This window comes from Suncus etruscus, chromosome 18, assembly GCF_024139225.1.
Source record: "Suncus etruscus isolate mSunEtr1 chromosome 18, mSunEtr1.pri.cur, whole genome shotgun sequence".
NCBI classification, from domain to species: Eukaryota; Metazoa; Chordata; class Mammalia; order Eulipotyphla; family Soricidae; genus Suncus; species Suncus etruscus.
In genome coordinates this window covers 2,179,956-2,287,797 of record NC_064865.1, presented here as the reverse complement: position 1 = coordinate 2,287,797, position 107,842 = coordinate 2,179,956, and the positions used below count along the sequence as shown (strand labels likewise).

At 46.7% G+C, this 107,842-nt stretch overlaps 2 protein-coding genes and 1 pseudogene across 3 annotated transcripts; all 3 read right to left on the bottom strand.

The window, feature by feature from the left end:
• Positions 1-25,224: 25,224 nt before the first annotated feature.
• RPL7L1 (ribosomal protein L7 like 1) lies at positions 25,225-32,213 on the bottom strand. Its single transcript, XM_049764931.1, has 7 exons — positions 32,180-32,213; positions 31,438-31,546; positions 30,331-30,494; positions 28,479-28,616; positions 27,274-27,383; positions 26,979-27,192; positions 25,225-25,768 (listed from the first exon to the last, which is right to left on the bottom strand). The coding sequence occupies exons 1-6, from the start codon at positions 32,191-32,193 to the stop codon at positions 26,984-26,986; spliced, it is 744 nt and encodes a 247-aa protein (XP_049620888.1). The 5' UTR covers positions 32,194-32,213; the 3' UTR covers positions 25,225-25,768; positions 26,979-26,983.
• Positions 32,214-46,134: 13,921 nt separating this feature from the next.
• BICRAL (BICRA like chromatin remodeling complex associated protein) lies at positions 46,135-89,304 on the bottom strand. 2 transcript variants are annotated; one of them, XM_049764909.1, is made up of 12 exons: positions 89,230-89,304; positions 88,406-88,451; positions 87,232-87,280; positions 87,077-87,145; positions 78,052-79,731; positions 60,811-60,916; positions 59,946-60,046; positions 55,224-55,285; positions 54,362-54,507; positions 51,926-52,020; positions 49,514-49,616; positions 46,135-47,491 (listed from the first exon to the last, which is right to left on the bottom strand). In XM_049764909.1, exons 2-12 carry the CDS (start codon positions 88,444-88,446, stop codon positions 46,704-46,706), a joined length of 3,240 nt encoding a protein of 1,079 aa, XP_049620866.1. In that variant the 5' UTR covers positions 88,447-88,451; positions 89,230-89,304; the 3' UTR covers positions 46,135-46,703. The 2 variants fall into 2 exon arrangements, with proteins under 2 accessions (XP_049620866.1, XP_049620865.1); XM_049764908.1 differs by lacking the exons at positions 59,946-60,046; positions 60,811-60,916; positions 89,230-89,304 and having other exon boundaries at positions 88,406-88,530.
• Positions 89,305-100,342: 11,038 nt separating this feature from the next.
• Positions 100,343-100,547, bottom strand: LOC125996843 (uncharacterized; annotated as a pseudogene).
• Positions 100,548-107,842: the final 7,295 nt, after the last annotated feature.

Genomic DNA, 107,842 nt, shown 5'->3' with positions numbered 1-107,842 from the left:
CTGGGTTTGATACCTGGCATCCCGTATGGTCCTCTAAGCATTGCCAGGAGAGATTCCTGAGTTCAGAGCCAGGAATAACTCCTGAGCATTGCCAGGGGTGGCCTCCCTCAAAGCAAAACAAAACAAAACAAAACAAGAAACAAAACAAACCAAAACAAAACAAGACCAAGATTACTTAGAAACAGAGAGTGGATAGGGTTAGGCTCTTGCCTTGCATGCATCCAACCTGGTACTATGTTCGATCTTTGAGCACTGCTGGGTCCAGCTCCAAAACAAAACAAACAGCAAAAAGGGTTGTTTAATTATATTTTATATACTATACAATTTTAACAATTTCATATGCATATTACATTTGTTTGTTTGTTTGTGGGCCACACCCAGCAGTGCACAGGGGTTACTCCTGGCTCTGCATTAAGAAATGACTCATTTCAGGCTATGGGATGCTAGTTCAGGAATCAAACCCAGGTTGGCCACATGCAAGGCGAATCCCCTACCCACTGTGCTATTGCTCTGGTCCCTCATATGCATATTATTTTTGTAATTAAAAACTAAAAGTAAGTTATGTTCAAACATGTTTTATAGTTTTCAGAATAATTCCATTTTCTCTTTTTAGTAAAAATGACCATTGTACAACATGCTATTTAGCCTTTTTCTTTCTTTGCTTTTATGTTTTTTTTTGGGGTCACATCCGGCAATGCTCAGGGGTTACTCCTGGCTCCATGCTCAGAAATCGCTCCTGGCACTCTCTGGGGACCATATGGGATGTCAGGATTTGAACCAATGACCTTTTGCATGAAAGGCAAACACCTTACCTCCATGCTATCTCTCCTGGCCCCACAACACACTATTTAATATATGAAATGTTTTTTTTTGGGGGGGGGCACACCTGGTGTTGCTCAGGGGTTACTCCTGGCTGTCTGTTCAGAAATAGCTCCTGGCAGGCACGGGGGACCATATGGGACACCGGGATTCGAACCAACCACCTTTGGTCCTGGGTCGCCTGCTTGCAAGGCAAACGCAGTTGTGCTATCTCCGGGCCCATAAAATGTTATTTTAAAATAGGGGCTGGAGAGATAGCATGGAGGACAGTGGTTTGAATCTCAGCATCCCACATGGTCCCCTGAACCTGCCAGGAGTGATCCCTAAGCACAGAACCAGGAGTAATCTCTGATGGATGTAGCCCACAAACCAAAAATAAAAATAAAAAGGAGTAAAGATGATGACTATGAAACTCTAATAGAATGAATATAATATTATCAAATATTGCAAACAGAGGAGCCAGAGCAGGTAAGGAATGAGCTCCAGAACCCCCAACCTGCCACGATTTTGCACTTGTGAAAAGAAAGACACTCCTTAACTTGAATTCCGCTTCCACCTTCTCCAGAAATCTCCTAGGATTGTTCCTCCTGACCCCATTGCTTTCTTCCTTTTTTCTTTAAATTTTATTTAAATTAAAACACCATGGTTATGAGGTTGTTCATACTATAGTTGGTTTTTTGTTTGTTTTTTGTTTTTTTTTGGGGTCACACCCGGCAGCTCTCAGATGTTACTCCTGGCTCTATGCTCAGAAATCGCTCCTGGCAGGCTCGGGGGACCCTATGAGATGCTGGGATTCGAATCGCCATCCTTCTGCATGCAAGGCAAATGCCCTACCTCCACACTATGTTTCCGGCCCCTATCGGTTATTTTTTACAGATAAAATTGTTCATGATGGAGTTACAATCATATAATGTACAACCTTCACCAGTGTGCATTTCCCGCCATCAGTATCAACAGTTTCCCTCTCACCCTCCCTGATTTCACTCTCCCTGATGCCCTCTTCCTCCCACCCTCCCATGCCTGCCTCTGGGGACGGCATTTTACTTCTCTCTTTCTCTCTCTCTCTCTCTCTCTCTCTCTCTCTCTCTCTCTCTCTCTCTCTCTCTCTCTCTCTCTCTCTCTCTTTTTTTGTTTTTGTTTTTGTTTTTGGGCCACACTCGGCGTTGCTCAGGGGTTACTCCTGGCTGTCTGCTCAGAAATAGCTCCTGGCAGGCACGGGGGACCATATGGGACACTGGGATTCGAACCAACCACCTTAGGTCCTGGATTGGCTGCTTGCAAGGCAAATGCCGCTGTGCTATCTCTCCGGGCCCCCTTTTTTGACACTGTGGTTTGCACTGTTAATGAAGGGGTGCCATGAATGTCTCGTTCATATTAAACCCTTTTCTGTTCTAACTGCCCTCTCCACTCTTGGTGGCAAGTTTCGACCATAGACTGGCCCTCCTAATCTTCATCTCCATTGCCTCTGGATATCACCCCCACAGTCTTTTGTTTTTCTTATATCCCACAGATGAGTGAGATTATTCTATATTGCTCCCTCTCCCTCTAACTCATTTCACTCAGCATAATACTCTCCATGTCCATGCATGTATAAGCAAATTTCATGACTTCATTTTGCCTAACAGGTGCATAGTATTCCATTGTGTAGATGTACCATAATTTCGTTATACATTTGTCTACCGGGCACTTGGGTTGTTTCCAAATTCTGGCTATTGTAAATAGACTGTGTTTGTGCTTCGACAAACACAGGAGTGCAGAGGGCCAATTGTTTCCTTCTTAGGCCTCTTAAGAGCCCAGGCCTCTAGCCAGAGACCTCCATTCTTTGTACTAGTGGTGTGTTTTCATCAGAGAAGGAGGGAGGGAGAGCATGTCCTGTGGGTGGGAGAGAAGGGAAAGACCAACTTTAGATGAAGCCAATGACTACCAGGACTGGACCCCTTCCCACCACACACAGGCACTCTAGCATGTTTTCAGATGAAGCTGAATCTCTCTTTAGAGACCTTCATATCCAGAGACTTGGGGTTCGTACCCCTGGGAAGTTACTGATGCTCAGGTCCTAGTACCCTTGGGAACACTATTTCTGGGAGGAGGGAAGAAATAAGTTTATCAGATAAAAATGACATATTATAAAATACATCATTCAGGGCCAGAGAGATAGCACAGTGGGTAGGGCGTTTGCCTTGTATGCAGCTGACACAGGTTCCATTCCCAGCATCCCATTTGGTCCCCTGAGCCTGCCAGGAGTGATTTCTGAGTGCAGATCCAGGAGTTACCTCCTGAGCATTGCTGAATGTGCCCCCCCTGCAAAAAAAATGCATTATTTAAGTATATAGTTCTGGGGCCAGAGCAATAATACAGCATGTGGGAGGCTTGCTTGCTTTGCATGTGGATGACCTAGGTTCAATCCTGGGCATCTTATATGGTCAGTCCCCCAAGCCCCAACAGGAGTAACCCCTGAGCACAGTCAGGTGTGGTCCACAAAAAATAAAAATAATGGGGCCGGAGAGATAGCATGGAGGTAAAGCGTTTGCCTTTCATGCATGAGGTCATCGGTTCGAATCCCGGCGTCCCATATGGTCCCCCATGCCTGCCAGGAGCAATTTCTGAGCCTGGAGCCAGGAATAACCCCTGAGCACTGCCAGGTGTGACCCAAAAACCAAAATAAATAAATAAATAAATAAAATAAAAAATAAAAAATAAAAATAAACAAGGAAAAATAAAGAGAAAAAAAATTAAATTTGAGTGGTCTGTAGTATAATCACAAGGTTATGCAGGCATAACCATGAACTACTTCTACGTTTCTGTGGCCTCAAAAAGAAACCCCAAACCGTTAATGGTCTCCCCTTCCTCCAGCTCTGGCACCCACTAAGCTGTTTCTTACTTCTACAGACTTATTGATTCTGGATATCTCACATAAATAGAAAAGAACACTCAAAAGCCATTGTGGTTGAATTTGTATTTCCCTCCACCTTTAGTCATGGCAGGCGTCTTTGCATGTGCTGTCTGGTGATTTTATGGCTTCCTTCAAGTTGGGGCCTTGCTTGAGATCACTGATAAAAGGGGGATAAAGAGTAATTCTGAGTCCTGAGGGAAGGACGACAAGAGAGGACCTGGCTAAGTCACCAAGGCATCCTCCACCACACAGTCCTGGTCCCCTGCCCCAGCCCTTGGGTGTCCATCCCCCTTGCTCTGTTTCTCTCTACTCTGGGAGGTGACTGTCCCCCCAAAACTCATCCTGGGCACTGAGGCAGCAGGACATGGGGTCCCTGAGTAAAGAGACCCTCCCTGGACACAGGCCTACAAAATCTTTGCGCTGTGGGCACCGTACTTCGCCCCAATACCCAGAGAAGCCCAGAGCGAGAGAGAGGGGTCTCAGGCTGCTGAGAGGCCTACACAGTGAGAGGCCGGAAGGGGCTCACCTGTTGGTAAGGCTGGACACCTGACGGCCAGGAGAAGCAGCAGCCAAGGCCAAGGTCTGGCCATGGTCCCCACTGAGGGCGCCGGGAGCCAGTTGCAAACTTGAATGAGGCCTGAGGAAAAGGCGCCAGGATACTGATGCCAGGAGCACAGGCCCAGCTGCACCTCAGCTGCTTCCACTGAACTGTTCCCCCACCACAGCCTGGCCCCCAAACCAAGCCGGGAAGCCAAGGCCTGCTGCCACAGTGCACCTGGCGCCCATGCTGGGCTCACACCCATCTGCTGCCTCTCCTCTACAGTCACTGGCCCTGTGGGAGTAGGAGACACTTTGTCAGGGAGGTGTCCTCATCCCACAACCCCTGTGAGCGCTTCCTTGTAGCTGAATCCACTGAGGACACTTGGTCAAAGCCACAGAGGCAGCCACTGGCAGGGCCAGGATAGGCAGTGCCAACTGCTGCCCAGCTGGAAACCAATGAATTTAGTGCATGTTGTTAGACTCCCCCTTATCATTATTATTGTGGGGCTTGAGGCCAGACCCAGTGGTGCTCAAGGTGCTCAGAGGTGAGCTTCAGGCAGTGCTCGGGTCACTATAGGTGTGCCAGGCATCAAATCAGGGGCAATTATGTGCCAGGCAAGTGCCCTAGCCCGTGTATTATCTCCCTAGCCCTGACTTCTCCCCTTAAAAGATAAACACCAATGGGTCTGAGAGATAACATAGAAGTAGGGCGTTTGCCTTGCATGTAGAAGGACGGTGGTTCGAATCCTGGCATCCCTGAGCCTGCCAGGAGCGATTTCTGAGCATAGAGCCAGGAGTAAGCCCTGAGTGCCTCTGGATGTGACCAAAAAAACAAAAACAAACAAACAAATAAAAAAGAAAGAAAAAGTACAGTGGCAAGCACATTTTTGAAAATTATTGTATCTCCAATGAAGTTATTAATACAATGGCAGAAGGTTTAGTAAGCTCTTGTTGTTAGCTGTCCATTCTGTTAAATCGGTGTGTTCCTATAGGGATGATAGCATTGAAGTTGTCCAGAGAGTCATAACACTATTACTGATACTACAAATATTAGTGGCACGTACTTGCTGCCAGGGTTCCTAGAAGAGGGAAGATATGCGGGGAAGGTGCCTGCAATTGCTCCAAAGAAAAAGCCCTAGTGATATCAGCTCAAATACTAGGGTACCTGAAGTTCGGTCAGTTTGGTGACCCTGAAGGGAATCACTGAGGGTCAGTGATGAGGCAGGGCCATCAGGGAAATGGTGATTGTGGGTGATGGAGACAGCAGGTGTGGCTTCGGCAGGGTGGGTGCTTGGCCCACCCTCTCCTCCTGAGATGGCAGCTTTCTTTCTGCTGTTCTGCACAGGAATTTTAAATGGGAATCAGAGAAATAGCACCTTGTATGCTTCCAATGCCAAATTCATCCATAGCAATACCTGGTTCCTCAAGCACTGTGTGAGCGAGCAACCCTTGAGTGCAGAACTTGGAGTTGCCCCAACCACCACTGGTTATGGCCTCCCAAAAAAGCAATGCTTCAATGAACAGAATATGGGCTGGAGGGATAGCACGGAGGTAAGGCATTTGCCTTGCATACAGAAGGTCAGTGGTTCGAATCCCGGCATCCCATATGGTTCCCCAAGCTTGCCAGGAGTGATTTCTGAGCATAGAGCCAGGAGTGACCCCTGAGCACTGCCGAGTGTGACCCAAAGTCCCCCCAAAAATGAACAGAATACAAAATTAAGTAGAAAACACATCCAATTTTGTAAAGAAAATATAAGGCCAGGGAGAAAGCTCAATAGGTTGAGGTCATGCTTTACACATGGGAGGTTCCGGGTTGATCCCTGATACCACCTGATCTCCCTGACACAGTTTGGAGAGGCCCCTGAGAAGTTTGTTTATTTGCTTTTGGTTTGAGAACCACACCTAGCTGTGCTCAGGGGTTATTCCTGGCTCTGTGCTCAGAAATCACCCCTGGAAGGCTTTTAAGAGCCATGGCACAAGTAGTGAGGTGTCTGCCTTGCCCACAGTAGACTAGGATGGACCACAGTTTGATCCCCTGGCATCCCATGTGGTCCCCCAAGCCAAGAGCAATTTCTGAATGCATAGCCAGGAGTTGCCCGAGCATCACTGGGTGTGGCCCAAAAAACCAAACCAAACCAAATAAAAATATATAATACTTTAGGTTATTAGAACATTAGTACAGTAGGTAGGGCACTTGCCTTGCATGTAGTCAACCTAGATTTGATCTAAGGCACCCCAGAAGCACCCCTGAGCCTACCAGGAATGATCCCTGAGTGCAGAGCCAAGAAAAAGCCTTGAGCACAGATTGGCATTGCTTAATTTGTTATGCTTTGGATTTTTCCCCCCTAGCCCTGCACTTCCAGACCCAACTATTTGGAACCATCAAACCGTTTGGAAACAAATAAATAAACAAATATGGAACCAAAGTGGGTATTATAGCTGGTAAGGTAGACCTAAGTTCAATCTCCAGCATCCCATATGGTTCCCCAATCACTGCCAGGAGTGATTCCTGAGTGAAGAACTAGAAGTAACACCATGTACAGCCAGGTGTATCCCAAAAATCCAAACCAAAACCAAATAAACAAAAATAATACCAACCTTGGACCAGAAAGATAGTACAGAGATAAAATGTTTGCCTTGCACAGTCAACGAAGGTTTGACCCCAGCATCACAAATGGTTCTCCAGTTCACCAGGAGTAATGCAGAGCATAGAACAAGGAGTAAGTTCTGAGCACCTCTGGGTTTGGCCCCCCAAACAAACAATTCCCAAGAGACCAATTGTATAAACCATTTCCCAACTCTTTGCTAACTCTTCATCTCATTGCTCTTGCCCCCTTTCCCTTTGCTGTTAGTTGCTGTATTCTGGGTCCCATACATGCTGATGGCAGAGGTTGTGCAGTTGACCCTGGTGCTCCCAGGGCCGGAGCACACTTGTTGCTCTGCTGACATATTTGTTTCCTGGGGTTTTGCTCCTTCATAGGGTGTCAAGGAGATGTGCCAGCTGTGGTGCTCCTGGACATGCTCCCGAGGTGCTCTCAGGGCCCTGCTGTGGTGCTCACACAGGCACTCATACAGTTGTGCCCCATGAAGAGAGTCCCACACCTCAGCTGTGGGGACCCAAACAGCAGAGAAATGGAAGAGCAGAGGGCATATGAGTAGCATAAGGACTAAAGCTCTCAGCAGCAGGCACTTTTTTTTTTATTTATTTACTTATTTATTTTTGGGTAACACCTGGCAGCACTCAGGGGTTACTCCTGGCTCTAAGCTCAGAAATTGCTCCTGGCAGGCTCGGGGGACCCTATGGGATTCGAACCCCCATCCTTCTGCATGCAAGGCAAACGCCTTACTTCCAAGCTATCTCTCCAGCCCCTAGCAGGCTCTTCTATTCTTTCTCTTCTTTAGAGGTGCTGAAGGGGTCATACCTCGTGGTGCCCAGGGTCAGTGATCACTCCTGACCATCTCAGGGGACCAGATGGGGTGTGAGGGATCAAACCAAGGCTGGTGGTATGGAAGTCAATGCCTACCCAGTTCGAATCCCGGTGTCCCATATGGTCCCCCGTGCCTGCCAGGAGCAATTTCTGAGCATGGAGCCAGGATTATCCCCTGAGCATTGCCGGGTGTGACCCAAAAACCACACACACACACACATACACACACACACACACACACACACACACACACACACAAAGCAAAACAATGCCTACCCATTTCAGCCCTAAAATTAGTCTCTTTAAGTCTACATCCTCTCCCTGAGGAGAAGCTGAGAAAGGAAACACAAGGTCGGAGAGATAGCATGGAGGTAGGGTGTTTGCCTTTCATGCAGGAGGTCATCGGTTTGAATCCCAGCATCCCATATGGTCCCCCGTGCCTGCCAGGAGCAATTTCTGAGCCTGGAGCCAGGAATAACCCCTGAGCACTGCCGGGTGTGACCCCAAAAAAACACACACACACACAAAAAAAAAAAAAAAAAGAGAGAGAGAAAGGAAACATGTATTTTTGTGATTTTTGGGAAATGTAGTTTGGACACCTCCCTCTTCCACCCATAGTTAACTGTGGGTGTATAACAGATGAAGTGGGTCTCACTTTCACATCCCTTAAAGATTTCATCTATTGCCCCATGATTTTTTTGTTTGTTTGTTTTGATTTTGGTTTTTGGGTCACATCCGGCAGCACTCAGGAGCTACTCTTGGCTCTAAGCTCAGAAATCGCTCCTGGCAGGCTCAGGGGACCATATGGGATGCCGGGATTCAAACCACTGACCTTCTGCATGAAAGGCAAACCCCTTACCTCCATGCTATCTCTCCGGCCCCTGCCCCAGGGTTATAAATGGAAAAACCTTCCTCGTTCCCATTATTGGCAAAAAAAATTCTTGTTTTAATTTTATTTATTTATGTATTTAGTTATTTGTTTTTGGGCCACACCCAGTGATGCTCAGAGGTTACTCCTAGCTATGCACTCAGAAATTGCTCCTGCCTTGGGGGATCGTATGGGATGCGGGGGGATTGAACCATCGTAAATGCTAGGCTAGCACGCTCAAGGCAAGCCTTACCTCAAGCGCCACTGCTCCAGCCCCTTATTTATTTATTTGACTCTTGAGTCACACTTGCTGTGCTCAGAAGTTACCCCTGGCTCTACACTCAGGAATCACTACTGGGGGTGCTTGAGGGACCATGTGGGGTCTTGGGGTTGAACCCCAGTGCAAGGCCAGCTTCATACCCACCATACTATCGCTCTGACCAGGAAAAGTTCCTTATGACACATTCCTGCTCATGTGGGCTCATCTCTTTTGTTTGTTTATTTGCTTTTGGTTTGAGGACCACACCAAGCTGTGCTCAGGGGTTATTCCTGACTCTGTGCTCAGAAATCACCCCCTGGAAGGCTCAGGGGACCATTTGGGATGCTGGGGCTCAAACCCAGGTCCGCCGCATGCAAGAGAAATGCTCTACCAGCCATCTAGCTGGCCCCCTGGGCTTATTTTTTGATGACCATCCCCCCTCATCCCACCTTCTTCATTTGGCTGCCAACTTCACCCCACTTCTGTAGGTGTTTTCTGCTCATGTTGGATGTGCTCTCTGTCTTCCCAGAGGAGAACGCACCCCTCGAGGTCTGGGTGGTGACCCCCGCCCACCCCCAGTCTGGAGGCTGCTGGCTCCAGGTTCCCAGGCGAACCACCCAGCTGCCTGTGGGCTGAGCTGGTGCCCTGCTGAGGGGGCAGGGAGGCAGGTGTCCCTAACGACACTCCCGCCCTCCAGGCCCTGCTCTGTTACCACATGACAGATGGGGAAGAGGCTCTGGTCTCTTTGGGGTTTCAAAAACCTTCCCAGAGCTGGGAAGGAGGGAGACACCCCTACCCTGTGTCAGCCATCTTTCCTCTCATCCTCTGCCTTCGTCCTGCCTCCTCCCCCTCCGTCACTGTTACCTTCATCCCACTTCCAGCTCCCAAGGCACAGGTGGGTCTGGAAACTGGCCTGACTCACTTTTTCACAGGGTTTCCTCCTTCTGGGACCCTCAGGATCTCCTACAACCATTTACTTATGTTTTTATTTTTTTCTCACGGTGCCAGGAACTTTCTCATATTGAATCCACCAATCTGGGCTGGAGCCAGTGCAGTGATAGAGCATTTATTTGCCTTGCACCCAGCCAACCTGGCTTGAGCCTGCCAGGAGTGACCTCTCAGTGCAGAGCCAGGTGTAAGAGCTGAACAACACCAGGTGGGGGCCCCAAAAAACAGAAACAAAAACAAAAGAAAGAATAGAAAGAAAGAATGGTTTTAGTAGTTATGATGTGAATTTAATTTAATTTATTGGGTTATTTTTTTGGATGGGCGTTCAGGAGTTCCTCTGGGCTCTATGCTCCTGGCAGGCTCGGGGGACCATATGGGGTGCTGGGATTTGAACCACCGTCTGACTTGGATCTACTACGTGCAAGGCAAATGCCCTACCGCTGTGCTATCTCTTCGGCCTCCAATTTATTGTTTTATTTTGCCACATGCTGCGATAGTCAGGGGTTACAAGTGGCTTTGCACTCAGGGGATCATTCCTGGTAATGGTCGGGATGCCGGGGATTGAACCAAGGTCAGCAATGTGCAAGGTAATTGCCCTAGCTGCTGTACTTTTTGGACCCAAAGATGTTCATTTTAAAAGGATGAAAGGAACCCAGTGCTATGCTGAGTGTGTGTGCCCACCCCAGCACCACAGAGACACCACCATGGGAAAGGGGGTGCGCACACCCAGCAATGTTCAGGTTTACTCTTGACTCTGTATTAAGGGATCACTCCTGGATGGCTTTGGGGGATCTCAGGTTACCAGGGATTTGATTAGCCTTGGCCTCATGCAAAGCAAGTACCTTAACTCTGTACTAGCTCTCTGATACCCATAAAGTTTTGGTTTTATTTATTTAATTTTTTGGTTTTTGGGTCACATCCGGCAGTGCTCAGGGGTTACTCCTGGCCCTATGCTCAGAAATTGCTCCTGGCAGGCTCGGGGGAACCATATAGGATGCCGGGATTCAAACCATTGTCCTTCTGCATGCAAGGCAAATGCCCTACCTCCATGCTATCTCTCCGGCCCCCATAAAGTATTTTTTAGGGGGTTTCTCCAGAAGCATGGTTCTGAAAAGCATGCTATAAGCCAAATTTAACTCAGGGCCTCAGACATGCAAGGCAGAACTTCAGGGCCGAAGAAACATCATAGTGGGTAAAACTCTTGCCTTGTACCCAGCTGACCTGGCTTCTATCCTTGGCATTGAATATGGTGCCTGCAGGCCTTCTAGGAATACGCCCTGATCGTGTTGGGGGTGTGGCCTCCAAACGAATATTACAAAACCCCCACACATTGGACTGGAAGAAAGAAAGCACACACTGTATCCCTGAACACACACCCCCTTCCTTACACAGGGAGCTCCCCAGTTCCATTCTGAGCTTCCACAAGACAAAGCCTCTGTTCTCCACAGCCAGTTGCTGCTGGGTCACAAGGCACATGGTAGTCCAGAGAATAATTCCTCAGGTGTGAGGTCACCTTCGCTATAAAATATGGGCCTGGTTGAATGCGATGCTATGGGAAAGGCTGTGGGGATGGATAACACAAGCCAGTGCTGACAGCAGCACCATGGTCTGCAAAGGTGACTTCATAGCTCGGTTATGCATCTGTTCTCATGAGGCTGGATCGCAGTCCTCTACAACAGGGAGGGTCTCACACTGGGCAGTGGACAGACTGTCCAGCACTTAGCGTAGGTCACAGCCAGGTGCGTCTCAGAGAGGGGCCAGCGGTGCTCTACTGTGAACTCCTTTCCCTACAGCTGTAGGGCCAAAGAACCTGGCCCTCAAGTGCCTGCAGAGAGAGGGGCTGGCCACAGTCCACATGGTTGTGTACACACCTGCATGCTGACTATTCTTGTGGCTTCTTGTTACCACTGTGCCCCGTCAGCTGGCCTCCACACAGAGAGCTATCATGACAGTCCCACAACGCTCCTTGCATGCAGCTTACCTGAATTTGATCCCTCGAGGTTGTAGTGTAAAGTAAAAGAATTTCTCTGCAGCTTCCTGAGGATAACGTTGAGCTTTACGAGGACCCGACCTAGCCCCTTCCTTAATCCCAAGAACTTGTCCTTGACATTTTGACTGTTGCAAACCTTGTGACTTGTGGTCATCTAAATCTTGCAAAAATGTAACTGGGCAAATGTCAAATGAACCCCCCTACTGTCTGAAAGCTATAGAAAGGCTTGTTAAATCTGGTTCGGGGCTCTCTCGCCCTCTGGGGGAGCCCCTGCATGCTTGTAAATAAATTAAACCCCTTGTTTTTGCATGGTCTCTGCCTCTTGGAGTCATTAGAGGGGTGCGTGTGGAGGTCCCAACCTTATCACTAGGAGTAAACCCTGAGCACAGTTGAATGTAAGTCCCCCACAAAATATATCAAGCAAAAACAAAACAAAAAAGATCACATGGGGTTGTATTCCAGATGGACTCAACCATATTGCTCTGCTGTGTGGGGGGCTGGACCAGTTAGGTGTGTCTGCATGGCTATAACCTCTAAAACTCAGAATGCCACCAAAGTGCCCCAAGAGAAATGTTTCAGATGTGTCTCTTTTTAATAACAGGCATAAGAGTATTTGTTGTTATTATTTACTTATTTTTTTGTGCCAGGAATCAAACCAGGCCTTAACTACATCAGGCATGTGCTCTACCCTTGAAGCATACTGCCCAGCCTCAGCAGGGCAAGACCCTTATCCCTAGACTATCTCTCTGGTCCATTTCTCTTCCTTCCTTCCTTCCTTCCTTCCTTCCTTCCTTCCTTCCTTCCTTCCTTCCTTCCTTCCTTCCTTCCTTCCTTCCTTCCTTCCTTCCTTCCTTCCTTCCTTCCTTCCTTCCTTCCTTCCCTTCCCTCCTTCCCTTCCCTCCTTCCCTTCCACCCTCCATCTTCCTTCCTTATAACTAGTCAGGTCTTACTTATTCCTAGATCTTCACTCAGTAATGACTCTTTGCAGGGTTCGAGGGACCATATGGAGTTCCAGGGATCAAACCTAGGCAGGCCACATGCAAGAGGAGAGTCTCTTTGGTGGACATGTGCTGCCTGTGGCACCCGAGCACACGTCTCTTGCATCTCCCCTCTTGTGATATGGACTTTCCTACTTTAATGCTGATTGTGTACCGGGGTGCTCTCAGTCTTTGGAGAAGGCAGTGTTCTCTCTTGGGCATGTTACTCATAATTCTCATTCCTATCCTCTCCTTCCCCTTCCTCAGTACCTCCAAATAAAATCAGTTTTTACTTAAAAAAGAGAGATCAGGAGGCCGGAGACATAGTATGGAGGTAAGGTGTTTGCCTTTCATGCAGAAGGACAGTGGTTCAAATCCCGGCATCCCATAGGGTCCCCCCGAGCCTTCCAGGAGTGATTTCTAAGCATAGAGCCAGGAGGAACCCCTGAGCGCTGCCAGGTGTGACCCAAAAACAAAAAGAGAGAGAGAGCAGGTTATCTCTTCAGCTCCCTGGTGTGTTTCTTAATGCTTCAAAAAAGGACACTATTTCCAGACCCCCTTCTCTGGGCCCAGGGGTGGCTAAGCAGGACACACTTGCACACAACAGATTCCATTCAGCATCCCATTATCTCTGATTGCAAATTTTTTCTTCTCCAATATGCCAGGGAAGTTCTGGCATTTTCAGTTTATTAGGTGTAGACTACCATTAAACCTAGGCTTTAATTAACGAGTCCAGAGACTATTAACGCCTCTCCCAGTACTTGAGCCAACATATTAACTCCTAATTCCTGGTTTAGCATCCATGGCCATGTGTCTGGCCAACTGAGCTGCACTCCCACCCTCCGGGGTCCCACTCCCACGCATGCATCGCATCTCTGGCTCCCACATGCTCTCCTCCAGTGTGCGCCTGGGGCTGAGCTGGGCTCGAACTGGCTAATGGCCCGGGCCAAAGAGGAAAGCAGGTAGGAAGATTCAAACATGGATGTCCTATGAGTCGGGAAAGCTGAAGTTCAACTTTTTTAGACTGCCCGTTTCTTCCTCAGTGTCCCTCATTCATGCTCTGGGCCTTCTTGCTGGGATCTGAGAGACTCCTGTCCTCAAGGGCCCTGGCACCTGACCTGGCATTTCCCCACCCTTCAGCAGTGAGCACTCCAGCTGTCTTTACCCTGTGACCCTCCGGAGTTGAAATATGTTAGTGGAAGGGATCATACAAGGTTTTGGTGCTTGCTTTGCATACAACCAACCCTGGTGCAATCTCCAGCACTGCACAGGATCCCCAGAAGGAGTGATCCCTGAACACAGAGCCAGGACTAAGACCCAAGTACTACAGGTACGATACAAACACATACACACAAATACAAACACAGACACACATATTCAAGTGTCCACCAGAGTGAAGATGATTCATAGCCCTTTCCTTGTCTTCTCCCTACCCAGAAACTTGCCCCTCCATGCTTCCTCCCATGCTGGCCCAGTTTGGGTAGGACTCTAGCATTTCCCCTCTTCAATGAGGGGAACCCCTTTTACACTTGGGGTTGTTTGGGGATCGTATCTGATGGTGCTAGGGGTTATCTGGGCCTCAGAGAGCACTCCTGGTGATGTTCAGAGGGATATATGGAGGTAGGAATGCAACCTGGGCTTGCTATGTGCAAAGCTGAGCTCAGCCCACTGAGCCATCTATGGTCTCTCTGGGTTTATGGTGACCGTGGGCACACTGCCCTGGGACTCTGAGGGGACTATGACAAAGGGACTATTTAGAGAGAGATGCTGACAGCATGAGGGAACCCTGAGACTAGGTCCTGCAGGACTCATATCTGTGTAGTCATGTCATGGGCTTCCAGGAATAATGTCTGTGTAGTGGTCATGTCAACCCTCATACCCGAGCACTGCGACCAGGATCCTGTAATATGTGCTGCTGAAGTAGGAAGGAAGCAGAGGATAGTTCTGGATTCCTCCTACCAATGGGAGGAATGACAGGGCACAGGGGAGAATCTTCATCCAGCCATCGGGAGTGTGAGCAGCTGGACCCATCTGTGATCCTGTGTTGGATAATTGCTGCCTTCTTGGTTTCTTTCTGTGTAGGGGCCACATCTGGTTATACTGATGATTTACTCCTGGTCTCATTCTTGGTGGGGTTTAGGGATGGATCTATCTGTGTGCCAGGAATCAAACTCAGGTTGACCCAGTGCAAGGCAAGCACTATCTCTCTGGTCCATTTCTCTCCTTCCTTCCTTCCTTCCTTCCTTCCTTCCTTCCTTCCTTCCTTCCTTCCTTCCTTCCTTACTTCCTTCCTTCCTTCCTTCCTTCCTTCCTTCCTTCCTTCCTTCCTTCCTTCCTTCCTTCCTTCCTTCCTTCCTTCCTTCCTTCCTCCCTCCCTCCCTCCTCCCTCACTCCTTCCTTCCTTCCTTCCTTCCTTCCTTCCTTCCTTCCTTCCTTCCTTCCTTCCTTCCTTCCTTCCTTCCTTCCTTCCTTCCTTCCTTCCTTCCTTCCTTCCTTCCTTCCTTCCTTCCTTCCTTCCTTCCTACCTACTAACTTTGTGAACCTCATTGTCCCTTTCATATAACAGAGAGAAACCATTAGTGAGGAGAAGGGCATAACTTGCTACAAGGCCCACAATTCATCAATGCCAGAGATAAGACTTGGCCTTGACTTCTGACTCCAGGCTAGGGCCAGCCCTACTTCTACGGACAAGGTGACTCTATATAATGCTGAGAACCAGGATTGACCACATGCAAGACAAGTGCCATACTCACGGTACTATCTCAATGGTCCAAAAACAGAATATATTTAAGGGCAATATAATGTGTGTGCTCCTTATTTCAGCAGGCTTATGACCGTTTCTGCATCATATCTTTATATTAAAAATTATAATATCCGGGACTAGAGAGATAGCATGGAGGTAGGGCATTTGCCTCATATGCAGAAGGATGGTGGTTTGAATCCTGGCATCCCATATGGTTTCCTAAGCCTGCCAGGGGCGATTTCTGAGGGTAGAGCCAGGAATAACCCCTGAGCACTGCTGGATGTGACCCAAAAACCAAAAAAAAAAAAAAAAAAACCCACCAAAATTATAATATCCCAATGGTCAAATAGCTCATTCTGGGTTACTTCTTTCCTGGGGTGTTGTGTCTGACTCTCAATTAATTATTGTTGCTGTTGAGTTTAGGTCAGTCTTTTCTCCTTGAGTTTATCCTAGTGGAGTATAGCCAGTTGCTCACTAAGGCACATATTTTGTTTGTTTGTTTGTTTGTTTGTTTGTTTTTTGGGTCACACCGGCAGCGCTCAGAGGTTCCTCCTGGCTCTTCGCTCAGAAATCACTCCTGGCAGGCTCGGGGAACCATACGGGATGCTGGGATTCGAACCACTGTCCTTCAGCATGCAAGGCAAATGCCTTACCTCCATGCTATCTCTCTGGCCTCCTAAGTCACATCTTTTGAGCACCACTAAACCCTGGAGCTGCTGGTTTAGGGCCATGGAGATCCTATATAAGCAATGCTGTGTAGATGTTGAGATGAACGAGGGCTGTTGCGAAAGTAGAAGGGTCCACGAGGCCTCGGAACCTGGTTCCAGTGCTAAAGCACAAGCCTTGTGGGTGTGAGCTCTGGTTCTGAACCTTGGCACATGACCCTGGAGCACTGCCAAGTGCTTCTGGGAGTAACCCAAACATCTAGGACCCTTTACAGTTTTTATTTATTGTTGTTTGTTTTGGGTTTTTATTTGGCTGCATGCTTAGAGGTTACTTCTAGTTCTGTACTCAGGAATTACTCCTGGCAGTGCTCAGAATAGGGGATGCCAAGGACTGAACCTGAGTCAGCTGAGTGCGTTGCAAGTACCTTACCCGAAGTACTATCTCTCCAGCCTCATGAGAAACTTTTGCAGGGCAAGAACAATAGTACAGTGGGTAAGAAGTCTGCTTTGCATGTGGCTGGCTGGGTACCATATCTAACCATTAGGAGTGATGACTGGGAGCCAAAATAGGAGTAAGCCCTGAGCAAACTGAGTTTGATCCAAACAAACAAATAATGCAAACAAATAGAATAAAACCATAATATTGCAGGCCAGGGAAGGAACTCAATGGACTTTGCATAGTTTACTTGCAGGAGGCCAGGATTCAATCTCTGGCACCATGGTCCCCTGAGCCCCGCTAGGAGTGAAACCCCTAACACAGAGCTGGGAATATTTCCCATGCACTGATGGTTGTGGTAGCAAGGAACTAAAAAATAAACAAACAATTCGCAATATTTAGGGGGAGAGCTCCAAGGACTGGTGTGTGTGTGCTTTGTAGGAAGGGACCCTGCATTTCACCTGCTTCACTTCATCTAGCCCTGGATACTTCCAGAATGACATTCCCACTCCCCCAAATCACTAAAAGTGGCCACTGAGTACTAAGACATGTGGGCCCTCCTGCACAAAAATTATGGATCATATACATGTTTTTTTTTTTTCCATACGTGGATGTACTCAGAGCTTTTGCCTGGCTCTGCACTCAGGCATCACTCCTGGCAGGACTTTGGAGACCATATAAAGTGCTAAGGATCGAAGGAGGTTGGCCAAGTGCAAGTCAAATGCCCTACCCACTGTACTGTCGCTTCAGCCTCAACCCTGAGCATTCATTTTTTTTTGCCACACCCATTATTGCTCAAGGGTTACTCCTGGCTATGTGCTCAGAAATTGCTCCTGGCTTGGGGGACCATATGGGACTTTGGGGGATTAAACCATGGTCCGTCCTAGGCTAGTACCAGCAAGGCAGACGCCTTACTGCTCTGGCCCCAACCCTGAGCATTCTTAGCACCGATTTTCCAAGTGCCCAGAGCACACTGTGCCTGTTTTCATTCTTTCCTCCATTTGGTCGGTATTTTGTTTTGCTTTACTTTCCTCCGGTTTTAGATCCACCACTCGGTGGTGTTCAGGGCTTACCCCTGCTCTATGGCCAGTGGTGTCTCCTGACAGGGCACGAGGGCCCATGCAGTGCTGCAATCTGGAACCTAGATCTACCAAGGCAGGCGCTTCACTCCCGCACTCTCTCTCTGGCCCTCCTCCTCCCATTTGGGAAAATGGGAAGAGAGGCTGACTCCCCAGAGAACACTGAGCTAGCGCCCCTATGTTCACTGTCTTCTGTTTCACACTGCTGTTAGAAGCCTGGTTGGACCCTTTTGTATTTCTGTCTTATATATATATATATATATTTTTTTTTTTGTAAACAAATGTTCACAGCAGCTTTATTTATAATTACAAAAACTTTAGACCAAATGGACGAATAAACAGTTGGTAATATCTTTTTTTAATATATTTTTTATTTAAGTAACATGATCATAGTTGGGTTACAGTCATAATCAGAACACCCCCCTTCACCAGTGCAACATTACCCCCTCCCCCCTTCCCATCCCCTGCCTGTATTCGAGACAGGCATTCTACTACAGTTATTTGTTTTTAAGTTCAGTAAGTTGTGTTTTTTTTCCTTAAAGGATAAGAGTAAAAAATATAGTAAAGGTTGGGCCTGGAGAGAAGTAAAGGTGTGATAGTGACAATCACCGTTGTTTGCATAGGTCCAGAAAAATGGGGAAAATGGAAAAAAAATCCTTGACCTGATTACAAAAAGACCTCACCCCAGAAGTTTATTGGCGTAAGACAGACTCTGGGTTCCAGGCATACCAGTTCGTCCAACTCCAATCATTCTCAAAGTCCCGGTGAAACTTTTTCACACTTTAGCTATTGTTGGTATCAGATTCTTATATTTAAAGACTCTAGATTCTGTGCATTTCTTTCATCGATGTCAGGCTTATGTGGAGCATCCTCTAGTTTCAGCATACCATTAAATGCGGAGCGATCTGCCCTGCATGCAGACTGTTGCTGAGTTGTCTGGGTGTTGGGAGCACTCTTTAGAATAAGTCAATGCCAGAGCCGTGGTAGGTCTTCGCTGGTAGAGGCTTGGATCCTGGTAATGTTATAGACAATTGTGGTTGTTTCCATAGACGGTATCCATTGTTCAGGTGTGTGTGGGCGATGCCCACTCTTCTGAGGCCTGAGCCAAATCATTATGCCAATGTTCAGGGTAAAAGGCCTAATTACATTACCAAATTTGTGTTCCCATCTCTATTAGATAAGAACTTGTTTGCATATGTATTATTTTCCCATTTTAATGTGCCTATGCAAAAGAGAAGCAATGCCACAAGATATTGTTGGTGCATCTGGAGGCCGACGAATAAAGTCCAACATTCCCCGTAACTTGGTACAAACATGAAATCTATAGAGATACTCTTCTACCAGTATTGCTTATAAAACAGATCTCAAAGGGGGAAAACCACAACAATCAAATAACAAATTCAGTGGGCAAAATTGTCACTATATGAGGATATTCGACAAGAGTTATAGATGTTAAGGGAATACATTTGAGATATACAAAGGAGATACACGTGACCCTTCTATGTTTCAGAAATAGTCAAGAGGGACGGGGGTGTTTCTGAGACACCACTTTGGTCTGTGATTGGACAAGCGAAGAGAGCATGGAGCCATGTCCTCCCCTTGTTGCCTGCTGAAGCTTCTGACTCCCCGAGAGGCTTTTGCTTCCTAATTGCTGGAAGTTGAAAGTTTAGCAGTCCCCTCCCAGCCCCTTGCAGGAACAAGGAAGCCTGGGGTCTCTTTTAAATTGCACCTCACTGGAACCCACTTGCTGGGACCCTGAGCAGGTGTCCAGGAATAACCCTGGGGATGGGGAGGAAGGAGCAAGAAGGCTGTGGGGGGCTGCCGAGGCTGCATCTTCAACTTATCTTGGCCAAAAAGCCGACAGCATGGAACCTTGCCATGATGCGTTGCCTGCTGAAGCTTCAGACTCCACACAAAAATTATTGTGAAAGATATGTAATCTACCTTGGCCAAAACAAAAATCATTAGTACAGAAAATGGTTAAATGTGGGGTAACAAGAGATGGGAGTGAGGGAGTAAAGGAATAAAACTAGCGCCTGGACGGCATTCAGGTAATGACAAGCAGATGAAACACAATGATATCCATATATTTCTCATAATTTTTTACAATGGACAGGTTTAATAAGAAAACTTCCCTAGGGCCTGGAGAGATAGCACAGCGGCGTTTGCCTTGCAAGCAGCCGATCCAGGACCAAAGGTGGTTGGTTCGAATCCCGGTGTCCCATATGGTCCCCCGTGCCTGCCAGGAGCTATTTCTGAGCAGACAGCCAGGAGTAGCCCCTGAGCACCGCCGGGTGTGGCCCAAAAACCAAAAAAAAAAAAAAAAAAAAAAAAAGAAAAAGAAAACTTCCCTGATAATTCCTAATGCCAGAACTTATTGTGATCCATGTCCTGTGCCCCTTCCTAGGCCTGGTTAAAGCAGCCTTTGGCATGGCAGAGGGCTGCCAAACGCCATGCTGGCAGGACCTCCCGGCTTGGCTCCCAGGAAGGAAAGAGATCCTTCCCGAGACAGAAGGCTGGAAGGTCAGAGCCCCCACCCCCAGACCCTCCCTTTGGAGCCGGGAGGGAAGTGGGGAAAGCCTAGGAAAACCAATAAACTCCTCCAAGGAACCCACCTCACTGGCTTGCCCAGCCATGTGGCAGCCATGTGGCCAGGCAAATCTGTCTTATATTTTATAAGCCACTCTGTAATGTAACATTTCTACTTCTAGTTAAAAATTTTATTTCTGAAAACTTTTTTTTGGGGGGTGGGCTTTTGGGTCACACTCGGCAGCGCTTAGGGGTACTCCCTGGCTCTAGGCTCAGAAATCGCCCCTGGCAGGCTCAGGGGACCCTAAGGGACGCCGGGATTCGAACCACCATCCTTCTGCATGCAAGGCAAACACCCTAGCTCCATGCTATCTCTCTGGCCCCCATCTTTTTGAGTCCCCATACATGTGTCCCTTTCTGTGGGCATGCCAGTAGTTATTGTGTGTGAAAAAATGTTTTTGTTTTGTTTTGGGATCATCCCAAGTGGTGCTCAGGATTCACTGAGGGTTCATGCCTAGCTGGGGGAACCCAATGGGGTGGTCGGGATTGAACATGCTGTTCCTTTCCTACTTGTACTATTGCTATGGCTCGTCTTTATTTATTTATTTGGTTTATTTATTTTTGGGGTCCCACCCGTCAGTGCTCAGGGGTTCCTCCTGGCTCTACACTCAGAAATTGCTCCTGGCAGACTCGGGGGACCCTATGGGATGTCCGGGATCAAACCTGGGTCCATCCTAGTCTGCAGGGTGCAAGGCAAAAGACCTGCCAATTAATAGTCTTTTGTTTGTTTGTTTGTTTCGCTTTTTGGGTCACACCCGGCAGCAGTCAGGGGTTACTTCTGGCTCTACGCTCAGAAATCACTCCTGGCAGGCTCGGGGGACCCTATGGGATGCCGGGATTCGAACCACTGTCCTTGTGCATGCAAGACAATCGCCCTACCTCCATGCTATCTCTCAGGCCCCTGGCTTGTCTTTATTGATCTATTTATTTATTTTGCTTGCATTCATGTGTCTCCAGGCAAGTTCTCATCTGTAAAACTCCAAGCTTCTTGTTTTGGGGGGCCCAGAGGAGTGGTGGCTAAACCCAGGGTTTTTTTGGGGGGGTGATACTGAGTGATGAAACTGGAGGCTCGTGTGTGTGTGTGTGTGTGTGTGTGTGTGTGTGTGTGCGCGCGCGGATGGTGGTGGGCTGATCGCAGCACCCAAGTGCTCCCCCATTCCTGCACCGCTACGGTACGGCCCATCACCCCGTCGATGGTTGTACCCAGTTGCACGCAGTCCTCCCGGGAGTGCTCCTCGGCCTAGCCTGGCACCATGGACCCGCCGTGCCCGGGCCCTGCGCCCGCATCGGTGCTCCTGGCGCAGTTGCTGCAGTTGGTCCAGCAGGGCCTGGCCTGGTGTGGAAGGAAGGGGCTGCTGAGCCTGGAGCGCCTTGACCCTGCAGCTTCCCGGCCTGGTGACCTGGTGACTGGGGCCTGCGCCAAGCCAGCCTCCAGGGAATGACGGACAGACGCCTGGCATGAGCCCCCGATCGCTGCCAGTGTTTGTGGCCACGAACCCCAGTAAGGAGAACGTGTTTTGTGTGTCCTCTTTCAGTCCCTGTGTGCGCTCCAAGCAAACTGGACTCCTGACCATCTGCCACGCGTGATCGTGTTTCCATTGAACAACCCCTCTCCCTTTCTCTCCCTCCCAAAATAAAAAGCAACAAGATGAGACAATACCAGCTATACCCACGCTTTGGATGGCACTAAGGGTGGGTCCCACTAGGCCCTCCCTCCCTCCACTGTCATGGAGGAAGCTGGTGGTGTTTAGCTCGTATCTTCCTTGTTCTGGGGGTTGTGGAAAGTGGTTTTGGGTTCTAGTGGACTCGAGGGGTCACGCCCCCCAGGCATCCCACCTCAACCCATGCCAGAGCATTATCTTATGTCTGTGTCTGTCAAGGTCCAGCATGAGAGCACACCAACCTAGGTTAGCGAATACTTTGGCTTGCTCCAGAAATGACCACCTCACACAGCCTGCTCAGCAACAGTGCTGTAGCATTCTGCACAAATGCATCATCTAGAGAACCTCATTTGGGGGGAAGAGTGGTGTGAGGGGTCACACCTGGCGATGCTCAGGTGTTACTCCTGGCAGTGAGTGCTTGGGGGAAACATATGGGATACCCCAGGATAAACCCGGCCCAGAAGCATGAAGGTCAGTGCCTATTGCTCTGGCCCTTGTGTAACTTTACTTACGTGGAATTCTGTGCTGAAAGCAGTGATTGTTTTGGTTTTAGGGCCACACCCCGAAGTGTTCAGAGACTGTTCCTGGCTCTGTACTCAGGAGTAACCCCTGTGCTCCGGAGACTGGAATTGGTACCGGGATTAGAACCAGATATGCTTTGGGCGAGAGAGATAGCACAGTGGTAGGGCATTTGCCTTGCAAGCAGCAGACCTGGGACAGACCCAGATTTGATCCCTGGCATCCCATATGGTCCCGAGCCTGCCAAGAGCGATTTCTGAACGCAGAGCCAGGAGTAACCACTGAGCACAGCTGGGTGTGGCCCCAAAACAACAGGCACCCCCCCAAACAACCATATTTGCTGTAATAGCCCCCTGCAAGGCAAGTGCTTACCTCTTGCACTATCTCTTCATCTCCAAAGCAATGATTCCTTAATCCTCTTAACCACAGGAGGCTGAAAACTACTCTTGGACTTACAGGCAACAATGGAACTATTAACTGTTTTGTGTAACACAGTGAGACATAAATTCTGGGTTCACACACTCAGCTGTTGTTTTCCCATGACTTATTGACACATTCCGAGGCAGTTGGGTTTCATAATGCTTTACAGGCTAAGAGGAACATCTACTGCTGGCAAATTGAAGAGCCAACCAACCTTATTAATTACCTCAAAACTTGGCACAGGGTGAAGCATTGTGATACCGTCTAACTTAACTCTATAACTATGTTTGAGAGCTCCTTGTGCCAAAACTGCAGCAAAGTTGATTTTTATTTTGGTTTCTGGGCCAGACCTGCCAATGCTCAGGGCATATTTCTGGCTCCGTACCCAGGAATCACTCCCGGCAGCACTGGAACCAGTCTTCAGCATGTAAGACAAATGAACACCCTTGTTAACCTCTGTGTTCTCTGGCCCCGGGAAAACAGACCTAAGGGGCCAGGAGATAGATACACTGGCTAAATTTCTCAGTCTTACATGGGACTGGCACATGCCAACAGTTTAATTGGCAAACTGAAGCAACTGCAGTGACTGGAGTGGAGAAAAGCAGGCCGTCCAGAGTGGGCACAGGATAAGGTTGGTTTTTTTTTCCTCCTAGGATGAATTCCTGACTCTTGGGGTTGATCTCCAGCATCAGTACCAGATAGGGGTGATCGCGAAGTTGCTCCGAAGCGGTTCAATGTTGTCTGGAGTCTGAATCACCAAATAGTGATGATTTCATCCATATTTGACCAAGAAAATGGCGCTCTTCTAATGGGTTTTACAAGAGACAGGCCGTCAGTGAATCTGAGTACTATGCTAATGCGCAATAAGATTATAATAGTTATTTATTGCTGTGAAGGCACAGGCTCAGCAGCTTACCACTATGACCTCAGTAGTATCACATGCAGTTGTCATGAAGGGCAAAAGTGATCTTGCTAAGCTTTATTTTTCCCAGGACATAAAACAAGAGATTAGCCTTGGCTAGTCTATTGCTAGTGCAGTGTACACTAGGTACCTGGGCTCCTCAGAAGGATCTATGCATATCCTAAGCCTCTGAAATCAGTATATTCGGGGTTGGAAGGATAGCACAGTGGCAGGGCATTTGCCTTGTACGCGGCCAACACAGGACGGACACTGGTTTGAATCCCAGCATCCCATATGATCCCCCGAGCCCACCAGGAGTGATTTCTTAGCACAGAGCCAGGAGTAATCAGAGTGCCGCTGCCGGGTGTGGCCCCCCAAACCAAAATTAAATGCTGTTTAAAAAAATAAAATCAGGAGCTGGAGAGATAGCATTAAAGTAAGGCATTTGCCTCGCATGCAGGATGGTGGTTCGGATTCCATATGGTCTCCTGAGCCTGTCAGGAGCGATTTCTGAGCAGAGCCAGGAGTAACCCCAGAGCACTGCTGGGTGTGACCCAAAAACCAAAAATAAATTCAAATCAAATCAGGGACCGGAGAGATAGCATGGAGGTAAGGTGTTTGCCTTTCATATAGAAGGTCGGTGGTTTGAATCCCGGCATCCCATATGGTCCCGAGCCTGCCAAGAGCGATTTCTGAGCACAGAGCCAGGAGGAACCCCTGAGCGCTGCCGGGTGTGAACCAAAAACCAAAATAAAATAAAATAAAATTATACTAAAATTTTCCTAGGGAAAGAGCCCTTTCTACAAAGTTCTGGGAATAGGTTAGAATTCAGAACCAGAAATTACAGATTAAGGTATTTATTTTCCTGGCACAGCCTGGTAACATATGGTCTCTAAGCAGTGCCAGGACTGAGTCCTGATCATCAAAAACAAACTGCAGAACTTGTGGCCCAAAATAGCTAAACTGGCAGAATGCATGTTTGCACACAGGCAGTGTTCAGTCCCTGGTGCCTGGACCCCTGAGCATCACCAGAGTGATCCCAAACACTATTAGGTAGTGTCTCCCTCCCTAATTCCAAATTTGAAAAAGGAAAAAGCCAACAGCTACTATAGTAGTTGTAATGATAGCACAGTGAGTAGGATGTTTGCTCTGTACATGGTCTACTCTGGTTTGATCCCTGGCATCCAATATGGTCTTCAGAGTCTGCCAGGAGCAACTTCTGAGTGCAGAACCGGAGTAACCTGAGTGCCGCAGGGTGTGGCCCCCCCAAAAAACAGAAAAGCTACTAAAGGGGTAGTTAACTCCAGGGGCCAGTACAGTCTCAGTCGGAGGCCCAGATTTGACTACCGGCATCATATGGTTTGGCTCCCAAGCACTAAGCTGGAAGGAGCTCCAAAGCAAACTTGTTAGTAAAGAACACTGAGGGTCAGTCCCATCGGTTTCTCAAAGCAGCTGCAAAGATAAAAACAGACTCACAGTGGAGGCAGAATAGTTTATGTGCTTTTATTTAAAGTTCTCTCCAAACAAATGAAACGCCCCAGAAATGCTGAGGTTCAGTTAAGCCCCTGGGCATGGTTCACTGTTTTGTTATGCACGATTGGATTCATCCCCTACACAAGCCCTGGAATAGAAGATGGTCAAAGCAGAAGTCTTCTCAGACAGGAGTCTTCATTTTGTGTTTATCTTCAGTTATTCAAATACCCTTCACCCAAGAACAGTGTCTATCTCTCTGAGAATATGGTCCCCCATTGCAGCTTTGGGTAGAGGAAGGATGCAGCCCCTAGCCAGCCAGGATGCCCTTACACGCACTTTTATTCATTATGGACTAGGCAGCAATGGTCAAAGTGGAAACTGTACAGAGATCTTTGGAACTGGGGCTGTGATAAGAAACATACACACGACCATCCCCGTCTTTCCCCCAACTGTGCCTTCCACTCCAGCTTCTGAAGCAGAAAAACATTTCTTCTGAAGACACATTAACAGTTCCAAAACACAAAAACACAAGCTTTCTTTGCATTGTGCTCTCCGATCTCCTAAGGAAGAAATACATAAGCTCATTAACACAAACTTACTGTAACGTGGTACACCTAAGAGTAGTAACAACAAAAATAACTTAATAGATGATTTAGCCACAACTCAAGGTGACCCTCCGTCCACTACAAAGGCAGAAGGACAAAGGAAAGAGGAAAAAGCAAATAGACGCTGGAGGGGCGAAGATGAAAGAGCAAATGCTTAGCATGTACTGCGGCCCATATTAACAGTCCCATTAGCTCTGGAATGCCCTGACATCTGCATTGCTTAAAAGGAAGGTGTAGAGTCTGGAATGACGGTTCAGCCACAGAGGCTTGCCTTGCAACGTGGATCATCCGGACTCAATCCCTGGCAGCCCATACAGTGGGACCCGAGCCCTGCTGGGAGTAACTCGAGTGCCATCCCTGCTGTGCTAGCTTTTCAGTCCCAGTACTTTTGAGGCCCTGTGCCTTCAGGGTGGGGATCAAGGAGCGACATTCCAGGCCCTTGGATAATTACAGTATCTCAGGGGCTGGAGAGAGAGAGCACAGTGGTAGGGCATTTGCCTTGCACTCAGCCGATCGGGGAAGGGCGGTGGTTTGAACCCCGGCATCCCATAAGGTCCCCCGTGCCTGCCAGGAGCAATTTCTGAGCGCAGAGCCAGGATTAAGCCTGGAGTACCACCAGATATAACCTAACCCCCCCAACCAAGGTAGAATAATGAAACATTTAAAGTTGATTTCAGAGAATTGTGCGGGGAGAGAGAAACAGAAATGAGCTCAAAGAGAACACGGCCTCTCCAGTGTTGAAAAAGTTTTAGATAAGGTCATATACAATTTTTCCAAATTGTCTTAGTCTGGAGTTCTCCGCATACACAAGGGAAGATATTTGTACGTAATACGGTTGTGGGTAACTTGGTAAAGTGGGGAGCAAGGGAGGTAACCTCACAAAGAGTGCTTCATCTCTCTGCTCCACCCACATCAGGCACCCGGGGAGAGGCTTGGCATGGGTCAAGACTGGTTAGGTCTGCTCTGAGCACACAGCATAGGAGCTCACCCATCTGTCCTGCATGGGGCTGGGCTGGGGGAGGAGAAATGGGGTACTGAGGAGACCTGGCATTGCTGGGGATTCAATTTGGGGCCTCCTGTGCCAGGCATGGCTCCTGCTTCTGAACAACACCGCCCCCCAAGCAAGGTACAACTCTTACTCAAGGATCCCAAGGTCCTGCCTCACCTGGCTCAGTTGAGCTGCCGAATGAGCTGGTTGATCTGTTCCCCTCGATAGCCAGGCACGCCCATCTCCTTGAGGAAGCCCACTCTGTTCTTGGTGGCGTGGCGGGCCACCGAGAGCTGGAAAGGGCACAAGAACCCAGAGATCGCCTCGAAATGCTTCCCCGGGAAGGCAATTTCATGGATGAGATCTTCCAGGCAAATGACATCGAACTTCCCTAGGGAACACAGCACACAAATGTCTATATAACACTCACCAGGCACCCCGACACCACAGCAAGCCCTGATTCAACACTCACCCAGATGCTCCTCAATCACCGTGTTGTCGGTCAAAGGGATGACCTTATTGTTAACCTTGGCTTGTCCACGTTTCAAGATGAGCTCCCGGACTGACTTCAGATTTGGAAACCTGAGACAGAACAAAGCAGTCTGTGGCACCCTGTCTCACAATGGCCCCTTAAACCCGCAGCCCGGCCCAACAACTCTTCCCCTCCCAGGAGGGGTCCTGCAATCACGCTGTGGTGGAATTCTTGAGCTGCAAGGAGATGTAGTGACCTTGTGCATTCAGAACTAGTTTATGGGTATAAGAGCTCATGGGAGATGTAAGGGGTGGAGCGAAAACAAAGTGGGTAGGATGCTCAGAGTCCTCTTTTTGCAGAGACGACAGCAGCTCAATGCCATGTTCTTTTTTTTGTTTTGTTTTTGTTTTTGTTTTTGGGCCACACCCGGCAGTGCTCAGGGGTTACTCCTGGCTGTCTGCTCAGAAATAGCTCCTGGCAGGCACGGGGGACCATATGGGACACCGGGATTCGAACCAACCACCTTTGGTCCTGGATCGGCTGTTTGCAAGGCAAACACCGCTGTGCTATCTCTCCGGGCCCTCAATGCCATGTTCTACCCTCTGACAGAACCCTTCAGGACTTAACTTGATCAAACGTCCAAATCACCAAATTGGTTTTAGATCTTGATATTTTATAGTAGTGTCAACACAGTGGTATCACAGGAGGTCTGCTGGGAAAGTTATGCGGTCATTGACCAAGCGAGACTAAGGAGTCGCACAGAAAGCACAACTAGCACCAACCACAGCCCAGTAAATCCTCAGATAATTGCTTAGTAACATCATGAAGAGATATACCGGCATTAACAATCCTTTCAAATTGACCTGTACTGATATAAGTTTTGATGATTCCATTAGCCTTTGCATTTAACAAACACTGCAGAGTAAGCTTGTGTCAGCGTGGAGGCAGGCTCTGATGGTACGTGGGAGACTGGGGACACTGGTGAAGGCAAGGTCACACTGGAGGTAGGATTGGTGTTTCAATACTGAATGCCTGAAATGACTCTATTATGAACAGCTTGGTAAATCACAATATCGTAATAAAAAATCAGGGGAAAAAAAACAACCCTCTATGGTCACACCAATATCCCCACGTTCCCTCACCACAGTGACCTGCCTGGAAGCATCCTAACATTCTCACACGCAGGATATAATTTGACAACTCACCCCCAGGTCACGTATGGGTCCACCGTCCGAAGCATTCTGATTGTGCGAGGAGTCACTTTGACGAAGACGCCACTGAACATCTTCTTTAAGCGGAGTCTTGAAATAGTCTGCCGTACCTGTAAACTCACGCCCCTAATCCTGAAGAAAGAGGCAACAGAAATCAGGCTCTATAGGGTTTAGGTCAGTCCAGCAAGAACCTATAAAATGTGGGACATTATTGGATATTTAGAGAATAGGCCCCACAATATGTTAAGAGTCAACGGAGGACATATTCCCATTTAAAATAGAGCAAGACCTGAAGTGTTAGGAACCAAGATGATCCCTGACAATTAAGAAGGTTGTGTGTCGGGCCCGGAGAGATAGCACAGCGGCGTTTGCCTTGCAAACAGCCGATCCAGGACCAAAGGTGGTTGGTTCAAATCCCGGTGTCCCATATGGTCCCCGTGCCTGCCAGGAGCTATTTCTGAGCAGACAGCCAGGAGTAACCCCTGAGCACTGCCAGGTGTGGCCCAAAAACCAAAAACCAAAAACCAAAAAAAAAAAAAAAAAAAAAAAGAAGGTTGTGTGTCGAAGAAGAAAGCAAGCCCTGGTTCTGTAGATAATAAAGGAGACCTCTGCACACTGCTGGCTGTGGTCCAAAAACCAAACCCAAGTCTCATGCATACAAGGCATGTGTCTTTACCACTGAGCCACTTCCTGGACCTTGAAAATTTTTAAACCAGAACACATGGCCAGTGTTTTCTTTGGGTCACACCCGGCAGCACTCAGGGGTTATGGGTTATTCCTGGCTATATGCTCAGATATCGTCCCTAGCAGGCACAGGGGACGGTATGGGATGCCGGGATTTGAATCACTGTCCTTCTGCATGCAAGGCAAATGCCTTACCTCCATGCAATCTCTCCAGCCCCACAGCCAGTGTTTTATTTTTCTTTTTTTCCTGGTTTTTGGGCCACACTGGGTGATGCTGGGGTTTACTACTGGCTCTGTGCTCAGAAACTGCTCCTGGCTCGAGGGACCATATGGGACGCTGGGGATTGAACCAGAGTTTGAACCTGGGGATTGAATCGTCCTGGATCAGTTTCGTGCAAGGCAAACTCCCTACCGCTCCAGCCCATAAAAGTCTCTTTTCGGGCCACGCCTGGCGGCGATCAGGGTTACACCTGGTTCTATGCTCACAAGTCACTCCTGGCAGGCATGGGGGACCATATGGGATGCTGGGATTGGAACCAACGTTTATCCTGACTCAGCTGCATGCAAGGGAAACACCCTACTACTGTGCTATCTCTCCAGCTCCCCCTAACAAATATTAAATTTTTCCTAACAAATATTAAAACACAGGACAGATCTGATGGTGTAGACCCCCAAAGCTGTGTCCTCCAGTCAGAAAGCTAATGTGACGATTCTGGAAAGGGGTGAAGAGAAGTAGAAAGAAGGTTAACTAGGGGTCATGAACTTAAATCCATAGGATTCTGGTCTGCTTGAATCACTGGAGGGATACTGCAGCAAGCTGAGTGCTCACTTTGCACATAGCTGACCTGGGTTTGACCCCCACAACCCATCTAGTATCCCTACATAGGGATACTAAGTAGCCCTAAGGCCAGGAGTAAGCTCTGAACTCAGTCAGGCATAGCACCAAAACCAAAACCAAAACCAGAGCATCTTCAGCCCAATTTACCAAGCTTTAGTCTGCTTTAGTCACGTGTCCCCAGCACTTTATTTTCAGTCCCTTTGCCTAAGGTCAGTCTCCTTAACCTTAGTCTTTAGTACAACTCACTTGTGAGATTTAATGATCACAATCTCCCTACGAAGAGATTTAAAGCTGAGTCAAGTCTGCATTGGGCAAGTTTCTTACCTTTGCATGAGTACAACGAAGGCCAAGGAATGGTCATCTGGCGCTTCCAAGCCATGAGGTTTAACTTCTAGTCTTTTGAGGCGCACTTGATCCCGCTTCTCCCGCCAGGAATCATGCAGGAACCACTCGAGTCGTTTAAACGGGGGTTCTTTTCCTTTATTCCGCTACAGGCAAGGCAGAACATCAATCACCCTTGTGCCTTAATCTGCTAGTTATTCTGAATAGAGCCTAATTCCCCTTACTGTCCATCATTCTCTGTCCTTTCTGTTTTGGGGCCCTGCTGCAGTGCTCAGTAGTGACTCGGGCGTTGCCCTGGGGATCATATGGGGTGGTGGGATTTGAACCAAAAGTTGCAGCCACCACAACCAATGCAGGGCAACACTTGATTTCACGTACTATCCTCTGGCCCCATCCTCTACATAGGGTAAAATTAAGATCACCAGGTAAATAAAGACGAGAGTCTAGAGGATGTGTATAGGATGGAGATAGTAGAGCGGACAAGTGGAGCACTTGCCTTGTACACAGCAAACCTGGGTTTCATCGCAGATACCCAATATGGTCCCCAGCACCCTGCCAGGAGTGATCCCTGAACAAAGGGTCAGGAGCAAGCCCTGAGCATCACCGAGTTTCACCACCAAAAACAAGTAAGTGTTTTTTTCCCCAAGAACATAAGCATGTTTGGTCTCTCAAACCACTGGGTACAATAGGGAAGTAAGTCTCTGCTTTAGCAAGCTCCACTCAACCGACAACGTCACATAAATTATGTGCTCAGGGGCCTGAGAGATAGCACAGCGTCGTTTGCCTTGCAAGCAGTCGATCCAGGACCAAAGGTGGTTGGTTCAAATTCCCGTGTCCCATATGGTCCCCCGTGCCTGCCAGGAGCTATTTCTGAGCAGACAGCCAGGAGTAACCCCTGAGCACCGCCGGGTGTGGCCCAAAAAACCAAAAAAAAAAAAAAAAAAAAAAAATTTATGTGCTCAGGAAAATCACAGAGCAGGTACTTGTTGTCACTGAAGGCTGAGGACAGAGTCTGCCCGTATCAAATGTCGTTCAGATTGTGAAGAAAACTCATCAAGTATACATGCTAAGTCCCCACCAAGTCCTTACCTCTCTCTTGGCCAAGAGTGCCTGCTTCGCCTGGATGGCTTTTTGGGCCTGATAAGCTTTCCTCTTTTTCAGGAGATTCTCTGGCACCAAAGGGATCTTCTTCCTTTCCCTGAGACAGGACATCAAAAGAAGCAATCACATTTACGAAGCAAATCTTGGAAGGACGTTCCAACACATTTTCTGGGCGCTGAGAACCATCGCTCCCTCCACTCCCCCTAACACTCATCCCCAGTATTTACAAGTTATGAACCCCCTTTGGACTCAAAGTGAGATCTCACCCCACAATCAGGGATGGATACTGGCAGAGATGGTGGCTCTTTGGGGGCCGATTCGGATTCATTTGAAAAGGAAAACTTGGATCCCTGGTACCCAGAAGGTCTGTCTGTCTGTCTGTCTCTGTCTCTCTCGCCCAGCCACGAATGACCCCTGAGCCCAGAGTCAATCCTGTGCATTGAAGGTGTGGCCCTCAAAAGCAAACGAACCAAAACCTATGCAATGCAAAGCAAAGCGTAAGGCAGGCCAGGAGCACTCGATCGATCGAGTCTGGCCCGCCCCGGCCCGCTGGTCCAAAGGCGAGCCAGTCCGCAGAGGGAACGCGGAACGCCTGGCCGGCCTCCTTCGCTCCTGGCTTCTTCCATCTAGACGCTTCCGAGCCGACGGCGTCCGTCTCTATCGCCACCGCGGCACCGACGCCGCCGATGGCACCGGATTCGCCAAAGATTCAAAAGCTACAAGTACTCACTCGGGCTCCGCCATCTTGCGACGCTTCCGCGACTGCGCAGGTGCGACCGTGTCACGCAGGGACGGGAGGAGCCGCTCTACGCGTACTTGACCATCGAGACGTCGACTCTCGCTCCGGCTGGAGGACTAGGCCGTCTATGGCTCCAGATTTTGCTAAGAGAACCTCCACTAGGCTCTTGGGAAACCCATCAGAACTCAGCCACCATTTATTATCTATCTATCTATCTATCTATCTATCTATCTATCTATCTATCTATCTATCTATCTATCTATCTATCTATCATCTATCTATCTCTCTATCATCTATCTACCTACCTACCATCTATCTATCATCTATCTACTATCTATCATCTATCATCTATCTATCTATTTATCTATCTATCATCTACCTACCTACCTACTTTCTACTATATATCATCTATCTATCATCTATCTCGCTATCATCTATCTATCTATCTATCTATCTATCTATCATCTATCTACCTACCTACTATCTATCATCCATCTATCTATCTCTCTATCATCTATCTGTCTATCTATCATGTACCTAATATCATCTATCCATCTATCCACTATCTATTATCTATCTATTATCTATCTATCATCTATCTATCTCTCTATCATCTATCTATCCACTATCTATTATCTATCTATCTATCCATCATCTACCTACTATCTATCCACTATCTATCTATTATCTATCTATCATCTATCTATCATCTATCTATCTATCTATCAATCATCTATCTATCTATCTATCTATCTATCTATCTATCTATCTATCTATCTATCTATCTATCTATCTATCTATCTATCTATCTATGATTTTGGGCCATATCCTGCGGGGCTCAAGGGTTACTCCTGGCTCTGTGCTCAGAAATCGCCCTTGGCAGGCTGGGAGGACCATTTGGGATGCCGGGAATCGAACGTGGGTCCATCCCTGTCTGCTGCGTACAAGGCAAATGCTTTACCGGTGTGCTATCACTTAGGCCCCTTTTTTTGGTCTGTTTGTTTTTGTTTCTGTTTCTGTTTTGGGAGCCACACCCCGTGACACTCAGGAGTTCCTCCTAGCTCTGTGCTCAGAAATCGCTCCTGGCTTGGGGGACCCTATGGGATGCTGGGGGATGGAACCCAGGCCCATCCTAGGTTACCACGTGCAAGACAGACACCCTACCGCTTTGAATTTTTGGACCATACTGGCACTAAATTTTTTTGATCTTAGGCCACACCTAGAGATGCTCAGGGATTACCCTGCTTCTGCACACCGGAATTACTCCAGGAGATGCTCAGGAGCCCATATGGGGTTCTACTGATAGAACCCAGGTAGGTCGTGTGCAAGACAAACACTCTACCAGCTGTACATTTTCTCCAGTACCAACATTTAAAAAATGCAGTTCTGGTGTGGAGTGAATAATCTGCTGCAAATTAAACTTCATGTGTTGCAAAGTAAGGCTTCTCTGTTCTCAACTGAACAGCAAGGCCGTGCAGTCCATTACTCTTTCTGAATGACTCCAGCATATTTTGATAGACTTCATTTCCCTCACTGATACTAAAAGGGCAAGAGTCATGGGGGCTGGAGAGACAACAGTGGGTAGGGAGCTGGCCTTGCATGCAGCTGATCCAGGTTTGATCCCTAGAATCCCATATGGGCCCCACCCCTGGAGCCCCACCAGGAACAAATCCCAGCACAGCTAGATATGGGGTGCCCTCCTTCAAAAAAGAACCATGACTACTTTGCCCCACTTGGATCCTTAGGGTCTGTTTTCTGATTTATATTTTAGCAATTTGGGCCTGATAATTCCTTGTTATTGGGGATGGTCCTCTGCATTTTAAGGTGTTTAGGCTTCCACCCATGGTATGCTCAATAGCACCCTATCCCCAGTTGAGACAAAGAAGTCTCCAAGCAGTACCAAGCATGTCTATAGGTGCTCATACAGGATCCAATCCAGGTCAGCTGTTTGCATTACGCTCACTATTATCTTTTGAGTCTGTTTTTTTTTTTTTTTCAGGCCACACCCGCTTGATGATCAGGGGTTACTCCTGACTAAGTGCTCAGAAATTGCCCCTGGCTTGGGGGACCATATGGGGGATGGAACAGCAGTTGCGATCTTTCCTTGGCTAGCACTTGCAAGGCAGACACCTCATCTCTAGACTAGAGCCACCTCACCGGCCCCTCACTATTATCTCTTGGGTCTCCTTAGTACCTTCCTTCTTCCTTAATATCTTTTCTTCTTTCTTCTTTCTTTTTCTTTCTTTCTTTCTTTCTTTCTTTCTTTCTTTCTTTCTTTCTTTCTTTCTTTCTTTCTTTCTTTCTTTCTTTCTTTCTTTCTTTCTTTCTTTCTTTCTTTCTTTCTTTCTTTCTTCTCTCTCTTCTCTCTTTCTTCTTCTTTCTCTCTTCTCTTCTCTTTTCTTCTCTCTCTTTCTCTCTTTCTTTCTTCTTTCTTTCTTTCTTTCTTTCTTTCTTTCTTTCTTTCTTTCTTTCTTTCTTTCTTTCTTTCTTTCTTTCTTTCTTTCTTTCTTTCTTTCTTTCTTTCTTTCTTTCTTTCTCTCTCTCTCTCTCTCTCTTTCTTTCTTTTCTTTCCTCTCTCTCCCTCCCTCCTTCCCTCCCTCCCTCCCTCTTTTCTTTTCTTTTCTTTTCTTTTCTTTTCTTTTTTTTTCTTTTTTTGGTTTTTTGGGCCACACCCGTTTGATGCTCAGGGGTTACTCCTGGCTATGTGCTCAGAAATCACCCCTGGCTTGGGGGGACCATATGGGACGCCGGGGGATCGAACCATGGTCCGTCCTACGCTAGCGCTTGCAAGGCAGACACCTTACCTCTAGCGCCACCTTCCCGGCCCCAATAAATATGTGAGCTTTTCTTTCCTTTTTTTGTTTTTTCAGCCACACCCGTTTGATGTTCAGGGGTTACTCCTGGCTAAATGCTCAGAAATTGCCCCTGGCTTGGGGGGACCATATGGGACGCCGGGGGATCGAACCGAGATCCTAATCCTTGGCTAGTGCTTGCAAGGCACCCTCTTTTCTTTTTTTCGGCAGCGCTCAGGGGTTACTCCTGGCTCTATGCTCAGAAATCGCTCCTGGCAGGCTTGGGAGATCATCTGGGATGCTGGGATTCGAACCATCGTCCTTCCACATGAGAGGCAAATGCCTTACCTTCATGCTATCTCTCCGGCCCCTTTCTATTTTATAAACTTATTTATTTATTTATTTATTTATTTATTTATTTATTTATTTGTTGGTTGGTTGTTGGGCCACACACAGTGGTGCTCAGGGGTTATTCCTGGCTCTGTACTCAGAAATCGCCCCTGGGAGGCTGGGGGACCAAAGGGGATGCCGGGAATTGCACAGGTCCTCCTGGGTCCCCGCATGCAAAGTAAATGCCCTACTTCTGTGCTATCTCTCTGGCCCCTCCTTGGTATCTTTTTGTTTGTTTTTTTTGGATCACTCCTGGTGAATTACTCCTGACTTTGTACTCAGAAATCGCTCCTGGCAGGCATGGGGGACCATATGGGATGCTGGGATTCAAACTACCATCTGTCCTGGTTTGGCTGCATGCAAGGCAAAAGCCCTATCACTGTGCTCTCTCTCTGGTCCCCTCCTTGGTATCTTCTACAGTGTTTTATCCCTTTTCCTTTACTTTTCTTTCTTTTTTTTTTTTTTTTGGGCCACACCCGTTTGACGCTCAGGGGTTACTCCTGGCTATGTGCTCAGAAATCGCCCCTGGCTTGGGGGGACCATATGGGACGCCGGGGGATCGAACCGCGGTCCGTTCCTTGGCTAGCGCTTGTAAGGCAGACACCTTACCTCTAGCGCCACCTTCCCGGCCCTCCTTTACTTTTCTTATTTTTCCTTTTTTCTTGGTTTTAGGGCCATACCCAGAATTGTTCAGGGATTACTGCTGACTCTACATTCAGGAACTACTTCTAACAGTGCTTGGGTGACAATATGGGATGCCAGAGACTGAACCTCAGTTAGCCATATGCAAAACAAATACCCTACCTGCTGTATTTTTGCTCTGGTCCTGTAGTGTTTTCTAATCATCTGATAAGTGTAGACAGGCCTGACTGTGACAGCTATAAACCACTGTTCTACACACTTACTACAACTAAGAGTCTGGTATGGCTTGTCAATCACTTAAGCACAAGTTATCATACTGGCTCTGTCATTTAACCCAACCAGGAAGAGTGCCACGCACAGTCCCAAGCTGGAGAATAAAATGCCACATACACAGGAATGGCTCAAACGTCTGGAGCACGTTTGTAAGAGTCCATATTTTGGTTCCGTACCCCTTGTGATTCCCAGAGCACTGTAGGTTGTGGCCACTCATAAGGACAACAGTCAGGGGGCTGGAGTGATAAGACAATTAGGATGGAGGGCATTTACCTTCCATGCCGCTGGCCTGAGTTCAATTCCCTTATGCTCTCACAAGCATTGCCAGGAGCAACCCCCTGCATATCTGGATGTGCTCCAAAAACCAAAATCAAAGGACCATAGTCTTCAAGTCACAGACACTAATAATGTGAGGCCTTATTCTCATTCTTTTCTTTCATTTGTTTAGAGGCCTTATTTTGCAGTGCTCAGGGCTGCTTTTGACTCTATCCTCAGGGACACTTGGCGGGTTCAGGGACTCTGTGCAGTACCAGAGATTTAACCGGGTAGGCAAGGTCAGCACTCTACCTTCCGGACACACTCTCTGGATATTTGGGAATGGGGGATTGGATCATACCCAGCAGTGTTCAGGATTTACTCCTGGCTCTGTGCCCAGGTGGACTTGGGGACCATATGTTGTACCAGGATCAAACCTAGATCAGCTGTGTGTAAGGCCAGCAACCCTTACCTGTTGTACTCTCTCTGGCCCTTGCAGGTTTTTTTTTTTTTTTTTTGAGTAGGTGCATACCTTGTTGGGGCTAGGAATCAAACTTGGGGTCTTCTCCATTTCAAGCATGTCTTCTACACCTTATTCTCACTCTTGTAGCTTTTCCTCAAGTGAAGCACGAAGACAGGAGTCACTAGTGTAAGATGTTTATTGCATAGTAAATAGGGACAAAAATGACTCAGTATATGGTAACTTCCCTGGTCTGTAAATGAAAGGTAGGTTCTATAGAGCTCTTAAGAGGCACTTCTCTCATTTTCATCTGGCTGAGAGATTTAGACAAAGATTTAGGAAGGCTTTTCCCAGGCCAGCAGATGGTGCTAGGAGAATACATATAAAAGCCAACACTAATCTTCCACCATTCTGCAGGGAGACTCCAGTGCACCTGCCATGCATAAACTCTAGACCTGGAAATGAACACAGCCTGGCGGTAGGTAGGTCACAAGATTTTTTTTCTCCAAATGATCTTACAGAATGTTGCATGGCCATGTACACCTGTGGCAATTTTTGTGTGTGCTAGTTTTCAGGGCTTATTCCTGCTTCTTTGCTCAGGGATCACTCCTGGCTATATATTAAGGGACCATATGGTGTGTGCCAGGGATCAAACCTGGTTGGCTGTGTGATCCCTGAGCACCAGTGTGGCTTGAAAAGAAAACAAAAAAGAAATAATTTTCTCCTAAGGTTCTTCTGATGTAAAAATTTCTAAAGATCTCATGCCTGTAAGGACTGTAGATAAAGTTCTCCCGTGCCACTGTGTAGAAATGGCTCACAGGTCAGAGCTCAAGTGATAAAAGGAGGGGCCGAAGAGATAGCATGGAGGTAAGGCATTTGCCTTTCATGCAGAAGGTCATCAGTTCGAATCCCGGTGACCCATATGGTCCCCCGTGCCTGCCAGGAGCGATTTCTGAGCATGGTTGCTAGGAATATCCCCTGAGCACTGCCGGGTGTGACCCCCCCAAAAAAAAGTGATAAAAGAAGCGGGGCCCCAACAATCAGAGTGTAGAATGAACCTTATTTTGCTATTGAATGCAGATTTCATAAAGCTTGTTCTCTTCATTTCTGCAGAAAGTGTCCTATGTTTCTCAAACATCTGAGTAAACTCTTCAGAAACCAGGCCATGGAAAGACATTATAAACAGCAAGACCATGGCAGCTTCTTCCCTCCTGAGCTGTTAGTCCCCACTTGATGTTCTTGACGGGCTCTGTGCGCACAGCAGAATGGGCTGGACCTCTCCACTTTGCTCCCGGCCTGGAGCATGCACTGCCCCTGTATTGTTGGTGCTAGGTACTCTCCACTTTCAGCTGGGACCTAAGGGCTCCTAGTCCTTGGGAGAGGAACCCTCATATCCCCAAAGCCTTGATACAGGCTTGCAAAGCCTTGAGAACAGAACAGCTAGAATCTCAACAGGTCTAGACTCTTTCAGTACCCTCCAGTATTGTGGTGGTGGTATCTCTCCTCTTCTAGAACACGAAGTCCATTATCCTCTAGACAGGGCCAGAGGTCACAGGTATTTCCTGTGGGTATGGCCCTGTATAACCCTTCCCAGGTCAAAATGCTAATCTCACATGGAGAGGCAGACCAGCCCACTTCTGGGAGGGGTCTATGGAAGGTAACAAAGAGGTTGCCTGAGGAGTGTTAGAAGATTCAGGGAGGGCCCGGGGAGATAGCACAGCAACGTTTGCCTTGCTAGCAGCCGATCCAGGACCAAAGGTGGTTGGTTTGAATCCCGGTGTCCCATATGGTCCCCCGTGCCTGCCAGGAGCGATTTCTGAGCAGACAACCAGGAGTAACCTCTGAGCACCGCTGGGTGTGACCCAAAAACAAAAAACAAAAAACAAAAAAAAAAAAAAGAAGATTCAGCGAGATCAAAGGGTGACATGCCTTTTGATTTGATCTTATCGTTCCTGGTGAGGAAGGACAACTTGCTCTTAGATCAAGTTGTTCCGGGGCCGGGAAGGTGGCGCTAGAGGTAAGGTGTCTGCCTTGCAAGCGCTAGCCAGGGTTGGATCCTCCCAGGGTGTGGCCCAAAAAACAAAAACAAAAAGATCAAGTTGTTCTAATTTCCTCCTTGTCAGGTTATCAATTTAGAACTGGCGCTGCTGGTGTCAGAGCAGCATTATGGATGTGCTGGAGGGGATTTGGCTCCTGGAGCAGTTGTGGATAACTTTGTCATTACTATGTATGATACTATGTATGATATCCAGGAGTCAAGGCTGGATGGTTAGTGCTTAATTCCCTGGGGTCTAAGTTGGATCCACATGACATATGTTCGAAGTGGGGGATGTGCTTGTGTGCAAAAGCCAAGATCGCTATCTACAGGTGACTGGTTGTTACAACCAGGACTGGACAGTATGCATCCCGAGACTAACAACAATAACAAAAGATCTAGCCTAGGTTTTAGGTTTTGGTCTATGGTCTGTCCAACAAACAAGATCTCCAATTCCAGAGGTCTTCCAGAAACATAACAAAAGACTATCCCACGCTCCATCCTAGGAGCAGCACAATGACCAAGACCACCAACTACAGAAGATGGATTAAAACAACACTGAATAAACAGGACTGCTACATCCACAAAAAAAAAAGACTTCATCATAAGCTCCATTTCTTGAGCTGTACAGACACCAATATCTCTAGACACAGAGGTCTGATTTTACCATCCATGACGAAGCAGAAGTCTTCCATACACCACAAAAGCACCGAGGGGAGAGTAAATGATCATGTAAGGATTTTATGGTTAATCCCATGACAGTATACTTCAGGGGTAGAGAAACCCTGTATCTTCTAGGTCAAGGGAATTCCCTCTATAATGTCCCCAATAGTTACTCTGCCTATGCAAAGGGGAAAAGAAAAAAAAAAGCACAAAATTATCCTTTTATCCACATATATATTTATTTATTGAAGGATTTTTTGACTTCTTTATTTTGGTGTAGATATTGAAGTTGATGTTGCCAATTTTATTTTATCTTATCTTTTTCTTTCTTTTTTCACTCTGGTATGGTTTGATTTCAGAACCGAGACTATTGTGTGGTGCTTGTCTTTATTGCTGTAGTGCTCACTGAATATTTTATTTGATATTTCTATATTGTTGTGGTGTTTCAATTACCTCTTTCCTGTCCTCTCAAATGAGGTTGAAAGCCTCTAGAAGGACTCCACCCATTTTCAGCTTATTTGATTCATTTTTAAAAATTTTTAAATTTATTTACTTACCCCATTCTATTGCTTTTCTTTCTTTCAAACAAAACCACATAACTCAAATTATCTAGTTCCGACTCTCAAATAGAGGGGGGAAACAAGGAAGGGCACCAGGATCAAGCAGATATATGATCACTAATAGTAAGCTAGACAGAGGGAACCACTTACTCTAGCAGCCCGGGGGGTGATGGTGGGGGACATGGGTTGTAGGAAGGGAACAGGGTCGGGGAAGTCAAGTTTGGTTGAATGTTAATATGTACCTAAAATACTACTGTGAAAGATATGTAAGCCAGTATGGTCAAAATAAAAATAAAATAAAATAAAATCTCAGGGCCTGAAGTGATCACTCCATGTGGCAGGTCCAGGATGAATATGGATTTTTTTTTTAAATACAGAAACTTGTAATAAAGATAAAATAAATTAAAAAAAAAAAAAGGAGATTCAGCGAGAAGGCTAGAAGTAGGCAGCATGGAGAGATGGCAGATTCAGGATTAAATTCAGGGCAGCTTAAGGGGCTGCTTAAAAGGTTAGCCTAGGGGCCGGGCGGTGGCGCAAGAGGTAAGGTGCCTGCGCTAGCCTTGGACGGACCACAGTTCGATCCCCCGGCGTCCCATATGGTCCCCCAAGCCAGGAGCAACTTCTGAGCGCATAGCCAGGAGTAACCCCTGAGCGTTACCGGGTGTGGCCCAAAAACCAAAAAAAAAAAAAAAAGGGTTAGCCTAGAAGCCACACCTGGTGGTTAAGGCCTTCTATTAACAGAGCTTTGTGTCTCCTGAAACTTCATGACTGCTGTGGATCACTTCCTTGCTGCTACCCTGAACCTTCAAACCCCCCGGCTGGAAGGGGTTGCAGGCACCTGGCCTGGCCGAGAAAGTCCTCACCATCATCCACAACCATCCAGGACTCTATAATTAATATGTAATTTTACAGCCCTGGGCTCAATCCTTCAATCCCTCCCACTGCAAACACCTTCTTTTCTGTTTGGTTTTTTGGGCCATACCCAGAGGTGCTCTGGGGTTACTACTCCTGCTCTGCACTCAGGAATTACCTCTGGGAATATTCTGGGAAGCATATGGGTCAGCCACATGGAAAGCAAGCATCCTACCTGCTGTACTATTGCTCTGACATGCACCTAGCCTTTTTTAGAAGAGGGAAAAGAATCAGCAAAAACAACCCTGTCAGGGTAACAATACTGCAGGCAACTTAGAGAAATGCTTCTATAGCAAGTCAAATCGGTGTTAGTTCTGTGAGAGCAATTCCTGACCCGCAGCTGACCTCAGAATCTTCACTTTCAGCTTTTGCAGCTTGCGTGGGGCAGGGAAGCAACGAGACTCAACGATGGGGAGTGTAAATATAGGTTCTAGGTCCCAGGAGAAAGTGTAAGGCGCTTTCTACCCAGACTCAGGAACTCACTTCTCCTCTGAGTAGTTTCCTGGCACCATTAGACTGTTTCTCCTTTTGAGACTTGGGAGGACCATACGGTGCCAGGGTTGGCTGCGTACGAGTCCAATATCCTACCTGTTGTACTATCACTTGTCCCCATTCTGGTACCATTTGAGTAGGATCACACTTGTGGGAAAGAACGTGGGAGGGCTTCCTGGGGCTGGTTTTACAGAGAGGGTTTCAGAAGAATTTTTTATTTATTTTTTATTTTTTGCCACACCCAGCAGTGCTCAGAGGTGGATCTGTGCTCAGAAATCACTCCTGGCAGTCTCGGAGGACCATATGGAATGCTGGGAATGGGACTGGGGTCTGTCCGGAGTTGGATGCATGCAAGGCAAATGCCCTACAGCTTTGCTAATCACTCCAGCCCCATGGCTCAATACTTCTGAAGAGCAAATTAAACAGTATTTTTTGTTTGTTTTGGGGGGACCATACTTGGTGGCACTCAGGGATTATTTCTGACTCTACACACAAAAATTGCTCCTTGGTGGGGCCATAGTGGTGGCGCAAGCAGTAGGGTGTTTGCCTTGTCCGTGCTAGCCTTGGATGGATCGAGGTTCAATCCCCTGGCATCCCATATGGTCCCTCAGGGCAGAAGTAATTTTTTTGTTTGTTTGTTTTGGGGCCATACCCAGTGACTCTCATGGCTTACTCCTGGCTCTGCGCTCAGAAATCGCTCCTGGCTAGGGGACCATATGGGACCATGGGGAATCAAATCGTGGCCCATCCTGGGTCAACTGCATACAAGGCAAACACCCTACTGCTGTGTTATCATTCCATAGTGTTTGATCCAATGTGAGCAGCTACAGAGAAGTATGTTCACTCTGGAATAGTAAGTCAGGGAAGACTGTGCTTTTTTTTTTGTGCTTACTTCTGAACTCAGAAATAGGGGCCGGAGAGACAGCATGGAGGTAAAGTGTTTGCCTTGCATGTAGAAGGACGGTGGTTCGAATCCCGGCATCCCATATGGTCCTCCGAGCCTGCTGGGGGCGATTTCTGAGCATAGAGCCAGGAGTAGGCCCTAAGCCCTGCCAGGTGGACCCAAAAACAAAAAACAAAAACAACAACAACAAAAAATGAACTCAGAAATCACTCCTGGCAGGCTTGGAGGACCATATGGGATGCCGGGATTTGAACCACTGTCCTTCTGCATGCAAGGCAGACACCCTACCTCCATGCTTTCTCTCAGGCTCCAAGACTGTTTTCTTTTTTATTTTTGGGGTCACACCTGGCAGTGCTCAGGATTACTCCTGAAATCGATCCTGGCAGGCTCGGGAGACCATATGGGATGCCGGGATTCGAACCACCGTCCTTCTGCGAGTAAGGCAAATGCCTTACCTCCACGCTATCTCTCTGGCCCCCAAGACTGTTTTCTTGACCTTCCCCAAAGACTGCTTATTCTTGCAGAAACAAAGTGACTGCAGAAAATGTCCAGCGGAGAAGGCTGAAGCATCCAATTTACCCCAATCCCCTTTACCTCCTATAGTTAAGGACCCATTGATAAGGGCAGGGACGGAGGCCTGAGATGTCCAGGCCTACACTTGGCTTATGAACTGTGTGTGGCTGGTTAGAAAGGCTGCTGTAGGTAAACCCTACCCACTATTAGGTTACTGTCTGGTAACTGTCAACAGGTTTAAATCAAACTCACCCTGAATACGTAACCTTTTCATTTTATTTTTGTCTGTTTGTTTTTGGGTCACATCTGGCGGCTCTCAGGAGTTATTCCTGGCAGGCTCGGGGGACCATATGGGATGCTGGGGATTAAACCTGGTTGGCCGTGTGCAAGGCAAACACCTACCCACTGTGCTATTGCTCTAGGCCATACTTACCTTTTCTTCTGGGAAAAGCAGCCATTCCTCTTTGCAAAATCAAGACAATCACAGTTGCACATTTTCCCAAATCTTTGGCTGTATTGCAATGGTTGTTTCATTTTGTAATCTCCAACTAAACATTTCCTAACCATGGATTAACAATATAGTTACTGACTGGTTTCTTTTAACAGTATTTATCCAACATAACAAAATAAACTGCAATTTGTTATACTTTTTTTTTTTACAAAACATTTTATAAATATTTTTACAAAATGTATACAAAGCAATTTCAAGTGAGACATACTATACAAATGAAGGTATTTAAGCAAATAAAGCCCACACCACACAGACAGTGAGTGATCGTCCTCTTTAAGTCAAGTCAGTCTGTAAGGCCTCCCTAATCTAACAAAGTCTACTAAATTCTTCAGCGCTAAAAGAGTTCTTTCTCGTAATCGCCAGTTTAAAATTTGCTTAATCTTTAGGCAGTACTTAAGGACACAGAAAATCAAAGGCTTCATAACAAATCCACACTTTTCCACAACAACAACAGAAAGAAAAGAAATAAAATTATTATTACTATTTTCGTTACTGAGTACAAGTAGTTCTAAACTTAACTTTGACTATGAACCTGAACTGAGGCTGGCCATCTGAAGCTGAGCTCTCTCGCCTGGCACCAGAGCTGGGGCGGGCTTGGCATGCGAAGTAGGGCCCATGAGTGCTTTAACCTAATCACAGGAGTAAAATACATCTCGCAATCTTCATTTGTCATTATCTAGAGTCTTCCCTCCATAAAAGGTAAAGTTACATACAAGGACACAAAAATTTACACGTTTCATTTTGGTCAGTTAGGCTCTCTGTTTGCTAGACGAGTGGTTGGGCCTCAAAACTCTTTCAGATGGTCTCTAGAGAAGCAAAGGGTGGGTGGGGTGAGGGGGGTGGGGCGAGGGGGCCGGTGCTGGACAGGGGAGGTTCAGGAAGCTTATCTTGGAAGAATTCCACTGATTCTCGGTAATTAATATAACTCTTGGGAGCCTAGAGGCAGGTTTCCAAGTATAAAATTCCACAATGAGAAGGATTTGATCGGGGGTGTGTGGTGGGGTCCTTGTTAAGTCTTGCTAGGAATTAGGGGAGCATGATCCCTAAGAGAAGAAGAGCCTATGAAGTCATGGAGTTCAGGGAAGGCTGTTACCCCAGGACTGCCCAAACAAAATCCCAACTGGCACCACCAACTTATCTTTCTAATATGTTACAATACAGGAAAATGGGAAACCTGTATCTTGGACATTGGCACAAATAAAGGAAAAATGGTGGCCCTAAAATGGCCCTGATTTTCTGATTCCCACTGGTGGGCAGACGAGAATGTGGGGGGGGGGAGGAGAAACTTTGTTCTGATGAAGGATCTCTCGGGGCTTGTGTGGCAGGAGCATGTAGGGACTGGGGAGGGCAGGTCCTCTGTACTTGTGTTTTTCAGGACCAGAGCCTTCCCTCCCGCTGCAGGCCAGTTTAGAAAGGGAATGTCCAACATGATGAACACAGCAGTCTGGCCCCACTCTAGGGACAGCCAGGAGAGGGTCCTGGCAAATTTGAGAGCAAAGACCAGTGGCTGCACCTCAAAACGCCAGAGTGGGAAACAGAACCAATGAGAGCATGTGCATGTGAGAGGGGGGAGTGAGAGTGTGGACACACGGTGACCAACGTGACCTCTGGAGGTGAGTGGCTGGAGCTGTGCTCGTGCCTCTAACACACTGTTCTGTGGCTTTGCCAAAGACAGGCTGTCTGTCAGTGGGTGAAAGAAGCGACAGAAAGGTAATGTCACGGGGGCAGGTGTTCAAGAAAGGAAAGAGGGGAACGCTCCCTGGCAGAGAAACACAAGTCAATAATGTGGTCGGCCAGGGCCTTGGCTGTGAACACCGGCCAAACCCAGAGTGTGGCTGATGCATTTGTGGCTCCGCAAGCAGGAGCCCGGGGCTCAGCTCTCTCCCTCCAGGGAGGGCTGGTGGTCACCTTTGGTTTGTCTGTGATTTGGGAGTGTTTGCTGCCAGGGCTGACTATGGTTCTCAGAAGAAGCATAAACAAGGCCAAAAAACCCCTGAACTAAGTTTAAATTTAAAAAAATAAAGACAACACCATTTTCAAATGAAAGTGCTTTCTGAGGCTTGGCGATTTGTTGTGGGAGAAAATGCAAAGACAAGATGAAAGGAAGAAAACCCAGCAACACACAAAAACATGAAGTGTCTGTCGACTGTGTCCGATTATAAAATGCAAACAGTTGTGTTTTTTTTTTTTTCGCGAGTTAACAGATATATGCTTTTACATATATACACAGTGTGTTCCTCACGGCTTTCTCCCGGCCTCCCCGATACTCCGAACCATTTCACTGGTTCCCACTTGCTTTTATTTAGCCTGGGGAGTGTTTCGTATCATGCTGTCACTACTAGGAGCAGTGCATTCCTCAGACAGACTCAACAAGGCTATGCTGTGGAGTCTGAGTTTCTGCTCAGGAGCTTGGGCAGAGAAGGGGGTGCACTGAGCACCAAGGCCTGAGCCAGGAAGCCCGCAGCTGCCTGCTGTGCCCTTGCACCTGGACTGCGAGGAACCAGGGAGCCATGGGCAGAGTCGTGCTCAGAGCCAGCAGAGTGGGGGGACAATCAGCTCATCTACCCTCTCACCACAGCAACAGGTAAAAAAAGAACCCCCAAAAATGCCCAAACCAAAATTTGCAGCTGAAGTGGGATATTCTTGGAAAGCAGCTTCTATCAGTCCTGTTTAATCTTCTTGAATCAGCTGAATCTCCTCAAATGACTTATGATTGTCAAATTTCTACCCAGGGCCAAGAATACTGTGATGTCTTTGAGTTACAGTGTCCTTCAAAAACCAAAAACCAAAAAACAAAAAAACAAAAAAAAGGAGAAAACGAGACAAATAGCCAACAATAAAAAGAAAGACTGCAAGCACTTTCATAACACTTGAAATGTGTTGGCCCTAATAGACTGCATTCTAACAAGGATTGCTTTTACTAAAAGATCTCCCTGTAACCACACGAGTATTGCTCTTAAACAAATAGGGAATTTGAGATTAGAAAGAATAACCTGTGATGAAAGATCGAGCAGGCTGGAGACAGGAGACCAATTCCATTTGCTTTTGCCAGGAAAGAGTGTAACTTGTCCGGGGTGGGGCCTGGGGGTGGGATGGGGGCAGGACGGCTGCTATTAACACTCTAAGATGCTATTTACAGCTGCTTCTAAAATGGAGTCCGTTTCTACAACGCCTTCACTGTGGTCCGGGATGAACTTTTCCAGGCAATTTTCCTGCGAAGCCATTGGAGAAAAGTTGGGGAAATCTAACTCAACAGAGCCGCTAACCGTGGGGTCACTCTGGGTCTGCCGTCCAGCCTTTTTGAGTTCCAAGATGTTCTTGAAGGTCGTTTCTAGACTCTTGGTGAGCTGGAGGTCAGGCTGGGGCTCGCCTGCCCCTTTCATGATGTCTGTGTGTAAAACTTCATTCTTTGGAGAACTCCTCAGTGTTTTGTCCTGGAAGGAATTGCTACGTGTCATCTCCAAGTGAGAATCGGCAAGGATACCCGAGAGTTTGCTCTCAGTAGCAGGATCGGGCCTGGAAGAGGCTTTCCGGTGCCCCTCAGCGCCAGGGGAGCACTCACTGGCCTTCGTGGAGTCTCTCTGACTGCACTTCTCTTCCGATGCACCCCGGTACTGAACTAAGCCCCCTTTGTCAAATTTCAGTGATCGGCCGAGGCATTCCGATTTTTTAGAGATGTTTCCTTCTGCGGAGACCACAATGTGATTAGGCACTGGATGAAACTGGTCATGATTCGTGGGTTCTGCTGCGCCGGGTTTGGCTCGGTCTCTGCTGTGGGCCTTGGGCGTCAGATGGAGAGAGCTGGGTGTTTTACCGCCACGCTGGTCACTCCCGCCAAAGTGCGTCTCAGGGGCAGCATGATCAGGTTTGAAGGAACAACAGAAATCAGCCTGGAAGCCCTCTGGAGATGGAAAAAGAAAGAACACAGGTGAGTGAGTGAGCGAACTGGCCGGATGACAGACCCGGGATCGGGGCTTCGGCACCGCCTTTCCAGCCTGGTTTTCAGGTTCTGGACCTGCATCTCAACACCTGAGGAGGTGATGCAGAAAAGCGTGTTTTAAAAAATTGATTCTTGGGCCACATACAGTGTTGCTCAGAGGTTACTCCTGGCTCTGCACTCAGGAATCACTGCTGTCGGTGCTCAGGGACCGTATAGGATGCTGAGCAGTGAAACCGGGTCACTGCATAGAAGGACAATGCCCTGCACTGCTGTACTGCTGCTCTGTCCCCGTCCCAGAAAAGTGACCAAGGCTGTCTGGCCACGGCTTCCAGACAGAAGCTTTGGTCTCTTTGCACATGGTGACAAATGGGACAAGTTGACATCAAGGCAAAATGTCACTTTGTCTGGATCTCTGGACAAGGTCTGTTTGTTGTTTTTTTGTCACACCTGGTAGTCCTTAGGGGTCCATATAGTACCAGAGATTGAACCAGAGGAAGCTGCATTCAAGGCAGATGCCTTCCCTCCTGCACTGTCTCCAGCCTGTCTTGATCTCTCTCTTTTGTTGTTGTTGTTTTTTGGGTCATACCCAGCAGTGCTCAGGGGCTACTCCTGGCTCTGCGCTCAGAAATTGCTCCTGGAAGGCTTGGGGGACCATCTGGGATGCCAGGATTCAAACCACCGTCCTTCTTCATGAAAGGCAAAAGCCCTGCCTCCATGCTATCTCTCCAGCCCCTGTCTTGATTTCTTTTTTTTTTTTTTTGGTTTTTGGGCCATACCCGGCAGTGCTCAGGGGTTACTCCTGACTGTCTGCTCAGAAATAGCTCCTGGCAGGCACGGGGGACCCTATGGGACACCGGGATTCGAACCAACCACCTTTGGTCCTGGATCGGCTGTTTGCAAGGCAAACACCGCTGTGCTATCTCTCCGGGCCCCCTGTCTTGATCTCTTAAGAGGTTTGTTTATCCCCTTGTGAGAAAGAGAGGGAGATTCCTGTTCAAGAGAGAACACAGGCTTCTCTAGAATGGAAAAAGCAAGCAGAGACAGAGACAAACAAGCAAGATATATGTTTGAGGGAGAACACAGACTTGAAGAGCAAGCCTTGAATGAAACTTTACATTCTGTGGTGCCAATGATCAAACCCAGGGCTTTAGACATGCAAAACACTTTGAACCCAAAAACTTCTTTTGGGACTAGAAAAAAATAGATTTCTTTTCTTTCTCTTCCTTCCTCCTGTGCTGGGGATTAAACCCAGGGTCTCAGAATCCAGACCTGTGAAGCATCACTGTAATACTAAGCTGTATCTGAGCCCCCAGAAAATTTCTGAGGATAGTGGTGGTTTGTTTTTGAAACACATTTGGTAGTACTCAGAGCTTACTCCTGGTTCTGTGCTCAGGGGTCACTGGCAGAGTTGGGGAAATTATATGCAGTGCTGGCAACAGAACCAGGATTGGTCAGATGAAAGACCAGTGCCTTAACTCCTATACTATCTCTCTGGCCCCAATTTGATGAAATTTTATTGATGTGGAAATATTTTTGACTTGACTTAGTTACCGAAAAATGGCAAAGATTGATTGCCTGGCATGTAGTTGAGCAGGGTTTGATTCCTAGCATCCCATATACTTATCTCCCCTTGCATGCAGCCAACCTGTGTTCTATTCCTGGCACCCCATATTGTCTCGATGTCTTGGCATCCCATATTGTCCCATAATCACTCTGTCAGGAGTGAGTGATTCCTGAGTGCAAAGCCAGAAATAACCTTAGAGGACCACTGCAGAATGGTCCCCAAACAAACAAAAAAAAACAAATTCAATGAGAAAAAGAAATCACTTATCACTGTAAAATTCCAGTTTGAGTTTTGCAGCACAAAGACCTTCTCAGAACACTCAGATTCTGTGCTGAAGTTTTTCTTTCCCAGAACTCACTCTCTGACGCTCAGCCCAGCACCTGGTAGCGGCTCTCCTGGACCTGACTGATGATGCTTACCAGGGTCCACAAGTGCCAGGCGCTTGTCCCGGGAGAGAGACGCTCTTTCCTCCTGGTTGAACATCCGGTCGATCATCACCATTTCTGCAGAGGGGTTGATCCGCTGCAATGAGAGAGCTCATCGTTTCAGATGCCTTTTAAAATAATGCAAGCACCTGCTATCTTTGGAACCAACGGAGAATCTGGGGTCTCTGTTCGAGTCATGTCCCATTTCATAGCCTTTACCCTTCTCATGACAGATGCACTTTGTATTTTTGCAGTGGGGCTGGAACCCAGGGCCTCAGACATGTTCTAGGAATGTGGCCAGTACAGAGCCATCCTGTTCGTCTTCAAGTGCATTTTTAAAAATATCATACTTTGTTGGAGGTGAAAATATTTTATATGCAGACACAAAGTTCAAAAAGTACTAAATGAGATGTGAAAGGGAGAATCTACCCTCTCTATTTTTTGGGGGGCCTACACACAGCTATAATCAGGACTTATTCCTCACCCTGCATTTAGGGATCAGCCCAGTGATCAGTGCTTAGGGGTCATCTACAGTGCCAGGGATCAAACCTGGTTTTGATCTGTGTTGCAAAGCAAGTGCATCACCTGCTGTCCTGTACCTCTGGCCCAAGGCTCCCTTCTTCACTTCCCTGGATACTGTCTCCTTCTCAGGACCCTCCTAGAGTGCAGATACTTTACAAAAGTATCATCTTTCTTTCTTATTGGTCACATTAAGAAGAGCTAGAGGGCCACATCCCATTTTGGGGGGACCATGTAATGCTCGGGACTGAACTTGCAGCCCTGTACCTTTCTAATAGGAAGGAACTAAGTCTCTGGCCTTGTTTTAATTTTATTATTTTTTATTTTGGGCCACCCCCAGCAGTACTCAGGGGACCATATAGAGTGCTGAGGATAGAACCTATTGGCTGTACTATCTCTTCAGTCCTGAGAGTCACATCTCCTGGTACCTGGGAGCTATTCCCAACTTGGTGCAGGGGATGCTCATGGTGGTTTCAGGAGATCAGGAAGTGCTGGGTGTTAAGTCCTGGCCTCTTGTCTACAAAGCAGGTACTCCGACCTATTGAGCTGTCTCTAGCCCACTTGTTTCATTGTGTTGGGGTGTTGCGGACTGAACCCCTGGCCTCACACATGCAAGACAAGTGGATCTGTTATTTGTCTAAGCATGAATCTCAGGCACATTAATAATTTCTCAATGGAAAATAAGACAAACCCAACTTTACCCTCTGTCACCACCTTGTCTCTCAATTACTCTGAACAAGAGCACTGGAAACAGCTCCAGTCCGTCCCCTACCTCTGGATTGGTGAGAGGAAGGGGCGGAGGGGACAGCAGGTCCTGGCCTATATTCTCGCTCTGAGAATGACTCTGTGCCCTTGTGACTCTATGATGTTGGGCAACTGCTGAATGTCCTCATTTGGCACCAGGAAAATACAAGCAGAAAGGAGTGTGATCTACCACGTTAAGTGCAGTAAACCTTAGCTACTGTCTTCAATACAAACAGTGACAAGGGAGCTACCCTACGCTCCTAAATACTATGTTGGGGAAATCAAACTCCTTTGTTTTCTTTCTGAATTAGTAATAGTGACTGGCTATTAGTAATAGTAATAGATATGTTAATCTTATGTATTTCTTTATCGTTATTATTTTTTAATTCAAAGGACTTTTATTTTCTCCAATATTAGAAAGTAAGACTGAGGGGCCGGAGAGATAGCATGGAGGTAAGGCGTTTGCCTTTCATGCAGGAGGTCATCGGTTCGAATCCCGGCGCCCCATATGGTCCCCTGTGCCTGCCAGGAGCAATTTCTGAGCCTGGAGCCAGGAATAACCCCTGAGCACTGCCAGGTGTGACCCAAAAACCAAAAAAAAAAAAAAAAAAAAAAAAAAAGAAAGTAAGACTGATTATTCAATACTAGAACAGGTTTTTTTTTTTTTTTTTTTGGTTTTTAGGTCACACCTGACAGCGCTCAGGGGTTCCTCCTGGCTCTACGCTCAAAAATTGCTTCTGGCAGGCTCGGGGGACCATATGGGATGCCGGGATTTAAACCACCGTCCTTCTGCACGCAAGGCAAATGCCTTACCTCCATGCTATCTCTCCGGCCCACCAGTACAGGTTTTAATTCTCAATAATCCTCAGGCTACTGCTGTATATTTTAATCTTGGTTTTTGGGCCACACCCGGCGATGCTCAGGGGTTACTCCTGGCTGTCTGCTCAGAAATAGCTCCTGGCAGGCACGGGGGACCATATGGGACACTGGGATTCGAACCAACCACCTTTGGTCCTGGATTGGCTGCTTGCAAGGCAAACACCGCTGTGCTATCTCTCTGGGCCCTTAAAAAGTTCCCCCCAACTCCCATCCCTGCCTTGTCGACTTTTAAAATATACAAGAGCTTGGTGGTGAGAATCTTACCATGGCATCTTCGAGAAGTAGGCATCTGTACTTGTTAAGCATAGCTTGGGTCCTTTTAAGGAGCTGAGTGGCAACTGTTTCAAATTCATAGTCGACTTTAAAGAAAGAGAGAGAAAAATGGTAAGGATGAGCTCACCCAATATTTTTTCCACCCAATTCCTTAGGACTGATAAACCCGTTGCTCTGCCATATACAAACACCATTATTCTAAGACCATTTTCTCCTTGTCTTACTTCTTAAATTTTCTTCTGTTTGTTTTGGACCGTACTTGGCAATGCTCAGGGGTTACAAATACCCTTCGAAACAAGGGCTTTCATATCCTTAGGATGAATGAATAGTCTTTTTTTTTTTTTTTTTTTTGGTTTTTGGGCCACACCCGGTAACGCTCAGGGGTTACTCCTGGCGATGCACTCAGAAGTTGCTCCTGGCTTGGGGGACCATGTGGGATGCCGGGGGATCGAACCGCGGTCTGTCCAAGGCTAGTGCAGGCAAGGCAGGCACCTTACCTCTAGCGCCACCGCCCGGCCCTGAATGAATAGTCTTTACCAGTTAATAGCTTGATAAATTTGTTTTAATTTCTTGGGGGGGGGGCACACCATGTGGTGCTCAGGGGTTATTCCTGGCTCTGCACTCATGAATCACTCGGCGACCTTGGAGGAGCTTAGGGGACGGTGGAGACTGAACCTGGGTCATCCTCATACAAGGCAAGTAACCTATCAATTGTAATCTCTCTCCAGCCCCCATTTCTCTTTTTAGACGAGCTTTTCCTCAGTTAAATATCATTGTTTCTGCAGGACTCTTCCTCTCCATCTCCCAGCATGTGAGCACAGAAACAATCCAGCACTAACTTTGGTGGTGCTGGAATGGAAACTGGGTCTCATATATGCAAGGCAAGTGCTCTACCACTAAGCCACATCCCCAGCCTAACTTATTTTAACTGTGTGTGTGTGTGTTTTTTTTTGGGGGGGGGGGTTTTCTTTGTTTCGGTTTTTGGGTCATATCCAGAGGTGCTCAGGGGTTATTCCTAGCTCTGTGCTCAGAAATCGCTCCTGGCGGGCTTGGGAGACGGGATGCTGGAATTCGAACCAGTGTCCACCTGTGTTGGCTGCATACAAGGCAAATGTCCTGCGCTGTGCTATCACTCTGGCCCCTTATTTTAACTTTGAATAGAAAATAATGAAAACAGGGGCCAGTGAGGTGGTGCTAGAGGTAAGGTGTCTGCCTTGCAAGCGCTAGCCAACGAAGAACCACGGTTCGATCCCCCGGCGTCCCATATGGTCCCCCCAAGCCAGGGGCAATTTCTGAGCGCTTAGCCAGGAGTAACCCCTGAGCATCAAATGGGTGTGGCCCAAAACCCAAAAACCAAAAAAAAAAAAAAAAAAAAAAGAAAAGAAAAGAAAAAGAAAATAATGAAAACAGAACACCATTACTATCACCAATGAACTGAGTGAGCAGAGAATGACCTGCTTGTTGGGATGAATGAGGCCTTCACTCCCACCCAGAGAGAAAATGATGACATTTGCCCATCTGGTGGGACGCTGAGTTTCATGTGCAGGAGCTAAGTAGCTCACAGCTCTGTCCCATCTGCTGATCTCCAACGGGTCCACATTTTCTTTTTTGTTTTGGGGTTATACTAGATGCTCAGGGGTTACTGATTCTTGGCTCTGTGCTCAGGAATCACTCCTGGTGGGACTTGGGGGACCATATGTGGTGCCAAAGACTGAACCAGGTTGGCCAGGGGCAAGGCAAGAGCTCTCCTCACTGAACTCTTGCTCTGGCCCAGGGCTCACACTTTCTACTCTGCTGTTCTCCCACAGTCTTGGCACCCTTCTTGAAGACAGGATCTGGATCCTTTTCTGAAGCCTCCAGGAAATTCCCAGTGGACAGGCCAGGATCACTACACCCTCTGCTATGGCCTCGTGGTTGCTTAAGGCAGATCAGAACCTGACGGTGGCAGGGGAGGATGGTGTCAAGGAACAGGGGTGGGAGGTTGCCCACTGGCAATAGCTGTGCAGTGGACTGAGGAGATGCAGAACAATGCCCTCACCAGGGAGAGGCAGGTGGGCTGAGCCCTTAGCGGGGACAGGGTCTTTACCCCTGACCTTTTATGTCCACAGCACGAAGAACCACAATGTCCTAGGCTTACTCTGAAGCTTCAAAAACGCCTTTTTTTGAAGAACCCAACTATCTTATCTGTCTGATTTGTAACACGCACTGGCAGCAGGTGACTTCAACACATGCTCTAGCTATGCCTGAGCCACTGTGCCACTGCTGCCACTGGTCCAAGACAAACAACCTCATAGACGCAAAGCTGCGGGTGACAGGTACTGACATGGGGCAGCCTTCCCTCCACTAGAGTCAGCCCCAAGCTTCCACAGGGACTGGGAAACCAAAGGCGGGGGTTCCACAGAAGGGCTCGCGGGGTAAAGGCATTACCTTTCTTCAAGTCTTCCTCGGTGGGCATGGCGCCCTGGCACACATGGTAGGAGAGCAGCCTCTGCACGGCATCACTCAGCGAGTGGAACTGGCTTTTGTCCGGCGTCACAGCATGGGCTTGGTCCCTCTGTAACTGCTGGAGGATGCTTCAAAGGAGAGAATGCTGACATCAGTGTGCAGCCATGGCTAAAAGGGGTGCCCACATTCATGCAAAAAGGAGGTGGACAGGGGCGGGAAAAGGTCTGCTTTTCCTGTGGCACAATCTCCTGCACCCTAGACTGGGTCTAGAAGCTACAGATTCATGAGCCAGGGGCTTAGTCTCAGCAGCTCTGTTCCCACCAAGTACTCCTGTGAGGGTGTTTACCAGAGTGTGGCAGTGCTGCCATCTATATGATGGTGAAATTTTTTTTCCCGGGCCACACCCATTTGATGCTCAGGGATTACTCCTGGCTAAGCGCTCAGAAATTGCCCCTGGCTTGGGGGGACCGTATGGGACGCCGGGGGATCGAACCGTGGTCCTTTCTTGGCTAGCGCTTGCAAGACAAACACCTTACCTCTAGCACCACCTCGCCGACCCCAGATGGTGAAATTTTGGTACTAAAAAGTTTTTTATATCCTGCTTTTCCTGGGAGAGCCTTAGAGGTATATCCAAAAGGTGACACACCTTAATAACTAAGGTGCAAAAGTAGGCCTGATCTACTTTTGACCCACCAGATAGATATATCCTAATGGATATGGAATCTAGGAAGTAGATTTTAAAGCCTACTGAAGAAAATCTGACAAACTGTGATCTTAGTGCCTTTATTTGTAGGTGAGACATCTAGAGACATGCTTAGGGTGCCATTTCTGAGGGGGGACTCACAAAGCTCCTTTAGTCAGCTGCTTTGCTGCAGGCCTCTTCTGTCCTCCCGAATGACCATCCGCCTAAAGAAAAAACATCTCCAGTTATTCCCTCAGGTAGGAGAAATCAACAGGATAGTTACACAGAATGACCATCATGTGTCAACATTTTTACCCCTCTCCCTCATCAAAAGGACAAAAGGATAGGCTCAGGATGTTGAGTGTACCTGGCGAGAAACTAAACCAGATTAGCCCCACGCAGTGAACTGCATTGGATCACAGTGTCAGGGCAGGGGAACAGCATCTTGGAAGGATGAGTGTATTCCTTAAAGCCCAAATCCCAACTCCCTCTGGAACCCACCCATTATCACCCCGTCACTCTATCTATCTATCTATCTATCTATCTATCTATCTATCTATCTATCTATCTATCTATCTATCTATCTATCTATCTATCTATCTATCTATCTATCTATCTATCTATCTATCTATCTATCTATCTATCTATCTATCTATCTATCTATCTATCTATCCATCTATCCATCCATCCATCTATCTATCCATCCATCTATCAATCTATCTATCTATCTATCTATCTATCTATCTATCTATCTATCTATCTATCTATCTATCTATCTATCTATCTATCTATCGGTATTTGGGCCACACCCAGCTGTGCTCAGTACTTTCTCCTGGCTCTAGGTTCACTCTCGGAGGTGCTCAAGGACCATACAGGGAGCTGGAGATTGAACCTGGACTGGCCAAGGGCAAGGCAAACACCCTACTTCCTGGACAATTGCTCTGGCTCTATATAATTCTTCTTCTTTTTTTTTTTTTTTTTTTTTGGTTTGTGGGCCACACTCAGCGGTGCTCAGGGGATACTCCTGGCTGTCTGCTCAGAAATAGCTCCTGGCAGGCACGGGGGACCATATGGGACACCGGGATTCGAACCAACCACCTTAGGACCTGGATCGGCTGCTTGCAAGGCAAACACCACTGTGCTATCTCTCCGGCCCCTATAATTATATTTTTAATAAGATACAAGACATGGCAGTATGTTAATTATAGTTGGTATACTATATAGTAATTTTATAGTCAAATATATGTATATATACATATTGCAAAGTGATGATCACAATAAATTAACAGCCATTATCACAGATAATAAACTTCATAAGAACTTCTTCTTTTTTTTTTTTTTTGCTATACCTGGCGGCACTCGAGTTACTCCAGGCTCTGCGCTCCGAAATCGCTCCTGGCAGGCTCGGGGGACCATATGGGATGCTGGGACTCAAATATGGATCTGTCCTGGGTCAGCCGCATGCAAGGCAAACACCCTACTGCTGTGCTACCACTTCGGCCTATGAACTTCATACATATTTTTTGTCTGTTTGTTTTGGCCACACCTGGCAGCACTCAGAGGTTACTCCTGGATCTGCACTTAGAAATCGCTCCTAGCAGGCTCGGGGGACCATATGGAATGCCGGGGAACCAAACCTTGGTCCATCCTAGGCTAGTGTGCGCAAGGCAGACGCCTTACGGCTTGTGCCACTGCTCTGGCCCCATGAACTTCATATTTTTATAGAAGTATACATTTGTGGGCCACCAACTCCATGAACATGTAAAAATGCAATAAACTACTTAATTCATACTCCCAATAGTAAATAAAGTAACAAACACTTTTGGGGGTAGTGTTTGGTTTGTGGGCCATATCTAGTGATAGTCAGGGCTTACACCTGGTTCTCAGTGGTCAGGATCACTCTGGGTAGGGTCTGAGGGGACATACCTGGTGCCAGGGATGGAACCAGTTGGCCCTAAGCAAGGCAAATGCCTTAACTCCTGTATTTTTACTGTCTGGGTGGAGTGCAGTGCTCATACTGCAGGGAGTATGGGGCACCCATGTCAGGGTTTATTCATGTCTCTTCTCTCAGTGAGCATTCCTGGCAGGCTCTTGGGACCATCATACAGGTGTGTGCCGAGGATCAAACCCAGGTCAGCAACATGCAAGGCAAGCACCCTGCCCATTGTTTTATCACTCTGGCCCAACCCTATATTATCTCTGGCACCCACATTTATTTTTTAATTTGTTTTTAGGCCACACCCAGTGTTGCTCAGGAGCTATTCTTGGTTCAGTGCTTGGGGGACCATGGGTACTAGGGATGCCCTGTGAAACCCAAAGGACACACAGGACAAAGCATGTGATGAGCCCTTTGAGCCATCTCTCTGGCCCGGGAACCAGCACTCTCAGTGCCTGTCCTGTTACACATCATCAAGGTGCGTGATCTAACAAGGCTTTTTGTTTTCTTTTGGTGGGACGTGTTTGGGCCACACCTGGTAGTGATGCTCAGCTTTTACTTCCTGGCTCTGTGCTCAGAAACTACTCCTGGTATTTGGCTTGGAGAACCATATGAGATGCCAGGAACTGAACCTGGGTCGGCCACATGCAAGGCAAATGCCCTCTGTGCTGTGCTATTGCTCTGGCCCCCTAACAAAACATTTCTCTATCATATTGGCAACAAATACACCTGACTTCAGAACCTAAGAGCTGCACCAGATCCCTTTGAGAATACTGGCTGGATAGGCCCAGATTATAAGAAATTTCATTAATAAAAATTAAAAAAAGAAATTTGATGAACTGATAACATAGTGGATGGGCATTTGCTTTGCAGAACACCAACCAAGATTGATCCCCAGCATCCCATATGGTCCCCCAAGCCTGACAGGAATAATTTCTGAGCACAGAGCCAGGAATAACCCCTGAGCACCACCAGGTGTGGCCCCCAAACAAAAAATTTAAAACAAATTTATTAAGCTATTAACTGGTAAAGACTATTCATTCATCCTAAGGATATGAAAGCCCTTGTTTCAAAGGGTATTTGTACTTCGTTGTTCATAGCAACACTATTCACAAGAGCCAAAACACAGAGTCAAGCCACAATGTTAAAGAGCCAGGGATGTGACTCAATGGCAAAGTGCATGCCTTGAATCAGGAAACCTGGACTGATCCCCGGCACTACAGAAAAAGTAAAATAAATGAGGGGCCGGGAAGGTGGCGCTAGAGATAAGGTGTCTGCCTTGTAAGCGCTAGCCAAGGAACGGACCGCGGTTCGATCCCCCGGCGTCCCATACGGTCCCCCCAAGCCAGGGGCAATTTCTGAGCACTTAGCCAGGAGTAACCCCTGAGCATCAAACGGGTGTGGCTCAAAAACCAAAAAAAAAAAAAAAAAAAAAGTAAAATAAATGAAAAAGAGTATAGTTCAGCACAGAGCTAGAATATCTGACTACAAAATTAAATACTGATTAGGGTCAGAGAGCACTACAGGGTTAATGCATTTGCCTTCCACACAGCTAATCTAGGTCCAATCCCCAGCACTGATATGAACCCCCAAGAACTGTAAGGAGGGGCCGGGCGGTGGCGCTAAAGGTAAGGTGCCTGCCTTGCCTGCGCTAGCCTTGGACGGACCGCGGTTCGATCCCCCGGTGTCCCATATGGTCCCCCAAGCCAGGAGCAACTTCTGAGCACATAGCCAGGAGTAACCCCTGAGCGTTACCGGGTGTGGCCCAAAAACCAAAAAAAAAAAAAAAAAAAAAAGAACTGTAAGGAGAGAACCTTGAGTACAGAGCCAAGTGTAAGCCTTGATCATTGCCAGTTATGCACCCCGAAAAATATCTATTGGAAGATGAGTAGATAAAGAAGCTGTGTTATATATTATAGATCATACATATGAAGATATATATATATATTCTTAATGAAAAATAATTCTACTGTTAGAGAAGACAAAATGATACTATCTGGAGAAAATATTGATAGTACCAGAAGTGATTATGCTTAGTGCAGTAATTAAGAGATCATTAGCAGTGGCTTCACTTATATATGGAATATAAATAACTGGAGATAACAAACTGGCTTAACAACAAAACCAACTCCTGGACCCACTGAAAACTCTGTAGGTAGGGAGGAACCGGGGGAAGCAGGAGGGAGGAAAGGGAAGGGGGATATTTTGGGGTGTGATGTCCTTGGAACTTTGATGGTGGGTGCAGTTATCATACATAGGTAGAGGAGTGACGCTGGACCTTCCATTCTAGAGTACTGTAAACCAATGACCAATCAATTCAGTAGACAAACTAAACCACCAAAGCTTTGGTAAGCTGAAGCAACAAAAATAATTCCCTTCAGACCAGCAGTTTGATTTAAGACAACACAGCGATGAATCATTTCACCTATTCCTGGTTGCTACTGCAGGAAAGAAATTACAAACACAAACTCAGAGGCTAAAACCTGAGTGCACTTCTGAAAATAACGAAGGCTGTAACTCAACAGCAAACCACAATTTTTTATAGCCAGATGTTCTCTTCTTCAGTTCTACCCCCTTCTGCACTACACTTTCTGATAGCAGTGGCTCTACTAGGAATAAGTGGCCCAGGCCTATGTTCCCCACTCCCTGAGTCCCATCCCCGACCTAGCTGTGTGTTCTGAACACCCGACGTGTGCTGGCTGCTGCTGTGTAGCTGATGCATGAGAAAACAACAGCTGCGATGAAGGAAAGCTCATGTGGTGACCTTTGAACATGAACACAACCCAATCTGTCCAGCAGGCCCAGCCTTAGGGGTGTCTGGGTGACTGAGGAACTGCACAGTTAGTGCTGATGGAATGTCGGAGGGGACACTGGAAAGGAACACACACACACACACCTACTCTCGGTTATGCTAAGCACTGGGAAGGAGCTATGCAAATTTGTTCTACCTGCACAGCTGGCTGGCCAGGAGATGATCCAACTACTTTTTCCTGCTGTGGCTGAGTGGTTCCTAAGGATGCCGGTAGGACTTTGCTTCCAGAATCTTGCCCTATTAGAATTAACAGGTAAGACAATGTTCAGCAGAAGCAGTACATCAGGCCCTTAGCAGAACCCTCGAGTTCCAAGGACAGAGCTCACTACACATTCTCAAAGGAGTTTCTGTCTTATGGGTGGGTGCTCTGAGGAAGGAGAGCAGCAAATACAAGTCCTAGAAAGGCTCCAGAAGCAGAGGCCAGGATGATGGAAGCATATGTCTGGGAGAAGGGGAAGACAGACACAAGTGGATGGGAAGGAAAAGCTGTTGGTGCTATGGTTTCCAAATACCGTGGGTCTCAGGAACTTGGGGACAATTGCCTGTCAGCACCACCAACCCCCGCAAACAGTCCCAGCTTTACTTTACTATGGGAGGCAGGACAAGGGGACTTTGTCTGTGCTTCATCTCTTCTAGAACCTACTGAGCAGGGCTCTGCAAGAAAGGAGAGACCCCTCCACACGCACTTCATTTTCCCTCGACAGGGGTGGGGCTTTGCCATCTACGTGTATGAGGCAACGTGAGCATAGTTTCAAAGCCACCTGGGCCGAGCAACGGCCAGGCCGCTCTGTCTCAGCAGCACATTCCCTTCACAAAATGCCCAGCAGCCTAGCCTAAGCAGAAGGGCTGTGCTCCCTACTCTGCCTCTTCTTGAGGGCGCCGACCACCAGGGCACACTCTTGGGAGGACAGGCTGGGGCGGAGGAGAGCTGGAGCAAGCGGGGTGCATGCAGCATGAGGGGTGCGAGACCCTGAAGAGAGCGGACTCCAAAGGTGTCTGACCTGGCAGGGTGGTGCTCAGGAGGCCAGGGATCTGCGCTTGCCTCAGGCCATCTGGGGTCTTGGAAGCGGAAATGGGGGACGGCTGATTCAAACTCTTTTTCTGAGCCTGTGAAAAATATTACCAAGATGGACACATTAATGTCACTGACTGGACTCCTGGTGCGATGACTTCACACAACCACCAAGGCCTAGGGATGCCTGCCTGGCTTCACTTCACTGGAGCTCCGAAAGAAAAAAGTACTTGAAGAAGATAAGTGGCTTGGGCCCAGGGCTGGGGGGCGGGGATGGGGACACGGGCTCCTTCTGCCTTGCAGGTGGGAGGCCATGAGTTCAAGCCCTGCACTGCACCATGCTGTGGGGAGTGATCCTTGACACAGTGCCTGTCACCTGCAGTGCGTGACGACCAAGTGCTTGGTCCCCAGAAGAAGCACCACACCACAACGAAGAAAAGGACTATACATCATTCAAGTCTCATATCTTGATGCCATCATTATTTTGGGTGGGGGTTGGGGCTACACCTGGCAGTACTCGTGGATACTCCAGGCGGGCTCAGGGGACCATATGGGATGCCAGGGTTTGAACCCGGGTTGGTTGTGTGTAAGGCAAGCGCCTTACCCACTGTACTATCACTTTGGCCCTAATGTCATTATTTCTTGAGTGCACAGAAAGCTTGATTTTTCCTTTAATTTTGTATCTTGTACACTGGCAGGGGATTTGGAGTTGAGGATTCTCATTCTCTCTCTCTCTTTTTTTTTTTGTTTTTGGGTCACACTAGACAGCACTCAGGGGTTATTCTGGCTCTATATTCAGAAGTTGTTCCTAGCAGGCTCCTGGGGCCCTATGGGATGTCAAGATTCAAACCACCATCCTTCTGCACGCAAGGCAACTGCCATTCTCCACCAACTGCATCGGTGGATTAATGTGTGAGCATGAGGTTATGGTACTGCTCAGGGCTATGGTGGTGGGACTCCAGACCTGTAAGTATCCCGCAATGTTCAGGGAACCACACATGGAGTCGGAGACTGAACCCAGGTTGGATGCATGCAAGACATTTACTTTCATCCTGATCATATTTCTCTGCTAAGTCAAGGGTCTGTCTGTCTTCTCTGTTAACGGCTTCTTTTTCTCTGAAACCACCCTCAACTTTCTTCCGTTTCCAAACTCAGACTGCTCTACTTTACAAATTTTTAGGTTTTTGTTTTTGGGTTGCACCTGGAAATATCTGCTCAGGGATCACCCCTGGCAGTACTCTGGGGAACATATGAGTGAGGTACAGGGGATACAACCCAAGTCAGCCATGTGCAAAGCACATTTGCTGAATTAGTACTAGTCTCCTTTACATTACAACCCTTTTTCAGGTTTGTTTGTTTGTTTTTTTAATATGTAATTGTGTCATACCCTGCGGTGTTGGGGATTACTCCCAGTGTGGCACTCTGAGCTGGCTCTCAGTGGTGCAGTAGGGCTCAAGCCCAGGGTTTCCACTTGCAAAGCACAGGCTTCAGCCCTTTAAACTCTCTTCTCAGCACTTCCCTCCCCAACATAAAATGCATCATTTTATTGTTGTTTTTTTTTTTTTTTGGGTCACACTTGGCAGCACTCAGGGGTTCCTCCTCGCTCTATGCTCAGAAATCGCTCCTGGGAGGGGACCATATGGGATGCCAGGATTTGAAACACTGACCTTCTGCATGCAAGGCAAATGCCTTATCTCCATGCTATCTCTTTGGCCCCTCCTATACCTTTCTTTTTTGGGCCAAGTACCTGGTAGTGTTTAGGTCTTACAACTAGTCCTATAGGAGGCTCTCCTGGGGACTCATAGGGGCCCCTTCAATAGTACATCAATTTTATTTTTGGCTCAAAATCTGTGATGCTCAGGAGTTACTCCTGGTTCTGTGCTCAGAAATCACTCCTGGAAAGCTCGGGGGACCATATGGGATGCCAGGATTCGAATCAATGACCTTCTGCATGCAAGGCAAAAGCCTTACCTCCATGCTATCTCTCTGGCCCCCATTTTATTGTTTTTATTAAACTTTTTTTTGGGGGGGGGTTTGGTCACACCCGGGGGCGCTCAGGGGTTACTCCTGGCTCTGTGCTCAGAAATCACTCCTGGCAGGCTTGGGGGACCATATGGGATGCCGGGATTCGAATGGGGTCTGTCCTGTGTTGGCCGCGTGCAAGGCAAATGCCTTATTGCTTTCTTCACACAGGCATAATTTAAGAACACGGTGTTGAATAGTTAGCTCTAACAATATTAATCAATGGATACTTTTAACTTGACTTTTCTTTTTTTTTTGGGGGGGGGGACAGATCGGGCATTGCTCAGGGGCTAATCAGGGTTCTGTGCTTGGGGGACCATGCAGAGCTGGGGATCAAACCTTGGCCTCCTGTATGTAAAGTATGTGCTCAGCCTTTTGAGACCTTTTTCACCTCAATGTTAACTCTTTTTTTGGGGAGCTTGTTGGTTTGGCTTTTGGGTCACACCTCGCAGTGGTTAGTGCTTACTCCTGGCTCTATGCTCAGGGATCACTCCCAGTAGGGCTAAGGGGATGGATATGGGGTCCCGGGAACAGAGCCTGGGTTGGCCGTGTGCAAGTGCTCTGCTCTCTCTACTATTGCCAGGCCCTCGTTTTAACTATTCAGGTTTCAAGAATTAACTTGAGAGCTTGTAGCTATATTAAAACACCCAACGAATCAGGGACTGAAGAGCTAAGTATACTGGGATAAGAATAAATCTTAAGATTTACTTTTAATTTTTTTTTTTGCCACATCTGACTGTGCACAGGGCTTACTCCTAGCTCTGTACTTAGGGATAAACGCTGTAGGTCCTTGTGATGTTGATTTGATCCCAGGATGGCTGTGCGTAAGCTAAGTGTCCTGCCTATCTTATTATTTATTTATCATTGAGCCCGGAGAGATAGCACAGCGGCATTTGCCTTGCAAGCAGCCGATCCAGGACCAAAGGTGGTTGGTTCGAATCCCAGTGTCTCATATGGTTCCCCGTGCCTGCCAGGAGCTATTTCTGAGCAGACAGCCAGGAGTAACCCCTGAGCATCGCCGGGTGTGACCCAAAAACCAAAAAAAAAACAAAATAAAAAAATATTTATTTATCATTTATAATAATTATTTTAATTATTACTTACTCTTGTTTATTTATTTGTTTATATTTGGGTTTTGGGTGACACCCAGCAGTGCTTAGGAATTACTCCTGCCTCTGCGATCAGAAATCACTCCTGGCAGGCTCAGGAGACCATATAAGATGCCAGGGATTGAACCTGCGTTTATCCTGGGTTGGCTGTGTGCAAGGCAAATGCCCTACCACTGTACTATCACTCTGGCCCCAAACTATCACACTTTAAATTTACACAGGACAGGAGAGATAGTACAGAGCGTATTGCTCTTGTCTCGCATGCAGCTGACCAGTTCGATTCCCATCCTATGTAGTCGCTGAGGCCCACCAGGAGTGATCCCTGTGTGCAGAGCCTGGAGTAAACCCTGACAACCACTGGGTGTAATTCCAAAAGAAACAAAATCCCTAAAAGTATACAATGATATATAGCATTTTCTTTTCTCAGTGAGACTGGAAAAGAATCCCCTTGAGCCTACGTATTATTGTAGCTCCTGCTTTATCATTGCTTTCCCTTTTCTGGCATATCTCTGTGCTCATTTCCACATCTGAGTGCGTCCGCTGAAGCTGACTAGGGTATCCGTCATTCCCAGGGTACACCGAGGACACACTGAGGTCACCGAGTGCCTCTACATCCGGGAACCTGTCCGGGTGGTTTCCCGTCCTGACCTCTACTGACCTCTCAGAGACTGGTGCCCTCTTCCCTGGCATACTGCCTGCTCTGTTTTGAGCATAAAGTGCTCCACCCTGCCAGCTTGACTCATGCTCTGGGAATATTCCAAGATTCACCTGTCCATTTCTTCACTATGTCCTCTGAAATGTCAATATGCTTTGAATACCTTCTTCCCCTTCTTTCTTTTTTTGCTTGGAAATCACACATGGCAGTGCTCAGAGGATCATATAGGATACTAAGAACTGAACCCAGTTTGGCCGCATGCCAGGCAACCCTACCCACTACACTATCCAGACGCCAGGATACTTTATTTATTTTTCTTCTTCTAAAGAATGGTGCTACACATTGAACCAGAACCTCAGGTTCATAAAGTATGTGATCTGCCTCAGAACTATCTCCTTGGCTTTTCTCTACTTTTCCAGACCCATTTCGTCCATACTCACTATCTCAAGGATCATTTCTGTTTTGGGGTTTTTGGGGAGGGGGTTGGGTTGAGCATAAAAAAACACCACCACCACCATACCCAGTGGTACTCAAGGCTTATTTCTGGCTCTGTGCTAAGGGATCACTCCTGGCAGGCTCAAGAGACCACATGTGGTGTCAGTGATTGAACCTAGCAAATGCCTTACCCATCACGCATCTCTTTGGCCCTCAAGGACAAATCCTATGTTGATCATATTTCAGCCCTATGTCTCAGCATCAATAACTATTATCATACAACTTTTCCGTCCCCATAGGTACCTTAGTTTTGAAAAACACATCCTAGATAGGACTAATTCCCTTCAAGCTACAATTTCTCTCCACATTCTTCTCTATCTCAGTAAACTTGGTCTCTCTCATTGCTGGGAAACAATGTCAGCCTACTCTTCCATTATAGACAATCAACAGAAAACTCCAACTAGCCCACCTGTCTCAAAGCCATTCACTTCGCACCATCTCTACTGTCACCAGCTAGTGTTGGCCTCCTCAAGTTCATATTAAGATGATGACACTGGTGCCATGCCGCAACATGCCGCAAGGGCAGAGAGAAGCACAAGGGTGGAAAGCGCCTGCCCTGCAAGCAGCTGGTCCCGAGTTCAAACCCCCAGTGTCTCCCAGGTCCCATGTGTGATCTGAGCAGCTCTGCTCTGACGCCTGGTACTGCCTGTGACTTCCAGTGCGCTGTGGCTAGGAGTGTGGGAGCAGCACAAAGAGGCACAGGCCCTCTCGCATCATCCTGGGGGACGTGTATGGGAAGCTCGTGGGTTGAGGAGTGGTGGGACCTATAGCGTGTGTACCCTAGGGGATTTCCTGTGAGCACTGTGCAAGCATCAGATTTAAGTGGGCGCTGCACTGAGTGTGTGAGCCCCACCTCAGACAAGACCTCTTAGAAGTGGGACAGGCTAAAATACACAAGCAGTGCATCCTCTTTGTGATCGCCTGCCACCCTATTTGGGAGTGTGATGATGGTTGTTTTCTTTTTACTTTTTGGGACTCCCTTCAGTCTCTATCTCCTCTCTCCTGTCTTTACTCAACTCTCTAAGACTTCCTCAGTGACATAAGCCATGTTAACTCCCCCACACAGATGAAAACAGAGCAAGCACCAGCCCAATTATGTGCAACTCCCAGATATCAACACCGGCAACAAGAAGGAAGGGGGAGGTTTGAAGAATGATATGAAAGAAATGAAGAAATATAGACATATCACATCAGATTGATTGGTCCTAGGTCACCGTTTCTCCCCCTCACCCCCGCTGGTGTTCATGTCTTTCTGCTCTAGGGTTTGTACCTGCTGTTTCTGTGACCTGAGTTTTCTCTACATGCTGCCTAGCTCCTCCTTGTTCCTTCATAGTCCTCAATCTGAAACCATCCTCCCCAGGAAGCCTTTCAGGTCATCTCACATGGGAGAGAGGATTTTTCTGAGCCTGGTACTTGGGATTATGTGTGTGTATGTGTGTGTCTGAGTCCCTGCCAAGTGGCCCGGGGCTTATTCCTGGCTGTGCTCATCAATCACTCCTGGAGTGATCAGGGGACAATATGGGATGCTGAGAATCAAACCCTGGTCAGCCACGTACAAGGTAAGCACCCAACACACTGCGCCATCTCTCCATCAAATTCAGTTCTGCCTGAGCTCTGTGAGTTTTCAGACACTGACCCCGCTGCCTCCGACTCGGCATGGAGCAGCTTCCCTGGGACTGTGGCCCAGGCTGCTGGTGAAGCTGCTTATCTAGCTCTGAAGGAGTGGACGTGGGACTTAGTGGAGGGAACACTGGGTGCAGGAAGTGAGGGAGCACTGAGCGCAGTAAAAACAAGCTGCAGAGATCAACAGAGGGACTAAAAAGGCTTCATTCTGGGGCTCTTGGTGGGCCTTTTTTTTTTCGTTTTTTTTTTTTTTTTTTTTTTGGTTTTGGGCCACACCCAGCGGTGCTCAGGGGTTATTCCTGGCTGTCTGCTCAGAAATAGCTCCTGGCAGGCACGGGGGACCATAGGGGACACCGGGATTCGAACCAACCACCTTTGGTCCTGGATCAGCTGCTTGCAAGGCAAACGCCACTGTGCTATCTCTCCAGGCCCTCTTGGTGGGCCTTTAGGAAGGGCACTCACTGAACGAAGGCTTGAGGTCTCCAGGTGTGAAGACTTGCAGCTCTAGGAAATAGGGGGAGCCTTGTGGGAAGGCCTGACTGGGGGGATGGGGGCTTCCTGGGGAACCCTCACACAGGCAGGTCTCTACCCTGCTGCTGGTGATGGGAAGCTCCATAACCACTTGGCTCAGGCCGCTAAGCACATGTCTAAGGAAGACACCTGGATGTGCTGGGCACCTGCTGCAGGGAGATGGCACAGGCTGCTTAATCATCTGCACCACTTACTGTGGCAGTTGGCTAATGCTGCTGCTAGGGTTGGTGCAGCCCCGGAAGGCATGATGCTGGTAGTTCTCTCTCAAGCCTGCTCTCCAGAATCATTTGGGGGATCATTCTGAAAAATGCAGGCACCAGGAGCTGGGTGATGATCACTCTGTGGCTGAGGGGCCGATGCTATCTGCAAAAGGCCAGGAGTTTGCGGCACCTGAACTTGCTGAGATCCTTGGCACTCCAGGTTCCTTGGGTGTGTGAGCGCTGACACCCATGCAAGGGTCTGACCCCTGGTGAGAATCGCGACTGAAACGATGATGTGTGGTCACTGTGCACACACACCCCTCCGCACTGGGCACCGAACTCTGTGAGCGCTGTAGGGACTCCCAGTGAGCATGAGCATGAGCATGAGCTCGAGCACCACAGCTAAAAGAAGGCAATAGTGCTCAGCTTGCCCTGGGGCCCAATGTGGGAGCATCAAATCCAACGCACACCCATTCGCTGCAACAACAAAACCTCAAACAGAAGGCAGGCAGTGGGGGAGGAAGAGAAAATGCTGGTGCCCAGAGCTCCTCTCAGTCACAGAAGTCAAACCCCATGGGCTGAAACCAACGCATCCAAACTTCAAAATTATCTATTACTTTGCAATACCCAGGTCTGAAGCCAGGATTAACATGAGAGGCCAGTGGAACCTGAGTTTCAGGTTCTATCCTCAGCACCACATAGTCTCTGAGCCGGCCAGCAGTAATCTCTGCGCACTGAGCTGGGAGTAGCTCCCAAGTACTGCCAAGTATGGAGAGACAGAGGAGAGAGACGAGAGAGAGAGAAGAGATGAGAGAGGGGAGAAAGAGAGCGGAGAGAGAGAGAGAGAAAGAGAGAGAAGAGAGGAGATAGAGAGCGGAGAGAGAGAAAGAGAGAGAGGAGAGAGAGGAGAGAGAGGGAGAGAGGGGGAAAAGGAAGATAGAATATATACAGTCTCAAAAAAAAAAAAGAATATATAGTCTTGGGGCCAGAGAGATAGCATGAAGGTAAGGTGTTTGCCTTGTATGCAGAAGGACGATGATTCGAATCTGGGCATCTCATATGGTCCCCCGAGCCTGCTAGGAACGATTTCTGAGTGTGGAGCCAGAAGTAGCCCCTGAATGCTGCCGGGTGTGACCCAAAAACCAACAACAACAAAAAAAAAAAAAAAAAAGAAAATATACAGTCTCTGGCATTATAACTCGAGGTTGGAGGGAGAGAACAGGGGTTAAAGTGCTTGCCTTGCATTTGGTGAGCCAAATTTAATCCCTGACACCCTGTATGGTCAACTGAGCAGCACCAGAAGTGATCCCTGAACAGTCAGGAGTAAGCTCTGAGCCTCACAGCAACCAACCAACCAACCAAACACACACACAAAATGCAGAATGTCTTTTTTTTTTAGGTTTTGGGGTCACATCTGGCAGCGCTTAGGGGTTACTCCTGGCTCTACACTCAGAAATTGCTCCTGGCAGGCTCATGGGATGCCGGGAATCGAACCAGGGTCCATCGGGGTTGGCACGTGCAAGGCAAAAGTCATACTGCTGTTCTATCACTCCAGCCCCTGCAGTATGTCTCTTACTATATTTGTTGCTAATAACATGATCATTCTTTTTTCATTAGTTCTGAAAAAAATGAATGAGACAGTCCAAACCTTTGTTGGACTTTACCAAAGGTACAGGAGGGAAGAAAGCAGGAATATCGAGACTTTGAGGCCTGGTGTCTGGAAACAGCAGCTCCAAAGAGGAGGCAGACAAGTTGGGGAAAGGAGTCAGCGAGGGCAAGACACAGACTGCCACCCATAATCAGTCATGCTCACTCCCCACCACATACCCCGCAGGAATGCCCTTGAGGATTTAAAATCTACCAAATCTTTTTCAGTGATCGAAGGAGCTTTGGACTTAATGTTTATTTTAGTTTGATTGGCAGAACTCTTAAGTCACTTCCTTGAATCACTTGACTTATGAATAGTAATCCTTTTAAGAGAGCTTAAATCTTATAAACTATCCCTCTGCATTAAAAGATTTAGATTCAGATTCCTTGGAGAAATGTCTGATTGTAGGTCTGAGGCAAGTAACCACAGAGATGCCTCCAGCATCCAGGCTAGAAAGAGCAAAGAAGCATGAAGAGTAGAGAGGGCTAAAGCAGCCTCCACTGGCTAAATCTGAGTACGCTCACTGATAATAATAATCCATATATGAATAAAAGCAACCAGGGTGGAAAGAGTACAGTGGGCAGGGCTCTCGCCTTCCGTGCATTGACCTGGGTTCAATCCCCAGCATCCCATATAGTTCCCCAAGCACTGCTAAGAGTGATGCCTGAGCAGGTCAGGAGTAAGAACTGAGCACTAGTAGGGTGGTACCAAAACCAAAAAAAAGGGGGCTGGGTGGTGGCGCTAGAGGTAAGGTGCCTGCCTTGCCTGCGCTAGCCTTGGACGGACTGCGGTTCGATCCCCTGGCGTCCCATATGGTCCCCCAAGCCAGGAGCAACTTCTGAGCGAATAGCCAGGAGTAACCCCTCAGCGTTACCGAGTGTGGCCCAAAAACCAAAAAAAAAAAAAAAAATCAAAATCAAAATAAAATAACAGATTATAACACCTTACTTTTTTGTTTTTTGACTTTGGGCCACACCCAGTGACACTCATACATTACTCCTGGATATGTGCTCAGAAATGACTCCTGGCTTGGGGGACCATATGGAACCTTGGTCCATCCTAGGTCAGACGTGTACAAGGCAAACACCTTACTGCTACATCACTGCTCCCACATTATATTTTTCTTTTTTTTTTTGGTTTTCGGGTCACACCCGGCAGCGCTATAGGATGCCAGGATTAGAACCAATGACCTTCTTCGTGAAAGGCAAATGCCTTACCTCCATGCTATCTCTCTGGCTCCCCACATTACATTTTTTAAAAAACAAAACAATTAATTAAAACCTCTGGGGCCAGAGAGATAGCATGGAGGTAAGGCGTTTGCCTTTCATGCAGAAGGTCATCGGTTCAAATCCCGGCGTCCCATATGGTCCCCCGTGCCTGCCAGGAGCAATTTCTGAGCATGGAGCCAGGAGTAACCCCTGAGCACTGCCGGGTGTGACCCAAAAAACCAAAAAAAACAAAAAAAAAAAAAAAAAAAAAAAAAAAAAAAAAAACCCTCTTAGACAACAATAGACTGACGAACCCAAATATCTTGATTAGGGGAATGTGAGTGGCGAGGGGGATTTGTTAAGAGCAGTGGAATTAGCAAGCACAATGACTGAAGCCGACTGAACGTGGAGGCTCATAGTCACGACTAGATGGAACCTGGCACACTCAAAACCACCAATAAGGGGGCAAACCCAACAGACTGTCTTGTCAAAACCATTCCACCGATGGACGGTCCTTTGGATGGAATTGCAAGAAAGCAGAGGGCAGCTCTGCCAGACAATTAGTCTGGCAGGTGGCAATGGAAGAGGAGTGGCAGGAAGCGAGACCAGCTCTCGACAGAACCCAGAGTGAAATACTGTTTAAAGGAGTTAGTGGGTCAAATAATAAAATTCAGTGTAATTTTACTGCATCAACTTTCCATTTCTGGCTGGTGAGATACACAGGGGTCAGGAGTACTTCCGAAGTAGGACCCCAAAACAAACAAATTGGTGTGAAATTTCTCAGTGAGACCATCACACTATGGTGCAGCTGAAGAAGTCCTTGGTATTGGGTGAGGCTTCTACTCCTATAGATAGGCTCATGACACCCACAACTTACTCTTGAATAATTCAGAGAAACAAGAACGTGCATATATATGTGTATGCCAGATAGACACATCACAAAGAGCGAAGATCGCAACGCACAAACAACTCGATAATATAGGTAGTTAGGTCTACTCGACTTTGGAATATCTGCGGGTTTAATAGTTTTCAATACTACAAAGGTGGGGCAGGGACTTAAGTCCTCTCTATAATCTGGTTGTGCAGGTTGTCCCTGCAATTAAGATAGCTGAGGGACCAAAAGCAAAAATTCCCTGAAGTACCTTGATTTTTGAAAATATGACTTACACACAGCATCCTATTGACCTCAAAGAAACAACATGTGCTTTAATGTAAACGATAAAAATGTTTATGTGGTGTCAGAGAAGAACCCAGCCATCACTTACATATGAGGCATACCTTCATTTATTTATTTATTTATTTACTTTTGGTTTTTGGGCCATGCTCGGTGACACTCAGGGGTTACTCTTGGCTCTGCACTCAGAAATCACTCCTGGCTTAGGGGACCATATGGGATGCCGGGGGAGTGAACTGCGGTCCACCCTAGGCGAGTGCATGCCAGGCAGATGCCCTCCCGCTTGCACCACTGCCCCGGCCCCATCCTTAGCCCATTAAAATTTTTTTTTTTGGGGGGGGGTCACACCCGTAGTGCTCAGGGGCCACTCCTGGCTCTACACTCAGAAATCACTCCTGGTGGGCTCGGAGGACCATATGAGATGCCGGGATTCGAACCACTGTCCTTGTACATGCAAGGCAAATGCCCACCTCCATCCCATCTCTCCGGCCCCTAAAAAACTTTTTTTGTTTTGTTTTTTTGGGTCATACCCAGCGGCGCTCAGGGGTTATTCCTGGCTCTGTGCTAAGAAGCTGCTCCTGGCAGGCTCAAGGGACCATATGGGATGCCAGTATTCGAACCACCGACCGTCCTGTGTTGGCTACGTGCAAGGCAAATGCCTTACCACTGTGCTATTGCTCTAGCCCCTGCATTTTATTTATTTTTTATTTTTTTTTGTTTTTTGGGCCACACCCAGTGGTGCTCAGGGGTTTCTCCTGGCTGTCTGCTCAGAAATAGCTCCTGGCAGGCACGGGAGACCATATGGGACACTGGGATTCGAACCAACCACCTTTGGTCCTGGATCGGCTGCTTGTAAGGCAAACACCGCTGTGCTATCTCTCTGGGCCTTTTTTTTTTTTTTTTTATCTTTCTATATCTGGGATTTTTGCTTTTTTGGGTCATGCCCAGCAGTGCTGGTATTCAGGAATTCTGACTACTGGGAGATCAGGTGGTACCAGAAATTGAACTCCTGGGCTCTTGCACACAAAGCATGTACTCTAACCCTCTGAGACTACTATCAGGCCCTGCTGTTGAAAATAACTAAATACACTTATAATTTATGCCAAAAATAAATGAAACTTATACTTAAGCATGTGTCTCTCTAATTTTATTTATTTTGTTTTTGGGTCACATCTGGTTGTGCTCAGGGCTCATTTCTGGCTCTGTGCTCAGGGATCACTCCTGGCAAGGCTTGGGAATATATAGGCGTGTGGGAATAAAACCATCTTACCTGTTGTACTATTTCTCTAGCACTCTAATTTTAATTCTTTATCATATTAAAATTTTTTTGTGTTTTTTTTTTGGGTGTGTGTTTTTTGTTTTGTTTCATTTTGGGGTCACACCCAGCGGCGGTCTATGCTCAGAAACCACTCCTGGCAGGCAGGCTCAGGGGACCATATGGTATGCTGGGAATTGAACCCAGGTCTGTCCTGTGTCAGCCATGTACAAGGCAAATGCCCTACCACTGTGCTGTCTCTCTGGTCCCTTATATTAATTTTTTTTTTTTTTTTTGGCCACAGCTGTGACGCTCAGGGGTTATTCCTGGCTATGCGCTCAGAAATCGCTCCTGGCTTGGGGGACCATATGGGATGACGGGGATTGAACCAAGGTTCGTCCTGGATCAGCCTCATGAAAGGTAAACACCCTATTGCTGCGCTATTGCTCCGACCCCCTATATTTTTTTGAATTAAGGAAGACCTGGGAAGATATGACAGGGAGTCTCAAATACAACTGATTCCAGTTAAAATATTTTTTGTTTTTGTTTTTGTGCTACACAACTGGCAGTGCTCAGGGGTTACTCCTGGCTCTGCACTCAGAAATCATTCCTGGCAGGCTCGGGGGACCAGATGGGATGCTGGATTGGATCCAGGTAGGCCATATGTAAGACAAATGCCCTTCTCACTGTGCTATGACTTGACCCCTGTAGTTCAAATCTTGGCACCACATATAGTTCCCTGAGCATTGCCAGGGATGACTCCTGAGCACAGAGCAGGAGTAGCCATCGAGCATAACTGGGTATGGAGTAAGAAAAATCAAAAAGCATGGGTAGGCATTAGAACTTGTGATTTGGCTCACTAGGGCGTGAAGGGAGAGAGCCAGCACAACATGACCTAACGGAGCAGAACCTAGCCCTACCCACAGAGAAGTGGTGCATGCAAGTCACAGAACGCACTCCTGCTTCCAGCTTAAGAAGCTCTACACAACAAAGGAATAGCTCTGAAGAGGACAAGAGAGATCACCAATGATAGAGTTCCCCCAGAGACCTCCCTGGCAGTTGAGATTGGGGGCACTGACTGAAGGAGAAAGACTCACTACTCTGACCACAACAGGCCCAGCTGTGAAGCAATACAGAACCCCATCACGTGTACGGAGTGAAGACAGGACCCCGAAGACACACCAGCAATAACCAACTACATGATCTCTCTGAAAAGGGCTTCAGACAGGAAGTGTTAAGGCTATATAAGCATCTTCAAAAAACAATGTAATGAGTAGCCAGAAATGGGAAAACTACAAATGAGAGAGCAGAAATGAGAAAACTACAGACAAAAATGACAGAACTAAAAATCTTGGTAGGCAAAATGAAAAACTCACTGGAAGGCCTTGCCAGCAGATGACAGAGTGCTCCAGGACGAGGTTTAGAAAACCTCTAACAGGGCCCGGGGAGATAGCACAGCGGTGTTTGCCTTGCAAGCAGCTGATCTAGGACCAAAGGTGGTTGGTTCGAATCCCGGTGTCCCATATGGTCCCCCGTGCCTGCCAGGAGCTATTTCTGAGCAGACAGTCAGGAGTAACCCCTGAGCACTGCTGGGTGTGGCCCAAAAACAAACAAACAAACAAAAACAAACAAAAAAAAGAAAACCTCTAACAGCAGAGGCTGGGGAAAAATAGCTTCAAAATAAACGAACCGCAGTCTAAAGAGTTTTGGGATGAATTCAGGAGGAACAACGCAAGAATCATCAAAGTCCCAGAGGGCCAAAAAGAAAATGCTGATGACGAAGCAACAGTCAAGGATATCATTGCTGAGAAGTTTCCAGAGCTGCATAGTGCAAGCACCCAGACACAGGAGGCCTGAAAGGTACCAGCTGAAGGAGATCCAAATAAAAATACTCCCATAAAGGGTAGAAGATATAGTAGAGGGTAGGACACTTGTCTTGCACCCAGCCAATCTAGGCTCAACCCCTGACACACATATGATCTCCCAAGCCCCACCAGGAATGGTTCGTGGTATAAGAGCCACAAGTAAACCCTAAACATTGCTAGGTGTGGCCCAAAAGAAATACTTAAAAATAAATTTAAAAGTTTTAAATATCATTTTGAAAACCACTAATATAAATAAACCTGCAAAAAAAGAACAACAACCCAAGTCCCTGCTAAATTCAGTTTTCCCATGTAAACACTCAGCACAGGTCTGTAATACTGGTATTTTAATTTGCTACCACATACTATTAGGTAATATATACATTTTATACATAAATAACTAAAATATGATCAAATATTTATTTATAATAAAATTAATTTAAAGACTCATTATATTGTTTCTGATGCCCTGGGGAATGAATACTGGTGGATCCCACAGCATGATGTTTCTATTACCTATTTGGGCACAGCATTCTCCATACCCAATATACCTGACGCTTTCACTGTCTGGGAAAACCCAAGGCAGAAACACATTTGCACAAAGGATGACATGCAAATCCATGAAGCGTTCCATATTAAAAAAAAACAAAAACAAAATAGAAACAAAACAAAACAAAAATACAACTGACTCTGTTTCCAATACAGTCTACCAGTATAAGTCATCAAGGTGGAAAAAAAGCATCTAGACCAGAGTACTGCGAGTAGGGAGTTTGCCTTGCATGTGTTTGACCTGGGTTCGATCTCTGGCATCCCATATGGTCCCTTGAGCACCTCCAAGAATGACCCCGGAGCGCAGAGCCAGGAATAAGTCCCCTAAGCCACAGGTTTGCCCCCCCCCCAAAACACTTAGATCACTTTGGAGATATACTGTAGGTTTGTTTGTCACTTCTGTATAACAAGAGATGTTTGTCACTTCTGTATAACAAGAGATGTTCTCCCCCCTTGAGTCGTTATTAACACATGATTACCTAATCAAAAACAGGGACTATGTTGTGACTGATTAAGCATGATCAATTCTAGTAACAAACAAAGATGTTCAATACATCCATATGTAAATGAGCCTCAGGTTTCAGAATGTAGTAAAATGGTCTCTGGCAGGATGCAGAGGCCTGCAGGGTTGGAACATTTAACTGCACTTACACGTGGGGGTCTTTTCTCTCTGTGGTCTCAGGGAGAAACATTGCACTGTAGCATCACCAGCTGTGGCCCCGAATCTCACCTGGGTAACTTGCTGAGGTCACCTTGGTGGCCCCTGGCATTTCTTCGGGCCCTAGCATTGAATTCTTCAGTCTGACTAACCAACTATGGCCAGGAATGGTCCTGCAGCACCATGAACATTGCTTGGGGGCTATTCTGTGGGTCCCCCATAAACAAAGAAATATATGTCTGCAATTTTCTCAAAACTGTGTGCACGGAGGTGAGAGGGAGAGAAAACTAATTGGCCAATGTGAACATGTGGGGAATAGAGGAATCCTTTACTCCTTTTACATTGTCCCTTCCCCTCCCAGTGCCTGAATCAAAACCAGAATGTGACACCTGTGAGGCAGATGCTCCAACACCGAGTCATCTCTCAGCCCCTCTTTATACAATTCCTGCAGCTCTAACGGTCCTAGAGGCACGTTTCTAAACACACACACACACACACACACACACACACACACACACACACACACGCACACACACACACACCCCTTTCCCTTTTGGGTTTGTTTTTGTTTGTAGAGTTTGTTTGTTTGCTTTTTGGGGGGAGCCACACCTGGCATTGCTCAGAGGTTATTCCTGGCTCTGACTCAGGAGTCACTCCTAGCAGTGCTCAGGGACCATCTGGGATACTGGAGATCAAACCTGGGTCAGCTACCCACTGTGCTACTTTCTGGCCCATGTCTTTATTATTATTATTTGTGTGTATGTGTGTGTGTGTGTGTGTGTGTGTGTGTGTGTGTGTGTGTGTGTGTGTGTGTGTGTGTGTGTGTGTGTGGTTTTTGAGTCACACCCGGCAGTGCTCAGGGGTTACTCCTGGCTCCAGGCTCAGAAATTGCTCCTGGCAGGTACGGGAGACCATATGGGACGCCCGGGATTTGAACCGATGACCTCCTGCATGAAAGGCAAACGCCTTAACTCCATGCTATCTCTCTGGCTCTGTCTTTATTATTATTATTATTTTTTTTTTTTTTTTGGTTTTTGGGCCACACCCAGAGGTGCTCAGGGGTTACTACTGGCTGTCTACTCAGAAATAGCTCCTGGCAGGCATGGGGGACCACATGTCTTTATTATTCTTAGTGGGAAGAGGAGGACCTGGAATTAGCGAGCATTCTCAGAATGAGGAACAACCAGAGCTAGAGGAGCACACAGACTAGATCAGAAAACAAGGGAGCAAAGTTGCTGCCCATTTTGCCGTGTTTTATATTTGTGATCCTCGTGGGTTTTACTGACAGCTGGAAAAAGCTGACCTTCATGCTTAATAGGTGCAATCAAGGTCAGTTTGTTTTGGCTTCTCCTACTCCCTGCCTTCCGTGGGTGTCAGCCAGTCACCCACAGTTGAGCCACTTCGAGTCAAGTGTTTGAGCCTCCAGTTAATACCCAAGACATTATCCTAATTTCTCTATCCTCTGGTCTCAAGATGATTTTGTTACAGGATGTAAGCAAATAATCTAAAGGAAGTTTTAACTGTCACTTGGCAGTGCTCAGAGGCTCCCTTTGACGCTTTGATGGGGGCCTTCTGTCGCTGCCAAAGATCAAACAAGGCTTCCAACATGCAAAGCACATACTCCAGCAGTTGCCTATCTCTCTCAACTTCAAAGGACCACAGGTATTTCATCAAGATATCAACATGGTCTCTTATGGAGTATTTTCTAGGGACTACCAAGTACTTTAGGTACATTCAGCCATTTAATCCTCTCGTAATTCCAAGAAACAGGAGTAGTAGGATTAGTTCTATTTCACAGGTAAGAAACAAGTCTAGGAAGGAACATTAACTTGTGCCATGGCATTGGCAGAGTTCAAATCCACGAGTCTAAGTCCAGAGCAGTACTCTTCAATCTGTCTACACCTGTGCCCTAGCTTCTCTCCTGCAAATCATCCCACATCCCACTGACTCACAGCGATCAAGGCAGCGGGCCTGTGGTCATCAGCCTTTCTGCACCTGCAAGCCTGGCCTCAGTTCCTGGACTGGCAGCTGAAGGCCCACCACTGCAGTGTCATGTCCCTTTTCAATAGCCACACTATGCTACAGGCGAAGGCCATTAAGGAGAAACAGGGCCACCAGTCAGGTGCCAGTTACTAAGTTTGTAGCTCGAAGACATGAGGAGAATGGCATTATCTATGGGACAGATGCCCCGTTTCCCACTCCGCGCTCCCTCAGCCATTCACAGGAGAAAGGAAACATTACCTGGCAGAAGAACTGCTGCTGTGCTCCTGCTCCAGGCGTGTTGCTGAAGGTGCTGGTGGATTTGGAAGTGGACACCGGAAGGCGGTGAGACGCGCTGCCCGGCCCTGGAGTCCTGTTTGGCGGAGTCAGCTGATCGGCGGTAAAGTTGGATCCTGGCGCCCCAGACTGAACGGCAGAGCCAAGGTTCTGGTGGGCGGTGCTGGAGGAGCTGACCGCAGGGAACCGTGTGGGCCCTGACATGCTGGTCACCGTGGGCATGGCCGCAAACCCAGGTCTTCCTTGGGAGACACTGCTCTGCCCGGGCGACAGATGCAACACGGTGGGTGATGCCTGCTGCAAGGGCATCTGCCCACCGACAATCTGAGGAGAGGCATGATTGACGATTACCGGACTGCTGGAGGCAGCGAATGTCTGGCCGGACACTAACTGGACGGCGGTGTTCTGGTTGTTCAGCATCTGTCCAGAGTATGTCTGGTTGGTCCTGAGCATGTTAGAAGAGTTTCTGTTCAACATGACATGCTCGGAGGCCACCTGGCCAGACACGAGTTGAGAAGGCTGAGTCTGAAGAAGCTGCCCATTTATGGTCTGCACGTGATGTACCGAGTTGGAACTGACAGAAAGGCTTGTAGGTATGAGGAACTGACTCTGGGGTGTGTGAGGCTGACCCATGGGGGAATGAATGACAATGCTCCCCCCAGCACTGCTCACTGCCTGCGAAGTGACTGGTTTTCGTGGGTTCTGTTGGTTGACAATGTTCACAGACATGTGGGGACCAACCACCGAGCCCTGGGGTGAGCTGGCGGAGGCGAAAGAGATCCCTTGCTGAACGTGGTGCTGCTGTATCCCCAAATTGTTCACATTGTATGTATTTTGCTGCCCCATCTGGATAGGCTTTGGCTGGATATTAATTGGGACTTTATTTGAATTTGGTGCAAGACCTCTCTGTATGATGATGTTATGCACAGGTACAGACGTTTGAAAGTTTGTGCTGTTAAATGGAACAGTAACAGGTTGCGCTGCAGGGCTGGAACTGGAGTTCCCGAACAAGGAGTTGCCATTAGGGGTCTGTCTGTGAACCAGGAGCCCTCCACCCATATTTGATGGTGCCTGCTGCCCGCTGCCCTTTAATATGATCTGAGAGCCATCTAGGTTATTAATTGTCATCATGGAAGGTTGATTACCAAATGACCCAATCAGCTGGATTTGACCAGACCCGCTAATCTGACTGCTGTTAGATAAATGCTGGCTGGGAACGCTGATCCCCACGTGCTGCATGAAGCCATGCTGCACTCCCACGGTATTGCTTGGAAACGATGCTCCCATAGGCACGTGAGTCACTCCGATAGGTTGCAGCGTCGGACCTGAGTAATTAGAAACATTAGAAGCCTGAGTAAAGGATGCTGATGAAGAAGGATGAAGCTGAGCTTGTGCAAACTGTTGGCTGGAACCTATACTGGCATCCAGATACGCCTCTTCTGCCAAAGTCTGCTCAGTGATATTGGCCTCCTGCAAGGATTTCTGAAGAATGTCAAAAGGTTGGTCCTCACTGAGATCAGGAAGAGGAGAAGACTCAAGTTCATCCTCAAGAAACTGAAGGCTACTTGAAAGTGGCAGTCCATCACTGGGCCCTTCTCCAAGCTGGCTGCTTACAGCTTTGAGGGTCGACTTAGGATCAGCATTCTGAAAAAGAGAAGCAGTATCTACATGGGAGATCCAACCCTTGAAAAGGCTGTCTCACTTTTAAATAATAACGAAGCAGAATGGGTTGCTTTTCAAGCACAACCCTTCAAACTGTTCACATTATTCTGACACTGATTTTCTCAGGAAGGATGTACAGCTTTTTTTTTTAAAGTATATATACTAATTGGTCTGGGCAATTATTTTATAGGAATCAGAGCAGTAACATGAATATACCAGTGAGCTACCTGAAGTTTCGCTTCTTTGTTTTTTTTTTGAGTTATATCCAGAGTTGTTCAGGGGCTACGCCTGGCATGGTGCTCAGGGGTCACTCCTGGCACTGCTAGTAGGAACATATGGTGTTGGGGATGGAACCTCAACATGCAAGATGCGTACATACTCTAACCTACTGAGATCTCTCTCTAGCCCCAAATTCAATTTTTTTCCCTGTTTTTTGGTTTTGGGCTACACCCGGCAATACTCAGGGGTTACTCCTGGCTCTGCACTCAGAAATTGCTCCTGGCAGGCTTGGGGATGCTGGGAATCAAACCCGGGTCCATCCTGGGTCAGCAGCATGCAAGGCAAATACCCTACTGATGTGCTATTGTTCCAGCCCCCTCCCCAACTTCAATTTGTGAGCTACTGGCATACTTTGTTTTCCAGGACTGTTTCCAGTACAAAGCATGGGTGAGAATCAGCCCAGGATAGGTCCAGGTCCAGTGTTTTGTAGCCGAGTAGGTTTCAGAAGTTCTGAGTGTGGTTCAACCTGAGGCCCATAGATCCTTCATTTTTCTCAGAATTTTAAAAACTATTTTCTTTTCTTTCACAATAAAAAAGAATTAGGGTCTAGAGAGATAGTACAAGGGTAAGGCACTTGTCTTGCATGTGAACCCAGGTTCAATTGCCTGCACCACAGATTTCCCCCAAGCCTGCCAGTGTGATCCTGAGCACAGAGCTAGCAATGAGCTCTCAGTACTGCTGGATATGATCCCCCAAAGAAATGATTTACAAAATAAAATTTTATTTTTTCAAATTTCCAAAATCAAATGGAAAAAATCTAAATAAAGAATCAAACACTGGAGGAGGGAGATGGGGGGCACTGGTGGTGGGAATGTTGCACTGGTGAAGGGGGTGTTCCTTTTTTATAACTGAAACCCAACTACAAACATGTTTGTAATCATGATGCTTAAATAAAGATATTAATTTTAAAAAAGACCAAAACATTGTTAAAATAGTATCAGATTGGGGCCGAAGAGATAGCATAGAGGTAAGGCGTTTGCCTTCCATGCAGAAGGACGGTGGTTCAAACCCTGAGCAGACCTGGAGCTATTTCTGAGCGTAGGGCCAGGAGTAACCCCTGAGCGCTGCCGGGTATGACCCAAAAACAAACAAAATAGTATCAGATTAATTTTATACTGAAATGCAATAATAACCTTTGATTGGTCAATGACCCAAATGTAATTTGAAACTAGTAGCACAGAATCACAACTATAGGTAAATGTGTGGTTTGGCATAGTTTTTTTTTTTTTTTAATAATAACATGAAAATTTTTGTTGTTTTCAGGCCATAGTTGGCAGTGCTCAGATCTTACTCCTGGACCTGCGCTCAAGGATCATCCCTAGCAAAGCTCAGGGGGCCATACAAAGTGCTAGGGATCAAACCTGGGTTGGCTGTGCACAAGAAAAGTATGTTGCCCTCTGTGCTATCTCTCTGGCCTATGAAATTTTATTCAACACATGAAATATTTGAACAAAATCTTTCTTTTTTTTTGGTTTTTTTTTGGGCCACACCCATTTGACGCTCAGGGGTTACTCCTGGCTATGCGCTCAGGAGTCGCTCCTGGCTTGGGGGACCATATGGGACGCCGGGGGATCGAACCGCGGTCCGGTCCGTCCTAGGCTAGCGCAGGCAAGGCAGGCACCTTACCTCTAGCGCCACCGCCCGGCCCCTGAACAAAATCTTTCTATCGTTTATGTCTAACCTTGCCTTATGTGTCTTTAATGATAGATCTACCACTAATTTATTTACGCATGCAACTATTATTCCATCACAACAGACTGCATTTTAGAAGTAGACAGAATATCCCCAGCCCATTTTCTTAGCACCCTAAGCAATCTACCCTCTACGATATGCATAAATCATTCCAGCTGCTTTAGAGAAAGGCAGTTCTGTACATCTACAGCGGTGGAAAAAAACCTACCCAGAGATTAAATGAAGGGGCACTATCCAGCTAATTATTGCTCTAGATGCAAAACCACTCCAAAACCTACTGACTTAAAAGTGCCATCCCTCAAGGTCAGAATGAGGGTCTGGAGCTTGCCTAGGTTTGGTTCCCAGCACCCTATCTAGCCTCCAAGCCTGTCAGGAGTGATTTCTGAATGCAGAGCCAGAAGTAAGTTCTGAGCACTGTTGGGTGTTCTCCAGAAACAAAACGAAACCCTACAATCCCTCAGGGTTCAGTGGACTTACTGTTTACAACAGCAGTGCTCTCACTCAGACTCAAGCCTGGCTACAAGGCTGGCACCACTACGGGATTGTTCACTTGTCCAGTGCCTGGTAGGGTGACAGCTGGCTGTCCTGCACTTCCTCACAGCATGTGGCCTCGGCAATGACCCAGTTTGTGTACAGCTGCTCAAGACTCCAAAAACAAGTGCTCTGAAATAGAAAGTGAAGTCTGCCCATCTCTTAAGGCATGGCCTTCATCTTTGGATCAGAGTCATCTTGGAATCTATCCTGATTCAAGAGGAAGGGGAATTTGAGGCAAGGGGGCTGGACTTCCCTTGTTTCCACAGGTATGACTGGTGCAGAAAAAGAACAAATTCCTCACAAACGAATGAATGATTATTTCTAAGAAATAATAGCTTAGAAATCGCTATACCTCTGTATAGGACACTGGTATCACACTGGATGCTTTCTTAGTGATACCAGTGTCCTATACAGAGGTATAGTGATTTCTGAGCTTAGAGACAGGAGTAACCCCTGAGCGCTGCTGGGTGTGACCCAAAAACCAAAAAAAAAAAAAAAAAAAAGAACAGAAAAGAAATCGCTTCTGGCAGGCTCAGGGTACCACATGGGATGCCAGAATTCGAACCACCCTCCTTCTGGATGCAAGGCAAACGCCCTACCTCCGTGCTATCTCTCTGGCCCCCTAAATGTTTTCTTTTTTGTTTTTTGTTTTTTGGGCCACACCCGTTTGATGCTCAGGGGTTACTCCTGGCTAAGTGCTCAGAAATTGCCCCTGGCTTGGGGGGATCATATGGGACGCCGGGGGATTGAACCACGGTCATGATCTTTCCTTGGCTAGCGCTTGCAAGGCAGACACCTTATCTCTAGAGCCACCTCGCCGGCCCCTAAATGTTTTTTAGTAAGAAAAATATTAAACTATAATTCAAGAATGAGTAGTATTTTGTGGGGGGGGGGTGTCACACCCAGTAGTGCTCAGGGGTTACTCCTGGCTCCTCGCCCAGAAATTGTTTCTGGCAGTCTCAGGGGACCATATGGGATGTCAGGGATCTGGGTCCTTCCTGGGTGGCCACGTGCAAGGCAAATGCCTTACCACTGTGCTCTCTCTCAGGCCCTAAGAAAGAGTAGTATTAAAGTCGGCTCAAAGGGCTGAAACGCAGGCTTCCCATGCTGGAGCCCCAGGTTCAATCCATGGCACTGCATGGCCCCCTGAGCACCACAGGAACAACTTCCAAGCTCTAGTTAAGAGCAGTCTCCCAGGCATTACTGTGTGGTCTCAGAAACAAAGAGAACTAGGAAACTAGGTTGAGTGCATGCTTTTAACGCAGGAGACCAGAGAATGATAGTTGCAAAGTAGGTTCTGAGCTGGCAATGGCCCGTAAGCACCCCCAAAAAATAACTTAGAAAAGCCCCCACAAACTTTATAAGAAACTCTCAGCTCGGGCCGGGCGGTGGCGCTGGAGGTAAGGTGCCTGCCTTGCCTGCGCTAGCCTAGGACGGACCGCGGTTCGATACCCCGGCATCCCATATGGTCCCCCAAGAAGCCAGGAGCAACTTCTGAGCGCATAGCCAGGAGTAACCCCTGAGCGTCACAGGGTGTGGCCCAAAAACCAAAAAAAAAAAAAAAAAAAAAGAAACTCTCAGCTCTAAGCTACCAGGGTATAAGGATTAGAAGCTGGGGAAAACTTAGACTAGTTAACCTGATAGTCACTGAAATGCAACCAATGTGTCTCATATTCAGGTTTGATGTCTTATTTTAAGCAAGCAGGGATATTTTTTTTGCACAGACTATCAAGGTAACTATGGGTATCTCTTAATGGTAATTTTTTTACAATGCACAAACAGAGCACAGGTTTCAGCCTTCATATGCACAAACCACAGACCAGAGTTTCAGAGCTTTAAAAATATTTTCTACTATACCTGGAAGATGCAATACAAGTTCCTAATAAAATAAAATTGAATGAAGTTGTCTAAAAGTTAGAATTACTATTTATGCTGGCGAGTTGATAAAAATCATTCAGGTTGATGGACAGGTATTATGTTTTCTACTTTATGGGCTTACTGGCATCACATGCAATTATTCCCTGTTCAGAATGAACTTAAGAAATATTACTAGGATTGGGGTCGGGCGGTGGCGCTGGAGGTAAGGTGCCTGCCTTGCCTGCGCTAGCCTAGGACGGACCGCGGTTTGATCCCCCGGCGTCCCATATGGTCCCCCAAGAAGCCAGGAGCAACTTCTGAGCACATAGCCAGGAGTAACCCCTGAGCGTCACAGGGTGTGGCCCAAAAACCAAAAAAAAAAAAAAAAGAAATATTACTAGGATTGAGGGAGGGAAGAAAGGGATGACGGGGTGGTGTAGAGAAATGCGGCTGACTCACAGGGAAATCAGTATTGTGATTTTAATACAGCCTTAGCATGTTGGAGGCATCCTGCATTATATGATCGGACACACCTTCTACCTCTCAAATAGTGGAGAAAAGTGTACATTCACAGGTCTGTCTGAAATATTACTCCATTTTATGGATGGAGAAAAGGCACTGCAGTTAATAAGTTAACATTTATTGGACACTGTACAAGTAGTTTCCAAGACTAGCCAATGAATCTAACTACTCTAGGAGGCAGTTCTGTAAATTCCACTGGTTTCATAAATAGGGAAAATAAGCCCTGGACAGGGGCAATGGATAAGCCAAGGCAAGAGGTTTGGGTCACTTAGTGGTGCTCAGAGGTTTCCCCTGGCTCTCGTGTTTAGGCCATCACTGAGAGTGCTCAGGAGTGCACATGGTGCAGGAGGTTGAACCAGGGTTGGTTGCATGCAAGGCCAAGTACCTTAACCCTTGTTAAGACTAAGTCTTAAAGAAACTTAAGTGATACACTTTTTTTTTTTTTTTTTTGGTTTTTGGGTCACACCCGGCGGTGCTCAGGGGTTACTTCTGGCTGTCTGCTCAGAAATAGCTCCTGGCAGGCACAAGGGACCATATGGGACACCACCTTTGGTCCTGGATTGGCTGCTTGCAAGGCAAACACCGCTGTGCTATCTCTCCGGGCCCCTTAAGTGATACACTTAAGGTTAAACTGCGAATGAGGTTTCACACCTGGTCAGTTTGACTCCAGACTATTGTAGAACAAGGCAGCTGAAATGATTAAAGTGACATAGGCTTGAACACATTAAGTCTATAACTTCATTAAAAATTCAAAAAGGGGGGGCAGGAGCACAGTGAGTAGGGCACTTGCCTTGCATACAACCGACCAGGGTTTGACCCCTGGCATCCCATATGGTCCTCTGAGCACTGCCAGGAGAGATTCCTAAGCACAGAGTCAGAAGTAACCCCTGAGCATCACTGTGTGTGGCCCAACCCCCCAAAATTCTTTTTTTTTTTTTTGTTTGTTTGTTTTGTTTTTGGGCCACACCTGGCGGTGCTCAGGGGTTACTCCTGGCTGTCTGCTCAGAAATAGCTCCTGGCAGGCACGGGGGACCATATGGGACACCGGGATTTGAACCAACCACCTTTGGTCCTGGATCGGCTGCTTGCAAGGCAAACACCGCTGTGCTATCTCTCCGGGCCCCCAAAATTCTTTAACTGTGACTTGTTATAGTAATATTAGCTTTTGGTGGCCTAAGCTACATGTATTTCTCTTGATTGTGTAATATTGGGGGTAAGTACTAGCCTTTCTGAATTTTAATTTTTTCATCTATAAGATAGGATAGACAGATATTATTTCATCTATAAGATATAAGATATAACAGAATCTACTTCATGGAGTTACTGTGAAGAATAATAATAATTTACAGATGTTAAGCCCTCTACAGAACATACCAAGATTTTTAATAAGTCTGTTATTTATTTTCTAAAAAAGAATATTTAGAAATTAGCTATCATAAAGAACAAGATCTTTAAAACTTAGGTAATAGGATTCAAAAATATAAATCAGGAAGGGTGAGAAGGAAACTGTTGACATTGGTGGCAAAAATGTGCATTTGTGGGCCGGAGAGATAGCATGGAGGTAAGGCATTTGCCTCTCATGCAGAAGGTCATCGGTTTGAATCCCGGCGTCCCATATGGTCCCCCGTGCTTGCTAAGAGCAACTTCTGAGCATGGAGCCAGGAGTAACTCCTGAGCAACTGCCGGGTGAGACCCAAAAACCAAAAAAAAAAAAAAAAAAAAAAAAAAATGTGCATTTGTGAGGGTTGTTATATATTGTATGACTGTAACTCAGTCATGAAAAACTTTATCTGTGAAAATAAAACCATATGAACAACCTTGTAACCATGGTGTTTAAATTAAAAGAAAAACTCAGGTCATAACATTTTTGAATCACTTTAGAAATAGACTTGAAAACTTGAGGAAATTGGCACATATATTTCGTAGAGGCGTGAGTTGTCTTTTATCGGCGGGGAGGCCACACCTGACCATGCTCAGGCATTCCTCCTGACTCTGCACTTAGGAATTCCTCCTGGCAGGCTCAGGGGAACATATAGGATTCCAGGGATCAAACCTGAGTCAACTACGTGCAAATTAAGTATCCTATTCACTGTTCTATCACTCCAGTCCCTTACAGAGTTGTCAAAACTGAGAAAATGTAGAAATAGGGGCCAGAGCGATAGTGCAGCAGCTGAGATGTTTGTCTTGTATGCAGCTGACCTGGATTCAATCCTCAGCATCCCAAATGGTCCCCTGTGCCCACCAGGAGTGATACCTGACTACCACCAGGTATGGTTCAAAAACCAAATACAACAACCAAAAACCCCCCAAATGTAGAAACAGCAACAGAATTCCATACATTTTCCATGGGTGTTCATCACAAAGACTATCAACCTGATAGTAGGGCAACTAAGCGTCAATTTTCACAAACACTTGATCATTGCATCCAGTTTCCAATACTCACACTAGAGTTGGCGAAAATGGAATTTGAATTGGCTGCAGAATATCCTGCATTAGTCAAGTCATCATTGCTCTGCAAAGGCACAAATTCAATAGTTATTACTTTAACTATAAAGAAGGGACAAAGTGTCTATCTGTGATAGTCTGAGCATTACTTACTGATTTATTACTAGGTCCATGTAGAAAATAGTTCAATGCTTGTGGGTCTCTAGAAAACAACAAGAAAAGGGAAAACAAGTGAATAATTATATCCAGCTAGCACTTCTTTTTCTTTTTTCTTTTTTGGTTTTTGGGTCTCACCCGGCAGCGCTTAGGGGCTACTCCTGGCTTTGCACTCAGAAATTGCTCCTGGCAGGCATGGGGGACCAGATGGGATATCGAAATTTGAACCACCGTCTGTCCTGTGCTATCTCTCCAGTCCCGAGCATTTATTTTTCAATAAGATAAAAAGATGGCACACCAACATGAGAAATTTCACTCCCCACTTCAGAACAGTTTTATTAGTAGTTCTCTATTTTAGTCTTTGGATGCCATTCCATTGCCTTTTGTCTCTTATTTCTCCTGCCTCTAGAATTCTGTGACAAAATAAATTTAATAAAGCATTACTTAATTGAGGGGCCAGAGAGCTAGCATGGAGGCAGGACATTTGCCTTGCATGCAGAAGGACAGTGGTTCAAATCCTGGCATCCCATGTGGTTCCCCGAGCCTGCCAGGAGCAATTTCTGAGCGTAGAGCCAGGAGGAACCCCTGAGCACTGCCGGGTGTGACCCCCCCCAAAATATTACTTAATCGAGTAATGAGTACCTAATGAGTCCTTATATCGACTGACTCAGGTCTTTATTTGTTTCCATATTATTTCTATGATGATTTTTTTTTTAATTTCTGGAGGCAGCAGCAGTGCTCAGGCACTGCTCCTAGCTCCATCCATGGTTGGAGGGTTGCTCCCCATGATACCCAGAGGACCCTGCGGTACCAGGGATCAAACGCAGGCCTCTTGTAGGTATATCAGGAGCTTCTGTCCTTGAACCATCTATCAGATCCTTATGGTGTTTCTTTTTTATTAAAAAATAAAAATAAACCACTTTTATTTTTTGTTTGTTTGGTTTTGGGTTCCACCAGGAAGGAGGTACTCAGGGATTACTCCTGGCAGGCTCAGTGGACCATATGCCATGCTGAGGAATAAACTCGATTGGCTGTGAGAAAGGGAAGTACTCTACTTTTGATACTATCACTCCAGGCTCAACCCCGCCCTATTTTAATGGGCTTATTAATTTGTTTGGTACAGCCAACTTCACATTCTTGCTCTGCCCTAATTTTGGAAGGAGCATCTTACCCAATAAGATCAAGGAGACACGAGTCATCATCATCATCCATGACAACTAGAAGAAAAAACACAAGAGAGCACTATTTCAGCAATGCCAAGGAAAACTGGCAGTGTGAGCAAAGCATAAAAATAGCAAATCCTAAACTGACGGGAGTCTTCCTCTAATTGGCCATCATTAACGTGACATTCAACATCGCTTTGGTCATTTGCGTGTTCAAGTTTTCAACTGAAGTTGCTTTTCCTGAACACAAATCCTTAACTTATAAGCCAAAAAGACATGCAGACAACAAACCCAGAATTGGCACACACAGAGTCCCACAGGAGCCGCAAGCTGAAACAGTGACGTCCTCAAAATGTATAAAGAACAAAAGGCGCAGGGAAATATTTGTTTTAGGAAAAACTCCTGGGGATCCAGAGGTCTCTGAAGTGTGTGCGTGGATGTTTCCCACCAGGCTGAGCCGGAGCTGTGGCCATATTTTGGCTGTCTTTAGGAAACAAGAAAAGCCAGTTCTCTCCTTTGGGAGGCAGGAGGAGGCACCATAGCCCCAGGCAGCACAGCTCCGGGCAAGGTCCCAGGTTCCTCCCAGGGCTGCAACGCTGCTGCAGTTCGATCCCAAACAATCTAGAGTCCAATGCTAGAATCTTGAAAGTAGAAAATCTCAAGCCAGAGCTCAGCCCAGCTCCGGGCCCGATGCTGTTTGTCTTCTCAGCCATCGGGAGCATCGGGCCAGAACTCTGCTGTGTGCTGCTAGAGCGGAAACAGCCACACACTGTACAAATTCCAAGAGCAGTTCTCCCCGGCCTCTCCCTCCCCCGAGATCCAGACAACTTACACTAGTGATCCGACACCTGGCAACACGGCTTCACGCCCATTTCGAGCCATGCGTGGAATAATTTACATCACGGAATGCCCGGGCCAAGAGTTCTGGAGCCGTTGGAAAGGGCAGTTGTGAACGGCAGTTGGACGCAGGAATGAAATCCTGAAGAGATGCCCAGTAGGGAGACACGCCCAATGGAAGCAGAAGGGATGTTTCTAAGAGTTTCTGCTCAGCTAAAACTGCCGTCTCCTCTCCTGTGCCCCAGAGATCCCATCCCACCGGTGGCGAGGCCAAACAAGCTTAACCTTCACTCCTGCCATCTGGAAGCAAACTTGATTTCCTCAGAAAGGGTCTGGAAGGGGTAAGTATCCCCTGATGGGGGGACCTTGTTGTTGGGAGGGTTGGGGAGCAGCGACGTGAATTCCTTCAGTGGCTGAATGATGCAAGAGATCACAATTGTTGGAGTAGAACTTCAGGGAAGAGGAAAGGCGACAGGGGAATCAGGAGGAAGAAAGAGTGGGGAAGCTTATCAAAAGGTAGCAGCCAGGGGCCGGAGAGATAGCATGGAGGTAAAGCGCTTGCCTTTCATGCAAAAGGTCATCAGTTCGAATCCCGGAGTCCCATATGGTCCCCGGTGCCTGCCAGGAGCAATTTCTGAGCATGGAGCCAGGAATAACCCCTGAGCACTGCTGGGTGTGACCCAAAAAAAAACCACAAAAAAAAAAAAAATTGGAGCTAGTGGAGGGCCCACTACCAGACATACGAACATGATATGGCTTTGAAAACAGGACTGCAGGGAGTATGGGAAAATCACCATCACATAGATTGAAAATACAAAAACTCTGGGTAAGGTCTCTTAAATCCTGTAGTTACTACAGGAGAACTGGCGTAGCCTTGGTTCATTATTGTACCATATGCTGCTGTTCTCGCAGGTATCATTAGCATCTGGAATCAAGGAGCCAATGACAGTAAATAATGAAGTCTGCCACCTAGAAATCATTTCTTTCCTTCAAAGTGACTCTTATCAGAAGAGTTCCACTGATATCCTTCATAAATTCACTTCAGAAATGGCTCCTGGCAGGCTCAGGGGACCATACAGGACACCGGGAATAGAACCTAAGTCAGCTGTGTGCAAAGCAAATGCCCTATGGCTGGCTGTGCTATCACTCCAGCCCCCACATTCACTTTTTAAAGTAGAACAACTGGCTGAAGGATAAATAAAACATAGGCCATTCACATAACCAGCTCCGCTTCCTCTGCTCCATGATACCTGTGGCCAGCACCTTTGGCAGTCAGGGAAGAGGTCCAGGTGCTAACAGGTCAACTAAGACAAGAAGCCCACATGGACATGCTTCCACGTGACAAAGCCACACCACCGGGGGCTCCAAGCACAGGGAACAGGTGCCTTCCCCAAATTCTGCGTGACAGGTACTCTCCCAAAGAATATTTTTTTGGGGGGTCACACCTGGTGGCTCAGGGTTACTCTTGGCTCTATGCTCAGAAATCGCCCCTGGCAGGCTCGGGGGACCATATGGGATGCTGGGATTCGAACCACTGACCTTCTGCATGAAAGGCAAACACCTTACCTCCATGCTATCTCTCTGGCCTCAAAAAGTATTTTTATAATATCATACTCAAGTGCACAATCACCGTGATCCTCAACCACCAAACTGAAGGCCTGGCTGTGGGAGTGTCCACCCCAAGTACAGGGCCAAGCCAGTGCCTCACACTCTGGGCAGAAGTCTGGGAGCCTTTATAGTTGGGGCCTTGAGAGTTCTACCTTTTTTTTTTTTTTTTTTTTTTTGGTTTTTGGGTCACACCCGGCAGGGCTCAGGGGTTATTCCTGGCTCTACACTCAGAAATCACTTCTGGCAGGCTTGGGGGACCATATGGGATGCTGGGATTTGAACCACCGTCCTTCTGTATGCAAGGCAAATGCCTTGTCTGCATGCTATCTCTCAGGCCCGAGAGTTCTACTTTTTTTTGGGGGGGGGCCACACCCGGCTGTGCTCAGGGGTTACTCCTGGCTGTCTGCTCAGAAATAGCTCCTGGCAGGCATGGGGGACCATATGGGACACCGGGATTCGAACCAACCACCTTTGGTCCTGGATCGGCTGCTTGCAAGGCAAACACCGCTGTGCTATCTCTCCAGGCCCAGTGGTCTACTTTTTAAAGGAATGTATTCTTGTTTTATTTGGGGGCCACACTAGCAGTGCTCAGGGCTTACTCTTGGCTTTGCACTCAGGAATCACTTCTGGTGGGTCTCAGAGGACCAGACAGGGTGTCAGAATTGAACCTTGGTTCGCTGCACTGCAAGGCAACTGCCCTACCCACTGTACAATACCACTCTGGCCCCCTAAAGGACACATTCTGATCTCTCTCATGTGGGCACTTAGAGATACACAGTGAGGTAGCAACTCAGGTTCAAAGGAAACATAGTGGTAGAAGTAATCACACAGTTGATTTGAGGGGGTAGAGCCTAGAAAGGAATGTGGCTAGGTTCTGGGGGAGAAGGGTTACACAGGTGAGGGCTATGGTGTTAGAGTATGTCCCTGAAAACCATTATTAGTAGTACTATAAACCACAAAATAAGATAAAAAGTGGCCAGAGAGATAACAGCGGTAGGGCGTTTGCCTCGCACGCAGCTGATCCAGGAGGAATGGTGGTTCGAATCCTGGCATTCCATATGATCCCCCGTGCCTGCCAGGAGCAATTTCTGAGTGCAGAGGTAAAAGCGACCCCTGAGTGCTGCCAGTTGTGACCCAAAAACAAAACAAAAACAAACAAAAAAGATGAAACAAAAAAGAGGATGCACACTTTTCTGACTTTAAACAGTTTCAAATGTAAAAATCCAGTTCCAGTAGAATCTAATTCTGTGGTTCTTATTCCTTTATCAAAGTAAATACACAGAAATAGACTTGTAGAATCTATAATTGTATTTTTTTTTTCAGGGGTGAGGGGCTGGTGCGAATCACATCCAAAAGTGCTTTGAGGCTGCTCCAGGCTCCGTGTCAGGTCACTCCTGGTGTGCTCAGGAGATCTGTGGGCCAGGGAGCAAACCCGTCAGCTACATGCAAAGCATGTGCTCAGCCTGTTGAGTTCTCCTCTGGCCCCTAGGAAATGACAGTGCCCTGACATGACATGACTTAGACTAAAAACAAGCCGAGACTTCTTTCACAAAGTAGTGAATGACACAAAAATGACTTCAGCTCCTTTAAAGTGGCCACCATGGAGGGATCAGAGATAGTACAGTGGATAAAGCACTTACTTGCTTTTTGACTTAGCTGACCCATTGATCCCAGCATCCCAAGCCTGCCAAGAGTAATCCTAAACACCGCTGGTGGTCCAAAATATTTTTTAAGTAATACTGAGAAAAACAACAAAGTGAGGTTTGGTAATGTGAGCAATAGTGTAGCAGGTAGGGCACGTGCCTTGCACTTTGCTGACCCAAGTTTGATCCCTGACATCACATGTGGTTCCTCAAGTCCCACCATGAGTGACTCCTGAACACTGAACTGTGAGAAAGCCCAAGCATCACTGGGTATGGCCCAGAATCAAAATTAAAATATATAGAAAGTAGCCATCATAGAATCAATAAATGGACCTCTGGCAACAGATGAACTTTTTTCAATTCTTTATTTTTTGGGTGTTAGAGGACATCTACTGTGTTTGGGGGACCACGCAGTGCCAAGGATTGAACCTAATATTCTGCATGCAAAGCATAGAGACTTTTCCTGTTAAACTATCTTTTCGATTCCCATAGAAAAGTTTTTTTTTTTGGGGGGGGGAATCGCAGGGGTCAGCACATCCGGAGTGCAATGGATAAGCCTCGCCCTGGGGAAACCACCTTCGTAATCAGGGTATCTACCCTGCCAGGTAAGTTTTTTTCTATTTTTCTTTTGGTGTTTGGGTCACACCCGGCAGCACTCGGGTTCCTCCTGGCTGTACGCTCAGAAATCGCTCCTAGCAGGCTTGGGGGGCCATATGGGATGCCAGGATTCCAACCACCGTCCTTCTGCATGCAAGGCAAATGCCCTTCCTCCATGCTATCTCTCCAGCCCCTATCCATAGAAAAGTTTTATAAGGCTATGTCAAGACTAGTTCTCCTATAACTGGCAGGTCCTAGAACTATGGGGCCGGAGTGATAGCACAGCAGTAGGACATTTTCTTGCATGTGGATGACCTGGGACGAACCTGGGTTCAATCCCCGGCATCCCATATGGTCCTCCAAGCCTGCCAGGAGCAACTTCTGAGTGCAGAGCCAGGAGTAACCCCTGAGCAATGCCGGGTGTGGTCCAAACATTGAAAAATAAAAAAACTACAAAACTATTTCTTGGTTTGATGCAATGCAGCCATATACTCGCCTCAGTAATAGTTTATGACAGTAGGATTCACAACACCCTTCAGAATGATGACTGGCACAACAAACATTCAGAAACCAATACTCCAGGCACCTGACTTGGCACTCAAAAACATGGAGATGGTAGTCTCAATGCTTTGCATGTGGCCATCAGGGTTTGATCAGGACATCATATATAAATACTTAACCATCCCCAAGCACTGAGACAGGAGTAAACCCCAGATGCTGGGTATGGTCCCAAAACACCATCAACACCACAGGAACAAAAACAATAAAAATAATATTTTAAAATAATGCTATATTTTTGTTTTTGGGGACACACCTGGTGGTGGTCAGTGTTATTCCTGGCTCTGGATACCAGAGAGTGCAGGGAATTGAACCTGGGTTGACTGTATACAAGGCAAGCATCCTATCTGATGTATATGGCTTCAGCCCCAAAAGCTATTATTTTAAATTATTCTTAGCTTGTTCTGAACTGTAGTTTTTAATCAAGAGAACACAGTGTAGAGGCCGGAGAGATAGCATGGAGGTAAGGCGTTTGCCTTTCATGCAGAAGGTAATCAGTTCGAATCCCGGCATCCCATATGGTCCCCCGAGCCTGGCAGGAGTGATTTCTGAGCATAGAGCCAGGAGTAACCCCTGAGCGCTGCCGGGTGTGACCCAAAAACCAAAAGAAAAAAAAGAGAACACAGTGTAAAGTGGCACATCAAATCAGTGGAGAAGGACACCAGCCATATAGAGAAAAGAAGGGATACCATTCCTCCATATCTCACCCAAAATTAAATTTTAAAGGAATCTAAGAGTCAAACTGAATTTAAGGAGGGAAACTAAATTACTAAAGTAATTCATGGGGGAGGGGGAGTGAGGGAACATAAAAATAATCTTGTAGTGGACTAAGTTTTAGTATGTCACAAAGTTACAAAACATTGACAATTTTTGTGTTGTTGTTTTTGGATCACAGCTGGTGACGTTCAGGGGGTGACTCCTGGCTCTGGGCTCAGAAATTATTCCTGTCAGACTCGGGGACCATATAGGATCCTGTGAATTGAACCTGGGTTGGCTGTGTGCAAAGCAAATGCCCTATCCACTGTGTTGTTGCTCCTGACAAATTTATTTTATTGATTTCCTTTTTGTTTTTTGGGTCACACTGGTGATGTTTGGGTATTACTCCTGGCTCTGTATTCAGGAATTACTCCTGGCGACTCCCGGAGGACCCTATGAGATGCCAAGTATCAAAATTGGGTCAGCCAAACACAAGGCAAATGCCTTACCCACTCTAGCCCCACACTGACAAATGACAAAAAAAAGCTTTTTTTTTTTTGGTTTTTGGGCCACACCCGGCGATGCTCAGGGGTTACTCCTGGCTGTCTGCTCAGAAATAGCTCCTGGCAGGCACGGGGGACCATATGGGACACCGGGATTCGAACCAACCACCTTTGGTCCTGGATCGGCTGCTTGCAAGGCAAATGCTGCTGTGCTATCTCTCCGGGCCCAAAAAAAAAAAAAAAAAAAAAAAAGTTCTTAATAATAAAAATTCAAGACAAAAATAAAAGTAAATAGGGAAAAAAAAAACTTCTACAATTGAAAGGAGGTAGTGCTTACTTTGGATGTAGATATCCCAGGCTCAAATCCCCATATCCCATATTATCCCAGAACACTGCTAGGAGTGATCCCTTAATATAGTCAGGAGTAAACCCTGAGCACCAACCAATATGACCCGACCCTAAAAACAAGCAAACACAAAACACAGAGGATTTTTTTTCTTTCTTTCTTTTTTTTTTTTGTTTTGTTTTTGTTTTTGGGTCATACTGGTGGTACCCAGAGGTTACTCCTGACTCTGCTCAGAAGTCATTCCTGGCAGGTTCGGGGGACAGGATGCAGAATTCGTATCACCATCCATCCTGTGTTGGCCACATGCAAAGCAAACACCCAGAGGATTTTTCTTTCTAATACTTAAAGAACTCTGCTAAGAAAAAAGTTACTCACTTTGCAGAAAATCAAATGGCAAGAAAAACCTCTTGGGCCCGGAGAGATAGCACAGCAGCGTTTGCCTTGCAAGCAGCCGATCCAGGACCAAAGGTGGTTGGTTTGAATCCCGGTGTCCCATATGGTCCCCCGTGCCTGCCAGGAGCTATTTCTGAGCAGACAGCCAGGAGTAACCCCTGAGCACTGCAGGGTGTGGCCCAAAAACCAAAAAAAAAAAGCAAACAAAAAAAAAAAAACAAAAAAAAAACCCAGAAAACCTCTTCATTAAAACAAGACTAACAAATAGCATTCCTTAAATGTATAAAATAATTAACTTCATAGGGTCAGAGAAAACACAGCAGAGAACGCACTTGCAATTGCATACAGACAACCAGAGTTCAATCCTCAGCACCACATGTGGTCCCCAAAGCCCCACAAAGAGTGATCCCTGAGCATAGAGCCAGGAGGAAGCCCTGAGCACCAAAATAAATAAATAAATAAATGTATATTAAAAAAATAAAAACAACAAACAATGCCTTTCTAGTGCAGCATTAACAAAAGTCCATCCAGGCTTTAGCAAAAGTCTGTAAAAACTTATATGCCAGGAGTAGGGGTTTCTGGGTTTCTCTTGATAGGAGGAGGGATGATGAAAATGATCTAAAATAAATTACTTAATTATGGGGCCAGAGATATAGCACAGCAGCGTTTGCCTTGCAAGCAGCCGATCCAGGACCTAAGGTGGCTGGTTCGAATCCCGGCATCCCATACGGTCTTCCGTGCCTGCCAGGAGCTATTTCTGAGCAGACAGCCCCTGAGCGCCGCCGCCGGGTGTGGCCCAAAAACCAAAAAAAAAAAAATTACTTAATTATAATTATAATTACTTTGGGGCCAGAGAGATCGTACAGCAGTAGGTTGTTTGCCTTGCAAGCAGCTGATCCCGGATGGATGGTGGTTCGAATCTTGACATCCCACATCCCTTGACATCCCATATCCCAGGAGTGGTGAACAAGTTCGACACAAAGAGCCAAAATTTTAAACTGTCAGAGTCAGAGAGCCACACCACGCAGTGACCTGCCCTGCCAAAACAGACACTTACACAAAAGCATATAATTTTAACAATTATATATGAAATACATATTGCATTTTGCCATTTTGAGTGAGGGTCAAAATCCTGCAGTGTGGGGCCGGCCAGGTGGCGCTAGAGGTAAGGTATCTGCCTTGTAAGCACTAGCCAAGGAAGGACCGAGGTTCGATTCCCCGGTGTCCCATAGGTCCCCCCAAGCCAAGGGCAATTTCTGAGCGCTTAGCCAGGAGTAACCCCTGAGCATCAAATGGGTGTGGCCCAAAAAAGAAAAACAAACAAACGAAAAAAAAATCATGCAGTAATGGTGAGGGTGTGCTGCGTCCTCCACACTAAAAATTAATGGCAAGATGTGACACAACATGTGATACACGGGTCCCTCAGCTCGCTGGCCCGTGCAGTTATTTCCGAGGGATGAGAGACGGGACTACGCGCTTGAAGATCTCTCCTCAGAGGTCCCTCCTCAGAAGCAGCAGAACAAAATCCAAACTTGGCAAAGAGCCACAGCATACAAAATAATGATAAGAGGCAAAGAGCCGCATTCATTTTGGCCGGGAGCCGCATGCGCCTTGAGAGCTGCGTGTTTGCCACCCCTGCCATATCCCTGTGCCTTCCAGGAGCGATTTCTAAGCACAAAGCCAGGAATAACCCCTGGGCGCTGCTGACTGTGACACAAAACAACAACTAAAAAAGAAGGGTAAAATTTATTGATAAGTAAATTGTATCTCACAAAATCTTTTTAAATCATAGATGTCCAGAAGGAGACAGACTGAGCGAATGATGGAACCCCTCATACCCCCCATACAGGGCTACGACATGGCTTTCACCATGATGCTGTGCTGGACAAACTTAATCTACCAAGCTGTATGGTCAGAGAAAGAAGGACGCTGTGATGTTAGACTGGAGAGTGTATGGAAGACTGTGTGCACACGTTTGCACACAAAGAACAAAATAACCCACAAAACCAGCTGCTTGGGGTGGGAAAGCTGAGGATAGAGAAGACACACTTTTCACAGTATACATGTACTCTTCACTATTAAGTCTACTTAAAAAAAAAATAACCCAAATGTAGGAGTGAGAAGTAGTTCAGTAGGCAGAGCACATGTTCGTATGCAAGAGGCCAAGCAAGGTTCAACCCTTGGCACTGGAGGGTGCTCAGCACCACCAGGAATGACACTCCTTTCCACCTCCCAAGGACAGAGTGAGGAATAGTGCCTGAGTACAACTGGTGTTTCTCCCAAGGAAACAAAGAAGAGAGGGTAATCCTTACAATTCTTTTTATTTTTTATTTTTGGGTCACACCCGGCAGCTCTCAGGGGTTACTCCGGGCAGGCTTGGGGGACCATATGGGATGCCGGGATTCCAACCACCAACCTTCTGCATGCAAGGCAAACGCCTTACTTCCATGCTATCTCTCCGGCCCCAACCCTTGAAATTCTAATCAAGTTCACTCTACTGCAATATGTAGTACACTGATAACCTGAGGCTGGCGAGACCCCGAGTTTTGTGCCTAACACGTGGAAGACCCCAAGTACTGCTTGGTCTGAGAAGCAGTACATCACTAGACTGAACTGACCCTCTGTCTGACTGCCCAAGTATTAGCAAAAGTGGTCCCAAGACTCCCTGAGCATTGCTTAGGAGTGGCCTCCCCTCACAGGTAATAATATATGCCAGATAAAGAAATATCTTAGGGGCTGGAGAGTCAGTAGAGTGGGTGAGGTACTTGTCTTGCACATGCTAATGTGGGTTCAATCTTTGGCACCCCAATGGTCTCCCAAGCACTGACAAGAGTGATCCCTGAGCACAGAGAAGAGTAAACCATAAGCACAAGAGGGTATGGCCCCAGTACCAAAAAAAAACCCAAAAAAACAACAACCTTCTTTTCATTCAGATGGAAGATTTCAAAGCACAGACAAGAGTATTTTTTTAGGGAGGGATCAATCCCTGCATGCCAGAGAGAGAAGGAAGATGACAAGCTACTAAAATGTTTTCGTTAGGGGCCAGAGTAATAACAGTACAGCAACTAAGGTAAGTAAGGTATTTGCCTTGCATGCACTGATGCAGGTCCCCTGAACAGTGGTAAGAGGAATACTGGGTATATCCCTCAAAAAACAAAATGAAAAAAAAAAAAACTAAAAAGCATTTTTGAACTGGCAAAACAATATAGGAGGTAAGGCGCTTGCTTTGCATGCAACCGAGCCCAGTTCGATCCCTGGCTGGTCTTTTAAGCATGGTCAGTCCTAAATTCTGAGTAATGAACAGACTCTGAGCACCCTGGGTTTAGCACAAAACACTGCAAAAATATTTTTTAACATAAAAATTTAAATCTCATATCCAAAATCTTATTGTTTCTAAGAACCGATATTTAAGTTAGCTAAGAAAATTAGCTCTGCCTATCAAAGTTTTTTTTTTTTTTTTTTTTTTGGATCACACCCGGCAGCACTCAGATTCCTCCTGGTAGGCTCAGGGGACCATATGGGATGCCGGGATTCAAACCACTGTCCTTCTGCATGCAAAGCAAACGCCTTACCTCCATGCTATCTCTCTGGCCCCTAAAGATTTTCTAAGCTGGTAACATAACAGGATTTCAAATATTTTACAAAACGAATTTTGGTATGTCACTCCCGTTACAAATGTAGGTTTTATTGTTGGGTTTGGGGTCACATCTGGCTGGGCTCATGGCTTACTCCTGGCTCTACACACAGGGATGGATTACTCTTGTCAGGGATTGGGAGGAGGGCTGTATGGTGTGCCAGGGATTAAACCTGGATCAGCAGTGTGCAAAACAAATGCCTTACATGCTGTACTATCTCTACAAATGTTTTTTTTTTTTTTTGGTTATTGTTTTTGGGTCACACCCGGCAGCGCTCAGGGGCTACTCCTGGCTCTACGCTCAGAAATTGCTCCTGGCAGGCTCGGGTGACTGTATGGGATGCCAGGATTTAAACCACCGTCCTTCTGCATGCAAATTAAATGCCCTACCTCTCTCTCCAGCCCCTCTTTTTCCTTTTGTACATGTCTTCCTCCACCTCTGCTACATTAAAGACTTTTTCTTTACTGCTAATTTTTAGACGCACCCCCTTAATTGCTAATTTTTTTTTTTTTTGTGGTTTTTGGGTCACACCCGGCAGTGCTCAGAGGTTATTCCTGGCTCCAGGCTCAGAAATTGCTCCTGGCAGGCACGGGGGACCATATGGGGCGCCGGGATTCAAACCGATGACCTCCTGCATGAAAGGCAAACGCCTTACCTCCATGCTATCTCTCCGGCCCCCCTTAATTGCTAATTTTAAGTAATTTGATTCTGATATGTTCCCACAGTTCACTGTTTCGTTTCTTTCTTTTTTAAATGCTACTTTTATTTCAAGTTCACAAAACTTCTGGGGTCTGTAGACATACAATTTTCTTTCAATTTAGAAAAAATGTGATCCATTACTTTATTTTTGCCCTTCTTTCTCCTCAGCTCAGTTACATGAGAGGATGAGGATGCTAGAAGTTGGCTCACAACTGACTAATGTTGTCTTTGTCTTTTCTCTCTGATTTTTCTTTTCACACAGTTTCTACTATTAAGTGTTCAAGTACACTAATATTTTCTTATTTCCAAACGTTATAGTTTCCAACTCCAGAAGTTTCATCTTTTATGTATCTTCTAAGCCTTTATGATTTATGGTCATTCCTCTTGGGCTTCTGCAAAATAGAGATAACTTTTTATTTTATTTTTTTTAACTTGTAACAGTACTTAAGTGTCCAACAGAAACCACTCCATCTGCGGAACAATATCCTGACTGAGGCTTTTCTCTGATTGTTGTTGATAGACAAGGACACAGCCCAGTCACTATTGCCATGGCAACAGTGCAGGATCACTTTCTGATGTCCTGCTCTCTGAATGCAATCACTGAAGGTCATTTTTGGGTCTTTTCCCAACAGGTTGACTTTTCCTTCTTATTCTAAGTCCTATTTTCTTGCTTCTTTGCAGGTCTGATCATTCTCAATTGGATACTTGACACTTTCATAATATTTAGTACTGAGACTTTTGGTTGTTACTCCTATAGATATTTGGTGGTCTGTGCATATCACTATTTCTTGTAAACAGCTGTCCCTGAAGCTTGTAAGTTTTGCTGTCCTGATGCAAGGTACACCACCCCAGAGGACATGCTCCCTTCCAGTACTTCAATGGATGTTCTATGAAACATAGGCACTAAGAAATTCTAGTAAGGGGACACAAACTATTCTCTGGCCTGTTTGAGCCCAAATATTGTTTCAATGAGCCCTTTCCAGTGATTTTCCCAGGTACTGAGCAATCTAATCTCCCTGCCTACAGATATGGATGGATTTTCAGCTACAGAGTTCAGACATGGGGACTCTCTTGAGCTTTCTCGACAGGAGGTATGCATCTTCCCAGGGACTCTACCCTGAGTACTTTTTTTTAATTTTTTAATTTTTATTTTTTTTGGGGGGGGGTCACACAGGGGTTACACTTCTGTGCTCAGAAATCGCTCCTGGCGGACTCAGGGACAATATGGGATGCTGGGATTCGAACCACCATTCTTCTGCATGAAAGGCACCTCCATGCTATCTCTCCGGCCCCTACCCTTACTTTTGGCCACTTTGACCTCCCAGCTCCATAATGCAACTTGGAAACATCACCAGACTCCTTGGGGTGCCTGCTTCTCAGGCAAGAGCCTGGAAACTCTATCCCCACAGTAAGCTGGGATGTCATGGGACTCATCTCACTTATTTTCATTTCTCTGGGGTCACTGTTTTGTCCTGCCCAGGAGACAATGTCAAAAACCATTGTATAAACCAGTGGTCCTCAAACTATAGCCCACGGGCTACATAATGCGTTTGTTCCTATTTTATTTCTTCACTTCAAAATAAGATATATGCAGTATGCATAGGAATCTGTACATAGTTTTTGATTTTACTATAGTCCGGCCCTCCAACGATCTGAGGGACAGTGAACTGACCCATTTAAAAAGTTTGAGGAGGGGCCGGAGAGATAGCACAGCGGCCTTTGCCTTACAAGCAGCCGATCCAGGATCTAAGGTGGTTGGTTCGAATCCGGGTGTTCCATATGGTCCCCTGTGCCTGCCTGGAGCTATTTCTGAGCAGATAGCCAGGAGTAACCCCTGAGCGCTGCAGGTCTGGCCCCAAAACAAAAACAAAACAAAACAAAAAGTTTGAGGAGGGGGCCAGAGAGATAGCACAGCAGTAAGGCATTTGCCTTGCATGCAGAAGGACAATGGTTCGATTCCTAGCATCCCATATGTGTGCCAGGAGCGATTTCTGAGCGTAGAGCCAGGAGTAGCCCCTTTGCGCTGCTGGGTGTGACCCAAAAAACAAACAACAACAAAAAAAGCTTAAAAGTTTGGGGCCGGAGAGATAGCATGGAGGTAAGGTGTTTGCCTTTCATGCAGAAGGTCATCGGTTCGAATCCCAGCGTCCCATATGGTCCCCCGTGCCTGCCGGGAGCAATTTCTGAGCAAGGAGCCAGGAGTAACCCCTGAGCACTGCCGGGTGTGACCCAAAAACCACAAAAAAAAAAAAAAAAAAAAAAAGTTTGAGGACCATTGGACTGTAAACACATTAACAACTGCACTAAAATGTGTGTTAAAGACACATCCCAGGACTGGCCTTAGCTCAGTGGTTACTTCGCAATCACAAAGCTTTGCTTTGCAAAACAATCACCTCCGGTGGTTCGAGACCCGCGGGTGCTTTAAAAAAGGAGAGAGAGAAAAAAAAAAAAAAAGACACATCCCAGTATGACTCACTGGGATTACATGCTGGCAACAGCATCAATATGTTGAAAGGCAGACTAGACTCAGTGGCAGAGCACTTGCCTTGCACATGCTAGGCCTTGCTTAAGTCCCAACACTACAAAACAAAACCCTTCAGATTCCTAAAAATGTTAACATATTTCAGTCTTATTTTCAACTTTAAAACTCTTGCTAACTATTTTTGAACTTTTTTGCAGGAAGGTAAATCTAGCCCATTAACTCACCTTGACCCTTCCCCTTTGTCAAGTTTGTCTTTAGGCCACAACTGGTGGTGCTCATGGTCTACTTCTAGTTTTCAATGCTCGAGCCATACGGAGTGCAGGGGGTTGAACCTGGGTTAGCTATGTGCAAGGAAAGTACCCTATCCGCTGTGCCATCACCCTAGCCCCCAAGACTTTAAAGAGAAAGAGAAGATAAAGACTGCAACTATTCATTACAATACAATGTTAGGGAGCTAGAGGTTTTAGTAGGCCAAAGCTGCTTCAGGTAGTCAGTTTTTGTGGAGAAATAGGACATTTTCTTAGAAGAAACATTACTAAATTTCCATAATTATGTCCACTATTATAAAAGGAAAATGCCAGTTTCATGATTAACTGAATTTTTTCAGAGATTAGTCAACCCTGACCACCGTTTTTTTAGTCATCAGCTAAGTCTGCAAGTAGCAATAAAGACTAAGTACATAAGAGATTCAGATTGAGAAGTACAGTGGACAGGGTGCTTGCCTTACACATAGCCACATGTGGTCCCCCTGAGCACTGACAAAAAATTCTGCATAGTACAGATGACAAATGCTTCTCCAAATATTCAGTCAGAAGCGACAGACACCCAGGTATGTTGTCTGACTGATGCAAAGATGGTCCTCAAGAAAACATTTCTTTTTTTTTTTTTTTTTTTTTTTTTTTTTGTGGTTTTTGGGTCACACCCGGCAGTGCTCAGGGGTTATTTCTGGCTCCACGCTCAGAAATTGCTCCTGGCAGGCACAGAGGACCATATGGGGCGCCGGGATTCGAACTGATGACCTCCTGCATGAAAGGCAAACGCCTAACATCCATGCTATCTCTCCGGCCCCCCTGAAGAAAACATTTCTAAGCCTCTATTCACCCAACTCTAGTGAAAACTGACAGTTTCATACAAGGGTAGGTGTATATAGCAAGGTACCAGATTAAGGTACCAAAGGAAACCTCCAAAAAACACGATAGGCCAAGTTCCTAAACACTTTGCTGAATCTGAGGTGTTTCAAATGATCTTCTACTATGAGAGTAGGGGAACAGAGTAATAGCACAGTAGGTAGGGCCTTTGCCTTGCATGTAGCTGAGCCGGGTTCAATCCCTGGCATCTCATATGGTCCCCGAGCCTCCCAGGAGTGATTTTTTTAAAACTTGACTTATTGATGGATTGGTTCTTGGGCCACACCCTACAATGCTCAGGGGTCACTCCTGGCTCTGCATTCAGAAATCGCCCCTGGAAGGCTGGGGGACCATATGGGATACCAGGAATCGAACTGAGTCCCTCCTGGGTATGCCGCATGCAAGGCAAATTGCCTACTGAGCTATCTCTTCGGCTTCTCCAGGAGCGATTTCTGAGTGAAGAGCCAGGAGTAACCCCTGACCATTGGTGTGGTCCAAAAACAGAACAAAAAAACCAATAAACTATGAGAGTAATAAAATAAAGCCTTGAGGTATGGAAGGACCTTGCCTGACCAGTCAGTAACACCACGTAACTAGAAGGTAAGAGTTCTGGGGAGTAAGTTAAAGCTTAATGATATTGGAGTAAAAGGCTGATTTTCAATTTAAGGTTTTTTGGTTTTCTCCGGGGCCACATTCAAGGAGTGCTTGGGATCTACACCCAGCATCTGTACTTGGGAGTTACTCCCAAGGGGGCTTAGGGACTTAAACCCAGACCTGTTGCATGCAAAGCAAGAACTCAGTCTGCCGAAATCTCTCTCTGGCCCTAATGGCAAATATAATTGTTACTAATAAACTGGCAACCAGTAATTAATCATTTAAGACAGTTTTACACTGCCACTCTCAAAAGCAGAAATCCTGCCATTTCCTATCCACAGCAAAAAGCAACTATGAATATAATAAATACTGACAAGATATACTGGGATTTTAAAATGAGCAGCGGTGTTTGTCAGAGATTATGTTCATGGGGATAGACAGATAATACTGAGACTAAGCTGTCTGCCTTTGCATGTGACTGAGCATGATTTTGGTCCCTAGCACCAAATATGGCCCCCTGAGCACCACCAGGAGTGATTCCTGAGCACAGAGATAGCATTTAGCCCTGAGCATCACTGAATATAATGTGTCTCTCTTGACCAAGACAATAAATTGCGTTCTCAAAGACCATCTGTAATTAAGAACACATATTCTAGGCTAATCCAAAAAAAATAACAAACGTACTACTTTTTAAAGGTCATCCAGCATTAGAATTGTGCAATTCTTGATGAATTACAAACATGACATTCTACTGTTTTAAATGTGATCATGTGGGGCTGGAGAGATAGCATGAAGGTAGGGCATTTGCTTGCATGCAGAAGGACGATGGCTTGAAGCCCAGCATCCCATATGGTCCCCCAAGCCTGCCAGGAGCAATTTCTGAGCGTAGAGCCAGGAGGAACCTTTGAGCCCCGGCAGGTGTGACACCCCCCAAAAAAAAGACTATGTAAGGCATCAACATGGCTCAGTACGTTTATACTAAAAAATGATTTTAACAAGGAACTTAATACAACATTATTTTTGTGGGTAGAAGTGAAGCCTAGGATGGAATTTAGGATTTCACGAACAAGGCAATCACTCTGCCACTGAGTTACATTCCCTACTCCAGTTACCATTTGTGTGTGTATATTAAGAACATTGAAGATCTACTCGTAACGATCTCAAGCATAATTCTGTACAACTGTGTACACTACTTCAGCTTCATTACTAAGTTACCTGGCTACACCTTAATTCTCCAAATCTTTAAAAAAAGTTTTGGTGGGGCCGGCGAGGTGGCGCTAGAGGTAAGGTGTCTGCCTTGCAAAGGCTAGCCAAGGAAGGACTGAAGTTTGATCTCCCGGCGTCCCATATGGTCCCCCCAAGCCAGGGGCAATTTCTGAGTGCTTAGCCAGGAGTAACCCCTGAGCATCAAACGGGTGTGACCCCCCCAAAATATATATATATATATATATGAAGTTTTGGAAAACAAACAAAAAGTTTTGGGGGCTCTCAAGTGGTAATCAGGGGTTCCAGAGGGCAGCCCTAGAGAGAGCTGACCAAGTAGCCTGTTGCTCAGTGTTGGGACCTGATGATGGAGTGTTTTTTGTTTGATTTGATTTGGGTTTAGGGTCATACCATGTGGTGCTCAGGGCTTACTCCTGATTATCTACCCAGGGGTGATTCCTGGTGAGGCCTAGAGGACCATATGGGGTACCAGGGACTAAACCCGGGTCAGCAAATGGTGACCAAGCAATGGTGTCAGCAAGGCAAATGTCCTATTGGCTATACTATCTCTCTGGCCCCAAAGACCTTTTTGGTCTTTGTCATTATCATTGTCAAAGACCCTTTGACAATGATCAGGCAACCATTTTATACTCTGATGTTGATCCTTTGACCAGGCACAGCTCCATGTTAAATAAAAACAGTTCTAAGTCCATGAGAGCAGTGATGAGAGTACAGCCCAAAACACAAGCCCAAAACTTACAAGCGACGGTTTTGGCTATCGGTGAACTGAACACGCTGGCTAGTGCATGAGCCTCATTCTGTACCTCTCCCTGCCTGTATGGGATCCTTGGTTCAGCATGTGATGCAAACTCTTGTCACTTTTTCAATTCTTCGGCTTTGCATTCGTCTTTCTACTTAAAAGACAAAAGGTTTTCTATCATGCCATTGGACTGCAGGATTGGAGAACTTTTTTTTTTTTTTTTTTTTTGGATTTTGGGCCACACCCTGTGACGCTCAGGGGTTACTCCTGGCTATGCGCTCAGAAGTTGCTCCTGGCTTCTTGGGGGACCATATGGGACGCCGGGGGATCGAACCGCGGTCCGTCCTAGGCTAGCGCAGGCAAGGCAGGCACCTTACCTCCAGCGCCACCGCCCGGCCCCAGGATTGGAGAACTTTTTAAGTTTTGAGGATAGTAATTACTTTTCCTAATTAGAAAACAGTCCCCAGGCAAAACTGTCAGCTTATTTATATCCCTACAGCACACATCTGAAACATGTTAGTAAGGATCCATCCATCATGCAGAGCTGACATGTGTACGACCTACACCTGTTTCCCGACTCCCTCCATCAACTCACAAGGTTCATGAGAGTCACTTTATTTTTTTAAATTTGTTTTTTGTTTGTTTGCTTTTTTTTTTTTGGTTACACATGACAATGCTCAGGGTTTTCTCCTGGTTCTGCACTCAAGGATCACTCCTGGAGGCTGAGAGGATCATAAGGGCTGGTAGGGATCAAACCTGGGTTGGTGTCATACAAGGCGAATCCTACCCACTGTACTATCTCTCCCAACCCAAGTCAGTTTCTACTTTCCTGGAAATCTAGTGTACTGCCTGGCGTAAATGTGCCCAGTTAACTTGCTGAACTCAACTGATTTTTGACAATTTTGGTCTCCAAAAGACTGATTTATGGATAACGAATATAGCCCCAGGTTCTCTGTATGAGGGGGCCCAGCACCCAGGACTCAACCTCAGTACGAGGTACCACATGGTACAGCTTTGCTGAGCAAAAGAACCTTTCAGAAATTGGATGTAAGTAAACGTGTGTATTTATTTATTTGGCCACACCCCAAAAACTGTACTAGGGGCTACTCCCAATCCCACTGCTAGGGAACTGTTTCCAACCATTCTTGGAGTAAGTCCCAGCAGCACCTGGGTCTATCCAGGCAAAACAAACTGCACTTCATTCTGAAAGAATCTACCTAGCCTTGATGTCAAGTTCTTTTTTTTTTTTTTTTTTTTTGTGGTTTTTGGGTCACACCAGGCAGTGCTCAGGGGTTACTCCTGGCTCCAGGCTCTGAAATTGCTCCTGACAGGCATGGGGGAACCACATGGGACACTGGGATTCGAACCAATGACCTCCTGCATGAAAGGCAAATGCCCCACCTCTATTCTATCTCTCCGGCCCCAATGTCAAGTTCTTATTTGTTTCTAAAACTGTGCATTTAGTTATTTGTTCATAATCATGAAGCACTGACTTGCAGTGTACATTGTAATGTTCCAATCCTGTGGCTTATGAGGAGCTATTTGACCTGGTCTGCTGGGTACAGAAAAAGTCAATAGAAGTAAACACACACAGCCTCTGCTCCTGATCTCTGCCACAGTATTCGACTCTCTAAAATATATATCATACCACCTCTCAAATAGAGGGGGAAACAAGGGAGGTTACCAGGACCAAACAGATATATGATCACTAATATTAAGCTAGACAAAGAGGGGACCACCTACTCTAGCAGCCCGGGGGGTGAT

Excerpts from the sequence above, each read along its gene's own strand:
- RPL7L1 (XM_049764931.1), bottom strand. Across the intron at positions 30,495-31,437 it reads CACTCTTGGCCAAGAGAGAG|CGGAATAAAGGAAAAGAACC; the intron begins GTAAGGACTTGG and ends CCTTGCCTGTAG. Across the intron at positions 27,384-28,478 it reads GACCCATACGTGACCTGGGG|GTTTCCAAATCTGAAGTCAG; the intron begins GTGAGTTGTCAA and ends GTTCTGTCTCAG.
- BICRAL (XM_049764909.1), bottom strand. The coding sequence starts at position 88,446 with ATGGATGATGATGATGACTCGTGTCTCCTTGATCTTATTGG. Across the intron at positions 87,281-88,405 it reads TGTCTCCTTGATCTTATTGG|AGACCCACAAGCATTGAACT; the intron begins GTAAGATGCTCC and ends GTTGTTTTCTAG. Across the intron at positions 47,492-49,513 it reads CCTGGCACTTGTGGACCCTG|AGGGCTTCCAGGCTGATTTC; the intron begins GTAAGCATCATC and ends TTCCATCTCCAG.